The 144,179-nt window shown below is 37.9% G+C and overlaps 5 protein-coding genes and 1 pseudogene across 6 annotated transcripts in view; 4 read left to right on the top strand and 2 right to left on the bottom strand.

The window, feature by feature from the left end:
- Nucleotides 1-12,701, bottom strand: part of LOC149083530 (tryptase-2-like) — a 17,311-nt gene extending 4,610 nt beyond the window's left edge. The window contains exons 1-5 of the mRNA XM_089234044.1: nt 12,530-12,701; nt 9,761-10,069; nt 4,983-5,260; nt 4,205-4,305; nt 3,853-4,094 (exon numbers count right to left, since the gene is read on the bottom strand). Of these exons, the coding sequence (XP_089090170.1) occupies nt 3,853-4,094; nt 4,205-4,305; nt 4,983-5,260; nt 9,761-10,069; nt 12,530-12,569 (970 nt within the window). The 5' untranslated portion in view covers nt 12,570-12,701. The remainder of the gene's footprint in view (nt 1-3,852; nt 4,095-4,204; nt 4,306-4,982; nt 5,261-9,760; nt 10,070-12,529) is intronic.
- Nucleotides 12,702-16,998: 4,297 nt separating this feature from the next.
- Nucleotides 16,999-17,814, top strand: LOC149083529 (cysteine dioxygenase type 1 pseudogene; annotated as a pseudogene).
- A 12,260-nt stretch (nt 17,815-30,074) lies between these two features.
- LOC149083528 (clotting factor G beta subunit-like) lies at nt 30,075-41,231 on the top strand. The gene is made up of 7 exons (XM_089234041.1): nt 30,075-30,191; nt 30,321-30,977; nt 35,169-35,269; nt 37,184-37,293; nt 38,717-38,970; nt 40,725-40,903; nt 41,029-41,231. The coding sequence occupies exons 1-7, from the start codon at nt 30,125-30,127 to the stop codon at nt 41,185-41,187; spliced, it is 1,527 nt and encodes a 508-aa protein (XP_089090167.1). The 5' UTR covers nt 30,075-30,124; the 3' UTR covers nt 41,188-41,231.
- A 5,206-nt stretch (nt 41,232-46,437) lies between these two features.
- On the top strand, nt 46,438-63,537 carry LOC149083527 (trypsin-1-like). Its single transcript, XM_089234047.1, has 8 exons — nt 46,438-46,634; nt 47,769-48,020; nt 50,604-50,723; nt 52,448-52,518; nt 56,860-56,954; nt 57,844-58,100; nt 62,130-62,284; nt 62,970-63,537. The coding sequence occupies exons 1-8, from the start codon at nt 46,553-46,555 to the stop codon at nt 63,174-63,176; spliced, it is 1,239 nt and encodes a 412-aa protein (XP_089090173.1). The 5' UTR covers nt 46,438-46,552; the 3' UTR covers nt 63,177-63,537.
- A 312-nt stretch (nt 63,538-63,849) lies between these two features.
- On the bottom strand, nt 63,850-87,524 carry LOC149083526 (bifunctional peptidase and arginyl-hydroxylase JMJD5-like). 2 transcript variants are annotated; one of them, XM_089234042.1, is made up of 10 exons: nt 87,036-87,524; nt 84,593-84,795; nt 82,636-82,767; nt 81,977-82,246; nt 74,871-75,049; nt 71,783-71,918; nt 69,060-69,107; nt 67,963-68,148; nt 65,070-65,162; nt 63,850-64,120 (listed from the first exon to the last, which is right to left on the bottom strand). In XM_089234042.1, the coding sequence occupies exons 1-10, from the start codon at nt 87,190-87,192 to the stop codon at nt 63,959-63,961; spliced, it is 1,566 nt and encodes a 521-aa protein (XP_089090168.1). In that variant the 5' UTR covers nt 87,193-87,524; the 3' UTR covers nt 63,850-63,958. The 2 variants fall into 2 exon arrangements, with proteins under 2 accessions (XP_089090168.1, XP_089090169.1); XM_089234043.1 differs by having other exon boundaries at nt 82,106-82,246; nt 87,036-87,278.
- A 676-nt stretch (nt 87,525-88,200) lies between these two features.
- LOC149083525 (cyclic AMP-dependent transcription factor ATF-6 alpha-like) lies at nt 88,201-124,006 on the top strand. Its single transcript, XM_089234038.1, has 14 exons — nt 88,201-88,598; nt 90,447-90,517; nt 92,357-92,533; nt 94,581-94,899; nt 95,140-95,375; nt 95,702-95,779; nt 96,973-97,080; nt 105,218-105,333; nt 108,697-108,936; nt 110,261-110,425; nt 110,937-111,057; nt 111,896-111,980; nt 114,878-115,097; nt 123,919-124,006. The coding sequence occupies exons 1-14, from the start codon at nt 88,514-88,516 to the stop codon at nt 123,923-123,925; spliced, it is 2,028 nt and encodes a 675-aa protein (XP_089090164.1). The 5' UTR covers nt 88,201-88,513; the 3' UTR covers nt 123,926-124,006.
- The last annotated feature ends 20,173 nt before the right edge of the window (nt 124,007-144,179 follow it).

The raw sequence follows: 144,179 nt of genomic DNA, 5'->3' as shown, positions 1-144,179 counted from the left end.
GTGGCATTTTTCGTTATTAAACGAAACGGGGGGGGGCATAATATAGAAGATTTTTATTCACTCTGAATACAAATAATACAAAGGCAAAGGCCACAACAGGCAGAGTGCCCAACGAGGTGACTGAAAGAAAAAATAATAATAATTCATATAATAATAGTAAAAATAAAATAGAATAAACAAATAAAAAATAATAATTTCTGAAAAATTTTTTTTTAAATAATTTCTTTCATTGACAATAATTTTAATTCATTATGAAATAATTTTAATTCATTATGGAATAACTTCTTTCATTAAAAATATAATTCTTATATTTACTCTGATATAATTTCTTCCCTCTATTGAAGAAATGTTTTTCTATTAAATATTATCAGTATCTTTATATCAAATCAAATATATTATATTTGAGATATTATCAAATCTTTATTAATCAGTAATATTAAATTACTAAAACTATGACGGATCTCCATTTTTGCCGTGTGGCTGAAGGCACCAGGACGGACATCTTAGATTACTAAAAATATGATGCAGAATTTTACTGTGATTTTTTTTTTTTTTTTTTAATGCGAGTGTGATTATTTTTCATCTAGTACCAGAGAATATCATTATATTTCCTTATCTTATTTTTGTGTTTATGGTTTTGGTGATGCAGAAATAAAAAAAAAAGTTATGATTTTCATAATATTGTTCATTTTAGTGAACCATCTCGTTCTTATTAGGGCCAAAAGGGTGCAGTGGTGGATAAACGCAAATTTGTGGGTGGGGGCGGTGGTTGTGACAATGTGTTCAATTTTTCTGACGGTTCTGATTTTTTTTGGAAAAAATTCTGAATTTTCCCCCTTTTTTAAGCAAATTTATTTTCTTGGTTTGTTATTCAGTCAAAAACGTAGAAAATATATTTTTTTTCCATTTAATTTTTCTGCTCTCGGGGGGGGGGGGGTGACAGCCCCTACCTTTAATCCGCCCCTGATAGGGGGGCCTCCAGATCAGGTTGCGCCTGGGGCCTCCCAAAATCATGATCCGCCACTGCACACGTGCTTTTATTTACATCAGGACCCAAGTTAGAACGAACAGGGTATAGAGTGATGTCCTTAAAGCTAAGCATGCGTAATCGAGAAACCAACGAATCCTTAAAGCTTAGCACGTAACAAAGAGCTTTGCTCATAACAAAAATAACAGTGAATCTTTAAAGCTTAGTATGCGCAACAGATGCACTAGAGCAGCGGTTCTTAACCTTTTTTGACTCGCGGAGCCCTTTGGGGCAAATAATTTCTATGGCGGAGTCCCGTAGACGTATTTTTTACTTATTCGGCAAAATTACTGATTTATTTTTATTATTCCAAAGTAATTATAATTATTTTTTTCAAATGACTTTTTTATTTTATTTTCCTCGAGCTGCCACGGAGCCCCTGACAAGCGCACGAGGAGCCCCAAGGGTTCCGCGGAGCACCGGTTGAGAACCGCTGCACTAAATAATCCTTGGGGCTATGCATGGTTAGAAAAAAAAAACGACTAGGAAGTCCTCTTAAAGCTAAGCACGTGTTTTAAAAATATATATAGTCGATCCCGCTTATAACGTTTTCCAGCTTGGTACGACTAATTTTTGCGAATTTAATTTTTTTTTCCTATATTGATTTCTCCCGGATACGACGCTTGAATTTTTTTTGCTATTCCCGTTTACAACGTTCGAAAAATTCACATCGGGCTTTTTCCTCCCTTGAAAGCAGCGTGCGGTGCGTTTTCACCTTTTTCACAGGTAAAGAAACGAAAATGGTGATTATTTGTGTGCTAGCGATTAACTGTTATGTGAAAATCAGAGGTGGGGCTTTTTTTTATGTAGAGTTACAACAGCAAAAAATTCAATTTGCCTCCCAACACATTAAACAATCAAAATGTAAGTTTTCTTTATACATACACATACGCACACTCGTGGCGTATACACATGCTAATGAGATGACATCTAGATGGCGCTACAAGTGCATCTCCCAATCAATTACAATTCACTTAACGTCCGATGTAAATACACTGCTGGCCACCCAAATTGCAACACCAAGAAAGACGAGAGATATCGTAACAATATTTATTTTGTAGATAACATGTTGACCAAGCATCAAATGATTAAATTTATAGACTTCTGTGAAGTGTGGTTCCTGCCAAAATCAGTAGCCAGAGTAGCCGCCATTGTTGGAGATCACCGCTGCCACACGCCTCGGCATTGATTCAAAGAGAGTTTGGATGTGTTCTTGGGGTACAGCAGACCAAGCAGCTTCCACGCGTTGCCAAAGTTGATCTGGTGTGGCAGCTGGGGATGTAATCTGGGTCAATAGTTGAGCAACCATGGACCACATGTTTTCTATCGGCGAAAGATCCGGAGAGCGAGCTGGCCAGGGAAGCAATTCAATCTGACGATTGACGAAGAACCTTTGGACAATGCGTGCCACGTGTGGTCGCGCATTATCCTGTTGAAATATGGCTGTGGGCAAGCCCTGAAGGTAAGAAAGGACAACTGGCTCCAACACCTCGGAGATGTAGCGCTGGCTTTTTAAAGTACCGGCAATGCGTACTAGAGGAGTGCGAGAGTGATATCCAATACCGCCCCATACCATAATACCCGGTGCAGGACCAGTGTGGCGGTGCATAACGCAGCTGTTCAGCATCCTCTCTCCACGGTGTCTCCAGACTCGAATCCGACCATCGTGGTGTTGCAGACAGAAGCGTGACTCGTCAGTAAAGACAATTTCATTCCATTGTGCCGTCCACATCCTTCTTTCATCGCACCATTGGCGGCGGAGACGTCTGTGGTTCTGCGTCAAGGGTAGACGAAGCAATGGACGTCTTGCGGACAGACCACTCTGCTGTAAACGGCGTCGAATGGTACGCGCAGACACTGGATGATGCGGTACAGACTGAATGTGCTGTGCTATGGTTCGTGATGTGGCTGAGCGATCCGTCACTGCCATACGCACAATACTCCTGTCATCACGTGAAATGGTGCACTGAGGTGGATGCGATCGAACACGTCGGTCCGTCGTACCCTCCTGCATCCAACGATTACATATCCGCATAACAGTTGTTTGGTTTCGTCCAACACGACTACCGATTTCCCTGAAAGATAATCCACAATCTCGGTAGGCCACTATCCTTCCTCTGTCGAACTCGGATACTTGATCAAAAGATGATCGCTGTTTTCTACGAGGCATAATTGATCGTTTTTTTGAAAAAACCACAAGAAAAACACAATTGCCGTACTTCAAATCGTCGAAATCTCCAAGCCTTAAATAGCGCTTTGAAGTGGCGCCACAGGCGCGCGTGATGTGCGTCTGCGCTGAAATTCTAATCATTTGCATATCTCACCTCCGCTAATGCATGTTGTAAATTTCATATTATTTGCATGCTTCCTTCAGGGTGTTGCATTTACGGTGGCCAGCAGTGTAGTTGTTGTTTTGTTCATTTAAGTTTGATTAAATAATTTAATAACCTGGCATGGAGTTGTCCTTCTGATTTATAGAGTTATAGTCTCGCCATACACTGTATACTGTATTTCTTGTTTTTCCCCTACAAACTACATCCCGTATAATGCACGTTAATACTTATTGGAATAAACAAATACACAATTTCTTCCTATTATATCTCTATATGTACCGTAATGTTTGTTAATAAATTAAAAACACTACGTATAAAATAGCTATGATTGGTGGAAAACTATATGTCTCAGAATTCTTATAGACATTTCCCGCTTATAACGTTTTTTATTTGCGATTTTTGAAAAACGTTATAAGCGGGATCGACTGCATATGCCAGCGAGTCCTTGATGCTAAGCATGCAAAACAAAAAATACCAAAAACGAGTCCTCACCAAATGAGAGGTCGCCCCATCCGAGAACCGTGCAGTTATCTCCAGGTTCCAGGTAGTCCTGACCAGGCAGACAAACCGGCGTGACGTCCACTTCGAAGGCGAGTCTCAAGATGGCGATGTCATCGTAGTAAAACTGCGGCTTATAACCTTCGTGTACTTTCAGGTCCTCCAATTCGAACTTGTACGCATTCGAATTTAGCATTATCTCGCCGATGAGCACGTTGTAATTTTTTGGATCGTGACTGCGAAATAACGATGCAAAAAAAACATGGAATAATAAGTATTTCATTTCAAGAGCTCCATCGGATGCAATTATTTTCGTTACCACAGGCCATAAATTACGCTATTTTACCTCTTACTGGCGAAGCAGTGAGCTGCCGTCAGGACATGCTTCCGATCAATGAGGACTCCGCCGCAAAGCTGCCTGATACCCCTCTTCGTAAAGATCGCAACCTGAGGAAACAGATTCATACGAAAACTTTCAAATAGCTATACACAATTTACTCAAGAAAGGTGGGGTGGGGGGGGGGTGCTAGAAAGTTTCGCGCCCGCGTGCGTGTCTCTGATTTATTTTCGATGCCGGAATTATGTGTGTTTCGCGTTCGACTGGTGCCGCAGTCTTCCATATTTAGAAAAATTGATGGCAGATGGCAGCACTACACATGACAAGCATTACACAAGTAACAAACTTCACACGTTAAGTTCACAACACGTGCACGCACATTTCGGTATGCACCAATTCATTAGAAATTCCATAGAGAAATGTGTACAAGGTGCATGTATAGCGGGGTGTGTCCATCAAAGTCTTTCATATTACAATAATACGTCCAACTTTTCGGAATTAGGTAGACAGATGGCAGCATTTGATATACCAAGCATTGCCCAGAAAGAATCTTCTCGTTCAGTAAATAACGCATATACGGCACATTCCGGAGCGTATCAGTTCGTTAGATATTCCTCGGATGGATATGTACTAATATGTATATAAGTGTATTGGGTGCCTCGTGTTCTTGAGAAAAAAAATGATAGAATAAACAAGATTCCAAATAGGTGGCGAGATCCAAGTTATAGTTTGAATCCAACAAATAATTGAGATAATAATTTTGATCAAGTCACTCAAAGTAACCTACCATCCAGGGCCAAGCCTGTTCCGCGTCATCACCCCCGACAGCAAACATAGCGGCGCCACCTGCCGGAGAATCGTCGAAAGACGACAGAAGGGATTCGTTGATCTGAGGAAGGGTATTCGGAGACTCTTTGTAGGTATCTTCTTCAAAATACGACAGGAAAGCTCTCGGCTCGATGGAAGTCGCATCATCACCGGCGTCCGATTCAGAAAGGTCATCTGGCGCATATGCAATGTCCGGCATTTCTCTCTTGTGGATGTTCTTGTCTCTTCTGCCACATCCTATCGAGAAAAAAAGGGTCTATATATTATACGGAAGACATCATCTCTCTGAGGAGCTTATTTTCAAAAGGGGACATTAACACCTTTTCAACGGTTTCTGAATCTTTGGGATAGCTCTGGCAAATTATCCAACACGGTTTATTCAAAAGGGAATACAGTAGAACCTCGATTATACGAACACATCGGGACCGAAGGGGATTCGGAAAAGTGAAAAGTTCGGAAAATCGATTTTTCGAAACCAATTCGATAACGCAAAGGAATGAATTGAATTTAAGATCAATTCGTCGGACGAAAGAAAGAAGACAGCTCTAAATCTGCTCCTATTCACGCGTTTGTTTGTTGCCAATCGTTTATAACTGCATACACTATATCCTGATCTGCCCCTACTTACATCTATAGCCCCCCAGGTACGGTATGGTACAATTGTTTGGAAGTGAATTATTGTACAATATTAAACGAAGCTATCCAGCTGGGAGATACGATGATTCAAGTTCCAAGAAAATACCTATTTATGACATGAATGTCGCTCTCCACTTGTTAATACAAGATTTACAGAAGACTGGATGTTGTGAAGATATTTGTTATTTGAGATGTTCATTTTTTAAGGAAGGAAAAAACTCATCTCTGCCTCCACCGGGAGTCGAACCCGGGTCCCTCGATTGCCGGACGAGTGCTCTGCCCACTAAGCTACAGAGGAGATAGATATATACGCTCTAGCGAAGGAAAATCTCTATCTCCTCTGTAGCTTAGTGGTCAGAGCACTCGTCCGGCAATCGAGGGACCCGGGTTCGACTCCCGGTAGAGGCAGAGATGAGTTTTTTCCTTCCTTAAAAAATGAACATCTCAAATAACAAATATCTTCACAACATCCAGTCTTCTGTAAATCTTGTAAAATACCTATTGTTGAGCATCGTTGACTATAGAAAACTGAAAATGAAGTTGGGTTGAAAAGGTGTTCGGTTGACCGAGTTGTTTGGAAAACTGATGTTCGGATAAACGAGGTTCTACTGTATTTTTGGAAGAAATTACAATGTAAAGTTGGCCGTTTTTACCAGAAGGGAACATATCCACCTCGTTCATCTCCTCTCTACTTCGGTATTTTTCATTCAAAGGGGAACATAACAAAGTGGTTGTCCTATTGGAGTTGCGGGATTTTTTTTCATAACGGCACATTTTTCAGAAGCACTTTCAAAGACGCATTCTATAGTAGAACCTATTGATAACGGACTCCCATGAGACCGAAAATTTTGTCCGCTAACGAGGAGTGTCCGTTAATAAATAGTAAAATACAGTGGATCCCGCTTAAAACGTTCCCACTTGAAACGTTTTCCCGCTTAGTGCGATTCATTTTCGTGGTCCCAACTCTTAGCAATTCTCGTCGAGATTTCCCGTTTACAACGTTTTCCCATGACGGTGTTTCGAAAAACTTTATAAGCGGGTTTCACTGTACATTGAGCTTCCCCCGTCAACGTAATTTAAAAAAAAAAGTTTCCGTTGGTGGAGTTGTCAACTGTATAACGGAGTGTCCGTAATGGGAAGTTTCAATGTAGAGTGATCGCGTTTTTTTTACGATAGTCACGAAGAGAGGTAAGGGCACCTCACTTGGCTAAGTGAAACTCTCTAGAATCAACGGGTGGTGTATAAATTCCCAATTTTTCCGACATAACCAGCTCCAATTTCGATCAAAAGGTAACAAGTCCATTATAATTTTCTTAAAAAACGAAACATTTCCAAAATTGAATGTAGATAACTAGCTTGAAAGTTGGTCAAAAGTAACATAATAATTAAACATTTTTCCACCATTCCCTTTTGGCTACCTGATGGGCTATTTTCTACTTTTGTAAAGCAGTGGGTCTTGTAAAGAATGGTCTTCTCCATTCCGGAGAAGAAACGTTTTTTACTTCTACTTCAAATTTAGAAGAAGTGGAGATGTTCCCTATGGAAAATAAGCTCCTCATTTTTGATCATGAGTGTGCATTGTCGTTATGTTCAAAAAAAAATTTCGCTGTGTACAATCACATACCACGTCAATGCATTTATTGCACAAGGGGAATTCGGTAATTGTCTCCCCCCCCCCCACATTCTTGAGGAGGAGCCCAGCACACCATGCCCAAATGCCCTCCTCTAATTAGGGCATTGGACTTCCAGCTACTTCTCTCTCTTGTAAAGTACATTGTGTCGAATTGGAATCACGCCCTGCTCATTTTTTAAGAACCCTGGTGCCTCACACTCAGTCAGTAGCCTCAGGGGTGGCACCCGAGTACTTGGAGATCGGCTGCTGCATGAAATTTAAAATTCACAATTTGATAAATTCAAAGTTTGGGACTTGTTTTTCCACCATTACCGATTAATTTTCGCGTACCCTCTAAAACGGTCGTTTGCCCTCAAAATGAAAGGGTTTGAATTTCAAATAAATTTGATTCAATCAAATAATATCGGGCAACATAATTTTGTTGCATTTTATTGCGGACACTTAATTTTATTCCATTTCGCGATAATTTAAGTTTCAGTATTCGTGCGTGTAAAGATAAATTAGTTTCGTTTTTTAGCGCCATCTATCTTTAACTTTTCGATAATACTTCTTGATTTTTTTTATATAGTGATGTCTTTATACCCGCGTTCTATCATTTTTTTTGATCGAAAAAGTCGATTACTCAATAATTCACAAGATTCAAGGTTATTTTCATAATTTTTACCCATTTATAAAAAGAATCGGATGTAGTGAAATATCGGTTAATACGAAGTTTCTTCTGTCTTCATGAGCCTTTGACCATTGAAATGCAATGCATTTTGTAGTGCTTATTCATTACGTTCTGAAGGAAACACAGGACTGAATAAATCTATTGCCTGACATGCACGGGGAATGTAAAAATTTCGATTGGACATACATTTTTTTAATATGCTTATATACCGTTCGCTCCCCTCCCCCAAAGCCTCCTAGAAGTACTAGGAGTAGTATCTAGGAGGCTTTGCCTCCCCCCCACTCGATACATAACCCTTTCAGACCCTTATACCACAAATGCATGGGTTGCTTTTTCTCACTGCCGAATTTTTTTCTTTCGACTTCAGGGACTTGAGCCTAGACTTACAGGATTGCGTGAGTTTTGAGTTAGAAACGTGGTGAATATGAACTTTAGGAGCTTTCATCAGTAGGAAACACATAAAATTGATCATTTGATCATTTTTTGTCGCACCACGATCATTTTCTGAACACGAAGGCTAATTCGACCGGGACCTACAATTTATTGCCGACTTAAAATTGAACTTTCGGGTTTTTTTTCAAGATGGCTTACAGAAGAAAGTGACTCCGAGAAAAGTGCGATTTATTACATAAAATTTAGCAATAGAATTCTAAAAAAAAATTTTATGTGAAAATTTGAATGAAGTGAATAATTTTTTCACTGAATGAATGAATAACAAAAATTGAAAATTTGAGGAAAAAAAATGAAGATTTGTAGTCATTTATGATTTTAATTCATTTTTTGAGTATCAATAAAAATGCAAAAAGATTTTGCAAATTCCAAAAAAAAAATGAATGCTCGGGTCTGAAAGGGATAAATTTTTCGTTCGCTGTATATTTATTTTCAATTGCCTGATTTCTACTGAAAAACGATTCGGCGTGAACGCAACCGACCTCTGAACGGCTTATCGCGGATACACGTGCCGACGCTGACCTAAGGACGTGAAGGACAGGCTTATACGGCTTCTAGCCCTTATTCAATTTGTTTTTCACAATAAATTGATTAGAAGAACAATTTAATTACTCTCCGTCAAATTTTTGGTTTGCTAGCCCGTCCAAAACTCTTGCCTAGAGGGAGAGGAGGGCTGCTTCGGGATGTGTCTAGGGCAGGAATTAAATATTTACAATACAATACAAATACAACGCCACAACAGGCAAAATGCCCAACGAGGTGGTTGAGAAAAAGATGCTCATAATAAATATGGATGTCATATTAATAATATATGGATGTATTGTAAGTATTTGATCAATCGCGTATTTTGGTGTTTCCGTGTTATGTTGAAAGAGCGTTCAAACGGTGGATATGGCACCCGGAGCATGGCTTGACCTTGCATGTAAATTTTCACGCCATTATCTCTATAAAATCGAATTCTATAGACAGTTTGGGGGACCCCAACAAATGAAAGAATCCCTCAGTATAGTGCTGCTCTAACTTTTATGATCCACGGCTCCCCTTACCCTGGTCATAGTTCATTCATGGGTCCCAAAAATATTCCAATAGATATATTCTACATCCATAAAAGGACCACTTCAAAGCATTGAGAACAGGAACCATCAGTAGTGCCAGCACTCCGCGACGCGCATTTTGAGAACCATTACCTTCGTGTACAATGAAAATACGCGATTGTTTTCTAGGTTATGTAAGGCGTCTTGACGAATTTTCAAGGACCCGAGCCCCCTAAACGTCTTTTAGAAATAAATAATGACCACCCTATTTGATTCAAAGTCTGGGAACCCCTCATGGCCTTTATGCATCATACCTTCTTCGCTTAAATGGCTGATCCTCTGGTCCAAGTTCTTGCCATCGTGGCTTCCTCCTCCTTCTCGTCCAGTCCGGTCGTTCCTATCATCGATGAACCGTCCGGGACAGCACACCATTGGGATCTCGACACGCCACCCACAAATGACGGGGGCCCGTCCAGCAACCATCTCTCGAAGGGTCCCCTCCTGGCAGGAGGTCACTTCCACGCACTCCAGGTATCCTTCTGGAGTACTGCATAGTTCCGTCTTGTGCTTAGGATACACGATACCATCGGCTGGACATAACACCAGGAGAATGGCTGATGCAGCTGGAAAAGACACATCGACGGTTATTGTTATTATGCTCAATAACATTAAGTAATAACACACAATATATTTTGGTGACTATTGAATTGACTACTTTCTATTGCGCACACGCACGTCCGTGAAGACGAGTAGGCTACCTTCACTCTGAAACTCATTGTCTAGCTCTCTTTTGCACCCAAAACACAAATATTCATTCATTTACCCGAGCCACTCGTTACCAATTTGCTTCCAATATGGACGATGGATGGCAGCAAATATCGAATAAATTAAACGCACATTATTATGTTAAATTTTGATGCTGAGACAGTTTTTGAACATCCATTCTATCCCCAAAGAAAAAAAAAGTGAGCCTGCTCCAGAAGGTTCTGTTGCGCAAATGCGAGCCGGTCCCCCTCTCTCTCCCTTGAAAAAAAATCTCGTCCCAGATTAAAAAACTTGTAAAAGACTTCGCAACATTTAAATTGTACCGAATGTGGATTCACTTTCCTCGAGTTTTAAAATTTGGATTCTTCTACTACGAGTGAAGTATGTAGTTAATTTCCAAACTTTTTAATTAATATAAATGAATTCACTTAATTTAATTAAAATAATTAGTAATTATGAGTTTGAAAAACCTCATGCCAATGCGACAAAAAAAAAAAAAAAAAGAGGAAAAACTATTTTTTTTCTATTTTAAAAAACTTATTTCTGTTCATGATAATGGGAAAAAAGTTTCCTGATGGAAAATCAGGATAAAATTTCCAAACATTTCATTTTTGAAGTAATAAAAAATTAAATTCCTTCGTGAAAAATTTTAAAAAAATACCATGGCACACACACACACTCTCTCATTAGACCTTTTAATTTCCAAAAATGTAAATTTCATACAGAAATTTGTATGAAAACTAATTGAAAAATTTTATTTTTGCAAATGCAACGTCAGTTCAAAATGGGTCAAGGGACCTCAGACCTTTTAACATGGTAAAAAACTATGCTCTAATAGAAATATCATTAAAAATACTCTCCCTCTCTATATATATATACACTGCTCAAAACAATTAGGGGAGCACATGGTTTTAATAAAATTACGCAAAGATGTATACCGATAAGTAACATAAAATGAATCATCCATAATTTAAAGCCTAGCAGGAAACGGAAGAAGAAAACTTCATATGCAAATCAAAGTTCATGACGTCAGAAACCAGAAAAAGGAGATAAGGGCAGAAATCGGGATGTTGCAGAAACGTCTGTTTTACTGCCGTAACTGTGAAATTCGATTGTGCAGTATTTTTTTTTTAGACAAGGTGACTTGAGGATGTCTCAACAACGTGATTTACCGGAATCCATGGCATGGCGTGTTATAGGCAGACTGGAATCCGGGCAAACACAACGTAGTGTCGCGGACGCTGTTGGAGTCGCCAGAAGTGTTGTTGCAAGGCTGTGGAATCGATTCCAAGAAACAGGAAATGTTAGACGTCGACCAGGGCAAGGTCGGCCACGCGCCACTACAGCAATTGATGACCGGTATGTACGGTTAACAGCCCGTCGAAACAGAACAGAGAATGCTATGCAGCTGCAAAGACGGTTGCTCTTGGCAACAGGACGAAGGGTGTCCAGCCAAACAGTACGTAATCGGCTTCATGAGGGAGGACTCTATGCACGTAGGCCAATGGTCTGCATTCCGTTGACCCCACGCTACCGTGCGGCCCGAAGAAGATGGGCTGCTGAACATCGAGATTGGGAGCAACATGATTGGAGCCAAGTGATGTTGACAGACGAGTCCCTATTCAGTCTGGAGTGTGACACCCGAAGTGTTCTGGTATGGAGGGACAGGGGCACTCGAAATAACCCCGCATTCGTTCGTGAAAGATCACAATACAGACGAGCTGGTTAGATGGTATATATATATATATATTGTACATAGGTGTTATCCTATGTTATTATAAAGTTTTACATATGTTGAATTTTTTAGTTTTTAAAATTTAATTTTAAATAAGATTGAGACAATAAACAATAAAATCTAAATCTTCATTTCATAATTCACTTTCATTTTCACTTTTTTTTATTTTGAATCAATTTATGTTCAATTACGCTGATGTCACGGTATTTTATCATGTACGCAAGCTGTTTCTAATGCATTTATTTGAAAATTTTTACAAAAACATAAGTATCCAAGGTATTTAAAACTTTATAGCAGCATAGGATAGACTATACAATCAATGACACGTGTAAAACATTTGAAGTAAATCAACGTAAAAATAGTACTTTTTTAATGATATTTCTATTAGAGCATAATTTTTTTTCACCATGTAAAAAATATGAGACACCTATAGAGGACGTGAAACCAAAAAAATCACCCTAACTTTTTTGCCCGAAATTCAGTTCCCAAATCAATTTCCCCACAAAAGCTCACGTAAACTGCATCCCAAGAGAACCCAGACAACCATAAATTAGGGGAGAAAAATAATGAATTCAACACTCACCCAAGACGGAAATACACGGGAAAAGGGCGGAAATATTCATCGGAAGTAAGCCGGAAAAACAGAGGTAGCGGACGAATTCCGACGCGACAGACAGAGAAAATAACAACACCTGTATTATTTCCACTCGCTACAGAAATGGATTTTGTTTAAAAAGAGCGTCCGAATTTCATCAGATAACCTCCAGAAAGTCAACCAACAGCCACCCCCGAGGTGAAAAAGCAAGAGAAAGATTTACGAAATCACTTACGGTGATGTTTTTTTTTTTTTACCTCAATCTCAATATAATAAGTATTTCACGTGACTTGCGGTGTCTGTCTCTCTGTCTCAACACACACTCAAAAAAAGGGATTAATAATGAAAGTGACGATTTCATTCACTATAGGATTTAAAAAAACCACATACGCAACGTTAACCTCCATTGCCCTTGACCCCCAGCAGGATGAAAAAATTAAATAAAATTGCACTAGTTTGCAGTTACAACGCGCATGCGGCAGGTAAGTGTGTGTGAATGACAAGGTTAAGGCATAAATGGCTGTTAAAAAAACATTTAAAAGCTATTTCTCTGATGGCCTGTCAACATCTTTGAAAAGGATTTGCTATTTCGTATGTGTATTCAGTTCGTTACTTAATCACTATGCAAGCATACGCATTAAAATGGTTCCGTGTTGAAGAAACGTTGATTCCCGACCCCTTTTTGAGAGAAGTGGGTCTGGCCCCAGTTGTTTTTTTTAGTAGACCGTCATTCCCACTGTACACTAAAGCGTCTTGAAATGTTGTCTAAACAGGTTGTTGTTGTCTTCTTACATCAGGTCTTCGGAGCATGGCCACATGTGGATCTCGAAGCTTTTTGCAATGGCCTGCCGATAAAAAAAAAAAAAGCTTATACAGTTAACTGAATTTATAGGAATGATCAATGAGGAAATAAATGTGTTCCAAAATTAGTGAAAGAAGAAATTTTAAAATTTCTTAGTATTCAATTTTAATTGGTAAATTATACTATTAGTGACAGCAGTGATTTTAGAATCAATGACAAATAATTTCAGAATTAATGTAAAAATAATTTCAGAATTAAGAAAAAAAATAATTTCAGAATTAAGAAAAAAAATAATTTCAGAATTAATAAAAAAAATAATTTCAGAATTAATAAAAAAAATAATTTCAGAATTAATAAAAAAAATAATTTCAGAATTAATAAAAAAAATAATTTCAGAATTAATAAAAAAAATAATTTCAGAATTAATCTATCTAAACATAAAATTGATTTTCTGTCTGTGTATGTTCTCTATACAAATCTACAATTTTTGATCGATTTTCGCCAAATTTTGCATATTTATCGAACAGGGCCCGGATTGAACGATAGGCTACTTTAAAAGTTCGTCAGAGCAAGGCAAATGCCTGAAATGGGCAAAAAAAAAAACTGTCGGGCAACAATTGTTTCTGGGCCTCAACAATCACTTTCGGAATGTTTATTTTAGTACTATCATGGGGAAACGTTGTAAGCGGGATAACGCTCTAAACGGGAATTATCGACGAGTATTAGTAAGAGTTCGGACCACGAGTCGCACTAAGCTGTTGCTCTCTGTGGCGAGACTTTTTAATGGGGAGATCGGCTTGCATTCGCACCTCCCAACTTCGAGGTGCGAATTCAAGCCGATCTCCCCGTTAAAAAGTCTCGCCACAGAGAGCAACAGGCCTACAACAGTAAAATCTTCGATCATTACACTTCACTCATAGTTCGAAAAATAGGAGGCAGATGGTAGCACTGTAACAAGCACTGCACAGAAACAAGCTTTACATTAGGTTCACAACACGGACACGCACATTCCAACATGTACAAATTCGTTAGAAGTTCCGCAGACGAATATGGGCGAGGTGCATGTATGGTTTAGTAGTAGTAGTCGCACTAAGCGGGAAAACGTTTCAAGTGGGAACGTTTTAAGCGGGATCCACTGTATTTTACTATTGATTAACGGACACTCCTCGTTAGCGGACAAAATTTTCGGTCTCATGGGAGTCCGTCATCAAGAGGTTCTACTATAGAATGCGTCTTTGAAAGTGCTTCTGAAAAATGTGACGTTTAGAAAAAAATCCAGCAACAGAAAACCAATTTCAGCCGACCACCACTGTAGCGACGGGGGGGGGGGGGTTCGAAAGCGGGACCACCTCGTGACGCGATTCCGTCACTATGACCACTCGCCACCACAGCGGCACTTCTCCAATGCTGCCAGTATATATATGTATAATATTTTATGCCTTTATAATGGGTCGTCACATCAATCTTCTCACAGAAATTGAAGAAAACCCAGCCGGCGGCGGGAATTATAGCTAGTAAAAAGAATATTTTCAGAATTAATAAATCCCGGACCAACACTTCGGGAACCACTGCATCAAGGTAATAGTGGTGAGGTATAAGAATTAGTGAAACAAATAATTTCAGCATTAATAAAAGAGATAATTTCAGATTTAATAAAAGAGATAATTTCAGATTTAATAAAAGAGATAATTTCAGATTTAATAAAAGAGATAATTTCAGATTTAATAAAAGAGATAATTTCAGATTTAATAAAAGAATTAATCTCAGAATTCTGATGAGAATTCAGAATTTAAAAAAAAATATTTTTCAAAAATAATAAGAAATATTTTTAGAATTTAAATAAGAAATATTTTCAGAATTTAAATAAGAAATATTTTCAGAATTTAAATAAGAAATATTTTCAGAATTTAAATAAGAAATATTTTTAGAATTTAAATAAGAAATCAGATTTAAAATAAAAGAAATAATCCCAGAATTCATAAGAATACAGAATTTCAAAAAAAAAGATCACAATGAACGAAAATTCAGAATTGAAAAAAAAATAATTTCAAAGTGAATGAAGGAAAAATAATTTAAGAAAATAAAACTTGGAATTGATAAAAATTCAAATATGGAACCCCGTTGGCCTATTCAATAAGGCGCCACTGCCCTCGCGGGATATGCATGAGTTTAACATATCGTCGTTAAGAACAACGCGGATGATCATTATTTGTTACATTGTTCATATTCAGTGAGGTTTATCCTGGACAACGCCAATAACAAGGTCATAATATCTAGGGCCATCCTTACTAAAGGCGGGGCCGAAATGCGAAAATAAGAGCAGGACTCCTCCTAGCCAATACCTTCTGCTCTAGAAGGCATTGTCCTAGACCGATTATTCCGCCGCTGTGGTGGTCGAGTGGTCATAGTGACGGCGGGTTCGAGCCCCACCGTCGCCACAGTGGTGGTCGGCAGAAGTTGGTTTTCTGTGGTTCCCAACTTCAAGGCGCAAATGCGAGCCGATCCCCCCGTTAAAAAGTCTCGCCACAGAGAGCAGCAGTACAAATATTCAGTCACGACACATCACTCACTTCACTTCTGAGATATAGATGGCAGCATTGAAAACTCATACACAACACTAGATACGCACTCAGACTGTTAGGTACACACAATTACACTTCCGGCACAACTCACTAGGTAGAAAATTGCCTATGGCGATAGACCTGAGTTGTGCTCGGTAAAAAAAAAAAAGCCCGATTATTCTCTTCTTTGTGGGGGGGGGGGGAATTCAGAGTAAATGCAAGAAATATATTTATATATTTGCAGAATTATTTTGAAAATGTACACTGGTGAAATAAATTAAGAGAATTTGCATATTTTATCGAATTCCATGAAAAGAACTGAACTGAATGTAAAACCACTGCTTCTAGACTCGCAACCCCCACCTCCGGGAACCATCCAGGGAATGAATACAGCGTTGCTGAACGAGTGGGACCAATTGCCACAGGAAATGATAAACTGCCTTATTTCAAGTATGAAATCACGCTGCGAGACCTGTATATCTGTAAGAGGGGACCATACCCCCTATTAACCCATCTATTAACCCATTTTTTTTGTTTATTCTGCAACCGCTGTTTCGTACCTTCCGACTCCAACGAGTGTTGTGCACGATTATGCGTGTGTATTACAATTATTGAATGGTTATTTGTTTTGTATTGTATCAATGCATGTACATATCAAATTTCATTAAAATCGGTACAGTAGTTCTAGAGATAATCGACCAAGTCTGCAAATTCTCTTAATTTCTTACACCAGTGTAGATTTCTAGAATTGACGAAAGTTTAGAATATATGAAAGAAAGAGATTATTGTTACCGCAAATGGGGGCCAGGTGTGACCGCCCCTGTCACACACCCACTAAGGGCGGCTCTGATAATATCCAGCGGCAATAGCCGATAACAAGGCTGTTGGGATAGCTACTACAGCTTTCCTGAAAGCGTACAGCCATGAGCACACCTGAGGTAGCAGTTACAAAGCCTTGACCAGTTTCATGTTTCCGTCCACAATCAGGAAGAAGCTCTAATTATAGTTAGAATGACCATCCATTAGCAGAGATAACGTAACCAGACTTCCAATTGATTATTTTCCACCGGTCTCACGCGAAATCCGGCATCGAAATGATGCAGCATATGCTCACGAAGAAAGATACAACCGGCCTCCACAACCTCATCGACAAACTGCACCGGGTCTTCCAGGAGAACGAGGACTCGGCCACCGCCGTGGACCCCCGGGAGGTGATACAGCTGATGACCGAGTACGAGAACAACGAGCACGACTGGAAGAAATACGCAAAATACCACTGCGAAAAGTACACCCGCAATCTGATAGACGACGGCAAGGGCAAGTTCAACCTCATCCTTATGGCCTGGAGCCCCGGGCAGGGCACGAACATCCACGACCATTCCAGCTCGAGCTGCGTCATGAGGACGCTCAAGGGAAGCATCACCGAGATCAGGTACCACGTGCCGGTGTTCGGCGGCAACGACGACCACGAAGCAGACGCGAAGACAGAGCTCGGTCTGGGACAGGAATTCCAGTGGACTCCCGGTGATGTTTCCTACATCGACGACGGCATAGGCCTGCACGAGATGAAGAACGTCACCGACGTCCGGGCCGCGACGCTACACGTTTACTGGCCGCCGTACAACTACTGCCACAGGTACTGCCGCCTGGACGGCCGCAAGATGAAGAACGTCGTCACCTTCCACAGCATGTACGGCATGCTGACCCCGTTCGAAGAGCTCAGGAGCGAAGAGGACGTCAACGTCGACGACCTGCCCGTCGACGACGAGGAACAGGTCCTCGCGAACATCCAGGAAGCCCTCGTGTCATCCTTCGAAGAGTTCTGCAGCGAAAATGATGCCGTCGGACACAGCAGTGACCACCAGCCAAATGTAGACGATGCAGGGGAACGCTCAGAATCTTCAGGCTGAAAGCCCCACCACCCCCACAAGAACCAAACCCGTTCATTCCGACCGAAGTCCACTTAATTCCAAGAAGCCTAGTTGAATAAAAAAATCGTAATCTCAGACTTGAAGGCGTATAGTTCAAATATAAAGTACACTGAAGTGACAAAAAAACTGATACACCCTTACAAGGCACGGATCCCAGACAGAGCGATCGCTCTTCATAAGAGCCACAAATAACAGGAAAAATTGGTCTGTCGCGTATTTTACGGGATGATCCAACGTCCCTACACAATAAATAACCTCTCCCGACACCTGCCTAATATCCCGCAAGCCCTTTTCGATCACGCAAAACTTTCACAACACGACTTGGCATGGATTTTAATGTGTGAAAGTATCCTCGAGGCGATTCACACTATGATTCTTGCAGGGCAGTCCACAATTCTATAACTGTTAGAGGTTTTTCGGTTTCTCTGGCTTTGAAGAAAAACTGGTACAATCAGGACCATCTTATGAGTATCATGGGCCCCCGGGCCAAGTGGTTTTTCGGACGCCCTATCTGGTAAATCCTAGAAAATTTCAACTGGATTTCATTTTTGTGAGGCCCCTCTTCTCTTGAGGCCCCCGGACCGTGCCCGGGTGGGCCCATGCGTTAAGACGGCACTGGGTACAATGTATAACCGAATTTATTCGGTAAATGGCGATCACTGTTATTACATGGCGCAGTGTCCCCCTAACCTTGTTTACTTGGCACACGAGAACGACTAACAAGTTGCCGTGTCGCGGTTGATGAAATAGTCATTTCTGATAATACAGTTATACCTCGGCTGAAGCAATGGCTACACTCGTGTCCAGTCTGGCCCAATATGTTATGAGGTTGGTCATGGGTGAGTGGTGTGGCCACTTCACCTTTGGCGATGTTTGTCAAATGTTGGAGGCATGAAGGCTGATCAAGTACCTTCTAGCTTCCAACCCAAGCCAAAGGAGTCGGTTTCCAATTCGTCTGGCCACACAATGGTCGGAGGACGTCAATATTCACAACACGCAGTAGCCTGGAGAGTTTTCTAGAAACAAATATTCGCCAAGGAACATTGGGCCAGGCTGGGCCAGTGTGTAGTCAACCTATGTCACTGGTGCCTCATTGTAGCAAGGAGAGACAAACATTGGAAGCTGGACACGAGTATGGCCCTACCTTGACAAGATAATTTGTTCCAAAACCATTCATTAGTCGAAAGGCGATTCTTCATAGGTTTCTACAGAAAATCGTTTAATTCAGGGGTGAGAAACTCCGGTTCGCGCGGGTCCATTGTGGCCTGTCAAGGGGTGTTCCGGTAGGAAAGTATCAGTAGTAAAAAGCTGGCTCATATTTCCTTCATACGAGAAATCGGGATTCACAACGGACATCACCAAAAAACATTGTCAAAGATAAGCAAAGTTGCGGATTACAGCGAAAAAAAAAAAAATTATTGACGATAAGTAAAGTGGCAAATTATCCCTAATATTGCTAAAAATAATCACCAATGGCTGGAAATAGAGGACCACTGCCGTAGGTAGAGATAGACTTGGAAGTCTGGGGGGGGGGGGCACGATGATGATGTGATGTCAATTCATATATATCTACATTAGATCAGTTGACTCCACCTTTAACCCACGCCCCCGATCACTGCAAGTCGCAATGGATTAAAACGTAATTCACCAAAAAAATAATGTATGTTTGATGAATATGGGAGATGAATGGGATGACCATATTGAACCGTATTTTCTGTGATAAAACCATACTTTCACGTAATTTTGGCAGTCTCGACTTTTTTCTAACAAGTACCCCGTTTTTTTTCTCGTATTTTTAACAACCAACTTGAATTTTTTTTCAATTGCAAAAATGCACCATACAGCAGGGGGGGTCCTTAACCCATTTCAGCTACGACCCAAAATCAACAACAAGACAAGCTTTACGACCCATGGGACTGCTTGTTTTTCGAAACTGGTGAGACCAGTGACGGAATAAAGTGCATTTATAACAAGACTGTATTTGTACGACCCATCTCGCAATCCCTATGTGAATCAAGTTGGGATCGTGACCCGTAGCTTAAAAACTCCTGGCTGTAAGTGGATTTGTACGACCCATCTCGGAAGGCCGATGCGAATCAAGTTTCGGTTCGTGAAACTCTGACTATAAGGGGATTCGTACAATCCATCTCGCAAGCCCTAGTGAATCAAAATTAGGTCGGGGCCGCATAGCTCAATAATCCCTGGCTGTAAGTTGATTTATACGACCCATCTCGGAAGCTCCTGCAAACCAAACTTGGGTCGAGAGCCATAGCTCAAGAGTCTAGCCGCTGTAGTGGTCGAGTGACGAACTCGCATCGCGAGGACCTTAAATCGACCATGACACCCCCCCCCCCCCCGGCTCTGTCCCCGCAGGAGATTCAAGCTGGTTACCCAGAGGGTTTGAGCCATGCTGGAAGAACGACGTGAAGTCCGGAGCACTAAAGCCGGCTTTTCCTAGGAGCAGGTTACCTGCACCGTTTGCAGCGTGAAAACGCTGATTGGTTAAAAAAAAAAGTGAATTTCAGGTTTTCAACCAATCAGCGATTTCACGCTGCACGCACCGTAGAAAACCTTTTCCTAGGAAAACCCGGCTTAAGCACCGAAATACCACCAGCGGGCAAAAAAAGACACAAAATTAAGGTTACATTGGGGCAGGTGCTTACAAAGATGCGCCAGCGGGACTCGTAGGAGGAGCCCACGACAAACTGTAGAGAATATACAGGGTTCGCATAGGAAACGTATTGTGTTTTACTGGTGAACCGTTGATCTTAGAGGTATACTTCCGGTAACAAAATGTTTTCAAATAAGGTGGCAGTACTCAGATACGTCATTCATGTTTCGGTGGGGGGGGGGGGGGTTGTGTAGTTATTAAAACGGATAAACTAGCTTTTTATACAGTCCCCGCGAACCCCAAAACCCAGTTCAAACGCTGTCTCTCCCGATGCCAAAAAAAGGAAATGATGTTTCCAAATGCAATATTCACTGATGTATTCGAATTCTAAAAACGGAGGAAATTTGGGGGTAAAACGGTTTCTTCCCAAATTTCCTACGTTTTTCGAATTCGAATATCTCAGTGAATGTTGCACTTGGAAACATGTGCGGAAAAAAACACACAACAAACATTAATTTTTTTTTTTTATTGGCATCAGGAGAGACAGGGCAACAGCTTTTGAACTGGGTTTTAGGGTTCACGGGGACTGTATAAAGAGTTGTTTTTTTTAAATTTTAATAACTATACAACTCCTTGAAACATGTGGAATATAGATGACAGCATTGAAAAAATGAGACGCAACACTAGATACAGATTCAGATTGTTAGGTACATATACTCACACCATGGCAGTGATCATAATCGTCTTCGCCGTCGTTGGGAACGGACGTGCTATTATCGCGCTCCGCTCACCGACACGCCAGTGCGCCATTTTGTGTCTTTCTTTGTGTTTTTCTTCGTTCTCGTGAGTTTTACTTAGCGTGTTGTTTATTGTTGGGTCATATTCTGCGGTGATTTTCTTTTTTTTAGCGCACGTTGGATTGTGAGATAAGTGGTTTTTTTTTTTTATATATTGCTCTCATTTTTTTTTTTAAATTTTCGTTGTGTATTTTCGAGCGACTCATATTTATTTTTCTCGTTCGCATTTCATTTTCGTTGTTTTTTCGCCAGGTTCGCTCGCTTCTTTGATATAAGTTCGTAGGTTTTTGGACGTTAGTGTTAGCAAACAGTGTATACTTTTTCCCGGGTACTCTCAATAACGTTGTTTTCCTTCCATTTGGGCCTATTGTTGTAGTGTTAGTGTTTTGAGATAGTTAGCTAATTCTAATAAGTATAAATTGTACTTCGTAGCTTAATACTTTTTTTAGAGGGTGTTGTATTCTTTATATACATATTTATTTTATTCTTCGTGATTTAGTGCTGAGCATTCTACTTTACGTAATTTTTTCGTATAATCTCTTACGTATATTTTGCATAGTAATGTATTTTACATTATTTTAATTTCCAGTTAACGTTTCTCATTTTCGTATTGTTAAGTATTATTATTATTATCTAGCTTTAGCAATAGTGTTAGTATGCCTCGACCTCGACTAGTGTTGTGTAGAGCTTGCGACGGGAGGTTTCCCTGGTCTAGGGGTATAGTAGCTGATAGTTTCATTTGTAAAGGGTGCTTGGATAGAAAAAGGCTGGAACACGAGGTCGAAGCTTTACGGGAAAAAGTTAGGGTGCTAGAGGGTCCGGTTATAACGGACCCTCTGGTCGTCGAGCCACCTGTTGATGAAGAAGCAATCTCCACGAACAACGACATTTTAGAGGGCGAATGGGTGGTCGTGGATGAGGTAGAGGGGGATAGTGATAGGGGTTTAATCATCGGCGATTCTATGGTTAGGGAACTTGGGAACCGAGTGTGTAGGGATTTTCGGGGTTTCGAGCGCTGTTGTCTTCCTGGGGGGAAGATTGGCAACGTTCGAGACGTTTTTCATCGCCGAAAGTTGCCCTTGCGGGTGATTCTGTGGGTGGGAACAAATCAGGTAGGAGCGAATATTAGTGAGTCTCTGTCAGAATACCGGGATTTACTATTATCCGCTAGGGAGGGGGGTTCAGATGTGGCAGTGATTCCAGTGCTGCCAAGGGGTAGTAGGGGATATAGGAGTAGGATCCACCAATTCAATATAGGCCTGAAGGACATTTGCTCCTCACTTGGGGTCACGTTCTTGGAGCTTCCCGCATTTACCGATAGGTGGCTTCGTTCGGATGGGATCCATCTAAATAAGAGAGGGGTCTGGGAGGTTTACGATAGTCTTAGGTCAGGTTTTTTACTCCCAGACCACGTAGTCGGGAATGCGGGTTAGTTAATGATAATCACAACAGTACTGACGGGGAATTACCCACCTCTGACTTGGATGGCTTCTCGATTGACAACAAACCACCGGGCAAATTAAAATGTGTGTTAATAAATGCCAGGAGCTTGGGCAACAAGAAAGATTTTTTAGAAACTATGATAGTTGTGGAGGACTTGGACCTTATAGCCATTACAGAATCTTGGGCAAACGATGGGGATGAATCTTTCTTACACATCTCCGGATACGATACTTTTTTGAGAAATAGATCTGATAGGAAAGGGGGTGGAGTGTTGATATACGTGAAATCATGTTTGAAGGCTAGAGAGTGTAACGTGCAGAGAAGTGATATTGAAACCATATGGGTTGAACTTGAGAACAAAAGACGTCATAAGCTTATTGTTGGGGTTTGTTACAATCCACCGAATAGGGATCAAAACTATATCGCCAAAATGCATGATGAAATTTCCTACATGTGTAAGCGAAAGAGGGTTCTCATACTAGGGGATTTCAATTACCCGGGTATTGATTGGGAGAACCTTTCATCTGGAAATCAGTATGAAAGAGACTTTCTTAAGTTGGTGCTCGAAAATTTTTTGTATCAGCATGTATCAGAAGCCACTAGGGGTACTGCTATTTTGGATTTAGTTCTTACTAGTTCTGAGGATCTAGTTGAACATGTTTCGGTGGGGGAAGAGTTTTCTTCCAGTGATCATCGTATCGTCAGATTTCACTGTAACTTTTCCTCGGGTAAGGTTGATAACAAAAGACTGGTTCCTTGTTTTCGGAGAACTAACTTTGATGTTTTGCGAAGAAGGTTAGCGGAAGTTTTCAAAGACCGGTTGGAATCAGTAGGGGTGGTAAGTCAATGGGAAGAATTTAGTACGAAGCTGTCCTCTGTTTTGCACGACGTCATACCCTTTGTTCGAAAAAATCGTGTTTGTACATCACACCCTCTATGGTTCACGGATAGCGTGCGGAACCTTTATCTTGAAAAGAAAAGAGCATTCAGAGAGTATAAAAGTGGACGAGGTGACCTATCATTGTTTACTGATAAAAGAAGACTGTTGAAGAAAGCGATAAGGGATAGTAAAAAGCAAGTTGAATCTAGGTTGGCAGATAACATTCGCTCTGACCCAAAATCATTTTTTCGATACGTCAATAATGGATGTAAGGGGACAGTTGGCCCCCTCTCGATAGGAGGCTCAAAAGTAGAGAGCAATGTAGGCATGTGTAGTGCTTTCAATGACTTTTTCGCGTCGGTTTTTAATGGAGATAATGATATTCGATATACGGGTGTTGCATGGGGTAATAAAACGCTCAACGATATTCAAGTGGAAGACGTGGAGGTCCTAAATCTTCTAAGAAATGTATGTGCAAGCAAAGCACCAGGACCAGATGATATCTATCCCAGGGTTCTCAGGGAAGGTGCTAATGAATTGTTGGGGCCAGTCGCACAGATATACAGGAGTAGTGTTGCTGAGGGTATCGTCCCGAGAGATTGGAAACTGGCTAACGTTGTTCCGATATTTAAGAAGGGTAGTAGAGAAGTGGTGTCTAATTATCGTCCAGTGAGTTTGACGAGCTCCCTCTCGAAAATTTTGGAAATTATCATCAAAAGGCAGTTTGTGAAGTGGATAGACGAGAATAATGTATTGTCGGATAATCAGCATGGGTTCAGGAAGGGGAAGTCATGTGTAACTAACCTCCTTTGCTTCTATGATTACGTGACTAAGGCTTTGGGTAAGAGCAAAAATGTCGACGTTGTTTACCTTGATTTCCAGAAGGCATTCGATCGGGTCCAACATGGCAAACTCTTGAATCGTTTACACGAGATTGGAATAGGGGGCAACTTGCTGAATTGGATAGAATCGTGGTTAAGAGATAGGTCGCAACGAGTTATGGTGAACGGGGAATTCTCTGGTTGGACAGACGTCACAAGTGGAGTTCCTCAGGGAAGTGTCCTTGGCCCCATACTTTTTTCACTTTTTATCGACAAACTCGATCAGGGTATCGATGGAATTTCTAGCAAATTCGCAGATGATGTGAAGCTAATGGGGGTAATCGGGAATGAAAGCGATAGGGAGTTGCTCCAGACCAACTTAAACAAGATTGCAGCATGGGCAAATGAATGGAGCATGACGTTTAGCGTAGATAAGTGCATGGTCGCTCATTTTGGTTCGAACAACCCACGGTTCTCTTACGAGTTGAATGGTGTCACTATCCCGGATGCAACTAGAGTCACCGATTTGGGAATTCTCATTGACGAGCGACTTAAGTTTTCTGAACATTGTTCAGCGGTTGTCAAAAAATCGAATAGAATGCTTGGTCTCATTTTCAAAAAGGTCTCTTCGCGTTCTCCTAAAGTCATTCTTCCGCTTTTTCGAGGCTTAGTTCGTCCTGGACTGGAGTATGCTGTAAGGTTTTGGAGACCATACCTACAGAGGGACATAGACTTGGTCGAAGGGGTGCAGAGAAGAGCTACGCGTGTCCTTATTGGCACACAGGGCTTGAGTTATGAAGAAAGACTTCATTTTTTGAATATGTTTACATTGGATGAACGCAGGTGTCGAGGAGATATGATCGAAGTGTTCAAAATTTTCAATGGGATGGATAGGATGGACCATGAACTTTTAGTACACCGCCAATCGACTGCTTTTACAAGGGGACACCAGTATCGATTGGTGAGGGACAATGCAAGGTTATGGTGTCGCAGGGAATTTTTCTCCAATAGGGTTGTTAATAAATGGAATAGCTTACCCCCGGAGGTAGTAAATTGTAACACAATTGACACGTTTAAAAAGAAATACGATAAACATGTTGGGGTAAATCGAGAAGCTATCCATTCTTAGAATAAGACAACCATAAGTATTCTTTATGGGCATTGTATAATATTTTATCATGTGTATATATTGTTTGTAATTTGTGTTAATTGCATTTTTAATTGGGTTGCTGTATTTTTGAAACATGACAACCATATTTTTACGGGCATCTTTTTATCAGCCACCTCGTTGGGCATTTTGCCTGTTGTGGCGTTGTATTTGTATTTGTATTTGTATTTGTATCTAAAGCTCGCTGTTCGGAGGGGTGGTTTTACAAATAGTTAAAAATTAATCGATGTGAATAGGGTGACCATAAATCCCCATTTTGTCCCGTGTTTTTCGGGACGGTCCCGGACCTCCCCGTCTCTTAGTCGAAGTTTTCTTGATTTTGTTATCAAGTCAAAAACGTTGATGCAAGTGATTTTTAACAGATTGATTGAATGCAATATTTATCATTCAGAAGTTTCGAAAGTTTCATGAATATCACATTTCGCTTGGGGGGGGGGGGGTTACTACTACTACTAAACCACACATGCACCTCGTCCATATTCCTCTGCGGAATCTCTAACGAATTGGTACATGGTGTGTGTATGTATAGTGAACCTTCCGTGAAGTTGGTTTCCGTGTAATGTTTATTATACGTAGTGTTGCCATCTGCAATCCGTTTTTTTAAACCAGAAGTTTTTCCTCAACTCACAGTGCGTGAAGTGTAATGAATGAATAATTATACCGTTGTAGGCCTGTTGCTCTCTCTGCGGCGAGATTTTTTAACGGGGAGATCGGCTCGCATTTGCTCCTCGAAGTTGGGAACCGCAGAAAACGAACTTCAGTCGATCACCACTGCGGCAACGGTGGGGTTTTTTTTTTTTTAAGCCGAGCACAACTCAGGTCCATGGCCCCCACAAGGGGTGGGCTGACAAGGCTCCAGCCCTGGGTGATTTTAATCATTTTTTTGTTTTTTCACGGTATAAATTCATCATAAGGGGGCCCCGTGAGAGTCTGGTCGGGGGGGGGGTGCGTAAAAGATCCCAGTCCAGGGGCCCTGCTTCAGGATGTGCGTGAGTTGTGCCGGAAGTGTAATTGTGTGTACCTAACAGTCTGAGTGCGTATCTAGTGTTGTGTATGATTTTTTAGTGCTGCCATCTATATCTCAGAAGTAAAGTGAGTGAAGTATAATGACTGAATATTTGTACTGTTTGTAGGACTGTTGCTCTCTATGGCGAGAGTTTTTAGGCCGGGGAGATCGGCTCACACTTGAAGTTGGGAACCACAGAAAACCAACTTCAGCCGACCACCACTGTGGTGACGGTGAGGCTCGAACCCGGGTCCCCCGCTATGACCACTCGACCACCACAGCGGCCGTGGGGGGGAGGGGTTGGTCATCCCGATCACCCGCTTTCCCCATAGATCCGCGCCTGACTCACACTTCCGGCACAACTTGGCTCGGTAGTAAACTTCACTTGGCGATTGATGGGAGTTGTGCTTGGTTTGAAAGAAAGACAGCTCAAGAGACAGACCCCTAGTTGTTAGTGGATTCGCACGACACTCGTCGGAAGCCCCCCTGCTACCCAAGGTGGATCACGCTGTATACATAATAAATATTTTTGTAGAGGCTGTAACACCCTCCTTGTCTTTTCAAAAATATGTATAAAATCCATGCTCGTGGGAGCAATGTTCGCCCCCCCCCCGCTCCCAAAAAAAACCGGTTTTAAAGACGACAGTCCATTATTTACCCACAAGCTAGAATTCGTAAGAATATTACTTCCGAATTTTCTAGTTCAAAAAACAATTTTCACCCCCTCCCCTCTCCTCACATCTTGGAACATGGCATGACCTCGCTTTGAAAATCAATAAAAAATCAATTTCATTATTTATTTATTTTTTGATGCAGTTCCGGTAAATCTGCAAAATTTCCTCCATTTCGTGGAAGAGCAAATTCGATCATTTCGAAACAGTTATTATTACATGGCGGACGAGGAAAAACCCGGTGTATGCGGTCAAGACTATAATCGCGATTCAAGTTTATTACAACAATAGCCGCTTGATGACCAATCAGAGTGGGCTCAACTCGAGTTCAATGTCTTCAAAGAGACATTTATAAAGTCATTGGGAGATCCATCTTTATTTTTTTTTTTAACGCAGTGATGATGAAATCATGGGATTGCCTGTGTTTTGAGAAATTTAGTTCAGATTCCTGTGATAACGAGTATGTGTTGGTGAATCTGTGTAGCCGCTCAGACAAAGAATGACATATTCCGGTTATGGCATGTACAGGGTGTCCCTGAACTCATTGTCCAAATTTTAAGTGAAGGTAAAATAAATATGAAGAAGCAGTTTTTTCTGTACTTTACATCCATATTTTTATGGGCATCTTTTTCTCAGCCACCTCGTTGGGCATTTTACCTGTTGCGGCATTGTATTTGTATTTTTGTACGGTATTATGGGGGTCGAAAATGAAAAACTGACGAGGACCTCGTTGTAACTGCAACTGTTCGTTGAACACCTGGCACCTTCAAAAGGGTACGCCAATCACTTGCTAGACGCTGCCAGGCCTGTATCGATGTTGGTAATGGCACACTTGAACACTTACTGTAATTATTAATGTAAATAAAAAAGCTTTTCTTATTTCCGACCCCACATTGCTATGCAAGAAACACTTCTTTAAGTGTATTTTACCTTCCCTTAAAGTTTGACCCATGAGTTCAGGGACACTCTGTAGTGACCAGAATACATCATACGGAACAATTCATCAATGCTGATGAATTGTCCCGTGGTCCCGTCCGGTGACTTGCACAATCAAGGCAAAGATATTGGGGGCGCGGTCTTCCTCAGAGAGATCCATAACAATGGGGGTTCTCCCCGTGAAAATTGGCTATCGATAGCCATTCATCCTCTAATTCTGGGGTTCTTAACCTATGATGGCAACACAAATTTGGTTCGCAGGGACTTCCGAATTGGCTCGCACAATTCCACTAAAAGCCGGAGGTTCGTAATTCATGGGTCTTTGGTCAGGGAAAATCGTAGAAATTTTTGAGTTTCTGTCAGGGGAAAAGTCAGGAGAATTTTTGTTTTGGTGGGGAAAATTAGAGAAATGGTTGAATTTTTGTTAAGGGCATTTTTGAAGAACATTTCATTTTCAGCAGAGAAAATCAGAGAAATTTTTAAGTTTTGGTTAGGGAAAATTTCGGAAAAAATTTTTTAGCAGGAAAAGTTGGGGAAAATCCCTGGGAAAAAAACTTTTCCCTGACCTAAATCTAAATAATTTCCCTGAATTCATCGGCCAAAACTCCTGAACAAAGAAATACACAGAGTGTCTCATAAATAGTTTAAAAATTCTTTAAAATTTAATTAATTGGTATATACGTATTTGAATGTGGTTTTTGCAAAAAAAAAAAAAAAATTCGGGCATAGTTCAAGCTTCTGCCGATTGAGGGCCATGGAAACTAGTCCGGTGGGAGTGATTGAACTCAATCTTTCTCCAATCTATTCTGTGTCCGAAAAATTCGTAAAGCTTCGGCAGGCGATTCGTGGCCGAGGTAAAGCCGGGTTTTCCTAGGAGTGGAATTTCAGTGCCAGGTGCAGCGTGAAAACGCTGATTGCTTTAAAACCTGAAATTCGTGTTTTTTGACCAATCAGCGTTTTCACGCTGACGCACCTGCTCTTAGAAAAAACCTGCTCTTAGGAAAACCCGGCTTTACACAACTTCACAAATAGTGCTTTATCCACAAATATCAATCAAAACTTCATGTAAGCGCCAATAACAGGAAAATTTAGAAATTAGCTATTAATTGTACAGTACATCCCGCATTTAATAGGAATCTAATTAGATATTTTCAGCGCCCTCCATCAACAAGAATTTGAACTCATTATATAACTTTGAAACTATTTTTTAAATTGATTTTCGTGTACTATTTTTTTGTGTACATTCAAATACGTTTACCAATTCCTTTGATTTTTATGAATTTTTAAACTATTTACGAATTTATGGCACACCGTATGTAAAACAATATCTTAACTTTTTTATTGTTTTCCGAGTTTCAATTTCTTCTCATCACAGAATTTTTTTGCCAAATTTTCCCTTGACCATTTTGGAACTTCATGACTTTCGGGTGGCTGGAAATCCTGTGCTGAAGCCAAAGTGCTCCCCTTGCACGGAGTTGAATCAAACTAAAATTTCGAAATTTGATCATTATTTTCCACCCGGGTGGGGATACCTTTTTTTAGAATAAAAAACATTATAATCTCGCCCGCAGGGGGAGCTTGAACTCCCTAAAACCCCTCCTCTTGCGAAAGCCAGTGATTCCTGTACAATAATGTGATGTCCGTTCGGATCACCCGGCCGTTAACCTTCCGGGTTGCCGTCTTGCACCACACTGTCACACGCTATCCATGGTTTAATATCAAGGTCTCGTGTGGGTACATAGCAAGTGGGGAAAGGTTGTACCAACGAATACGGCAAGGATATCATCTTGTAGGAAGTTGCGATTGATGGGAACACGATTAAGCCGGGAATTCCACGTAACGTTTCCTCTCCGTCTGATTTCCTCTCCGTTCGACAAGGAAGTGTCGATGGGAAGGTGCCATTCTGGTGTGCCTGCAATACGAAACGGTAGACACATCGAGTCCAACCCGCCTGCAATGATGTGGTTGTCACCCGTGGTTCTCATTCTTGCGGTTCTACCGATGAATATCGTTGACAGTCAAGGTAAGGTCAATCGTAAGATTTCTAGGGATACTCCGACTACCGTGTCTAGTTTGGCCTTATTCCAGAGATTACCTTACGGTGTATTTCACATGGTTTTCATTGTATTTTTTTTTGTGCCACCCACTTCAGGTCTGATGGCACCGGATGGCGGAAGATGGGGCGCACGGCCGCCGCGATGGCGGCAGTACGGAGACGTCGAACAGCCACAGCGGCCAAGAGAAATCGAACGGATAACTCGGCGATGCAACAGCCCATCCGAAACTTGCCGAACAGCAAGATCTTGCGAGGCGTTCAGAAATTTCGGTACCGCACCAGCAAACATCGTCAGATGTGGGTTCCTGGATACGGGATTCCGCCGGAGAAGGATGTATTGCTGCCCGACTTTTGTTCCACGTCCGTCACCCGAGACCTTGCCCCAAGGCACAAGGGCGCAGGCACCAACTCGTCGACCTCCACGTCCTCCTCAAACCTTTTTGCAAGGAGCACCACCAAGGCCACAATTTCAAAGCACCACCACTACAACAGAGGCACCTCCAAGGCCACAATTTCAAGACACTACCACTACAACACAGGCACCTCGTCAACCTCCTCCCACTACAACACAGGCACCTCGTCAACCTCCTCCCACTACAACACAGGCACCTCGTCAACCTCCTCCCACTACAACACAGGCACCTCGTCAACCTCCTCCACCACCACCACCTCCAGAAAATGTACAAATAGCAAATCAAAGACCGCCGACAGCAGCGGCGCCTACCTCACCTCCTATCAGCGCAAATATTCAAGGTAATGTCCATTTTATTGTTTGTAAATTTTTCTGTGATCCCTGGAATGTTATCCGTGGAGTATTGATGTTGGATGCGCTTATGAAATGAGTGGGTTAGCATTATAGAGTCAACGACGTACTGAAACTTACCCTTTCTTTCAAACCAAGAACAACCCCAGTCTATCGCCATGGGCAATTTACTACCGAGTGAGTTGTGCCGGAAGTATTGTATCTATGGCGATGGTGTACTGAGACTTATCTAATGATCAAAATTTTTCGGGCAAACTAGGAACTTCAATAGAGACCACCCCCCCCCGACCCGGAATGGAACCAGACGCAGTTCCAGAGGGGGTGATCGCCCCTCCCAATAGCCGAGCAATACGGGAAAAATTTTCCTGTCTTGTAAAACCAGACTCACGATAAGTCGCCCCTCCCGACACATTGTCCTGGGTCCTGGATTCACATATGCGGGGAGCTCTGTTAGTCAGAGGAGCATTTATGATTTTACCGCCTATGGGCTACACGAATTTTGCCCCCCCCCCCTCATTCCAGTCTAATTTTCTCGACCCACTTATTCCTTGAACTCGTCTCCCTAAGGAAAAATGCGCTTGACCCCTCTCCCTTGTTACTACACCTGAATCACTAAGTTACTCGTTTGATCACTCACATCCTGGAGCAGTGCCCCTAGGTTGGAATGTTAGGCGAGCCCCTGCTTACTGTTTTGAGCTCTCGCACAAGAGTGGGGTTGACGGGGAGCCGGACAATTTACTTTTTTTTCCTGCTAATAAATTCACTATAGACGCTTGGGAACGAAAAAAAGATCCTAGCCTAGGGGCACTCACATGCTCACACACACACACCATAGGTCACTCTTTTGGTTATTTACTTTCTCGTACTTTCCACACACTTTGGGTCACCCTTTTGATCCTTCACTAACCTGGTTCTTTGCCCTAAAGGCCACTGTTTCGTCGCATGCTTACACACGATGTAGGTCACTTCATTGTAGGTCACAAATATCAGACACAACACTAGCTACACACTCAGACTGTTAGGAACGCTCACTTTGTTCCAGACTCTGCCCGAAGCTGGGCTGGAAGAAATCTCGGCAACGGGATAAATCCGGTGGAAGACACCCTGGCGTTCATTCATTCAGTAGTGCGGCTCAAACCGGAATGAATCAATCCATCATGATGCCCACACGATCGCAGTGGTTATCACATACTACTAAATTGCAGACGCCCAAGCAGAAGGTGGCCTGAATCCAAAAACGTTAGGAACTGCTTCAAACGAATTAGTGCGTGCCAGAAATTGCCGTATGCGTCCGTAATCAATTTAAGTATATCTGAGGCGTGTTTGTAATGCCACTGCTCATCTTCTGAATCGAGGTGAAAATGGCAGGTGTATGAATCGATTGAAATATTTTTTATGGTCTATTATCTACCGGCTTCGTTTGGAGATACTATTTAAAGGGGAGTTCTCTCTCTGCTCGAAGTTGAAAAACTTAAAAAGGCATTGCGCACAGTATATGTATATTTATTTCTAGTGAAATAAATTCATGCGATGTGTTTTATAACAAATCAGAGAAGAATGGAGATACAGTATGTAGAGTGATGAATGGTACAGACTAGCGCAGGGGTTCTCAAACTTTTTCCATCCGCGCTGCCCCGTTACTTTAACTAATGGGCATTTTGCCTGTTGTGGCGTTGTATTTGTATTTGTATATTTGTATTTGTACGCGGCTCCCCAGAGAAGTTTAACAAAGAATCTCTGAAAATCCTTCGGGATGATCCGCGGGGCCCCCGACAAAGGTTGGTGACGCACAGTTTGAGAATCCTCTGGACTAATGATTTCTTGGATTTTTCCCCTCGTAATTTGACCAGGGGGCATTCGGGTAAGTGCTGACAAACCTCACGACACCACAGTTCATATTAGGAAGCATTGTAAGCCCTCGGATAAGTACTAATTGAAAAAACACTAGATAATCTTTTAAGAGCAGGCTCAACGTTACGTGGACACTTTTTGTTTTTCTGAAATAGTACACGTATGTATCTTCAGTTACTTTTAAACTTTCCTCGTAATACATGGACAATTCCAGCCCCGGTTCAGGTGCCTCAAGTGCAAAAGGGACTTCATGAAGATGAGATCCAGTTAAAATTTTCGAGAGTGATCTGTTAGGCAGACACTTCTGAACAGGTAAAGGGCCTTAGAAAAGTCCCTTTGATGCCCGTAAGACGACCACCTATGTGTTGTTGTGGGAAATAAAGAAACAAATAACGCCAGGAATTCTGCTTTAAAAAGCGATGAGTATAAATAGTGAACTTTTATTATTTTATTTCGGAAATATTCAACGGATTCTCAGAGTGTGTGTGCTCTCTCGTGGCTCATCGCCACCCTTTTTTTTTTTTTTTGAAGGACATCTCAACGTGTTGGTGTATTGATGCGTGCTTATTCAGTTCTTTGTCGTGGGTTTTTCTTACATTAGACCAATTGGTTCTCAAACTGAGCACCGCGACACCCTGGTGCGCCACCAATCTTCGTCAGAGGCACCACGAAGCGGTGACTCTGACAAAGGTTTTTCGAAAATATTTTTTTGTTAAACAGCTTTAGGGAGCAGGTGGAGCTCGAGGATAAGCATTGAATAGGGGAAAGGGGCATCTCGGAAGGAAAAAGTTCGAGAATCCCCTGCGTCAGGATATTCCGGGCAGTCACGGATAAATGATGATGAAGTCGGGGGGGGGGGGGTGCACGGGTGCCAAAAGTTTAAGAAATACAGGGATTAATTGGAGAGGAGATATACGTGTCATGAGTTAGCAAACACACCGGCCCCATAACTTTTTCCAGGGAATAATTTCTCCGATTCGGCACACAGCTGTATATGCATAATTATGAAACAAACAGTGATTCATAGAAAAGAGAAACTACACCATGAAAAAAAGACAATGTTTCTGAAAAAGTCACATTTTAACATAAAACTATGCACTATCACCGTATAATATAGTAAAATATATTGCCGTACAAATATAGAAGACTAACTTCCTCTCCCATTTTCTACATATCAGAGCGCTATTCACCCAAATTTATAGATTTTTTATTTACCGAACTTTAAGAAAAACTCTTCCAGAACCCCCTTTCGCGCCTTAAAATCTTGGGTTTTTTACGGCTCAAAAGCTCATATCTGTTTTCCACCTTTTCTTAGTCTTTGACACTGCCCTATACACAAGCTAGTAGCTCTTGCCAAGGCACCTGCAGATAACGTGGCATTTCTAGGCGTTACGAATATGAATCTAGCTAAGTGCCCCCCCCCATACATAAAGTGGTATTTCTAGGACCTCAAGCCATGGGCGGAGATACGGGGGGCGGGGAAATTGCCCCCCCCCCAGCGTCAAAGGTGGAGTCGACTGATCTAATGTATATATTTCAAGAGGAATTGACATCATCATCGTGTTCCCCCCCCCCAGACTTCCAAGTCTATCTCCGCCTATGCCTGAAGCTCTACATAAGGCGCCCAAAGAAAAGGCGATACTTCTTGGAGCTTGAATCCTAGCCATTACTTCATAGGTTCAGTGGTCTGTCCACAATAGGTTCCCGTGCTTAATTTCTTCAACAAAAAGCGCCTTAGTCAAAGCTCTTGGTGGCCCTTCAGAACAGAATGAACATTTCGTGCGCGCCATATCCTCATACCTATGAAAGGTATTTCAAGGAGCTCTACCGAGAACGACCAATAGCAATAGGAAAAGTTAGAGCTAGAAGAGGGCAAGATTCTGCCCTTTAATAAAGGTGGGGGAACAGAGGCTGATCTGAACATGCTTCCAGATGAAGAGCTTGAGAGCAATTGTCAAAAATGGTAATGAAAACCTGCCCTTTTTTTCCCTCTTCTTCTCTTACGGGTTAGTACAAACCCAATCACTGTGAAACTGTAAGAGGCTCAAATATAAATGTAGATTTTTTTCCTTACTCATCACATTATAGTCAATGAAGGTAGAAAATTAAAAAGTCAATATTTTTCAAGTTTATTATTTTTAAAGATCAAAAGTCATTTAGAAAAATAGGCGCCAATGTAGGCAAAATTTCGATTGGGGGAGCAATCGCTCCCTCTGCTCCCCCCCTGGCTACGCCACTGGGCTGAAAGCGCGCATCCATTTGAAGCACGCACACGTATCTCAATTAAGTTAAATATGAGATTGTTATTGACATGATTTGATATGTTACAGAAGAGGTTTGCGGAATATCCAGGAGAACCAGGAGGAGGAACGGCATAAGAGTAAACATCCTGGGAGGTGAAGATGCCGGACAAGGAATGTTCCCGTGGATGGTAATTATTATTAAGTAGTAACACACACACACAGTGTTTGAATGCGTCAAGATTCCTGCTGGTTCTGATATAGACGGTCGAGACGAAAAATTTGATATGTATTATGCAACATGGTGGGGGGCCTGAATACCATTAGCATACTCATAATTAGAAACTATTTTCAAAGACACCTAGGCATTGCTTCACATCTTGCAGCTGGGCCCCTGAATAATGAACTAAAAGTGTGAAAAACAAAAACAAGGGTAAGAAAACTACCGGGACCCTGTCAGCCCCAAAATTTTGGGAGTCATGCACTCAGAGCCAGAGCTAGATACTTAGTCAGCCGGCCAACCACGTATTTTGAGGCCCTCCACGGCATGGCTTTCCTATTCTGTAGCAGGGCCCCTGAGCCAGACATTTCACGGGTCCTTTAGAGAATTTTTAGCATGAAAAAACAAAAAACTGATAGTAATTGTCCTGGGCTGTAGTATCAGACAGAGTCCGAGCGCTGTTCCGTAGGGCAGAAGTTCTCAAACGTTTTCCCCACCAGCGCGTCTTAATAACACCGTGAGCCAAGTGATTTTTCTGATGCCCTATCAGGCGAATTACATGAATGCTCCTCGAAAATTTCAACTATATCTCATGAGGTCCGGGTGGACCCATGCGTTAAGACAGCACTACCCCTTAAGGCAGTGTTTCCTCAAAATGTGCATCGCTGCTCTTAGGGGCGTCGCAAACCCTTATCAGGGGGGCGTTGCGGCGATCTGGAGATATTGATTTGTGTGCCTATTTATGAGTTGAAGTGATTATTTGATGAGTGAAAATACCTACTACGTCAGGGGTTCTCAAAGTGTGCGCCCTGACAAATGTTTTTGAAGGAATTCTTTGTTAAACTGCTCTGGGGAGCCACGGATAAAGGTTGATTGGGGGAAAGGAACGCTCTGCGGGTGGAAAAAGTTTGAGAACCTCTCTGTACTGCATTATTCTAGAGAGTCGCGGTTGAACCATGAATCAGGCAAGGGAGCCTGACAAAAGTTTGAGAATCACTGCCTTGGGGGTTGGGTTACGCTAGTGTTACTGGCCCCCCAAGCCACACCCCCCGGATGCAACAATCTCAGTCCTTAGTCTTATTAATCACGGTGCACCCTATGCAATCTTTGACATATCAATAAATTTTGGTTTTGTCGGGGATGCCGTGGTTTCCCCCCAGCAGGGGCTGAAGTGCTTACGTCGCTTCTTGTGACAGAGCCTAAGTGTCTCACGGTTTCTTCAGCCCTGAGTTCTCCAGTCCCTCCCAGGGGGGCAAGACGGAAGCCAAGGGGGGCTATGTTCTATGAAATGTTAGAGGTGAATTCAGCTTCAGCACCAGTTTAGTTCGGTGCCTGGGGCCCCACAACCAGCCGATCACTACTCCAAACCCTCGGGGTAAAAGGCTCATAGGACAGAGCCTGGGCCTCGACTGGTTTTACAGCCGATCTCTACTGCCCCCTCCCCCCGGGAACATATCAAAATGCTCGTCTATGGATTGCTCCCTCCGAATCTGCAGGAATCTTACGCTACTTAGCAATTGGGGCACATAAAATCTCAATTAAAACGTCAAGATACTACACATGCTACGTGAGTACGGTAAAGGGTGTCCAAAATCCTGAATGTGTACGAGGTACATGTACGGTGGAGTAGTAGAAGTGTCTCATCAGTTGCGAAAATTCGTAACTAATTGTGAAATTCAATCTCAATGAAAATTTACTGTTTTCCCAATCACAGTGCACCAAATGGAGCATTTCTCTATCGCTTGCGTTCTTTTTTTATTCAATTTTCACACGGGTTCCGTGAATTTTGGGACACCTTTTACATGGCTCATAACAATGGCATGCTTATAGTTCAAGAAATGTGGTACATATATGTATGGGAAGTATATTTTCGTTTCCAATGCAGGCCGTCCTAATACGAATGAGCAGAACAGGGAACGAGCTCCAGATGTGCGGTGCGTTCCTCATCGACCGCAGGCACTTGCTGACGGCGGCGCATTGCTTCAATCGAAATATGTGAGCGCAAATCATTTTTTTTGATAGTTTCTTGTTGTTTATCTGAAACGTATCATTAAACTGCTATCGATTTCTAGAATATAATGTTAATGCATTCTGCAAGTTTTTTTCCGCATGGTTCCGTTCCGTTCCCTATAAGCGGGAACGTTGCAAGCCTCTCCCGCTTATAGGGCGGATCCATATCCACATTCCATTTTCGATAGTGTAGAAATTAACTAATACAGGGTGAACGTCACCTATTCAGCCAAACGAAAGGTGGGGGGGGGGGGGTGTTGATAGACGAGCCCAAAAAAAAAAATTGGAGCATGCAACTCCTTATCAACCCATTTCCTATCTCTAATCGTTATCGAGTTGTGGGGGAAATAATCAATTATGGAAGAAAATGCGTCGTCTGGAAAAAAAGACCTACTGGAAAAAGTTTCTTTCAGACCTACACGCAAATTAAGTACATACTTAGAAAAATAAGAAAAAATCCTATAAGAGATGACACTATTTTTATTCAAATATCTGGATTTATTGGCGAGCTGCAAGCTCTGAAAGATTGGCAAAGTTCAAAATTGAATTGTCGCCAAAAAATTTTTAATCGTCAATTCCGAAAACACCTTTCTAGCTACTTCAATCAGGTCAATTTTACCAAAAACTTTTCCCTTCCACCAACTTCCCAAAGAGTTTACAGTAAATCATATCGGTGCCCTGGTTCAGGAAAAATTTAGCCTTTTGTTCGCAATACATCATTGAAGGAGGTCGTCGAAGTAGATATTCGACGAAAATTCGTAATTGGTGGATACAGATTTTTGGTGACAATTTGATTTTTCAGAAAAAGTTTTGTTAGGTGACACCACTTCTATTAGGTTATCTGTATTTAATGACGAGCTACAAGTTCACTAAGAGATTGGTGAAGAATAAAATCGAATGGTCGCCAAAATCTACTAGACTGTCCACTGAGACAAACGCTGATTTCAACGATGTATTGCAAACAAAAGGCTAAATTTCTCCTGAACAAGGGCACCGATATAGTTTACTGTAAACTCTTTGGAAAGCTGGTGGAATGGACGAGTTTTTGGTAAATTTTAACGGTTGAAGCTAGAAGGATGATTGCAGAATGAAAATTTGGCGACAAATTCGATTTTGAACTTCGCCAATTTTTCAGCGCTTGTATATATATAGCTCGCCAATAAATCAAGATATTACAATGAAAATAGTGTTACCTTATAGGATGCTTTCTGCTGTTTTCAAATATAATATGTATTTAGTTTACGTGTAAGTCTTTTTTTTTCCCCATAAGCGGTTATCCACCATAACTCGAAATGATTCGAGATAGAATAAGGTGGGATGGTGTTTTGTGTCTAAGCAACCCCCTAATGTCTGCACTGAATCTCTAGAATCTTCCGACTCTGATCGTTTTGTGTGTATTCTTCCGCAGTCCAGCCTCTCGATACAGAATTCGGATCGGTGACATCGTATGGAGGAACGCTCCGATGTATGAAGTTTCTAGTTACGTGCAGCATCCGGGTTACGTGACAGACTTCTTCTACGACGACATAGCAGTTGTGACGCTCTCCGAACCGGTGACGGACCCAAACGTAATACCGATATGCTTACCGAACGAGGAGGTAGCGTCCGCTGATCTCACTGTCTATGGCTCCACGGTTGCTGGTTGGGGAGCACTCGATGCCAGTAAGTACACGATACGTCGTCATCACTCGGACTTCGTCTATCTATTAGATACAGAAGAGTAAAATGGCTTCATAGTTGCCGTCAAGAATGATGAAACCTAAAAAGGTTCTTGCCCTTTTCGATAGTTAGAGACCGACAGCAAATGTCACATTTTTCACAGCAGTTCCTATTGGCATCCAGCACCTTTTCCCAATACTCCTCCACCCGTGGAATTCCCTCGCGGTAAAACCCGGGAGGTCGCGGACGGTAAAAACCATGTCTTAACTACAATTATCTTACCCAGCGTCCCCAAGTAAGCTCACGTGGGACGTAAGCTTAAGAGTCTACCAGTGTTTGCTATAAGTCTGCTTCATTTGCGAAGGATTTCCCATGGAGGTGATTGTTCAAAGAAGAGGCGGTAATCTTTATTGGCGTGAAGTGTACGGGTGGTGTACGATACAGTGCCACGATTGCTTTATTGGCTGCTAACGCCACATGCCTTCTGGCATTGTCGCGAAGGAGCAGTATAAATCCACATATCAAACAGTAATAGATGCTTCAGCCACTGTTCAACCGCAGACATTATAGGTTCTCCGTTGATGGAGGATCGCAGCACCAAACAGAGCCTAACTTTGATATGATGGGAAGGGGGGAAGGGGAGGACGAGCTCCTGTGTAAAGCAGAAGTTATGGAGCCCCTGCATTGGATTTTAAATTTGTTGGCCAAATTGGTCAAACTGCGCCAAAACAAATGAGAATGGAGTCCCTGCGACTGCGGTGAAAGATGTTTCGTTTCAATGAATATATGTTGCTTAAATTTTGATTCCTCCTCCAATTCATAGCACCTTGGGCAAATACTCCACTTGCCCACACGCAGAAATCCCTGGTGATAAACGATCACTGTGGACCTGTACTTGCCGCAGTCGGAACGTATGTGCCAAGCACTGAAGCGGAAGAAATCGGGCTAGCATTGGTAAATCACAAAGGGTGTAATGACATGTTGACAATGAATCATAACACACTTCTACCATAACAATCATTGATTTCCCTGGACACTTTCGCGGGAAATTCCTCGCAAATACGGCGAATTCGGGGCCAGCATTCCCTATCTTACAGCCAGGGCATTGCCAAAAGATGCTGGATACAGATGGGAATTACATTGAGAAATGCCACATTCGTGGGAGATCCTTTGCAAACGCTGCGGATTGACAGCCAGGGACAGAGGTGCTGGATGTCGTTGAGAAAGTTTTGAAGCAAACATTTTCGCTCTTACCCCACCAGGTGCTCCGTCAAAAGGTGGTGGATATCGATGGGTATTACAATGAGGATCATCACCTTCGTAAAAGCGGTGCATTGGCGGCAAGAATTTTTTATCCTACCGCCAGAGCATGACCAAAAGATATTTTATACCGTGAGATTACATTGATGAATGAGAATGTCCCCTTCGTAAGAAATCCTTCGCAAACCCGACGGATTTGCGTCAAGCATTCTAAATTTTACCGCCTCGATGTTACCAAAGAAAGTTGGATACCGATGGGGGGATTACATTGACGAATGTCACCTTCATGGGAAATTTTCGCAAATACGACGTATTGGCGGCAATCATTCTCAACATTACAGCCAGGGTATTGCCAAAAGGTGGATGACCACCTTGAGGAATGTGGCATTTGCGGTGTACCTCAGTTTCTAACGATAAAAAAAAAACGGCAAGAACTGTTTTTCCTTAATTCGGATATTTTTGTTTATGATTCTCTCATATCTTTCCCCTTTATCTAGACAATTCAGGCAACAGCCCGACGCTACAATACCTGAACGCTCTTCCGATCATAGCGAATCCCGAATGTGACACCACCCTGACCAATCTGGTTGAAGGATTTCGAGGACAATTCGAAAGAGGTATCACAAGGGGATTCATCTGCGCCGGATTCACGGGCGGTGGCAGAGACAGTTGCGGGGTAAGAAGCATTCCACCTTCAACCACAAGTTCACCATTATTTCGATTTTACCTAATTAATTAATTTAATCACTACCAGTGAATCAAACAAATAGATAATTTTTTGTCTATCTCTTCTGATAACAGGGCGATTCCGGAGGGCCTCTGATGATACAGATGAACGGTCTCTACTACGCTGTAGGCATCGTATCCTTCGGGTACGAATGCGGTCTTCCCGGATACCCAGCAGGATATACCAGGATTTCTGAATATGCAGATTTCATCAGGACGAACATTCAGAATTGATGCTTTTTGATTTAGGCTATAATTAAATGAGATTGAAACATGTTTGTGTGCGCTTCAATCGATTGCCTTTATATTTTCAACTGCAGCAGAAATGCTTTGCTCAAACGGTTGGCGCTTCAACTCCAGTAAAATTATACTACGACATTCACACCTACACAATAATTATAGCCAAAAATTGACGCACCAATCACGATAGGTGCTAATAATTCCATGGTCTAACCCAGTGTTTCCTAAAGTGTGCAATATTGCCCCCTGATGGGCGATAGAAACTACGCGTATAACATAGGACCCTATGGGTTCGTTTGAGTTGGTGGTGGGGGGCGATGGGAGAGAGAAAATTTTTTTTGAAAAAGGGGGCGATGGAACAAAAAGTTTGGGAAACTATGGTGTCCCGACAATTGACAAATCTAAAAAATCCTTCAAATAATAGATGCCCCAATCAATATTTCACATGCCCGAAAAATATTATCGAATTTACTTAAAATTTTTTTTTTAAAAAACCAATCGATTTATTTGCATAAAAAATATCGAAGGTGATATATTTTTCGAAATTTTGAAAATCATACGAAAATTCAAAAGTAATGTGGTCACCAATTAAAAATTAGTCATAAACCGATAATTATAATTTTCCGTGCTGTTGATGTCGTATAAAAGTCACAATTTACCTCGCTAATAGAATCATAGCCGATTTGCGGTACTGGACCGGACTTGGGCAGGGACGGGCTTAGGATAGGGTGGCCAGCTTATGTGATTGAGAAACCTTGACATAACGCAAATTCACTGATAAAAACCGGGGTATCTTGAACATTTCTTTCGGAAGGTATAAGGCAATGGATAAAATTACCTGTCGGCGCTAACAGCGTGTTGGCCTTGTACGGTATAGTTTAGTGTTCTTCAACGTTTTTCCTCATCGCAGATTACTGAAATCAAGTGAAACTTTTACCGAACCGGCAAAAATGAGAGAAATAATTTGCGAATCGGTGAAGAAAAAAAATTGGAGAAAAATTCCGTTATTTACCTTCTGAGTTACTATTGTTGTTCGCTATTATAAATACGAGAAAGTATGAGAAAGAAAATATGCTATTATAAATATGCTTTAAGCTAGGACCCCTGCTGTCATCTATTGAACAAAATCAAAACTATCTCTTATAATTCTCAAAATGAAACGAGGGTTGGTTTTAAACTGATGTACAGAATGAAAATGAACAACATGTGGTATGGAAATATAACTTTTTTTAAAATTTTAATCCATATATCAGTGTAATTTTTTTTTCAAACCCAGCACAACTCAGGTCTATCGTCATGAGCAATTTACTACCTATAATCTTGGCTAAAAGAGGGGGGGGGTTAGAACCCCCCCCCCCCCCTTGCGTACGCCAATGCCGTCCATAAACTCTTGCTGGTGCGTGCATGAGAGATCCATCACTTCATCTCTACCGTCAACTTCTAAACATTTTCCACCACCAGTTCTTGAATATCAATATCATCCTCATGAACCTCCAGTGAATGGTCTTCCCCAAGCACACAATCTCCTTGACAAGTAGTGGCTCCTGTTCATGAGCTAGCCAATAATAGTTCAATAATGTAATCAGCTAAGTCTTATCCGTCTCCTTCAGCTCCTGCAACTCCGGTACCAGCACCTCCGTTAAGGAGATCGCCGCGTCTTCACCCTGACAGTGCGCTGGTGGCACTGTTTGAAGACGGGGAGCAGGATGAATCCTAAATCTATAATCAAGTGTCTCGGAGATATTTTAAAGACCTGCAAATGTGATCAGAAGTGAATTGGACAGAGTGTACTGAACTGCCCGAGCGCAATGAGGTGCTCTGTTTTTCTGTCAAACAATCCTTGATCAATCAAATTTATTTATTTGATTTCAATTTATTTATTTGATTTCAATTTATTTATTTAATTTAATAAAATTTCTGATTGCGCCTTTGCGATATGATTTTATACATCTTTCCATGATTATTTATTATCCGTGCCCGTTGCACTTTGACTTCAACTTGATTAATTTGATTCTTCTTTTTACATAATTCTTAATTTCCTATATGTAATCTTTGACGTATCAATAAATAATGGTTTTGCCGGAGATGCTCTGGACCTCCTCCCTTTTTGGGGGGGGGGCGAAGAGCTTACGTTGCTTCTTGCGACAGAGCCTGGGTGTCTCGCGGTTTCTCCAGTCTCCAGCTAAGTCTTAGCTAATGTATCACAGTCTTCTCCAAACGCCGCTGTGGTGGTCGAGTGGTCATAGTGACGGACTCGTATCGCGAGGATCCGGGTTCGAGCCCCACCGTCGCCACAGTGGTGGTCGGCTGAAGTTGGTTTTCTGTGGTTCCCAACTTCGAGGCGCAAATGCGAGCCGATCTCCCCATTAAAAAGTCTCGCCACAGAGAGCAACAGTCCTACAAACAGTACAAATATTCAGTCACTTCACTTCTGAGATATAGATGGCAGCACTGAAAAATCATACACAACACTAGATACGCACTCAGACTGTTAGGTACACTTCCGGCACAACTCACTAGGTAGTAAATTGCCTATGGCGATAGACCTGAGTTGTGCTCGGTTTGAAAAAAAAAAAAGTCTTCTCCAAACAGAATTTAAAAAAAAAACCTTCAAGAGCGCATATACGCATAGCTGCAATGTTACATCTAGGTTTCGTATCATAAATATTCACACTCGTGCTAATTTTCCGAGCGAGGCACGCTTACCGGAGACTTTAGAGGGGAGAATATTACTCACAATTTCATAACACGTGTGTGGGCAAAAGCAAAAAAACTATCAGCTCAGTTGTGATGACGTGAAAATAAACAAACCAAGCGCATTTGCTTGTAATGGGAATCATCGCTCGTTAAAATTTGTTCAACATTTTTGCTCGTTAACCGAACCGCTCGATAATTGAAGTTCCACTGTATATAAATTTAACAAATAGCAAATTTCAAGGACAGTTACTGGTCTAAATTGGAAGAGTATACTTTAATCATATTCTTAATTATTAATTGATAAGAAATGTAAGTATATATATATAGTGTGTAAAAATGGGCGAGCTCTGTTCTATTTTTATTAAAAAGTGGGCGCTCTCATGATACTGTACACTTCTTTATCATCATTTCTCTTGAATATTACAACGTAAAAGCTTCTTCAGATTGTTATTCGGAGATTGATTTTCACAACAGCAAGAAGACAAATTGAGAAAATAAATCGTATGTTCATGAGCCGTACTGAAGAAGCTTTTACGTTGTAATATTAAAAAAAAATGATGATAAAGAAATGTATCTTAAGAGCGCCCACTTTTTAGTAAAAATAGAACACGAAAGCACCCATTTCCATACTACTAATGTACCAAGAGAAAAAAATTTCTTAGAAAAAAACTAATAGATTCGATAACGTCATTATTAGAGCCCGGATTATATGCAAACGCATATGTGCATTTGCATGTTTTGGTATTCTTTAGCGTTAATGCATATAAATGCATAAAATCAAAGAATTTTTAGAATAAGTGCATATTTTTGAAGGTTTATTTGAGCTCACTCTATTTTTTTTTTTAATTTATCAAATATTATATACATATAATATATAAATATTAATATAATAAATATATTAATATATAAATATTATATAATTTATTATATTATTTTTTTCTTTCTTTTTTTCTCTCGTTATTATTTATGCCGACAGATATGTATCGGATATTGTTTTGTGGGCTCACAAGCTTGCTTAGCCCCTAAATGTTTTGTAACTGTGTGTAAAAAATCTTAAATAAAGGAAATTTGAAAATATTCTTCATAATATTTTCATAACACCGTTTTTTTCCCCGAAGGTGGGAAGATTTAGTGAATTAATAGATATTTGTAAAGTATTTTACGAATATTAATCGTTTTATTGAAAGGCTATTTCTAGAGATATGCCAAAACGTTAAATTTTTTTAAGAAACAGTGTCAGAATTCGTTTTTTTACTGTTATTTTTACGTTGAAACAGGGTTGGTCGGCTGAAGTTGGTTTTCTGTAGTTTCCAACTTCGAGGCGGAAATGCGAGCTAAACTCCCTGTTAAAAGTCACGCCACAGAGAACAACAGGCCTACAACAATACAATTCTGTGGTGTTGTGGTCAGAACATGATAACTCCAAAATCACATTTTTGAGATACGAGCATTTTCATTGTCATTTAAAAATCAAAAATAAAGCATACACACAAATACAAATGGAAATATCATACACGAGCATGTTGTTTAGCAGTAGGAACGTATTTGTGCATTTATCTCACTTCTAATTAGTTATAACTAGCACGACTTTTAGATCAAAAAGTCATTTTTTGGAGATATCATGTTCTGACCAAACACCACAGAATTATTCAAGCAATACATTTCCCTCATAGTTAGAAAAATTGACGGCGGATGGCAGCACTACACATAACAAGCATTACATGGAAACAGACTTCACGTTAGGTCTACAACACATACATGCACTGCTTCCAGCATGACTCAGGTCTTCGACCACCTGCTAGAATCCTCTTCATAGAGACAGAGCGGCGGTCCATGATCTGGTTAGGAGGAGGTATTTTAGTTACTGAGCAGCTACAATAAACTGGAAATTGAGAATGCCAGAATAAAAATATGTAAAAGTTATTTGCATATGCGATGTATACATACGTGTGTGGATATTTTTTGTCTGTGAATGGATGCATATGCGCTAAGAAATAGAAATGATGCATTTTAAAAACACATCTGCTTTTATTTTTATGCATGGTGCCCATTTTCTCATTTTTGTGCATATTTTGGAATTTTTAACATTTTCAGGATTCTGTGCATATTCTGGGTGGGTTATCGCATATTTCGCCCTATTTTTTAGTGCATATAATCTGGGCTCTAGTCATTTTAATTGCATCGAATAAAAATGTGTGAAGGAATTCTTACAGGAAACTGCGTGATAGCATTTGATGTCCATTAGATGGCTGCCGTGCGCAATTGTTTCGGTCTTACACGAGTCGTAAAATACTACTTATGGAGTGTGTCTAGGCTTATATATAGAGAGATGAAAACTAAAAGTGATTCGGAGCTTTCGACGTACGTGTGTGGCATCGCGAATGTTAGCAACACAAACCCCTTGGGCAAAATACCTTTTTTCCTACATCACTCTCTCAAGGCCTTAATTTTATTTATTCTTTATTTAGTCTCTTGGCCAGTGACTTGATTCGTGGCCTTGGATATCGATGCAAAACGGTCACGTGAGCCAAGAACCCCGGATATTATGCATTTTTAACGCGATTTCATTGAAGAGTCGCTTTTTTTAACTGCTCGATAATACAACGAGTCATCTAGCGAAGAGTTAATACACATAAATGAAAAAATAATCGATCGGTAACAGATGATGTTTACATGGACTTTGCTACTGTTTTTGGCTCTTGGTTTAACCCGTTGTCACCATTTTACCCCTAAATCCAGCCAAAGTAAGTAACACATATGAATTTTATGCCATGTTATGAACATATATATATGTATGCTATGACCAATGTCAAGAGTGATAGTGACCGGCCACACATTCTTATTATCGAGTATTCCTCTCTTCAGAAGCGCAATGTCTGGTGTAATGCGTACGTAACATCACCATTTACGTCATTACGAATTGGGAACGTCATTCTCTAAGCAACTGGTTTTTAAAAGATTATTAAGGCAGGGTCGTCCACTGGAAGCTACTACGAGCGTAAACACGTCGCGTGTATGCGCGAGACTATTTCCTATGCGACATGTCCACAGGACTTAGCAATAAAGTCTTCAATGATGATTCTTTTTTTTGTTCGCAAATCATCTTCGGTGATTGAAAAAAATCCGACGCTGAAGAGAGACTCAGATATGTCCGAGCACACTTGAATTCATTTCTCTAAATCAGAAATTTCAAACCTTAGTAGTTTGTGGCAGCCTTAGAGAGTGAAATTGGAACTTTAAACATCCCAAGGCTCAATCGTGGATCCAGTACAACGTGTCGGAAGGGGTGACTAATTGTGTAGGTTTTATAGTATCATCCCGTATTTTACGGGACAGACTAATTTTTACGAAATTCGTCTGTTTAGGCTTTCGAACGATTTTTACGAAACTTATAATTTGACTTTTATAATTAACTTAATAAATTACGGAACTTATAATTTACACATGAGACACACTATAAAGAAATTTAATATTCGATAAAAGAATGAAATAAAATAAATGTAAATGGTGTAAAAGCGAAAAAAGTAATAAAAGTAAATGCATTAAGCTAACGACTTTTAATTACGCATGCGAAATATCAATTTCCTTTTTTCCACAATTTAGTTGCCAGATATGTAGTGCAACTTATATAAAAATTCCAGTCGAATGTCGCAAAAAATTCGGAAAGATATCAGCGATACAATGAGCTGTAATTTAATAAATTTTTGGAAAATCTCTTATCATCCAGCCATTAAGTGGCCACTCAGTGTATATACTTCTATGGTCAATCAGTATTTTCGTAGTTCCATAAAAAGTCAATTTTAATTTTGTCGGCAGCTCATTCCATATTGTTCAAAAATGTTTCATGGCAATACCGACTGAATATTCGTCACTTTCAGGAACAATCCTATCCGACAGACTGAGATGGAACTACACGAGAACGAATCCGGACTGCGCGAGTCCGGATGGCAGAAATTCCTGTGAAGACGTCAGGATTTGCAAGTTCGCAGTCGCCTCTGTACTGATAGGCGGATGGCCGACGCTTTGCGGATGGGTAGGCAAAGATGTGCCCAGAGTATGCTGTGGATTACCTCTGGTTCTCGGGGAAGCTCTCATCCACAAAGTCAACGAAGAGAAAGCCAGAAAGAGAGGTGACAAGCGGGGTACACCAATTTAAATTACAAAATTTAAATTGGTTTTTTTCTTTACATAAATTTAATGATATTGAAGTGAATGTAACCTGGTATGGTTTGCATGTTCTGGTATGCGGTGAAGTTTATAATTAAAAATAGTATAGATCTTTTTGGGGTAAATATAGAATTGAACTTAATTCCTAGATACAGTGAAGAAAGAAAGCTACCGTATTTCTAGATTTTGTGAATGGAAAATATTGCAGAAAAATATAGGGAGCTAAACTGCACTGCAATGTTGTACCAGGGTTCCTAATTGCTAGATGTTGTACCAACATAAATATCATTGGGCTTTCGACTTTAGTTTTCATATTAAAATTTTGAGCTCGTTTTTTTTTTTTTTACCAAAACCCATTATATCTATGAAAGAATAAAAATGTGTAAACTACACTGGTGTAAGAAATTAAGAGAATTTGCAGACTTGGTCGATTATCTCTAGAACTACTGTACCGATTTTAATGAAATTTGATATGTACATACATTGATACAATACAAAAAACCATTCAATAATTGTAATACACACGCATGATCGTGCGTAACACTCGTTGGAGTCGGAAGGTATGAAACAGCGGTAGCAGAATAAACAAAAAAATGGGTTAATAGGGGGTATGGTCCCCTCTTACAGATATACAGGTCTCGCAGCGTGATTTCATACTTGAAATAAGGCAGTTTATCATTTCCCGTGGCAATTCGTCCCACTCGTTCAGCAACGCTGTTTTCATTCCCTGGATGGTTCCGAGTTGCAATTGCCCTCTCCAGAGCGTCACAGACATGTTCTATAGGGTTAAAGTCTGGAGATCTGGCTGGCCAATCCATCCGGCGAATATCCTCACTCTCTAGAAAATCGTCGAGAAGAGCTCTATGTGGCTTCGCGTTATCGTCCATTAAAATGAACTCGGGGCCAACTGCACCCCTGAAAAGGCGAACATAGGGCTCCAAGACCTCATCCCTATACCTTACACCAGTCACAGTGCCTCTTTCAAAGACGTGGAGAGGTGTGCGGCCATCCAACAAGACGCCTGCCCAGACCATTAAACCTCCTCCGTCATAATGGTAGCTTTCGCGGACATTGGAGGGTAGGTAGCGGGTCCCTGGTTCTCTCCATATGAACGTACGGCAAGAATCGGTGCTTAGGCTGAACCGGGACTCATCAGTGAAGAGAACGGTCGCCCATTGATCCATACTCCAATCTTTATGCACCATGATAAACGGATTCTCCTGTCCGTAGAAGTGAGCGGGACGCAAACACCAGGTCTTGCAAACAACCCTCTCTCATGAAGTCTTTTGGAAACAGTCACCCTCGATACACGGGTTCCTGTGGCTGCATACAAGTCACGAGAGACAGCACTCCTGTTACGCCTCACTATAATCGACAAATGGCGATCTTCTCTGGCCGTCGTGGCTCTTGGACGACCTTGCCCAGGCTTTCTCTCGATGGATCCGGTATCCTGGAACTGTTTCCATAAGTTACACACGACGCTGGGCGTTAAATTGAACTCTCTACAAATCTGGACTTGAGATTGGCCTGCTTCTAGCCTCCCCACAATTCGCCACCTCATTCCATCATCTAAACGTTGGTTACTCATTTTTACTGTTACAATTTGAAATTAACCGATTGCTGCAAAATAACACCAAGAAATTCGCCAAGGTGTGCTAGCGAACGAAATGCGTCTTAACTTACGCGCGCTTATAAAAAGCCTGTTTCTCTACTGGCTCCGCATACACACACGTTTACGCTTACGTATTTGACGTACAAGATTTGCATTTTTGTCTAGAAGCAGTGGTTTTACATTCAGTTCAGTTCATGAAATTCGATAAAATATGCAAATTCTCTTAATTTATTTCACCAGTGCACTAGCAACATCGGGCAAGTCGGAAGCACATCCGTCAAACCGAAAGATACCCAGGCCACATCGCCATATGGCAATATCGGCTCATTGTCCACGCGGACTAGATACCTCTGGAAATTTATTGAATTTTATTGATTTAGTGAATTGAGATACCTACACCAGATGTATGATACTGAGTTGCGACCACTCATTCACTTTAATGGGGGGTGGGGGGGGGGTTTCATGAATAAAAGCACTTTTTCCTACAAGAAAAACGTTAATCCATGAAGTTAATTTCGGTTCAATGACCTTTCATGTTGTTACCAACACAGATTTTTGGTTTTCGTATTTTTTGCTTTTATATAGTTCATTTGTAGTTTATTCATTAATGCTTAATTAAATTTGAGTGATTAGGAGAAAAAAGCAGTTAGGTAAAATGAAAATATGCATTCTTAATGAATAACAAGATTTGTTTTAATTATTAAGTAAACAGTTAATTTTAAAAAAATCTGATTATTTTTTGATTTTTTTCATACCCTGGTGAGAAGTCACAACTAAAATAATATGGAAGCAACACTTTCTCAAATGATATCATGTAAGATTTTATAATCCATTTTTTCTTACAACATTGGGAAATTAAAATTTACCTCTAAAATCAAAACTATTGGTCAAATTACACAAAAATTATTGCAACATGTTCTTTTTTTTCTTTCAGAGTGTGGACGCACAACTTATTCATCAGGCCTTTCAGACATCGAAAACAAGTTTTTTGAAGTATGGGATAATCTGCCTGATATTGATTTGAGCAATCCAGAGAAATTCGACCCTCCCTTGGGTATGAAAAAAAATCTAGCATTGAATTCTAACGTGTTCTAATACCACAAATCAATTCATCTCATTCCACCTTACACGAACCCTTATGCTTCAACTATTCTCCGGAAATGCCTAGGTAGATAGATTAACCCTAGGAAGTTTACGCATCCCCTTTAACACTAATGTATACACTAGTGTTTTTAGAGGACCAACAAAAAATTAAAAAAAAAAAAAAAATGTTTTTGATCAACTCTTGTATTATAAAATGCTGTAAATAATTTTAAACTTTTAAAAATTATTTTACTTGCTTCGTACAGTACTTGAATGTATTTTTGTGGAAATAGCACGTATATTCATAAAGATACGTTTCTTATAAAAATTCCAATTTTCTCACTGCATGTTTTATTTTCTTATAACATGCAGGTTCTAAACCAACTGTTACGAATCTTACAGAAAATTTAACACTATACACGAGACTTAATGTAAAGAAATTTAAAGTGTAAAAATTTAGTATTCAATGAGATTTGAATATTTTAAGAAAATGATTTTAGATTATGTATATGCAGGAAATATAAATTTTATATTTTTCATAATCTGGTTGCCAGATATATAGTGTGACTTATATCAAAATTCCAGAAGAACAGGCTTGCAACAGTACAGAAAAATTGATGGCAGATGGCAGCACTACACATCACAAGCATTACACAGAAACAAACTTCATGTTTGGATCATAACACCCACACGCACATTCCAACATGTTAGACATTCTGCAGTGGCATATGGACGAGGTGCAGGTATGGTTTAGTAGTATTTGAATCTCATGAAAATTTAGAAATATGTCAGCAATACATTGTACATATCAGTTACCAGCTGGAAGTAGCTGGATGATAAGGGATTTTCCACAAGCTGGCATATCGATTATTTTTTGGTCAGTCAGTGTATAAAGAACATAAATTATATTTTTACATGCACACGTTCAAAGATACGCAAAGGTTGCAAGACAGAATAGTGATTAAAGTAGTGCAAATAATTTACTCTTATTTTATTGGATTTATGTAAAATTACACTAGATCAGAAGTATGTACATATTTCTAAAATTTTCAGCCTATTCACTTAGCTTCAAAGTCTGTTATGATAGCCCTTTTACAGCTATAATAAGATATTTACTCATACAGAAATTTTTTTTACATGATACGTGTTCAATGCTCTGTGCATGTGAAAAGTTATACATTCCCCTTTTCACCACCTTTTTATTTTATTACTTCTGCATTATGTTGCAATGAAATAACATTTTCTCCAAAATGTTGGATTTAAAACAATAAAATTCTGGATTAGAAATATTTGTTCGAGATCTTGTTTCAGTTTATCCATCAAAGTTGTGAAAATATGTTTCTGCATCTTAACCCTTTTGTTTCAAATAATATAGATTCTGCTGCACATTGCTGAGCATTTGAATAAATACAGTGGAACCTCAAATAACAGACACTAAATAAAATATACTAACTAGACACTAAATAAAAATAAGTCAACTGTGTGTGTGGGGTTAAACATTAATTACGGGATTGAATGTATTTTACTATCCATTAACAGACTTTACTTGTTAGTGGAAAAGTTTTTCAGTCCGCTGGGCGCCCATTATCTGAGGTTAACTGCCCGCCTGAGGTTCTACTGTATATATAAAACACACTATCACAACTGTCCCCAAAGACTAACATATGACTGATATGAAAAATTTCCAATTTTCAGATCGGAGAAAACAATCATTTCCTTTACCAACAGGTGGTAGGCTTTCGAGGCAAGCTGATTTTCCTTGGATGGTAAATATGCAATGATTATCTTTCTAATATCACTAGATAATCCAAGTGACCACCCTATCAATTAGTAAGGAAAACACCTAACATAAATAGAAACTTACGGATGAAAAAGATAGAAAAAATAATTCTGGTACAAATAAAATTGAAACATAATTAAGAACTTTTTTAAGTGCCAAAACATGTCATACCTTATGTTTTATATAACATTTAATCTCAGCCACTCTTAACAGAAGCAGAGCCAGAGGGCATCTTGGCCCCAATTTCATATATTTTATGGAACAAGGGAATCTGCATCCAAATTTAAATATATATATTCATATGTAATTGTTGTTAGGAACCATCCAGTCGATTTCGACTCCTGGTGACTATAGAACATGGCTCTCCAAACTGGTCTGTCATTCACAGCATGTCTCAATTGTGCTAGCTTCATTCCAGTGATTCGCAACACCTTTTCTATCCATCTGGTGCTTGGTCTGCCTCTTCCTCTCATTCCCTCCATTCTTCCAAGCATTACCATTTTTTCTAGTGAGCCTTCTGAACGCATTACGTGGCCAAAGTAAGAGAGTTTCTGTTTAACGACTGTTGCTTCTAGAGAATAGTCAATCTTGACTTCTAAATTGACATAACCGATTTGTTAGTCCTTTTAGCTGTCCATGGAATTCTCAGCATCCTCCTCTAGCACCAAAGTTCGAAGGAATCAATTATTTTTTTATCTGTTTTCCGTAGTGTCCAGCTCTCACACCCATACATAAAGACAGGAAAGACCAATGCATTTATAATTCTAATTTTTGTTTTCATTGAGACATTTTTGTCTTTCATTATTATATTAAGCTTTCTCATGGTTGTTTTACCCAAGAACTACTCATCTTTTTATTTTTTCTGTGCAAGTTTCCTCTTTTACAATTCTTGATCCTAGGAAATCAAATCTGTTCACAATCTCAAAACTTTCACCATCTAGTTGAAAACTGTGAATATCTGCTGTAGTCATGATTTTTGTTTTTTTTTCTATTTAGGTAGAGTCCAAGCTTCTCACTTTCTGTTTTTACTCTTGATATAATGTTTTTCAGGTCCTCTTCAAATTCTGCCATCAGAGTTGTGTCATCAGCATATCTAAGGTTGTCGATCACTCTTCCTCCAATTTTAACACCTGCTTCTAATTCCTCTAAATCTGATGCTCTCATTATATATTCGCCATAGAGAGTAAATAAGTTTGGAGAAAGGATGCATCCTTGTCGAACCCCCTTTTCAATTCCAAAACATTCAGTTAAGCCATAGTTTGTTCTTTTACACTTGCCTCTTGGTTAATATATAAATTTCTGATCAAGCAGATGAGGTGATTAGGCACTCCCATTGTTCCAAGAATATCCCAAAGCTTATCATGATCAACACAGTCAAAGGCCTTTGTATAATCGATGAAACAAAAATATAACTTTATATGAACTTTGTAATAGTATATTCATATACTATTACAAAATATACAGGAATGCTGAAAAAATACCTATTCAGTATAATCAATGTAGTATCAAAAAATAGAGTCAATATATATATATATTGATATATATATGCAGTCGGCCCCCATATTCATGGTTTTTTTTCCTTTATTGGAAATGTTTTTGGCAACACTCAGCAATCGTCATTCACGTGCTTTGTTTACAAAATTTGATTTGTGCGTGTTTAGGATGGCCCATTTTTCTAGATAATTCACGGATAATGCTTTGAGAAGATAAAAAAAGATATATTGACTGCTTGGCAAAAGTAAGCCAATTGCTGCTGTGGCCAGCTATTGCAGAATCAACGAATCTAGCGAGATACATCAAGAAATAGGAATCTGAAATTTGATCAGCCGTGGCTGTAGCTGCACCCGCAGCAGCAAAAACTTTACATCGCCTACAGGATCCACGTGTTTCTCATACAGAAAATGCTGTTTTTTTTATAGGTACAAGGCTGCTACAAAAAGTATTCCAATTGATTATAATATTATAATGGAAGAGGATAATATTTTTACTCTTCTATAAAGGCAAGGGATGGTGAAATGTGTATTTCATCAAAATTTTATGCAAGTAAAGGCTGGTTTCACAGGGTTAAGAAATGATTCAGATTACATGATGTAAAAATAACAGGCAATCAAGCCTCTGCCAACCAGGAGGCAGCTAGAAAATTTCCAAAGACTGAAAAAAATTATTGAAAAGAAAAGTTATGCACCTCAGTAGGTGTTTAGCATTGACGAAACTGTATTATTTTTTTTAAAGAAAATGCCGCAAAAAACATCTATCACCCAAGAAAAGCAAGCCCCTGGTTTTAAGGCAAATAAAGATAGACTTACACTATGCTGTTTTGTGCAAATGCATATGGGCATATGGGTACAGGATTATGCCCACCGTCATTTTCAAATCTGTGAATCTGTAATCATTAAAGGGTATAGTCAAGGATAAGTCAAAGCTCCCAGTATTTTGAATGAACAATAAAAAGGTTTGAACTATGAAAACACTTTTCCCGGATTCGTTTAAACAATGTTTCGTTCCGGAAATCAGGAGGTACCCTGAGAATGAAGGCATGTCATACAAAGTTCTTTTGATATTGGATAATGCTCCTAGACGTCAATGAGTTTAAAGGTGATGGTATGGCCTCCTAGTACAACATCTATCATTCAGCCCCTTCATCAGGGGGTAATGTGAGCATTCAAGGCTCACTATACACGTCACTCAACGCAGATGATTGTGCACGCAATAGAAGATGATACAAATGAAGAAAATGTCTTGAAGGTATGGAAGAATTACACTATCGGTAATGTCATTACTCTACTTTGCCAAACACCAACTCTGGCCATATCGCTATATTGCAATTTACTGCCATTAATGAGATGGGTTGGAAATGAAGGCGCTGTCTATCAGTGGTCACCTCAAGCTCGTTAGGGAAAATATCTTTACTATATCCTCCCTCGGAATCGAACCTGGGACCGTGACAGCCACCTCCACGGTGGTAGATGAGCATCTTACCACAACGCCACTCGAGCGCGGTAATGTCATAACTGTCATCACTAGAATTGTGGCAGGTCTTAAGAGAGAAACGGTCAACTCGGGTTGGATTAATTTTTGCCCACAACCATTTATACAAAGCCAACTGAAGAGATTATAAAAGACATTACCACGTTAGCAAAACAGATGAAGAAGGGTTCAATGATATGGGTACAGCAGTCGAACAGCTAATTAATAGCAATTCAGAGGCATTGACAGAGGAGGAGGAATTAATGCTGCTGACTGCTCATGAAACAAGTGGTACCAGATGAAGATCAAGATAAAGAAATGTAAGACAAGTTAACCATGAGTAACATAGTGACGAGCTTCGCAAGTTCAAATCAGCAATAGATTATTTTCATGACATAGATCCCTCTATGGTACTCTTCACACGTAGAAAAATTGGTAGAGGAAGCCTTGCCATCATATTCCAACATACTTGATGATATGAAGAAGAAATGGCAAACAAAAATCATAATGTTCTTTCAGAAAACATTGACAACAATCGCTGAAACTTCTTTAACATTTCCTTCCACCTCCTGCTCTTCTCATGATGTTCAATAAACAAGCTATACAAAAAAAAATTGATGGTTTTGGTTATTTGCGGATTTCCCATATTTGCGGTCACCTGGGAACATAACCCCCGCAAATACGAGGGGGGGGGGCGACTATATGTATATAATTACCAAAAAAAGAATAAATAAAGTTTATTCTAAAAACAAGGAACAAGATTGATGAAAGAAGTAAATTGAAACAAATTTAAATTAGAAGCTAATGAAAGAAATTGTCTGAGAAATAATAAAAATTCAGAATCATAGAATCAGAATTAAACAAAAATAATTGACAGAAATAATTCCTTAACCCATGAAAGTTCAGAATAAATAAAGTAAATAATTCTAGAATTGAACATTTTCAGAATAAATGAAAGAAATGACTCCAGCACCTATGAAAATTCAGGGTAAATGAAAGAAATAATTCCAGAATTGGTGGAAATTCAGAATTTATGAAAGAAATTGTTATCACCATAAGTGTGTGTGTGTGGGGGGGGGGGGAAAGAGGAGGCCCTAGTGGGACTGAACTTGTTGCACCCCACCAAGGGCAGCTCTGAATTCCCTACTATAGAGGAACCAAATATGACTTAATTTAAGAAATAAAATTGAAATGTGCTGGGACTACAGAATAATCCCATTACAAAAACGATCATTGTTATACATACTTTTCCCTGTATTATGTATTGTGAGTCTGTGGTACTACATTTGCAATCTGGTATATGAATTTCATTCAGCACTGATACCTTTTTTTCTCCATAAGAGCTTTGTTTTACATCTAGGTAGCTATTTATAAAGGCTCCACTTTTTGGTGCGGAGGATCATTAATAGACAGAGTCCATATCCTTTCAGCAGCACATTGTTTTGTCACCAATAGGTAAGCAGTTAATAAAGCAGCACAGCATGGGGCTCCCCCCTATCTCCGCTCATTCACATTATCTTGAATAGTAGTAGAAACATTGATTTCACCACTATTACACTATAAGTAATACATAGGCAAAGTTCAAGAGCACTGAAGCAACCCATAGCAACTTTCCAGATCACTTTAGTGACCTGTGGTGCTATTAAACTTCAATTTAGTGACCAACGGTTCTACATCACTTAAGTGGTGTACGGTACATTCCTAGTTTCTTTGAGTGACTGGCGGCATTAGATCGCTTGAATGACACATGACTTTATACATCATAGATATATTTCATATATTTTATGTATATACATCATAGATATATACACATTTACATATATTTTCTATATGTATATGCAATATATTTACAGATCAGTGCAGTCAAGTTTCAGAGCACTTAAGTGACCTTTCACTGAAGCCAGTGATGCATTCCAAATCACTCAAACGGCTCGTGCATATATCACTCAAGCGGTCCGCAACACTCGTTTTCAAATCAATGAAGTGGCCCGCACTCTCCTGAAAATTAAACACCCTTGGGTTAGCTTGACAAATTGAAGATGTTTGTGTGTGCGTGTAAAAAGAAAAATCCTCGAAAAAATATTAATTACAGAATGTATTTGCTTTAGATACACTGTCATGTAAAATATTCTCCCCCTTTGTATTTAATATATTTCTAATTATCAAGTATATTTCTATTAAGACTTATTTTTAAGTGGGAAAACGTAAACCTTGTATGTTGACAAATATGATTATTCAAAAATTGTGTTTTCACGTTATCATTCATTGTATTTTATTAGTACATATTATTTTTAAGTATAATTTTTCGTTTATTGCATCATCCGTACACATTTTGAACTTCTAGGAGAAAATCAGACCCTGACCAATTCACTGTTCTAATTGGCAACATCGAAGTAGACCGTGGTGTATCTTTTGAAATTTCCAACATAAAGATCCATGAAAACTTTGATGAGTATTTCAATGACATAGCAATCTTGACCTTGTCATCAGAAATACTGGAACCAAGCATCGCTCATGTTTGCTTACCAGATAACACGTTTTCATCTACAGATTTGATTGGAAAACCTGTATCACTTCTTGGTTGGGCAGATGTGTCTTTTGGTAAAGTAAAGCTTTTCTTACAAAATCATAGAAAGGGTATAGATATTCAATCATTTATATGGCTATAGATATCGTTATTGGATGAGTAAAAAGTATAAAAAACAAAATTATGCAACAAAACCTTTATGAAGGACTCACAGTAAGGCTGATTTTCTGATCCAGAATACCCAAATGCATTAGTTCACTATAGTATCAAAATGATACTACCACTTGGAAGGCAAGTTATCAAAGGAAAGGAGGGTGGCAGTTGTTTTGCTGTAATTCTTTCTTGTTCATGATATTAAAGTTATTTCATGATTTTCTATGATTCAGTTGAAGGAAATTTTATTCAACTATTTAACTATGCTCAATCTTCAATACTAATGTGATAAGCTCAGTAGGATGTGAAATTAATTTTTTTTGTGATATTCATGGTGTTTGCACACTGTTTAGAAAAACATTGGAGGCGTGATAGTACCTATCAAGATGAATACAGTTGAACCCGCTTATAACGAGCCTAGCTTTAAGTGAGTGTCTGGATTTAATGCATTTTGTTAGGTACAATGCTGATTGCATGGTAATTCTGCTGCTTTTAGCGAGCAAGTTTTCACTGTAGCTTGGATTTCATGAGCGATTTGAAAGGGGAAACGTTCAACACTTTTGATATAGTACATATTTGAGAGAGCAACAGGCCTACAACGACACAAATATTAAATCATTACACTTCTCATAGTTAGGAAAATGGATGGCAGAAACAAAAATTCACGCTCAACACTAAATATACACTCAAACTGTTAGGTACACGTGCACACTTCCGGTGCAACTGATTCAGTAGTAAACCACCCATGCTGATGGACGGAAGTTGTGTTCAGTTTGAAAGAAATAAACATTTGAAAAAATAAATACAAAAATGTAATAAAACATAAATGCAAAAAAGAACCATAAAACCTTTTCTATTGTTCCTCTAATAATATATAGATGAAACCCTTGATGAGGGATAAATACAAATACAACGCCACAACAGGCAAAATGCCCAACGAGGTGGCTGATAAAAAGATGCCCATAAAAATATGGATGTCATATGTTTAAAAAATACAGCAACCCAATTAAAAATGCAATTAACACAAATTACAAACAATATACACACATGATAAAATATTATACAATGCCCATAAAGAATACTTATGGTTGTCTTATTCTAAGAATGGATAGCTTCTCGATTTACCCCAACATGTTTATCGTATTTCTTTTTAAACGTGTCAATTGTGTTACAATTTACTACCTCCGGGGGTAAGCTATTCCATTTATTAACAAACCTATTGGAGAAAAATTCCCTGCGACACCATAACCTTGCATTGTCCCTCACCAATCGATACTGGTGTCCCCTTGTAAAAGCAGTCGATTGGCGGTGTACTAAAAGTTCATGGTCCATCCTATCCATCCCATTGAAAATTTTGAACACTTCGATCATATCTCCTCGACACCTGCGTTCATCCAATGTAAACATATTCAAAAAATGAAGTCTTTCTTCATAACTCAAGCCCTGTGTGCCAATAAGGACACGCGTAGCTCTTCTCTGCACCCCTTCAACCAAGTCTATGTCCCTCTGTAGGTATGGTCTCCAAAACCTTACAGCATACTCCAGTCCAGGACGAACTAAGCCTCGAAAAAGCGGAAGAATGACTTTAGGAGAACGCGAAGAGACCTTTTTGAAAATGAGACCAAGCATTCTATTCGCTTTTTTGACAACCGCTGAACAATGTTCAGAAAACTTAAGTCGCTCGTCAATGAGAATTCCCAAATCGGTGACTCTAGTTGCATCCGGGATAGTGACACCATTCAACTCGTAAGAGAACCGTGGGTTGTTCGAACCAAAATGAGCGACCATGCACTTATCTACGCTAAACGTCATGCTCCATTCATTTGCCCATGCTGCAATCTTGTTTAAGTTGGTCTGGAGCAACTCCCTATCGCTTTCATTTCCGATTACCCCCATTAGCTTCACATCATCTGCGAATTTGCTAGTAATTCCATCGATACCCTGATCGAGTTTGTCGATAAAAAGTGAAAAAAGTATGGGGCCAAGGACACTTCCCTGAGGAACTCCACTTGTGACGTCTGTCCAACCAGAGAATTCCCTGTTCACCATAACTCGTTGCGACCTATCTCTTAACCACGATTCTATCCAATTCAGCAAGTTGCCCCCTATTCCAATCTCGTGTAAACGCTTCAAGAGTTTGCCATGTTGGACCCGATCGAATGCCTTCTGGAAATCAAGGTAAACAACGTCGACATTTTTGCTCTTACCCAAAGCCTTAGTCACGTAATCATAGAAGCAAAGGAGGTTAGTTACACATGACTTCCCCTTCCTGAACCCATGCTGATTATCCGACAATACATTATTCTCGTCTATCCACTTCACAAACTGCCTTTTGATGATAATTTCCAAAATTTTCGAGAGGGAGCTCGTCAAACTCACTGGACGATAATTAGACACCACTTCTCTACTACCCTTCTTAAATATCGGAACAACGTTAGCCAGTTTCCAATCTCTCGGGACGATACCCTCAGCAACACTACTCCTGTATATCTGTGCGACTGGCCCCAACAATTCATTAGCACCTTCCCTGAGAACCCTGGGATAGATATCATCTGGTCCTGGTGCTTTGCTTGCACATACATTTCTTAAATACCAATCAAATAATTTGCAAAAAGTTTTATCACCCCACAAGGTTTGTTTTTTAATGTGCAGGAATAGTAATGCTTTGTCGAAAACATATATCAGCAAGAAAAATGAAGATAAGAGAAATTGGCCAACCAGAAATTTTAAAAAATGGCTAATTTGTCCCTTGCTTCACTTCCAATACGAACTCCAATGTTTGATTGTGTGGATCATCACTAGAATTTGTTTTTTCCCCGTGTTTTGTGTTCTTTATTGTTTGGAGAAAAATGCCAAAAGGAAAGTTTTCACTGTCAAAGATGAAATAAAATTATGAAGTTGCCAGAAAAAGGTGATTTTTTTTTTTCTAAATGCCAAATATCCATACCATGTTATATATAAGCATTATAATTTTCAAAATTTCATTTTTTTTCATTTGAATATGAATTTAACGAGTCAAGTTCTTTTTCTGGAAATGAGCTACTCGTTATAAGTAGGTCAGACTGTAATTACAATTGAACCTATAGTCACAATTCACCCAGAGTGTCAGAAAAACAAAACTTATAAATACGTCAAACTCAAGCACAGGTCCACTTTTGATTTCATTTCTGCTAAACCAAAGCAGCAGCATTTCTCCAGAACATAACCATCAATCATTTGCTATTGTGAACTCTACAACGTCACTTGGAGCAACCCCTCATTTTTAGTCTTTTGCTAATATGCAAGAGATTATGCTACTTATGATTTTGTTGTCTTTTTTTTAAACTGTTAAAACTTCAATGTGGAAAATTTACTTTATGCTTCTCTGACACACTGAGTGGATTGTGACCATAAGTCCCATAGCAAATATTGTTTGTCTTGATGGACATTGTCTACCCTCCAATTTTTTCTGAACAGTTTGTATGAGTGCGTGAATGCCCAACAGATACCACTAAATTTATGACATGGGGGGGGGGGGGCTACCCTTGCACATAGAGAAAGGCACATATTTTCAACTATTTCCACATTTAAGAAGTTACATAACATTGAAGTTTAGTGACCTTCTCAAAATGATAAAAACTGATACAAAAAAAAACCCCCATTATTAAAGCAGATGTGATTCATCTATATCGAGGAGATAATGACAGTGAAGACTAGGGGGGTCAAGTCTCCTCCCTGAAATGTTAGAAAATGGCTAATTTTTTATGGGATAACATGGTTGTCTAGTGCTCTGCCACTTTGGTCTTCCCTGAAATATCAGTTGTCCACCTTTGAAAAGAATTTCTGGTTATGGCCATAATCAATACCCAAAGCAGTTTGAATTGTGAATACTATATTGATATTTAATAAATTAGGACTTTTTAGTACAGAATTTATGATTTTTCAGTATCTTTTACTCATTTCTCATGCAGGTGGTAGAACGACTCCAACACTCCATATCATTGATGACATGCTAATTGTTTCAAATGCTGCTTGCAATAAAAACTACAGCCTATTATCAGCTCAAAAGATCCCAGACAATATGATCTGTGCAAGAAGACTTGAAGGAGGGAAAGATGCATGTCAGGTATATCGGTGATATGTAGTAAAATAATTAAATCACTTGAAAGAAAAACAATTGCAACAAAGTGCTTACTCTTATAAACACAATTATGTAAAAATTCACGGCACAGAGTCTCACACTTAAACAAACTAACGCGCCAGTAATTTCAATATTATTTCTGTGACTTGAAACATAACAGACAAGCACCAACAGATGACTTTGTTGCCAAGCCTTCATGGTTTAAAAAAACAGTTATACCACCTTTAAAATTTCAAATATAATACATTCAGGATACATATATTCAATCAGCCGCAAAATGCTAGAGAAACATTGAATTTTGTAAACTAAGTTGTGAAGCTCTCAAGCTACAAGGTTTTTGACCCTTCATGTAACAGCTCTGATATCAAAATGGAATCTGGAAGGACTTTTTCACCATTCACAGAACAGAAGCGAGAAGAAAGTAATAAAATTACCAATTGCATGAGTCAGTATTAATGCCCATATAAACCTATACACACATTTCTTGAACAGTAATTGGTGTTCACAAGTGATTTTTTAAACTGTGATTCAAATTTTTAAATGAGATTAAATTTTTAGTTTATCACTCCATAGTGATTGGCCAAAGTAATTACTGAGATTCATTATTAAATACTTTGTTGTAATTAAAAGTACTTGCTATGTATGATTTCATTTCTCTCTCTCATAATAGAAAGATTCAGGTGGACCACTGATGTACAGAAACAGACAACCGAATGTTCCCGATTATGAAGCTCCTTGGGTTTTGATTGGAATTGTTTCTTTTGGCTACAAATGTGGTGAAAGTGGCTATCCTGGAGTTTACACACAAGTTTCCAGCTATACAGATTGGATTGAAAAAAACATGAGAGAAATAGACATTAGTTTAAGTGATCATTAATTTATAATGGAAAAAGGAGTAATGAATATTCCTGCATGTAAATATGCTGCTTGGTATTAGCTTGAACTTTAGGAGTTCCCAGCAGTGTTTGCTAATAATACTAGAAGCGTGGGACTTTTTTGAATACAAGTGGTTCCCAGTCATCCCCAAAATTTAATTTACCAAAGCACTTTATACTGTGATCTTTGAGTAATTTTATCATCCAAAAGATAGTAGGCTGGCCTGCACATTAATATTCAAGAACTTCTTGGACAATTTATGAAGGGATAAAGCATGCTTTCAAATTATGAAGAGTCATGAGACTTTTAACATTGATAATAGTTACTGGTAAAAATGTTCAATAAAATTATTTTATTAAATCAATGCATTCTCCAAGTATTCCTACATTATATTCACAGTAAAATCCCCATAGGCAACCTATCTTCTTTCATTGCCTGTTTTTCTCACAACAAACATTAGGCTTCCTATGCATAATGGTGAAACCCCCATTCCAGTTCAATAATTTAACTTTGCTGCTAAAAAAACTGAAATAGAGATCAATGAATTAGTTGGCATTGTGTCAAAATCTTCTAAATCAATTAAAAAAGGTGTAGGAAATATTGTTTTTTTGAAATCCAGTCATAAAGATGACCTATATCATGCACAAATATACACAATTCAGTTGCACAGAGAGTTTAGGAAAATTATGAATTTATTTAATTGATGGAACATGATATATGGTGGATGATTATATCACAGATAGCACTGCACGATACCTGATAACAAATAACAAACATGGTGTCTCACCACCAGAAACTGACAGAGAAACTAGTGCTGAGGGATTTGACAAAATGCCAGCACTTTGGAGGGATATAAAGCATGTTGCCAGTCGAAAGGATACACTCTTCATAAGGCGCTTTGAAGAAAAGTGGGTACTTCTTAAGATCAGGAAACTCCACGTCCACCTTTGAAATAAAAAACTAGAATTATCACGCTTTATGTAGGGTGTAATAATTCAAACGATTATGCATTTCTTTGAATTTCAATGACTGAAAATATCTTTTGCAATTACAGCAATACCCAGAGTAATTAGAATTCCAAGTTCTAAGATTTTCTGCGAAAATTCACACTCTTTACATTCAAGTATCATCACAGGATTATTGCAAATAATATAAGTATGAATTGCTTAGTCAATCACAATGCCATATGTATTGGAGCTTTATAACTGACTTTCGAGAGGCTAAAGTATAAAAGTATGTAAGTATAATAGGTATATGAGCTGGGTAAGCTGTTAGAGACAAACATTTTGGCACGATTAAAAAAAAAGATTAACTTGTAGGGCAACTGTTCAGCCACTTCATATACAGATGATAAATTACAAATGACATGTATTACATTCCCCTTTCCATGCTTGTTTATCATTTTCTGTTGCTGCCATAGCCATCTCAAAGACAGAATACATACTTTAAAACGTGTACACTAAATATACATGATTAAGTTCTTTACGTCCCTTGCATAATTTTGCAATGAGGACCATGATCAAGAGGGATGAAGGTGGTGTGTGGGTCTGGTTTAAACATTTTTATATACTAAATATTACCAAAAAAAAGTCAATTAAGAATTTGTTAAGAACACCAAATACAGCCTGACTCACTTATAGCAAACAGTGTTATTACAAATTTTCAAATAAAACAAAGTTTTTACCATTCCTGGTGAATTTCTGATTCCTTATCAAGAGAGTATGGAATAAGGAAGCTTGTGTATAATGAATATTTTTGCTGTTTTTTTCTAACTGTGTTATAAGCGGGTCAGACTGCATTTCATTCATAAAGTTCAAACAGGTCCATAAGTAGAAATTTTGTAAAAGGGAGTAGTCATGTAAAACACCAAAATGATACATTGGTATACACTTACGTGACTTGTATTATTGAAAATAGTGTCTTCTCTTGGATATAAAAAATCTGTTGCTTCTTTTGGGTATAACCTTACATATTTTTCTCCTATGACCTGAAAATAATTAAAATGTATAAGAAATCACACTTTAATAAAGCGAAATTAATCAATGTGGATATTTAAAAAGAATCAAGTTTTTCCTTTTTAATGACATTGAAAAAAAATATTTGTGGATTCCCGTATTTTAAAAATTTTCAACCATATCAACTCACAATAATTAAAAAAAAGTCCTGACACTCATTAAAAACTATGGTTAGTTAATAAATTTTTAGATAATTGTTATATTAGTCACTCAAAATGATTGATTTATTTGTGTGATTTGGAGGTGAATATTTTTAGTTGCTTTCCCCAATTGTGAGATTATTAAAAACACGCAATTGCACATGACAATTATCAATGCGTATACTAATACTTACATAGAATATACATAACTTATCTCAAGCAATGTTACACAAAATAATTTTATTGATAATGCATGCGTACATAACTTGGGCAGAGCTCTCAGCAAAATCTGCTCAATCATTTCTCAGCCTTCCCCAGATAAAAAAATCCGGAAGAAAGAAATATTAATCAAAATCTTAACCTTCCCAATGTTTTTCCTTTGAATTTCAGTTATTTCCTTTCTCAGAATTTTCTCCCAACTCTTATCAAATATTTGCTTGTTCCTCTGATCTTTCCCAAATATTTTCCATTTTCCCCTGACTTTCCCTTTCAATTTTTCATTTCCCTGACTTTCTAGGTCCCTGAGAACCCTGCTATGACAGAGGTCTTCAACATGTAGCTCTCAGAAATTTTTACAGAAAAGGCTTACATGTTTCAAAATTTATATAAATGCTAAAAAAATAAACTCAGTTAAGGAATTTAAAATTGGTTAAAGAAGTAACTGCAAAATTACTTTTAAAAAACATTTAAAAAATAATGATAGAATGACCAGAAGTATTTCAGGAAAAAAAAATTTCTAGAATTATTGAGAGAAAAATTTTCAGAATGAATGAAGATTCATATTAAATAAAAAAAGAATTTCAAAATTTATGAGAAAACTTAAGAATTGATGAGAATTCATATCTGATGAAAAAATAATTTCAGAATAAATGAAAAAAGAATCTGAGAAGAAAGAAGAATCTGAAAAGAATGGTTTTAACAAAATTACGTGAAGATGTATACCGATAAGTAACATAAAATTAATCATCCATAATTTAAAGCCTAGCAGGAAACGGAAGAAAACTTCATATGCAAATCAAAGTTCATGACGTCAAAAACCAGAAAAAGGAGATAAGGGCAGAAATCGGGATGTTGCAGAAACGTTTGTTTTACTGCCGTAACTGTGAAATTCGATTGCGCATTATTTTTTTCTGAGACAAGGTGACTTGAGGATGTCTCAACAACGTGATTTACCGGAATCCGTGGCATGGCGTGTTATAGGCAGACTGGAATACGGGCAAACACAGCGTAGTGTCGCGGACGCTGTTGGAGTCGCCAGAAGTGTTGTTGCAAGGCTGTGGAATCGATTCCAAGAAACAGGAAATGTTAGACGTCGACCAGGGCAAGGTCGGCCACGCGCCACTACAGCAACTGATGACCGGTATGTACGGTTAACAGCCCGTCAAAACAGAACAGAGAATGCTACGCAGCTGCAAAGACGGTTGCTCTTGGCAACAGGACGAAGGGTGTCCAGCCAAACAGTACGTAATCGGCTTCATGAGGGAGGGCTCTATGCACGTAGGCCAATGGTCTGCATTCTGTTGACCCCACGCCACCGTGCGGCCCGAAGAAGATGGGCTGCTGAACATCGAGATTGGGAGCAACATGATTGGAGCCAAGTGCTGTTTACAGACGAGTCCCGATTCAGTCTGGAGTGTGACACCCGACGTGTTCTGGTATGGAGGGATAGGGGCACTCGAAATAACCCCGCATTCGTTCGCGAAAGGTCACAATACAGACGAGCTGGTTGGATGGTATGGGGTGGAATCAGCATAGGCGGACGTACGGACCTGCATATCATTCGGAATGGCACTTTGCCGGCCCGAAGGTATGCAGACGAGATACTGCGACCTCATGTCATCCCTTACGCTGGAGCCATTGGAGATTCCTTTGTTTTCCAGGATGATAATGCCCGACCGCATAGAGCTCGTCTGGTGGAGAACATGCTTGAAGCTGAAACAATACAGCGTATGGAATGGCCAGCGTGCTCTCCTGACCTGAATCCAATCGAGCATGTTTGGGACATGCTCGGACGACGCATTGCTGCGCGACCAAGGCCGCCTGTTACTGTCCGAGACTTGCAGATTGCACTTCTTGAGGAGTGGAACAGTATTCTCCAAAGTCTGATCGATAACCTCATCGCATCCATGGCAAACAGGTGTGCAGCAGTCTTAGCTGTTCGAGGAGACCACACGCCCTATTAAAACTCATGCATCATGTCTAAACAGTACTTTTTTCTATCGTTTACATGTAACCAAATTGTTGCCCTAAATCATCTTTTCATGTTTTTCCCATATTTTCAAAGAATTAAAGCTTAATTCCAAATTTTTTTACGTCTTTTTTCTGTATTGCGCATTGATACGCATGTACTATCCATTGTATGCCAATACGTGGCTGTCTCGCACGGTTTTCTTCACTTTTTTGCTTGCTCCCCTAATTGTTTTGAGCAGTGTAGATACCTCAGTATGACTTAGCCTTCAGAATTCATTAATTTTTTTTTGGAATGACTGAAATGTTGAAGATCCCCCTCCGCAGACCGGGGAAGAATAATAGGGTGAATATTTCCTTTAGGTTTTTTTTTTTGCTACTCACCAAAACTTTTAGATCTTTTCCCTTTTATTCAAATTAAAAAAAAAAAAAAAAACACAGAGACCTGCACAAGAAGATTATGTTTTTGATCATAGTGTAAAGGTGACACTGTGTCTTTAGGCCCAAACCAGGCATTGATGTCAACTTTGTCGCACACATCAGCAGTTGAACCTTCACTGGAATCCTCTTCATTCCATAGCAGATACTTGATGTAATGAGGTATCGTAAAATCATCTAATAATTCTGGAATCTAAAGAAACCAGCAAACCACAAAAATAAGCACATATTGCACAGACACAACTACACTTAACAATTTCAAGAAAAGTATAAAGTTAAAACAAAAGCACAAAGTTTTAGATAATTGCTGATTTTCACGTTTAGATTAGACACTGTATATGATACGGTGAATGTGATAAATATGTTGTTATTATCGGTTATGCATACCTACTAATCATTTTGGTAAGTTTGATAAATTTATCACTTTTATGGTGCAAACATGCATGATGCCCAAGCATCGTTGACAGAAATTTGATAAATACTAAAAAAATTATCACCTTTACTGGCAATTATGCAAAATAATCCCAAGTGTCCTTTGTAAATTTGATAAATAATTGTGAATTTATCGCCTTTATCTGTGATTATGTAATCACCCTAGTATAATTGATGAATTTGGTAAATATGAAAAAAAAATCCAAATGAGTTTAGTACGTGTTATGAATATAGTTGGACCCAGATATAATGATACAATACATACATGAATTATCATGTAAGTCTGCTTTATCATATTTACCAATGAGACAGCACTTAGTACTATGCATAATCGTCAGTAAAATGATATTTTTGATAATATTTTTAGTACTTATTAAATTTACCAATGATGACTGGCTACTATACATAACTGCTGGTAGAACTAATTAATTTAGAAAAATTTTTCCCCAAAATGCTCGGTGGTTATGCATAGTAACCAGATTTATTACATTTACAGTAACACAACTAACATATATATTCTCAGGTTATCAAAGACACCTGTTTTTTTTTTTGTTTTAATCTTGAACAGTATTGCAAAGGTATTACAGTTTTTCTTTTAAATTGACACCTGTAATCACTACTGATCAGTTTTCATACTTAATGTTTCCCAGTGGAAAATTAAAAGTATCTTACCTGATCAAATAAATTATGCTGCGCTAGATAACCAATTTGCTTTTGACCCTAAAAACATCAAAACATTCAATTAGCCATTCAAATAAGTTTAGAGAAGTTTTGGCTATAATGCACTATGAAATAACATATTACATAAGTGCCAATTCCCAGACTGGAAAAATCTGTAGTTTACCATGTGGCGAAATAATTTACTGCCAAAGAAAACATGCCATTCATATAGAATGGAAAATTTGGGATTTTTTTTGGCAATATCAAGATGACCATATGACCCGTTATCCCGAACATTCCAATTATTTTGACCCCAAACAGACTTTTTTTATTACAAACAGAAATATGTCCCACTTTCCCTGTATTTTTGATGAAGCCTACTTGAATTTTAATTTTTAACTGAAATCAAGAATTGAAATTATTTTGCCAACTTATAAATTGTTTTGATAAATATGAATCCCACATATTTGTAGTGCTGAATTTTTTTTCTTTTTTTGGAAAATTCATTTTAATCCACTTAGATTTACAGTAGCACTTCATCTCTAGTGTTTAGCGAATTTTCAGCGATGAATTTCCAACTTTTCTTGAGGAAGAAGTCATTCTTGCAAGGACTGAGGGCACACATTCTAGAGATTTTTTACTTATGCAAAGCACAATACAGATTTTTATACAAATACAAGGCCACAACGGGCAAAATGCTCAACAAGGTAGCTGAGAAAAAAGATGCCCATAACAAATATATCTATCAAACATTCTATAAAGATAAGAAAAATTAGAAGAATCTGGTTTCCAACCAAAGATTTTAATAAGGCTAAAACAATTGGATGGTTTCTGAGTAAATCGGAAGTATTAGCACCTACAGGGGTGGGAAGTGACTAAGTCCATTTCGGAGCAGCTTTGGAGCAGCAAAATTCAGGATTTGGAGCAGTTGTGGAGCAGCAAATTCGGGATTTGGAGCAATTTTGGAGCAGCAAAATTTGGGATTCGGAGCAGATATTTATAAATTGGAGCAGTGAAATTAACAAACAAGAATATTTTCGTTAACCCTCAACCCTTTTCAAAACAAAACTGCACTGTCTTTTGTTATCAAACATCTTTTCGTCAGCTTAATTTTTGTTTTTGGTGTTTTAGGCTTTTGACACCTTGTTTGAAAGAGCGGCTGTCATAAAATGTTTTGCACCCGTCTATTTAAGATGATTTTTGCTTACTGAGGGCACTATTTGCTGCCTTGAACAGCGGCACTTCAAATGAGCTAAAAAAATTTTATAAGTTTTTAATTTTTTTATACATGGAAAGAAATTGTTGCAAAATGGGAGAGAATTTCGGAAGAATCAACTCGATGTTTGGCGATTCAGCACTCATTATCTGGCAAGATTGGCGATCTGACACTCGCTATTTGGCGAGACTGACTATTTAACTCTCGTTATTTGGCGATATTGACGATTTAACGCTCGTTATTCGGCAACATTGGCGATTTAACGCTCGTTATTCGGCAACATGCGATTTAACGCTCGTTATCCGGCAACATTGGCGATTTAACGCTCGTTATTCGGCAAAGTTTCTAAACTAACATTCGTAATTCGGCGGACATGCGCTTTTTACTCCCGGAATGAAAATGTTTTGCACGAAACATCGAGATTTAACACATGACAATCGACTACAGTAATTTCTGCTGCTTCCAGTGACGACTTTTTTTTTAAAACGGAAACACTCGAATTTGCACTTTAAAGCTGAAAGGCATTGCAAACCATCTTCAGTTAAACGATCACGGACAATATCGGAGTTTCGCGATGGAAAGCCCGATCAGGGGCCGATAGTCCAAGGCGATAGTTTAAGTATAGTGGAATAAAACACGCTCTTTCTCGTAAAGAAACGTTTCGTGGCTAGCAGGAACAAAGATTTTTTGGCGTCCTTTCCGAAATTCCGGGCATACTGAAGCGAAATTCGCTATTTGGCGCAGAAAAATGCGAAAATACGCTATTGGAGCAGGATGGCGCAAGATATTAGTTTTGGCGCAGTGCGGCGCAATTGGCGCAGAGTTCCCACCCCTGCACCTATAGCATTAGTTTTGTAGTTTTTATTACTATATTTTATTATTTGTAGGTAATTATTTGATTATTTACTTTCACAGAAATATATATTCATTTGTTTTATATTCAATCCTCGAAAGCAGAATGTTTGCATTGTTCTGCAATAAGCCATTAGCTGGCTGGAAATATTCTGTGGCAAAAAATCCAATGATGGTGTTTTCTATACTTTTCTTAAAATTATTCCAGATAGTTCTACAGCAGCACTGATTATTCTGCAACATAAGTCAGAGATTTCTGCATATTTTGCTTTGGGGATTTAATCTAACATGGTGAAGCTTAAAATTACACAGTGCAATCTAGATTATCAACATGAGTGCATGGTGATAAGATGCTTGTCTAACATCATGAAGGTTGCCATCAGGTCTTGGGTTCGAACCAGGGGAAGAATATAAAACAAATTTTCCCTAATGAGCTTGAGATGACCACTGATAGATGGAACCTTCTTTTTCAACCCAACTTGTTAATGGCAGTAAAGTACATTATAGCAATATAACCAAAAATTGACAAAAAGGATAAAAAAAGTTAAAAATTAATTTGTTATATCCTGTTCTCAAAAATACAATGCATAGTGTAGATTTTAAACATGCTAGGATCATTTGTGCAAAATACATTAATATTCATGAATTCAATAGAAATTTCACTCACATTTTCTAGCCATATATACTCTTGAATGAATTTCTCCATGGTCATAAGTTTCTGTGTCCAGCTCTCATCAGTATATTTTGAGCCGATTTCAATTGGTACTGTTCTCAACCGAGTTTTCTTCAGAATGTACAAAACACTTGAAAAAAAGATAAAAAATATATTATATGCACATTATTACAAACCAGGATTTAAGCTACAATCAAATTTTTTGCAAAATGTAAAAGAGAATCTTAGAATGCAAAAGAAGTAGTAGCCATTTTCACAAAAAATGCGTACAGGAGGTACGAAATGGGTAGACATCCATCGATCCAATCATTAGAATTTTAGCATTTTCAGAGTTGCCAACTGCTACAGATTGTCTGTAGTTTCTACGGATGGCTGCAATAAATTACAAAGCTGAGGGAAACACTATGCAGGTTGGGATTGCATTAACATCCATGAATTATTAATAGACTTGGTGACTTCGAAAAGCTGCTACTATAACATAAAACACACATAATTCTGACAATATAAATAAGTTACAGCCCAACATATACAAGTAGCCTGTTCTGGAATGCACTAATTGTTAAAAATTCGTCAGAGTAATATTTATGAGGTGTATGTATAGCTAAGTAGTATAACAATATCATTTTCAACTTAATCTCCAAAAAATTTAAATATTTATCAAAAAAAAAAAAAAAGACACTGAGGACTTGATGAATCAAAGGCACCTGGTCAACTAGATAATCTCTCTCTCTCATTACCATTTCCTAAAATTTTCCCTACAGCGGAACCTCCATAACTGACACATTCTGTTAGTGGATTAGCGGCACCTCCCATCAATAAAAAGTTGAGAAGCTTATGAAACAGGGGACTTCAATGTATTTCATTATAGAGTGTGTTCGGGAAATCCTGGACACATTTTAAAATTAATGAAAAACCAACCAGTCGATATAGAAAGGTCAGTTTAAACTAAAATACTTATCAAAGTCTAGTTTTTTTAGATAAATAAATTTTTTTTTAAAAATTTCATCCACAGATGGGGCTGCACCACAAAATAACTTGACATTATAGACACCTCGCTCTTCAGACTCAACTTATCTTAATTTCTTCTTGTGGAGCTATGTCAAATACAAAGTTTACACTACACATGTAACCAACTTAGAGGAAATAAAGACAAGGATCATGGAAGTGATTGAGACTCTTCCGCAACCGATGATAACAGACACGTGTATTGAAATGGAATCATTTAAATGTGACCAGAACTCTGAAGGGGGAGGGTCATCATATTGAAATGTAGTACAGTAAAGCATTGATTATCCAAAACAATTGGGGACCGGAGATGCTTGGATGACCGATCATTTATGGAAAAAAAATAGTACCAATATCATAAACTCAATATGGAACAAAGAAACAGTAATATTAAACACAAATATTAATCGCTTTGGGGAATATATAATTTGGGAAAAGCATTTGCGGAACCACTAGCAGAATAGCAGAACTTCTACATAGCATGCACATTTGAATTTCTCGACTGTGATTCTTTCAGTTAAGCAATGTTTTGGTTGAGCAGTATTTTGATAAGATTCTTTACTGTAGTTTTATGTAATGTAAATCAAATAAATAATACATAATAAACATTAGCTATACATTGTTTATGTCACAATTTAAGTGTTATGTCAAGTTTTTTTGTGATACAGCACCATCTGTGAGTAAAATTTTGAACTAATTTTTAATTTATTGAAAAAAAAACCCACCTGTAGACCCTGATAAGTATTTCAGTGAAATCTGCACCTCTTTGTCAGTTGATTGTTTTTTTTTAAATTTTTAAAATGTGACAATGACTTGTCTACTTTGTAAATTAACAGACACTTCATGTTAGCAGACAAACATTTCAGTCCCATGGCTGTCTGTCTGTTATCAAAAAGTCCACTGTATGCATTGCTAAATTGGAGTCTAGCACTGATACAAAATTTTCTGATTCCATGACGTGTCTAAGGGATTATTCAAGTATTACATCAGCATTGATGGGGGGAGGTTTGATGATGTAAATCAACACTACAACCCTTTATAAAAATATGAAATATTTTTAATAGCATCTTTTTTGGCATGCCATAAAAAAAGAAAAACCTTTCCCTAGTTTTTGTGGGCACCTGAACCAACATTCTCCTTATTGACAAGTCCCCCACAGAGTCACTTTAGGGATCTCTAAATGTTTCATGGATCTAAGTGATCTGGAAATGTGTCTGGGCCACTTAAGAGCTGTGCCACGTGTCACTCAAGTGATCCGTAATTATGCTGTGGATCACTTAAATCATCTGGGAATGTGCCGTGGGTAACTTGAGTGATGTAGAACCACACTGGGGGCCACTTAAGTGCTATAAACCTGTGTAACATGTCACTCAAGGAATTTCTACATGTGCTGCGGATCGTTTGAGTGTTCTGAAACTGTATCGTGGGTCACTAAAGTGATCTGTGAATGTACAACAGGTCTACTTGAGAGATCTGAATATGTGCCACAGGCCACTTAAATGCTCTGAAATTGTGCCAAGTGTCACTTAAGCAATCTGTAAATGTGCTGCTTAGTTCATTTTTACAAAATTAGGTTTGACCGAGCAGGCCACATCAGATAATAAACAGAGCCACATTTGGCCTTCGTGCCATGAGTTTACCATATGACTTGGAGGGTGGGTCGCAATGAATTTTTTAAAAACAAATTTTGAGTTCTTAGCTTGCAAATAGCATTGAAATTGACAGAAATTGATTACAATAATATGTAAAGGTATGTTATTTTGAAATTTTAATGAATTTTTTTTTTGCATTAAACAAATGATTTTTTGATCATTTGGGGGGGGGGGAGCACTAGCCTTTTATGCCCCCCTCCTGCCGTACCTCTCTGATCCCACCAATATGCATTCGGAGGTAGGGTGCAGAGCTGAAAAAATTTTGCTGACAAGGGGGGGGGGAGGGGGGGGGTCAAAAATAGCTAAAATTTACTGACGTAATACTTGAACTGCCCTAACAACATGGGGATGGTCATTAAGACTGAGGGATGGGGGGGGGGGGAATTATGACAGTTTTTCTTGAGGAAAAAATTAAATAAAAATACCTCCATCTCTTATCGGAAAAAGCCGGCCATTGCTTTATAGCTTTGAGTATGCAAATCGGTTTTCCTTTCACAAAAAAATTATCCTTGAACTCTTTACAAGATAAATAGAAACAAGATTTGACAATATGTTCGATATCAAGATTTGGTCTTCCTGGAGAGTCAGTTATGAACTTTTTGATCTACGAAAGAAAATAATAAATAGTGATAATTATTCACAGTCAGAGCCGTATAGTATCATATCTAAAATTAGTCTGAAAATACAGCACCATCTTGACAAAATATATATACATAGCCCATGGCTTCATTAATTTCAGGCACCATACTACTATGACAACTAAAAAACTGGCAGTGTCTTAATAATCTGGAATCTCAAAAGTTTAAGGTTAGAAGAGGGAAGTTGGAAGTGTTTCAGACAAGGCTGGTAAAACCCAACTCACTGGGTTTTCTCTGGTTGATGATACTGGAGCACGAGGAAAGCAAGTTATACTATATGCTCTAACATACATAATATAATAGACCTAGTGGTATATGGCGAATTATTTATATAGTCATTATATCAGTGGCAGCTCATTACAGAAAATCCTGGGGGGGGGGGACAAAATCACTTTGCATCACACTATGATAAATGGGTTTTTCTCTTTGTTATAAGATCACGATATCTAAGTACATCCCTAAATAAAGGGCTGTACACTAAATTTTCCAATTTCAAAGAGTTACTTTTTCCCTGCGGGTTACATAACAAAGGAGGAATGGGTGAGGAGACAGAAATTATGGTACTTTCGTGGCTATCTACCGGTAATCAACAATTCAATGATAGCGTCTATGCTGCATAAATTTGCTTCATTCCTATAAGATTGCAAATGTGAATTTTTTATTTTTTGAAAAATCATGAGACTGGAATGTCTGTTTGAATTGTGAAAAATTTTCAAGACGGAGGGAAAAAAACATTGAATCTGTAAAAAACTTTTTCTTGGTTCCATGACCTTTTGCTGGTGCCTAATTTTTCCCCCCAACTTGCCAAGCGTTTGGTCACTAATACTCAAAAATAATTTTAAATTAACAGATAGTATACAAATATATTTATTTCAATTTTCTATAAAAATATTATTAATTCTTGATCTTCTTGGGGAGGGGACATGGGAGCCCCCCTACCCTTACCCTCTGTGGATTCTGCTTTCAGCAAAAATCTGGGTATGGAACCCACGATTGCACAGTGGTAATTGGCTAAATACAATTTTCTACTGTTTTACATTAATTATATATTTTTTACATTTATTACATGTGTTAAATTCCCATACGTTAAATTCTCAGTGCTAATGGTTATATTTGCAAGCTTTCTCTAGTAGTAGACAATGAAAGTGTGAAAGAACCTAGTTATAAGCTGGTAAATTAATCTTTTCAAAGATAAGAGATAAATACAGTCAAACCTCGTTAATGAGTCACTCTTGGGAGAGCAAAAATATGACTTAGTAAGCGGAGTGACTTGTTAAACGGAGTAAGCCATAGCTTGCCAATTCCTGCCTGAGGACAATTGGGACTTCCAAAAAGTGATCCGGTAAGCGGAGTGACGTGTTAACTGGGTGACGCACTAACGAGGTTTGACTGTATGGGGGGGGGGGGTGTTTCATAGGGTGACAAAATGACACATTTTCCCAGGACATTTGTTTTTTTCTATAATTTTGGCCACCTTGATTATTTTTTTCATTGCATTTTCAATGAAACCTCTATAACTCTCATTCTCCGCTGAAATCAAGGGTAAAAATTATTTTAACTTAGAAATTATGTTGTGATAATTTGACTATGAATATTTTTTTCTCACATATTAGTAATTTTAGAATTTTTTCTGTCAAATTCATTTAACTGGGTGACGCACTAACGAGGTTTGACTGTATGGGGGGGGGGGTGTTTCATAGGGTGACAAAATGACACATTTTCCCAGGACATTTGTTTTTTTCTATAATTTTGGCCACCTTGATTATTTTTTTCATTGCATTTTCAATGAAACCTCTATAACTCTCATTCTCCGCTGAAATCAAGGGTAAAAATTATTTTAACTTAGAAATTATGTTGTGATAATTTGACTATGAATATTTTTTTCTCACATATTAGTAATTTTAGAATTTTTTCTGTCAAATTCATAATTTTAATCCACTGTGATTGAAAATAGTATTTGATTTCCCAACATTATCAATTTTGCGGTGAATTTATTGTTATGCCCTTAATGATTTGGGACAAGATATCTCAGCCCAGTAGAAGAAATACATTTGAGCTCTATCCATGATATATACAGAAAACTGGCTCTATGAAAAGATATTTGATGTTTAGGAAAGGAAACTTCATATCTGCCCTCACAGGGACACAAACCCTGGCCTCTCGTGTGTCGGACAAAACTACCTCTAAGCTATGAAAGCATACAAAATATTCCCTTTTTGGAACGTATATATGTGGTGAATGGCTCTGTGGGATGGACGGCGGCAACATTTCCTTAATAGCTCGCATAAATGGCATCAAGGCTACCAGGTGGCAACGCATACATAGAGAAAAATGTCTTTTCCCTTGTTTACTGCTTTGCTTACAAGTGATTGGCAAGAAATTTGGATGCTCTTTATTTGATGAATGAGAGATAAATATAGTAACCTTGTCCTAACCCAACCTCACGTAAGAAAAAGAAAATGAAAAAAAAAAGTAGCAGAGAAAAAGAAGATAAAAAACAAGAAAGAGTAAAACAGTTTAATAAATTGAAGAGCCAAAAAAAACTGGTACAGGCATGCGTATGCAAATAAAGAGATATGGAATCAATCAGAGTATGGTGCTGCGGTCGGCAACGCCTATATAACACAACAAGTGTCTAGCATAGTTGCTAGATCGGTTACTGCTGCTACAATGGCAGGTTATCGAGATTTAAGTGAATTTGAACGTGGTGTTATAGTTGGCGCACGAGAGATGGGACATAGCATCTCCGAGGTAGCGATAAAATTTGGATTTTCACGTACAACCATTTCACGAGTGTACCATGAATATCAGGAATCCGGTAAAAAATTAAATCTACGACATGGCTGCGGCCGGAAAAAGATCATGCAAGAATGGGACCAACGACGACTGGCGAGAATCATTAAACATGACAGACGTGCAACCCTTCCGCAAATTGCTGCAGATTTCAATGCTGAGCCATCAACAAGTGTCAGTGTGCGAACCATTCAACGAAACATCATCAATATGGGCCTTCAGAGCCGAAGGCGCACTCGTATACCCTTGATGACTGCACGGCACAAAGCTTTACGCCTCGCCTGGGCCTGACAACACCGACATTGGACTGTTGAGGACTGGAAACACGTTGCCTGGTCTGACGAGTCTCGGTTCCAATTGCTTCGAGATGATGGACGTGTACGGGTATGGAGACAACCTCATGAATCCATGGACCCTACATATCAACAGGGGACTGTTCAAGCTGGTGGAGGCTCTGTGATGGTATGGGGCATGTGCAGTTGGCGTGATATGGGACCCCTGATACGTCTAGATACGACTCTGACAGGTGACAGGTACGTAATCATCCTGTCTGATCACCTGCACCCATTCATGTCCATTGTGCATTCCGACGGAATTGGACAATTTCAGCAGGACAATCACACCCAGAATTGCTACAAAGTGGCTCCAGGAACACTCTTCTGACTTTAGACACTTCCGCTGGCCACCTAAATCTCCAGACATGAACATTATTGAACATATCTGGGATGCCTTGCAACGTGCTGTTCAGAAGAGATCTCCACTCCCCCTCTTACTCCTACGGATTTATGGACAGCCCTGCAGGATTCATGGTGTCAATTACCTCCAGCGCTACTTCGACATTAGTCGACTCCATGCCACGACGTGTTGCGGCACTTCTGCGTGCTCGCGGGGACCCTACACGATATTAGGCAGGTGGACCAGTTTTTTTGGCTCTTCAGTGTAGATCCCTCACCCCATCCATTTTCCCCCTCTCTTTCTTTCAATGATGTGGAGAGAACTTGTTTGAATTTAGTCTATTGGTGTTTGGATGCAATATTATGTTCTTGATCATAAAATGATTAATACGGTGAATAATACGATACAGGCCTATGCAGAAAACTGGAGAAACACAGATACATGGAAATCTGGTTTTCCATATGCCATATATACTTTTTTTATATAAGAGCAATATAAGGGGTGTTCTGTTAATGGACCGACTAACTCAGAGGGTTGTTAGCAGACATCAAGATCAGAGTCATGTCTTATTGCGGCAGATCATCTTTTGATTTTCCTGTTATTGCCGAATTTTTAAAAGATTTTTTAGTTTAGTTTTTCGTAGCGACTGAACTACCAAGTTATGATTTTGAGAATAGTTGTATTTTTAAGTTCTATTACTGAATATGATGTTTTGTCTGCTATATAAAACTCAAAAGTCGTAAAGGTCAAAGGCAATGATGGTATTCCTCATAAATAGTTAAGGGCTGTGGCTCATATTTAGCTGTTTCTCTGTCTATCATTTTTAATACCTCTATTAGTTCAGGTGTCTTTCCTACAATTCGGAAGACTTGCTCAGTGTTGTCTGTCTTCAAAAATGGTGATAAATCTGATGTTTTAAATTATCGACCTATAGTTGAAATTAATTCTGTTTGTAAGGTATTTGAACTTACCATCTATGAAAGAATTTATGGCCACATTCATTCCTGGTTTTCTAGTTGTCAGCATGGTTTTATCGCTAAGAGAGATCTTCATTAACTAATTTAGTCAAATTTTCTTAAGTTATAGCACAAACTATAGATAATATGCAGCAAATTGATGTTGTTTATACTGATTTCTCAAAGGCTTTCAATTCAATCGATCATACAGATATTCATCTGTCAGCTTATACATGGGTTTTCAATTTATCATGGTTGTTGTGGTGGAGTGGGGGGGGGGGGTGGTCATCTTTATACAAAAGAATAATCTGTCTATCTTATACACACTGAATATTCTTATCATATTAACAAGGGAGAGGACATATTTCTCCACATATATATATTCGAACCCTCTCTCCCTTTCTTCGAGACTCTTCACTGGTAACCCCGTAAAATAGAAATTGTCTTTTTTTTCTTTTCTTTTATCTCAGCATAATCTTTATAATCTTTTTATATTTTCTTTTCCACTACGGTGAAACACACACACAAAGTATAGTGCCACATATATACATTGGTTTTCTGTGGTTTTACTGGCGTACTGTTGAACCTAGAGGCATACACTTCCAATTAGAAAAAGGGTCCAAATAATGTGTAGTACTCAGATGTCATTCTCATACATATATTATCTTTGAAAAATAGAATTTTTTTTGTTGGCATCAGGAGATACATGGCAACAACTTTCTTATTGGGTTTTTGGGCACACTGGGACTGTATGCAAAGTTAATTTCTTATTTTAATAAATATACACTTAAAGGGGTTGATGAACTTCTGTTATATTATGCACCATATTGGTGACAATTGGTGATACAGTAAAACCTCGTTAAGTTGTCACCCTGATAAGTCTTCACTCCGGTTAAGTCATCATTTTTCTACAGACCCTTCCAGATCTCATAGACCACAATGTTATCAAACCCTTGTTTACTCGTCGCTAATTTTGGTTAAGTTGTCACTATGAAAAAGTTTGAGAAAGAGGAACAGACTATTTTTATGGCTCCCATTAAAAAAGTACTTGTTAACAGCATTGCCATATGCTTAAAAATTCACCATAAAATCCTATATACCCTAACCGAACAGTTTAAGTAACTGGGGAATTTCATTTGCCGAATAAGGGTTTTTGGAACGGTGAGGACTGTTCAAGCTAGATCTCATTTCTGCATGGGCTCCATTGGAGAAACAGCGAGACACCCAAGCTCTGTCGCAAGAAGTGACGTAAGCACTACTTCACCGGGGGGGGGGGGGGGGCATCTCCGGCAAAACCAAAATTTATTGATATGTCAAAGATTACATATAGTATATAGTGCAAGGAAATAAAAATCTATGTAAATCAAAGAATCAAATTAGTCAAGTTAAAGTCAAAGTGCAACGTGAGGGCACGGATAATAAATAATCATAGAAAGCATGGACTCTACTAATTTAGGGCTTGAAACTTAAACAAAATATCTTTGTTGAAAAAAATTAGACATTCTTTCCCAAGTTGAGGTCTTCTGTTTACTTTTCCCTGCCCAGGGCCCCTCCACTAAGTGTTCGAGATTACTTTGTAGTTTTATCATGAACTACTGATGAAGAATTCAAACACTAAAATTAAATTTGATGTACATGTAAAATAGAGAGCATAATATGTGCAATAGAGAGTTATGTTATGAAGAAAAGCTAACTATTCTAACAGTTGCTCTGTTAGTCTAAATTAAAAATTACTGGTATAAATCAAAGTGTACAGTACATTTCACCGCAATAATTTAAGTAATAAGAGATAAAAAAGATAAAAAATAGCTATTATTTTTTCTTTCGCAATCTACAAATTTTATTAATATTGTTATTTTGATTCATACTTTAATAAATGTCATATTACTTTAAATTTATACGATTTTCATAACATTGCACATTAAATCTGACGGAACTCTGCTTAAGCCGTCCTAATTTTTCGATAACTTGAGGTGACGACTTATCGAGGTTTTACTGTATTTCCTGTATTTCTATTTCTCTTGAGGAAACTTGAGCAACTTAGGATTGCAAAGACTTGGGGGGATTTTCCTTCTTGTGATTTTTCATATATGCAAAGCCTCAATTCGAGCAATTTAGGGGGTTTTCCCATAAATACAACAAAAAATCATAAGAATCTGGTTTTTGACCTGAAAAGTTTAATAAGTCTGAAAAATAGAAAGGCTGTCAGATACCAGAAGCATTGACAACTATGGCATTGAGTTTGAGAAAATTCCAGGTTTGGCAAGAATCGCAACGTGAGTGAATCAGGAACTTTAACCCTAGTTTGTTGTTATCATAATTATGACAACCCTAGAAATTTCTGCTCTTATTGACTGGATTGCTGTGCCTAGTGCCTTCCAACCTGTTGTGGATGTTGCACAGAGAGCCATTGCAGGGGTCTGCCTCTCTTGGTTGTTGAGAGAAACAGTTGTTCGAGTAATTGCTTACCTCATTCTTAACTTCTTTTTTTTGTTTATTGTACTTAGTTTTGAATGCTGGGTCACGGGTCTTCTGCCACTTTTTTCTGAATTTGTTTCCTTTTTTAATTTCTGCCTTAAGCCAAGTAGGAAGACCTACTCGGTTGGAGATTCTTGCTTCTCGAGTAGCAGTTGCATTGGCGGAGTCCTGAACAGCCTGAGTGGTTGTATGGATTATTTGGCCAGCTTCTTCCTGAATATCACAGTGATGTGAGACGACATTATCTTCAGACACAGAAACCTAGTTAGAAAAATGACAAAAGACAACAGAGAGTTTGAATAAAGAGTTCTGTGAACTTCCAAATAATACTGTAAAAGTTGGAACAGGCAAATAATGAGAATCTCACTATTATGAATGCTTGTCAAAAAAAATAGAGTATTTTTCTGCGCATAATCCTGAGAATAAGAAGGCTTGTCAAATGATTGCTAGGTAGGGAACTATAGCAATAAGAAGGTTGAGAATATCTGCCTTAAAACTGCTACAAACCATATATTTATTTATCATTATTACAAAAATAACCTATGGAAAATTATAATTGATATGGTTTTTTTGTAAGCACACAATGAAATACACAACCAAAAACTTTTTTTGATACACTTTTCATTGCAAATTAATTGGACACTACCTACATCTGATTGATCACCATCTTCCTCGATATTCTTCTCCTCGACTGCATTCAAGAACGACGCCAATTTACTTAGAATATGATGATTCCTCTGTGCACCCATGAGCAAACCCATGTCACAGGCTAAAATTATATCCTGTAATATAATCAAAATTTAATAAAATATATAACGGGATTAACAAATCAAAAAGAAATTAGGCACCAAGCAAAAAATTTTATTTTTCTAAAAGGGGAATGGCCAAATTAATTTTTTAGGCTTTTCCAACACTTGGTGATCTTCGAACATGTTGGTGGAAATGGCTAAAAAATTTCTGAAAATTTTACACTGTTCTCAGATTTTAATTTTGTCATCGGACACAGAAAATTTCAGGGGCCAACATAGTTTTTAGCCACAAACCGACCTTGTCCCTCGCTTTTCAAGTAGGACGATCGGGACACATTTTTTGGTCACTCACATGCTCAGACAGACAGACATGACCGCGCTGACCACCCACAAAGACTATCATGGGATAGTTTATTTTTTTTTATTGACAATAACCCAGAAGGCATACAATGGAAAAGTAATAATAAATAAAATAATAATGGAAAAATAACAAAAATAATTAGAAGAAATAATCAGAAGGGAAAGCACTTCGTACATGAAGCCAAGTCAAAATCCACAACAGCGGAAGCAAATCTTGCGTAGGAGACGCAGACAAGTTCTGATGCCAGACTGTCCCATATTCTCGCCACACGGCATCTGAACCCATGGAAACAGGAATCGCTTCTTGCCATTGGCATTCTTATTTGGGAGCGATGTCTTCATAGGTCAACTTGTCTCGAAGAAAGGCTCCCCCGCTGGTAGATAAACCGTTTGGTGGACTAGTTTGTAGCACATCTTCAGATCTACTGCGATTCTATGGCATTCCAGTGAGTCCAAACCCAGAAATTGAAGCTTCTCACAATAAGACCAGCCGTGCATGCCAGCTATTTGTTAGGCAAAGGATCTCTGTGGCTTTTCAAGGAGCTTTGTCCTTAATTTGGTAAGGGCACCATACTTATGAACAGAACTCTAGTCAGGCGAACGTACACAGAGAAAGCATATGACAACGTATATGCATCACATTTGCGGTATGCCATACATAACATGCATGAAACTTTATTAGCTTTGCAGACTATGCCATGATAATGATCAGCAAAATCCAGGATACGGCTCATTGCAATACCTAAATCCACACATGTATCTAGTTGCTGTAATGTTTCATTACCAAGTGGATAATATTCAGGATCGGTGTGCCTGCCTGAATGCACTGTTTGTGCTATCCAAAGTGATGGATGGTCTCTGAGAGCATGATGATGTCAGACTCGATAATGAGATCTTATCTTACCCCAGGAAGAGCCATTCACATTCTGCAAGTAGAAGTTTAGTTCCCTCTGGGTTTAAATTCTAGCATCAAATTAAAGCATACATGGAACATTCATATGCCAGCCATCTGGAAACGCTAACAACCATAAGATGCTTCCTCTTTAACGTAACTATTTTACACACATAAGTTTATAAGTTCACATGCTCACACACTCTTTTGATCATTCACTGACCTGGACCCTTATTCTCAAGTTATTTGTAAATATGCTACGGATCACTCCAGGATCTGCAAATATACTGCAGCCACTTAAGTCGCTCAAAGGTCCTGGAATGGACTATGAGCACTTGAGTGATGTGAACCTGCACAGTGGGGTCATTTAAGCAATCTAGAAATGTCATGGGCAAATCAAATAATATGGAATTGCACTGCGGGTGACATAAGTGATATGAAAATGTGCCACTTGGCTTACTTTTACAAAATTAGGTTTGATGTCAAAGGTCATATCAGACGACTCAGGGAGTCACGGGTTGAGCATGTATGTGTTCTAGCATGTCTTCACGATACATATCTATATACATATTTTATTGCAAAACAATTTTAAATATTATCCTGTACCTTGTTTTGCTTCGTGCCATCGCATAGAAGACACAAGGCCTTGAGTAATGAAGCTGAACTGTACAAATGTCTCCAAGCGATGTCAACATTCTTCCAGTGACCAATGTTCAGTTGTTCCCAAGTTATGTCCAAGATCGATTCCAAAGTTTTGAGGCATTTCAAACAGTTGGTTTTGGCTTTATCTCGGCAAGCTTCAGGAGATGCTAAAAAAGATATAAAAAACTAACTTTATTACTGTTTTATTTAAAGATTTTTTGTCATAAAACATTTCATTAAGGAACATGTCCGTTGAAAACATAGTGATTTCTATTAGTACCATAATGATGCTTTTTCCCATGAATTTTTAAAATATAGCGCAGCTGCCAATGTCTGGGAATGAGAATTAGGGAGGTTTCCGCTCTGATACAAATTCCATACAAAAATAAATATAAAAAGGATTTTCGAAAAAAAAATGTAGGGGTTGACAGCTACTTCCTCACCCAAATATATTAAGGAAATCTCTATTTTCTGGATTTTATACCAAGGTGAACTCAGAAAGAAAAGTCACCTGGTCCCCTCGGGACTCGAATCCAGGTCCTTCTTGCATTCTAGACAAGCATGCTACCATCTACACCACTGAATGAATGAACGCCAGAACTTTGCCACTGGACTTATCCTGTTGCGGAGATCTCTTCCAGCCCAGCTTAGTGGCAGAGTCTCGAACACTTTATTTTGTGTCAAAGAAGAAAAAAAAACATACAAAATTTTTATAACATATTTTCCCCGGACAATTGGGTACTGTCGCGATTAACAAATTTTACGGTGATTACACACGAGAGGGGATTGGGAGTTGGAGAAAAGTTTTGGGTTTCATTAAGACAGATGAATGCACACATATTAAGATGGAGGTATGTTTTAAAAGCAATTGGGGGGGGGGGACCCATGCCATCTGATGTTACCTTACACTTGTTATATTATATACACAGGATACAAAAAAAAAAGAAAAAAAGAAACAAGAATCTTATTGTGAAAAAAATATACATATCAATAGGAGCGAGTTCACCTTATTGGTGAGCAAATGGGTTCCATCTACACCACTGGAGACATAACTCTGCCTTCCTCATTTCATGCAATGTGGCGCGAGGCACTGAAGTAGAGGCATTAGCAACCTCTCTTAACTTCAGGAAATGGCCTACCCAAAGATGGTACAGTAGAGATTGACAGTTTTTTTTTCTCAGCCCAATATATAGGGTCTGTCAGTAACCAAGAGATTGACCCAGAGAGGAAGGAGCCAAGTCAGTGAATGGCTAATTTCCCAATTTCCGTATACTGCTGTTGGCCAACAAATTTTTTCTATGCCAAAACAGTGATAAGTCACCAACCAGAGAGTGATGTTGAAAGTGTGTAAGCATGGGAATGCCCTAGAGGGCAAGGAACCATGTTAGGGGACAGCTTCGATATCAATACGCTGCGGTCATAGTGACGGACTCGCATCACAGTGACCCAGGTTCGAGCCCCACTGTCGCCACAGTGGTGGTCGGCTGAAGTTGGTTTTCTGTGGTTCCCAACTTTGAGGCGCAAATGTGAGCCAATCTCCCCATTAAAAAGTCTCTCCACAGAGCAACAGGCCTACAAACAGTACAAATATTCAGTCACTACACATCATTAACTACTTCACTTCTGAGATATAGATGGCAGCACTGAAAAATCATACACACTAGATATGCGCTCAGACTGTTCGGTACACATACTTACACTTCCGGCACAACTCACTACGTAGTAAATTGCCCATGGCAATAGACCTGAGTTGTGCTCGGTTTGAAAAAAAAACAAAAAAAACTTCGATATCACTACTTCCCTTAGCGACTTTTTCCAATAAGTCAACAAAGCTGACGTAATTTAAGTTTTTCTTCAGTACCCATTGCATCCAATGGTGACTTTTTGTCGGGCCATTGGATGTATTTGCAGCTAAAAATCGCCAAGTGGTGATCAATATCAAAGCTGTTCCCTTTTGGTCCCACATTAACCCTCATTCTCGAGGTCACTCTTTTTTGTCGTTGGCTGTCATTCCCCATGCTGACATCATTTGGTTGCTCACTAATCCACCAAAAGAGCTCTACATGGTGTGCAAGCATGTGCGTGAGTGATAACTGAAAATGAGGTCAGTGTGTGATCAAGAGATCAGACCAAAAGAGTGCGTAAGCATGGGAGATGACCAAGGAGAAAAGAGTGATCTACAGATTATGGAGATTATGAGCAACCAAAAGAGAATGAGGGGAATAAGCCAGTGTGGGATCAGATGAGTCTGCAAGCATGCGAGTGACAAAAACAGTGACTTAGAGAGCGAGTGACCAATAGATTTGTTTATGAGGAAATCAAGGACAGCTTTACTTTTTAAAAATCTTTGATAGAGCATTAGATAGACCATGAAAGTTAAAAAATAGGTAATGATGGTATTGTTTACCTTTTGAGCAGTCATGAAAGAAAAGCTCAGTGCAGCTTCTCATTAAGTAAACAATCGGTTCAGTGACCGGCGCCCTCCCAAGATAAATGTCATCGAATTTAAGGTTTGATAACAAACAATGAAATGTCGCTGGGATAACTTTCAAACATATAAACATCTTCCTTGATCAACCCTCAGCACACGTGATGAAATTTGAACTATCCCGCAATCCTGGAAAAATCTACCGAGTTCGATACGTCAAGCACTCTCTCTGTTCTGATTCGCTATCGCATTTTCAAACAACCACTAATTCAAAATGCGATATTTCTTGCTTTTCCTGCCATCTATCCAGAAATCTGAGAACTTCATAAAATGAATAAAAAAAACCAGAAAATTAGGACTTGAGCTGCTATGACCATCCTCTACGGGCCACCATGTTTGTTGACATCTTGAAATTTGAAATTTTGAATGGCTTTGACCACCAGGAAAACAATATTTTGGATTTGAAGTAGTGCTGTCATCTATGTTCAAGAACTAGTACTAGTTCTAGAACGTATTTTCGTTTGCTTCCAAAAATTATGGATAGCAGCACAAGTTCTACTTCTCTGTCTGTGATGAAGAGTTATAAAATATCTGGAAAAATGGCAGGAAAAGCAAAAATATTTGAAATGAACTTCAAATTATATCAGCAATAATCTCACCATATTTCCTTGGGAGGGAGATATAGGCATCTCAAATACAAGAAAACACATGCAGCAGCCCATTATCGCCAAAAAAACACGCCAAAGGTGAGAAAACTTGTAAATTATGGCGGTAATACTTGTCCAATGGTGGGGAATTAAACACTCATAGGCGGAATGGACTTGACGGCCCGAGGGAGACATGATGATGGAAATAAATATATGTATAGGTCACTCATACGCCATACACATCTTCAACGTTAGCAGTGTATTTTCCCATTCCCCTTCCAATATTCAAACTTTAAAATTGAAGGCTTGCAAGGTCCGTGAAGGGTATGGATATGACGTAAGGTATTTACCTAGCATTCATTGATCCAAATCAATCACGTGACTGAAATCGACAAATAATATAGAAGTACTTTGATGCTTTCTGACTTATACGAGGCTTCGGCCTATATAACTTCCTCCTGAGCATACTTCATACTAAATTTTGGCCCAGGGCGAAAGAGGTGCAGAGAAAAGTAGTAGCTGTTTACATCTCCATAGCGTGCGTGGTCCGTACATTTCAATAGGACTTTGTTTACATGATTAACTAAATTGATTTTTTTAAACGACTAATTAAACTTGACACTTTAAGTATTCTTGGCTCTTCATTGAAATTCAGGTGCGCGTCCATATTTCTACTTGAAATCACAAAATGGTGCCGGCGTGATTATTTTTATATTGGGAACAGGGTTCCGCTCCATGAGCATGCACAATATAATGCAAGTGAGGAAGTTCGTGATCCAGAATTAGTGAACAGATTTACATTTGGAGAACATGGCGGTGGAACTGATAACGTTAAATGAGATGGACAAACAGTTCATCGACGACAATTTACTCACGGATGAAGATTGGCAATTTGGTGAGTTTGTTATTGTTGGTAAATTTTCAAATATTGTATTGTACCGCCATCTATGTTTGTGAACAATTTCTTTGAATATTGAACAAAAAATCGCTCGTTAGAAGAAAGCTAACTCGAAAAAAAGAAGAAGAAATTGTCAATCTTTAACATCAATGATTTGGTTCCCATCCGTGGGCGGAGATACAAGGGGCACCCCCCTTCCCCCTAAACATCAGTGATGTGATTGGTTAACCTAATATGCAGGGCATGATGCGATTGGATAACCTAATAAACAGGGTGTAACTGAACTGTTATAGGTAATAGAACTCGCAAAATTAATCAATTTTCATGCTCACCATACAATGTGGGATCGCAAAGCAAGCGGCCAGCCGCAAGAGAGCTTCCGCTTAGTGTAAATGGGGAACAAAGTAAAGCTAAATAATAAACGACAAAGAGTACATATCATTGAAAACTTTACATGATGTGCTCAAAATGAGCGACTGCCAGCTGCGATACAGGAGTCATGCCGGCAACGGAGTGAATCTTGTACACATTTGGCATTTCACAAATGTCTGCTGCTGTGACACTAATTCAGCGACAAGGTTCTCTGGTGATTTGATGGACGTTTCATAAATAACACTTTTTAGCTGTCCCCCCCAGAGAAAAAAAAATCCGGGCAAGACAGATCTGGGAGACCAAGTGTTGTTCCCACCCGGCCAATCCATCTTTTCGAAAAGGCAATGTCCAGGTAGTTCTGCACAATCCTGAGGAAATGTGCTGGTGCTACGTTGTGCTAGAACTACATAACCGCTTGAAGATTCACTGCCGACAAATAGCAGCTTGATGATAGATTCTGTGGAAGGTAATGTTTCATCCATTCCAGGGTAAGCGCTCTATCACTGCTCGCAGCTTGCTTTCTGACCTCACGTTGTATTGTGAAAGTTGTTTGTTTTGACGACTTCTATCACCCCTTACAGTTCTGACCATCAGTTTAGTACCACCTTGTATATGCAGAGGTGTATTTGAAGGGAACTTAGCAGGCTATAACCCAGAATGGCAAGTTCGAAGTGGGCAACAAATAACTATGAATGAGTGCTTAAGATAATTAGTAAAATGAGAGAAGGTGAAATTTGCATAGACCACAGACTGTAAAATAATATATCTATCTGTGATAGCGAAGGGGCATGTCAATTAAAAAATAAGAGAGTTTGTAGGCATTCGAGTGACCTATAGAGCAAGGAGCAACCAAAAGAGAACTGAAATTATATAACAGGTTTTAGAACACTTAAAATTTAGTTAACTACTTACCTCTTGTGTAAGAAGGCTTTAGTCATTACTAGGGCTCAGATTTTTATGCTCTAAAGATGAAACGTCGTTGCTGATAGGTTAAAAAAACCTGAATTTACTGATCAGCAACAACGTTTCATCTTTAGAGGCATAAAAATCCAAACTCTGGTCATTACCAGGGTTTAAGCTACGGTCACATTTTTCGCAAAATGCGAAAGAAAATCTTAGAATGCGAAAAAAGTGGTAGCCACTTTCGCAAAAATGCATACAGGACGTACGGAACGAGTAGACATCTAGCCATCATTCATTACACTAGCATTGTAGCATTTTGCTAAAGCTTTTCTCCCCATTTTTGCTTTTTTGCGAAAGGAATTTTTTATCTTGCTTAAACCCTAGTCATTACACATAGAAAATTTTGGGCAGCAATGTCAATTTTTTAGTCGGCATGGCGACCTGGGGCTTGTCAAAGACTCTGATTGAGGCTGGAATAAAATTGAATTCTTATCCACCATAACTCAAGTTCATTTAGATTTATTGTTATACATATCAGCATTATAATCAGTAAACTGAATTTTTTTCCAGATGCTGTGGAATCACTAGAAAAAGCGCTTGAAGGATCAGGTTTCATTGAATTCGTTGGAAGTGACTTTGAGGTGCTCTAGATAACTTATTTATATGCATATAATTTTCCTGAACTGTATTTTCATAATATTTATCATATAATTAAGATATTAACATATATATAGCAGACCACACAACATTATGAAACTGATCTTGTTCTATGTGAGCAAAATACCTCAACTTTAATTGTAGATAAGATCCTCTAACCACAAGATGAGACTTGGATATGGCATGTCGCTTCACATTAGATGATTCTATTATTTTCTAGAAAGACAAGCCAAACCTGAAAGCTTAGTCGCTGCGTAGCTATTCACAATGAACGATCGTTCTACATAAGAGAATTGAATGAAATCTCCCGATGTGACATCACATACTTATTTTGTCTTATTTTGTGATTGGAGGAATATACCCAGCATATTAAATTGATTTTTTGTCTGTGTGTATGTTCCAAATTTCACACCTATCCTTATGTTTGACACAGATTTCTGCTAAATATTCTATAAATGCAGAACAATACCCAGCATAAATGAGAAGCTGGGTAAGAAGCGTTGTAAGTTTGTCTGAACTCTTTGAACTTTCTCAGAAATAGTCGAAAAAAGGGCATGAATGCTTCTTTGGATTCAACGATAGCTTTTGTAATGCTCAGTTACATTACCATGGTTCCAAAACATTGCCGACATGTTTATCCTTTGGCGGTGGTTTGTCACTTCTTTAATGCTCAGAGTACACAGAATATCCAGACACGCTAGTAATAATCTAAAATTTTAACCTTTATGGTAATATATTTGGTGGGAGATGACATTTGTTTTGGAAATTCTTGAAACGTGTCGCGATGCTTCAACGTATATTAGTATCTTTTGACTTGCAAGTGATCCATATTACCTCTAAAAATGTTCATTAAAATTATTAGTCACCAGCAGATATTTGACTGATAAGCATGAAACGTTTAAGAAGAGGTCACATTTCACATAGGATAGATAGTTATGCACTTTAGACAGCGCAGAGCAACAGTGTTGTCAGACTGTATCTTGCACAGTATTTTTCCTTGTAAATCAGAATGACATGCATTATGCATAAAGAGTTACAAGTATTTCATGGTGGGAATAATTTTTGGGAGAAAATTTGAACTTGTGAATAGTGGTCATGTGTGACAGAAAATAACTCTTCCTCCCTTGAAAAAATCATGCATATGCCCCCCCAAAGCAGAATGTTTAGCACTGTTCTGCAACAAGCCCTCAGCTAACTGGAAATGTTCTGCAGTAAAAACCCCCATACATGTAATAGTGGTTTTTTTTCACTTTTTCTTAAAATTCTTCCAAATTGTTCTCGCAGTAGCTTGAATTGTTCTGCGACGTATGTCACAGATTTTTGCACATTCTGCTTTGGGGCATATGCCTATGTTTTTGGTATCCCGCTATATTTGGTATCACATTTATGCTGTATGTCCATAGGCACTGGAACGTGATGGCTGAGGCTATTTGAGCTGCCCCATTAAATTTTGTGGGGGAGGGGGGGGGTTGCAGAGTTCCTCCAACAATTGATGAATATACAATGCAACACACCATTCCATCTCCCGCGTACGAGTGTGAGTCCTGCATAAATGTATGAGACAAACCAAGATTTTCGGCCCTTTCAATGTTTTCTCCATGTCGATGCCTCTATGTATGTCCGCTGTGCAATCGCAGTTGATTGTGTGTCCTTGCGATCATTGTGGTGAAGGCAATATCATGCATAGTACTTTAAATGTTTACATAAATATATGTATGGTTTGATTTGCATTGCAACTTTGTTTCTTTGTTTTATTATACATTCCAAATGTATTTGTGATACAAATTTCATGTCATAAATTTCTTATAATTATCTCTTCCTAGATCTCGCAGGATGGCTGCAATGATACAAAGAATCAGGTTGAACTGATGGACACATCAGTCATCGAGCTTTTATGCGACACAGATAAACCAATGAATGTGAAGCAAGAGCCGTTATCCCCATCTACATTGTCTGATTGCTCAAGTAGTGTCGACAATCTATGGAACAGTGTTTCACAGGTTTGCAAATTCACCTGACTAGTGTTTCTGGGATATATACACGTTTACTGAGAATATGTGGTGATTCAGAAATTCCTTTATTATCCTAGAAATAAACACAGACACTCAATGTGGTGTTGTGTATGGGTCATAGTTATACTGTTAAGCTCAATTATAATTAAAAAATAAATTCAGTGTGTGTAGACATGTGAGAAATATTCTTCAGAGAATATTCTCCTGGATGTAAAAATTGGAGAATAATCGAGAATATTCATTTTTCTTTTAAATAATTTAATTTTTTTTACTAATTTTGTTTATATTGTGAAATATAAATCAGTTTTGACAACAAAACAATTTACCTGAAACATTTACAACAAAACAATTTTTGGTATAATCACCCCCAATGACTACTTTTTCACTATATTATCAGAATATTCTCCAGGTCACGATGAGAGGTTTTAAAAGTTTGGTTATAAAGATTTTAAAAACCATTAAATTAAAACGTTAAAAAATTATTTTAAAATTAGATAAAATTTCAGAAATAAGTTCACAACACAAAAGAAATTAAATCAAAGTTGATTGATAAAGGAAGCAATTATTATACAATCACCTTCATTCTAAGAAGATACAGAACTGTTGTTTTTTCAATGCACAAATACACTTAAATTCTGTATCACTCCCTTTTTTTTAAAGTTGTGTAATTCAGCCCTGTTGGTTTAATTTTCTTGCTTTCAAACTTTAATATTATGGTCTACAAACTTCAATATACCCATCTTCTTGACTGAAAGAAAGACAGGGACAGAAACTATTCTTGAGAATATTCTCTCAAAGGACTACTATTATAAATTACTAGAGAATATTCTTATCTAAAATAATAATTATTATACAAAAATAATAATAATTATACGAAAATAATAATAATTATACAAAAAATAATTATTATTATTCTCAAGTTATTTATCGAGATTATTTATCATAATACATGTTATTACATATATTCTTGATAATACTCTCTGGAAGGACTATTATTAGTAACTTCAGAATAATTCTTATTTTCTATAAGAATATTCCCCAGTAATTTATGAAAGTAGTCCTTCCAGAGAATATTCTCTAGGATATTATATGTAACTATATTATAAATAAGAGGGGAATATTCTCATTAAGAACGTATAAGAATATTCTGAAGTTATTTATAATAGTAGTCCTAGCAGAGAATATTCTCAAGAATTATCTCTAAGTGTGTGAGACACAAATTCAAAGCGCATTTCAATTCCAAGTTCAGAGTTCATTCTTCTGATTGAAAATTGTTCCAGTGTTATTTATCCATGTGCATGAATTATACCATATATGCTCAACCCTTGGCCGGTGACCTCAAACCAAATTTTATGAAAATGAACTAAGTGACACATTTTCAGATCACTCAAATGACCTGCAGTGCAGTTCTACATCACTTAATCAGCCCGCTGCACATTTCCAGATCACTTGAGTGACCTGCTTCACAGTTCCACAGCACTTATGTGACCCATGGCATGTTTATAGATCACTTGAGTGACCCACATGGCACAGTTCTAGAGCACTTACGAACCAGTGGCATATTTACAGATCACTCTCAGCACTCTCCTAATAGTTGAGCACCCTTGAATTGTTTGCATGGCCTGAATAATCATGAAATTTATGATTATTATCCCTCAAAGCTTGCTTTTATGTGGGGGGGGGGGGTTTGATATTTTATGAATTGGTCATTTACCATTGGCTGATTGTACAACTGGGATGTTGAGAATGACAGAAAAAGAACTTTTCGTATTGATAATAATTTAAAAAAATGGTAAATTACTTTTAGAAAATAAGTCATCCATTTAGAGGTTTTGTATAAAATTAAAATTTTAGTTGAAAGAAAATTATAAATTTAAAAAATGATGATGCTTTTTCCATCTTTATTCCCATATACACGTCATCTTCACGTTTTATTTCCCCAAAAGTAATCTCCATGATATTTTTGGGATTACTACTACTTTGGGGATTTTTATTATGCTCAAAATTGTATATTGTTATTTAATTGCATCCATAGGACATGATACCAGTATTGAGTATTCCAGAGACAAAGGAAGAAGTGGTCCACTCTATACCGGATACACCACCTCACACGCCTCCAAACCTGGCTGAAATCCACAGTCTTGGTTCAACATCAGTCAAACAGATGGTCATCCCCACGTTGACTACACCACCTTTCAAATCGAGTGTTGTCCAAATGCCTGGTATTGCATATGGAAAAATAAGTCCTTCTAATGTAGCACAACCGCAGCAGCAGCAACAAGCAGTGATTGCGCCATCACCTGTGATTATAAAGCCCAAACCCGCCATCGGTTCAACCATGTTAAATGGGTCAAGTGTGTATCATTCAATTAAATCGATATTGACATTTTCTTTGTTTTTTCTGCTTAAGTGATGTCTGTGCTATAAAATATGTCTATGAAGCACTGCAGTTATTCAATTGTGTTATGTTGTCCCATTTGTGTGAATGAGCTTTTGAAGAAAACTTGGATTTCATTTCCGGAATTAAAGCACAGAATTCTTGATTTACATTTCACAACCTTGATTAAATGCATTGCATCTTTGTTTTTTCTTAGTTGGTTCCAGTCCCCTTGTACTTACACCAGAGCAGTTTATGGCATTAACAAACGGAAGACTCAAGGTGAATTCTGTGTCTGAACTAAAAAACACTCCTCTGAATGCACATTCCCAAACGCAATCAGTGCTGCAGTCGTCAAACTGTGGACTGACACCTTCCAAACTACAGCAACAGTTACCCGTTGTCATCAAAAAAGAAGTGATGAAAAAAAGCCCACCAAAACAGAATATTGAAGTGAGTGTACATTGGTATCAATTATATTCATTAATTCTAATGTATTTGAGCTAGATTAAGCCAGTATAAATCAAATGGGAAATGAATGTGCTTAGAATGAAGAAGATATCAGCTCATATTTCAAGCATAAGTGGAATCAATTTTATTGGCTTCGGAAATGGTTTACAATTATTTATTATCTTATTGTATTACAATTATTATCATCAATTACAATTTCAGATACTTTGGTGATTGTTATCTTTTCTGGAATTTTGCAATCAGCTTTTGGGTTATTGTTTCAGTTATAGTTGAAAACTTTAGTGTACAATCTGATTTTTTTTATATAGCTCTCCGCGCTTAAAAGACAGCAGCGAATGATAAAGAACAGAGAATCTGCATGTCTTTCAAGGAAAAAGAAGAAAGAGGTATATTTTTTTGTGAATTAATGCAAAAATTTTATTCACGTAATTTAATTTCCTATAAGACAGAGTTTGTTTCTCAAAACTAGAAATACTGTGTATATTATTTACACTGATTATGTTTCATTATTTGTTTGAATGTGAAAGTCTGTAGAATCACTTTATCATAAATAAAATAGGGACTTTTATATAAATAGTTAGAAATTCGTAAAATTGAGTTTTACTTAGAAATTTTATTAGAATAACTTTTTTTGTTATTTGGCCTATTAAGAAACCAGATAGCCGAGAAGTTAAGAGTACCAGTCTTGGGCTGTGTAGGTCTGGGTTTGCATTCCAATTCAAGCACTTGTGTACTAATACTAATAATATTCTGGACAGATCATGCAGATCACTTAGGAAAATGTAGAGTTCGATTTACAATATTAAAAGAAAAATTCTCACTCTCCGTAGGTATTATGTATTTGTGTGTTCCTTAACTAATAAAGTGTTGGTTGTTAAAACATTAAAAAAAAGTATATAATTTTTTTATAGTCTGTGGGCAATTAACAATGTAGGTAGTAGAATAATATTTTTTCCCGATGAAAATTTCCAATCAAAAAATTCAATTTTTCCTTATCTTCTGTAACTGTACTCCAAAAACAGATTTGGGAAAAATTGTTTGTCTTGCCATTTTTTTAATCAGGCTTTCACTTATCTACTTCAACATCCCTGCAAATGAATTGGGGGAAGAAACAGTAAAAACCTGCAAGTGCAGGCTATACACGAGTATTTTCTCTTATGCGTGCAATATAATGGTGCAGGCTATTTACAGAAATTTATGGTATAGTGAAACCTGTGCAAGACAGAACCTCGAGACTGTAATAATATTTTGTATAAAAAATAAAGGAAACAGAAAGTACTAAAATAATATTTCACTAATCATTGAACAGATCATATTTTGATTCCATTTAAGACAGGTTTCAGTCTCATACATTGTCTGTCTTGGAGAGGTTTCACTGTATAATTATAAATGAAAAAAATTTGCATTTTCTTAAATGTGTTTTAATGCTTTTCTTGCTAAAAAAAATCTGTCAATTTTTCTTTGCTTCTAAAATTGCCTTCAAATCTTTATTGTAGTTTTAATTTTTTTTTTTTTTTTGTTAGTGGCTTGTCTTCATTGCTGGTCAATGATATGACTGACATATTCTTTAATGTTCCAGTATCTTCAAAAACTAGAGAACGAGCTGAAGGAGGTTGCCTCAGAAAATAAGAAGCTTCAAGCTGAAAACAATGGGCTTAGACAAAGAATTATGGACTTGGAGAAAGAGGTTAGGCTTTTCATATTGCTTTCGTCAAGTTACTGTATTCGTGTATGAAGTCTTTCCAGAAAAGTTTATTGTAACCAGGGTTGGCAGGTTTTTGACACAGGGCAGTTTTTGACAGTTTAAACTGTCACACCAAAAACTGTCAAAAACCTCAAATATTGCTTTTCAATATAAAAATTCCCATTGTAAATGCACACGTTAACTGCATGTAATGTTTAAAGTGACTATGGTTTACAAAGAATAAATATTTAATATGATTCTAAAATAATTTTCTATTGTACAGAATTATTTTGAACAAAAAATATATATATGGTTTTTTTCTTATAAAATATACAATTTGAATAAAGCATAGCATAAACTCTGAAGGAAAAACTATAGAATGATTTGACATTCCAAAATTTCTTCAACTGCTTATATATGTGCTTTGATATAAATCATCTGCTGTACTCTTTTTACAACAGATATGTGCTTAAACAAGTTTATTACATCATATATGTAATGTTGTGATTTCTGTTATTATTAAATTATCTAGATAATCACTGAGATACTCTTATTGTGCATAACATTGAAATATATCTAGCGATCGAAATACTAAATTGTACGACTAAATGTGATTTAATTTAGCAATGCTAACATGTACATGAAGCTTAAGAAACTTCTGTAACTTATCCTTAGTCAAACCTAGTTATTCTTACTTCTGCACTATGATATGGTATATTTACTAGCATATTCTGCAATGGTTTTCCAGTTATAGCTGTATTTAATTTTAAATGTGCAAAACAAATGCTTTGGGTATCAAGTTCTATCAGCTCTGCTTTGGTTGAAAATACTCTTTAAAACTCCAAATTAATACACACTGAGCTCTAAGAAATTTTTAGATGAAAATAAATGTGTTTAGTTAGTCCATTAACAGATTCTGTGTGAGAATTTTTACATTGAATAAAATTTTGGGCAGATCAGAAAATTTGAAGTATCAAAATAGATTCTCAGTAATTATAATTCCAAATATAAAACCCTTTAATCTACATAAAAGTAAGTGTTTTTTATTTAGCATATCTATCAGGTTAAAAAAAAAACTATTTGACAACATTGACAATAAGTTTTTTTACTGTTTTAATACTGATTTATAGTTTCTGAAGTCTGAAACCTAACTCTGTGATGCCCCTGTGAATACTCTGTGAAATTATAATTAATATTTTGTTTTAATTATTGTAATAAATTAATGTTTAAAAATAAAACTTAATATACAAAAAAGTAAGTTTTTCATCATGTTATATTCCTATTGTGTTCAAAACATTATCAAAAAGCATTCATTTAGGTTTTTGACAGTTTAAACCTGTTTTTGATGCTTGTCATCTCAAAAACCCAACCCTGATTGTAACCCTCTTTATTTAAAAAAAAAACATGGTTGATGTCATTTATGTAGGACATAAATATTTTTAAATTTTAGATCATGTATAAATTTTCTACCACAATTATAACCCTTTCAGTACTGACAATGCTTTGAAGTACCACCAACGAACAGTTAGAAACTCTTTCACTACCACATAATGAAAAAATGAAATAATTATCATGTAAATTTTTTGTTAGGTCATTTTAGTTCTAAGGCCAATATCCAATAAATGAATTTTTTTTTCTAAAAGTTAGTATACAGCAAATTAATTGATGTGGTACTTTAAACTACCATCAGCACTCTATGCTTACAATAAATATGAAAGATAAAAATTAAAAATATGTTGAATAGTACAGTGGCAAGAATACAGGTTGATTAGTCTCCATGTGAACGATTTTGAAAATAAAATTCACCTAGGAAAATCCATATCTCCACCAGCACTTGTGCTCTATGTGGCTGCCCTGTTCTCGAACAATGGCACGACATCATAATTTCCATTGAAGGAGACTTCTCTGAATCTGTGGCAGGGAATTCTGTCCCACTCCTCTTTGCATATTTTCCATAGACCACTACTACTACTAAACCACACATGTACCTCGCCCATATTCCTCTGCGGAACCTCTAACGAATTGGTACATGCGGGAATGTGTGTGTACGTGTAGTGAAACCTGATCTAAAGTTTGTTTCTGTGTAATGCTTGTTATGTGTAGTGCTGCCGTCTGCCACCGGTTTTTCTAACTATGAGTGAAGTGTAATTATTGAATAATTAATCGTTGTAGGCCTGTTGCTCTCTGTGGCGAGACTTTTTAATGGGGAGATCGGCTTGCATTTGCGCCTCGAAGTTGGGAACCACAGGAAACTAACTTCAGCCGTCCATAGACAACTGACGAACGCTTTGCAAGTGCCCTTTTAAGTAGTCCAAAGCCACAAAAATCCATCAGACTTGCGTCTGGGGACTTGACGGGGACATGGTCGAATGGGATGACTTTGATTCCTGTGAATTTTGCCATCTGTTCATAAGAAGCTCATGAACTTTTTTTGCTGTGGGGCTGGATGCCTTGTCCATGTGGATGTGAACCTGGTTCGCATCAGCTCTGTACAAGGCAGGTATGGCTTTGGTGAAAATTGGTGTCATTACCGATTGCTGGAAGTAGGCTGCATTAACTTTTGTATTTCTTCAGATTTTCCGGATCATGAGCTTCCCTCTGTACGAGTATCCTGCTACCTCCATGAATCCCTTTGGAAATGCTTCCTTTCACTGTCTAACCCATTCTGGTGGACCTTTACAATGGACAGAACGATAATTGTTGGCTCAAATTTTATTGCTGTCGGGAAGGTAAACCCAAGCTCCATCTAGGGAATCCACAAATTTCCACTCTTGTTACCTGCCAGATAATTTTCATACAACTTTCGTGCATTCCTTTTTCGTTTTTCTTCATGCCTATGGGTTAGCAGGTGTCCTTGAGCTTTTTGCACTTTCCATAATTGCAATTTGCGTTTAATGAGTTGGGATATGTTTGCCTGGCTTACTCCTACCTTTCTGGCCATAGTTCTTTGCATTGGTGAATTTTCCTGTAATGTGAAATGCTTGACGACCTGTTCTATGACTGATGTGACCTTAGGATAGGTTTACTTCAGAACAGCCTTTGTGGGAGATTTCTTACATGAAATGATGTTAATTCCACCTTTACTTATCAAAAGTTGATGATCCTTGCACTGTTTTATGATTGCACTGAAGCTGAACTTCGCGGGGAAAAGTGCTACAGCATAGCCTTCCCAAAACAAATTTATTTTAGGTGACATAACTTCACATTTAAAATTTGCAGTTCAAAAAAAGAATGTCCTCACTCCACACATTTGAAAATAAATTATTTTAACTTGGTTCCCACGCTCCCTCTAATGACAACCTTCAAAATTTATTCACATGGAGACTAATCAACCTGTATTTATTCATTTCACCACGAAAAAAAAAAAAACATGATTTGTTTTATATATTTGTAAGGGGGGGGGGCATTTTTTGGGAGGGTTTAGTATACAAAAGTGTAAACACCTTTGCAAATACAAATACATGGCCACAACAGGCAGGCAAAATGCCTAACGAGATGGCTGAGAAACACATGTCCATAAAAAATATGGATGTCATATATGTCTAAACTACAGCAATCTAATTAAAAATGTGTGTGTGTAATTATAAATACAGGGCTCGGCATGGGTCACTTTTTTAGGAACTAGTCACTTTTATTAAGTATTTTCAGGCTCAGGTCACTTTTTCCATTTTTTTTAGCAAATAAACCTCGGTCTCGCGCACTTTTCTGCTGTCCGTGTTTTTTTTTTCTTCAAGGAGGAACTTTACCGGTTCAAGGTCGCTAATTTTCTCCCTCCCTTCATTGAAAACTACGATCATTAGCTCCCTTCACGTAGAACCCCTATATACGAAGGCATCTTATCTTCCCTGGAGCATACCGTGTGATGTCAGCATAACTTGATTTCAAGGCACTTGGAAGGAAAGCTCCTTGGTTAAAGAGTCGTCATTTTATGGAAAAGCCGGTCGGAAAAAAATAGCGTAAAAGGCACATACTTACAACAAATAATTTTTTCCCCTCCTGTACTACCATTCTTTCTTATTTCCCTACGTGTGCTCACTCGTTCTTTCATTTTTATCTTATTTTAAAATTGATCCTTTATTTTATTTGTTTTAAAAAGTTTTAGTCCTAAGGGCCGAACTCCTTTCTAGGAGCATTGAGCAAGTTACATTTGTTTGTTCTATCATTACTTTTGTTAATATTTGAAATGACGATTTAAGAGAGCCCGTGCAGAAACTAAATTACGCGCAGCGGGAGAATACCAAAGCATGCATATTAAAGATGCGTACTGTTAATACGTATTAAGCATATTATTAATACTCTTTGGAGAATACTCTTGCAGCTGGCCAAGGTTAAAGAAGCTTGCAAGTATTTTGAATTTACTTCAATAAAAAAAAATCATCCGACTGAAAATCGCGACCTATCTACAAATAAAATTCGTACTAGATATACGGAAGACTGGATATTGTGAAGATATTTATTATTTCAGATGTTTATTTTTTAAGGAAGGAAAAAACTCATCTCTGCCTCCACCGGGAGTCGAACCCGGGTCCCTCGATTGCCGGACGAGTGCTCTGACCACTAAGCTACAGAGGAGATAGAGATTTTCCTTCGCTATATATATCAAAATTAGCGTATATCAAAATTCGTACTATTTTTCTAACTGAATTTAAATCTCGGCAAGAAACCGTAGCCCCAGATATGATCGAAAGAACTATTTATGAAAAATATACAGAATCCTGCAATTCAATGTTTAGTTTAAACACAAGGGTTTCCAAATCAGATGAAAATTGGTCATCGGGCTGATAAAAACTCAGTTAACGTGCATGTGAGCCGTAAATAGAGGCGGATTTAACGGTGGGGACACCGAGCGCGCCTTTGGCCCCCTACTTTATTCTTTTTTCCTAATTTAAGGGGCCTATTATTAATTTTTTTTTAATGCCCGGGGCCATCAACAACTGACCTTTATCCGCTTCTGGCCGTAACTTAATTTAGAGCATCTTCACGATACTGATTGTTGACTTAATATCGACATATTGCACTCCATTCTTGATGTTGTGTAAAAAAATACCCTTTTTAGACCTTGGAAGTTATTAAAACGTTTTTGTCTCGAGTCGCTGGTATGACCGCAATAGGAGAGGGCGGGGTCTGGTTCCACTTGTGTTGAACGAGAAAGGGTGCACAGTTTACTATTTTTCTGTTTAAAAAAATGGATACCGGCCCTGGCGATAGTAAATTTTCATTCGCACTTGCGGCCCGGGTTGCTACATACCGTGATCAGATCAAAACTGGGGGGGGGGGCAATGCCTCGAACGGCATTTTTGATGGAATGGTATATTTAATAGAAAAGGCAATAAATTCCTTTGCAAAATTATCGAATTTCACAGTCAAGGCAGTAATTAACACAGTAATTACACAGTCAAGTTAAGGCAGTAAAATTACGTTTCCCCTCCAGAAAAAAATATCGTATTACGGCCATGGGGTAAATCGGGTGTCCCGGGTGGGAGGCGAATTCACTGTTTTTGTTCTTTGAAAAATTACAGGAGGAGTTAGAGAGCTAACGTGGCAAAAAATAGGTAGCCCTGACAGCAGCATCCATAAACTCTATTAACTGCATTTATAAACCCTGTATGTCGTTTGTAGTGACCTTATGTTCTTTGAATAGTGAGCACTCATCATGACAAGCATAAATAGAAATTTATTAATAAAAAAAATAAAATAAGAACGTTAACATGCGACGACGATCCTACTCGATTGCTTTTCCCACACACTTCTCCCCTCTGTTTATTTTCGAATGTCCAGTTTTGTTTTTGCAACCTCCGGTCTCCTGAGGCTTTTCTTCTTCTTATGCTCTGGAGCCTTATACCATATTGTTACGCCAAGGTTTTAACTGAGAGACGCGCATACAGAACACTACATCGTTGATTCGATTTTTGTGTTCATTTTATCCTAATTTTCCGTATTTCCCGATATATTTCTATCGATTTTCGCATATTGCCACATATTAGGTTGATTCATATTATAAATTATATATATATTTTTAATTTTATGTGCCCTTTGTCAGCCATCTTGAATTGACCGCCGCAAAACGGCGATTGATTGGCGCGGAAAAAAGTCGCCACCTTGGTGCTTAAAAGGTCCATGGGAAATTTACCGGGGAAGGCCGCGGAGTCTTTTTCTGTTAAAAATTACGGGGGCAGGGACCAAAATGATACTGTTCCTGGGTAAAGGAGTAAATGTTTTTTTTGCAGGGGTGTATGTTGTGTGTAAAAAAAAGAAAAATATATATTTACAAATTTTTCTCTAAAAAACCAAACAATTTCAAAACTGGTTTATTTTCTCCCTCACCCAAGGACAGTATTATTTTGGTCCCCCCCCCCTCTGCCTGTAAAAGAGTAGACTCACCCACCCTTCCCAGTCCAGCCATAGATGGAGATAGACTTGAAGGTCTTAGGGGTGCGGCAGATGACAATTGATATACATCAGTAGGCTCTGCAATTGATGCTGGGGGGAGGGTGGATTGCCCTCCCTCAACGTATAACAATTAAAATAATTTAGTTAATTTAATAATTGAAATAATGTAGTTAATTTAATAATTAAAATAATTCAGTTAATTTAATAATTAAAATAATTCAGTTAATTTAATAATTAAAATACTTTATTCAATTTAATAATTTATTTAATTTAAGTAATATTTTAATCTAATAATTTAAAATAATATTGTTAAAAATGCAATTTTATAGATTTTTTTTAAAATCATTATAGTAAATTTCTTAAAATTTGCATGAATCAAAATATGGATCAATAATGGGTATATAAAAAAGTAAAAAAAAGTTATGCATTCACCTCAACTATTTCATAAATCTTTGTCATATTTAACAAAATAGCTGTCCTACACTTTTGCTGTGATCTGGTAATCATAAAGTGGTTATACAATTTTCATACATCGTAATTCCAACTCTCAACAACGTATGTAAGTGTTGTTACAGGGATAAAAAGTTAGTGGCACTTTAACCTGTAACTAGTGTTGTGAAAATTCTGTGCGTAACTGCCGTTGTGGTACAATTTTAACCCCAGCAAGTATTAATGCATTTTAAAAATCAACAAAAAGAGTTTTCATAAAAGCAATGGGTGCAACCCATTGCACTTACCCAGTTCACTAAATAATTTTTCAAATTTTTGTAATTATTTTCTGAAAAATTTTCTTTTATTAAGACACATTTTTAAAAAAATAGAGGGATACATGACTTTTGAAAATTTTTTAAAATTACATATTAAATTTTTTGAACGTAATTTTCATGATTGAAGAACTGGACAGATATGATTAAAATATAGTCAGAAAATAAAATTTACAAATTAAAATAATTACTATATTTTCACAAGCACCAAAATTAGTCTTATTTTAAGTCGGAAATACAGTACTTGCAAACAACACCATGAAATATTGATCATACAGATCTTACGTAGAACTAACTAACAACACTATCCTCATGCTCACCTCAGATATCCAATGTTTTATCATTAATTTGAAACCGTTATCGAGAAAACTGTTGCTCTTCCCAGACGACACTTCAATCTTAACACTATAAAAAATGTCTTACGCAAATGGTGAGGCTGGATTATTTTTACCCCACGAATGAATGAATGAATAAAATAATGGAAAGGGAAATAGAACAACCTCATAAATTTGTCAGGAATGTATAAACAACCTGATTGAAAGGATAACAGGATGTACTGGATGTGTTTCTTTCTCAAAGGAGTGGCATGTTGGGAAATGCATGGGGTCAAGATAATGCCCACCATGCCAGTTGAGGGTTGAAGTACTATCAGAACTGAAAGGCCCCCTTAACATCCCTCACATATCTTGTTGGACGTTGGTATTTTCAAGTATAAAGACTATAACTAGGCCACCAGATGACAGCACACATATAAGACAACTAGTTTTTTGGATATGAGATGTTTCATCTCTGTAAATGTGTTTGCTGGATTGCACACAATTGTAATGCAGTAAAACACTGCTTTTACAAAATGTTACCTAACAAATGTATAGAAAAAATTCTGACTTTTTTTGTGGTGAAATAAATATTCATTATTATGTAAAATACATTATCAGTGGTGAACTGCAACACTTGTAGTGTGTCCTGACATATTATTCTTATTCCAGAATGAAAGTTTAAGAACAAGAATTGTGAGGGTAAATATTTCACCTAAGGTGGCCAAGAAGACAACTGGGTTGATGGTTGTACTGCTGATGTTGACATTCAACTTGGGTTCTCTAAGGTAACAGTGAACAAGTTCTCTAAGGTAACAACCACCTGAAACAGTGCGCCACCCGATGCCAAACTCGTACTTCAGGTAGATGCATCCGATTTTGCCATTGGCGGCGCACTGTTTCAGGTGGTTGACAACGAGCTTCAGCCTCTTGCATTTTTTTCTAGGAAATTATCTCCCGCGGAATGCAACTACAGCGCGTACGACCGTGAATTGCTGGCTGCATATGCTTCTATAAAGCAGTTTCGGCATATGTTAGAAGCTAGGGACTTTTCTTTACTCACGGACCATAGACCACTAACATATGCCTTCAAGCAAAAATTAGACAAGGCTTCCCCTCGTCAATGCAGGCAATTAGATTTTATTGCCCAATTCACTACTGACATACACTATATAAAAGGTAGCGAAAACATACCCGCAGATGCACTTTCCCGCATAACATCAATTTCAATGCCCAATCCTATTGACTATAACGAAATTTCAAAAGCACAAGAACACGACCAAACTTTAACTGATCTTTTACAAAATCCACGAGGATTACAGCTCAAAAAAGTGACTTTGCCAGACTCAAATACTTCACTATTTTGTGATCTCTCCACTGGCACAGCTAGACCATACATACCAGAACAGTTTCGTAAGCAGGTTTTCGAGACCATTCATAATATTTCCCATCCAGGAATTAAAGCTACAACTAAATTGATTCGGACTCGCTTCATTTGGTCTTCACTAAATAAAGATTGTAATAACTGGTCCAGACAATGTATACCTTGTCAAAAGTCCAAAATAACACGACATACGAAAACCCCATTAGGTTTATTTCCTGACCAAACTGAGCGATTTGATCACATCCATCTTGATATCATTGGTCCTCTTCCTCCTTCTGGTGGCAATGCCTATTGTCTAACTATGATCGACAGGTTCACACGTTGGCCGGAGGCGGTCCCGATTCCAGACATCAGCGCCGAGACTGTAGCTCGCACATTCTACGCAACATGGATATCTCGCTTTGGGGTGCCATCCAAAATCACAACCGATCAAGGCCGTCAATTCGAGAGCTCCCTCTTCCTAGCACTGGCAAGAGTACTAGGAATTCAACGAATACGGTCCTCACCATATCACCCGCAAGCAAATGGCCTCGTAGAGGAGCTACACAGACCCCTCAAAGCTGCCATCAAAGCCTATAACACAGAACACTGGTGTACTGCTTTGCCCACTATATTACTCGGTTTCCGTAGCGTCTTCAAAGATGATCTGAAAGCTACCACCGCGGAATTGGTATACGGCACTAGTCTCAGACTTCCCGGAGAAATATTCGATCCCACTCCGAGGGAAACATCATCAAAAGAACTTATTGAGACTATCAAAGAACATTTTACAAAATTACGACCGCGACCAACATCTTGTCATGCACCACAAAGTATTTTCGTCCACCCTCATTTGAAAGACTGCTCACACGTATTCATTCGGCACGATGGAGTGCGAAAGCCGCTTCAAGCTCCATATGACGGACTATTTCAAGTGATTCAACGACGTGAAAAGACATTCGACATCGATGTCCGTGGAAAAAAAAGAACAGTTTCTCTGGACAGACTGAAACCCGCCTTCCTGGCTTCAGACGTGAACGATTCCAGTCCGTCACCAACAAGAATTACCTTACCTACGCCTCCCGTTCCTCAGACAAGAAAAACACGTTCCGGACGAACTGTCCATTTCCCGGACCGTTTCGAACCGTAAGTTCGCTACTGGGGGGGGGGGGGAGTGTGCGGCGGCTCACCAAAGACTGTGGCCAACGGTCGCCAAATGCGGGGACTGCGCGAGAGAATTTTTTGTGACTAGACAGACCTGAAGATAACGCTGATTCAACATGTTATGTTCTCGATGATACAATAAAAGTGGACAGTAACAGTATGTTTTGCAGCTTTTTTTCTATATTTTGATTATGTTTACACTTTCCAAAGTTCATAATGTGGTATGTGATCGATACATAATGGCCCCAAAGCAGAATGTTTTGCATTGTTCTGCAATGAGTCCTCGGCTGACTGGAAATATTCTGCGGTAAAAATTTCCATAATGTCTTAAAATTCTTACAGATTGTTCTGCAGTGTATGTCACAGATTTCATTATATTCTGCTTTGAGACGTATTGGAATTGCACTTACAGGTATCCCTTGCTTTATGCATTTTGCTACAACACTATAGTCAAATCCCATTATACCGAACACCAACAGACCGAAGAAATCACTTCTTTATAATGAAATTTTGTTATAAAGGAATTCCACTGTTTCTATGCAATCTTATCTGGGAGTTTAGAAAAGTGTTTGTTACAACAAAATTTTTGCTATAACAATATTCGTTAAAACGGGACTCAACTGTATTTTTAAACATTGGTTTAAAACCTCACAAACCTGTGAAATTTGTTTCCAGGTTTGATTCGAATGATGTAAAATCTGGAAATAAGCTTGCAAATTAAAGAGATGGCATAGTTATAATGCTAGAATCTATTTGATTTGAGGATGTAGATGAAATAAGTGTATAAAATACTCACATCCTACTCATCAGAGTGAGCTAAGATCTTATTGACTCACTTATTAATATAGTTTATAGCTCACAAACAAATGTGGAGTAAACTATGTATAGATAATGATTCATGATGTAGTAATCATGTTAAATGACATGAATGATGAAAGCCAGCTGTCCTTTGTTGTTCAGCCCATTTCCAATTTTCAAAAAATGGATAGTTTTTTTTAACATGTTGATTATGCCATAAGAATTATAAACAAAGAAAAACATTCCAACGGTATTTTCACATTTGTGCTAAGTATTCAGAAATCATTGGTAAGACAAATCTCGACTGTTTTATTAAAAAAGTATATGAGCCTATTATTTCAAGAATTTTGGTATAGCAGACTCACACTGACTAGGAATAATCCATTATCGTCTGATTTAACACTGTCGGAAATATGTAGTGTTTGTTAAATAGTATTAATTAAATTCATCTAACTGGGATGATTTATCAATTTTTTTATTACTAGATTTATATATATGTATAATATTTATTGCTATTTATGATATTTATTGTACTAAAGAACTCCCCTTTCTCCCGATTGCTATCTTACCCATGCTAAATTCAACTCACTTTACTCGATTTCGTCCTACATAACTATTTTGTGGAACCAATCAATAGTAAAAACCAAGGGATGTCTACATTAAATTTAAATTCAACCTTTTCTGAGCTGTGTTAATTTAAAATTAATTTCTGTTTTTTGCACTAGAATTTTTTCGATTGTAGTGCAGGTGGCATTTTTCAATAATTTATCTGCATTTGTTTTCCCTTCTGATTGTTTTAATGATTTTTATTTTCATTTTTGCACAGCCGATTATTTGAGAAGAAGACCTCCTTTGACCCTGAAATCACCAAAGTTCCACTTCCTCACAGAGTAGGACGGGCATTACTCTGGGAAGAGCAGCTAAGCTCGGCAGAAAATCAGTCCATCTCTTATCAAAAGTTGAAGGGAATTCACAATGATATCGCTGCTGGGTTTGCTGAAGATTTGGAGAATGCCTTTAATGTTACAGTTTGCCCCACATACATAAATAAAACAGAGTCTCAGAGGTAAACTGTAATTTATAAAAAATTGTGGAAAGCATTTGCTAAATTTCATTGATGAGAAATGTATTTTGTTATCGCCATTGGATAGTTTTTTTTTTTATATTGCTTTCATGTTATCTGTAACTATCTCCAAGTTAGTCATACAGTTGAACCTTGATTTGACAAATCAAAAGAAATAGACAATTTGATTCATTAAATCGAGGTCAAATCGATCAGAAGCATAAACATGCTCCTCGAAATGCTAATTTAAAATTTTTTTTAATTTTGAAGGTTTATATTCATTAATTAGGGGTTTGACCTTTATTTTTGTCAGAATCTCAGAAAAATTGTTAAATCAGAGAATTTGGTGAAACGGAGTTCGTTATATTAGGGTCTCATTGTATAAATGGAGGGTTGAGGATCAAAGTGGTTCAAATCACTGGACTGCAACTTTTCATAACAAAGCATTCTTTTTTGAAAGCTCCCGCAAGAATCAGTTTTCTTTTGAAATGATTTTTTGCTTGTAAAACACTTTAAACTCTGAAGTGTCTTATAAGCGAAAAATAATTTCTAGGAAAACTGATTTTTCGGGAGCTTTCAAGAAAGAACACTTGGTTATGAAAAAAGTTGCACTCCAGTGACTTTGACCACTTTGATTCTCAACCCCTCAAATGTAGTTTTGCAATAATTTAATGAGTTGTCATCTATCTTTCAAGTTGGAATGGGAAACTGCCATGAATGATAATTTGGTGGATGTAATTCAGATAGTGGAAGGTTTTTTTTCTTATTGTGGTGTGATTTTTTTTTCAAATTGGTGTTCAACTTACATTTGTATCTCAAAATTGAAAAAACTCAAGTGAAGTAGATACCAAACCATGTCTAGACACAAATTCTATAAGGTCTTGTTTCTTATTGTAAGTGAGAGCCCTGACCAAAGCAAATAGCTTGGTCTCCAAGACAAGTAAACAATCAAATTACTTTTCATACACCATTCCAAATGTAATGCAAAATTTTATTAATTCAAGTGTATCCAATGGGATGCTCGGTTTTCTTAACACACACTGGCATCAGATTGTGAACACTTAACTGAATTAAAAAAAACACCTTGATGTATGTCCTATGAAGGTTGCCAGATTCTAGAGAAAATATAGAAAAGTTTTTAAGGCTTATGCAGGGCTTACATAAGCTAAGTTTTGTCAGTGGAAGAGGTTTTCAATTCATTATCAACCACAAAACTAATGTGATGGAGATTTTATGGGGTTTTTCATGTAAAAAAAAGTGAAATTGATGTTTTTTGCTGTCTTTGAAATTAATAATTGCCATTTTCATGTCTCTTTTTTTGTGATAGGTTAGAAAATGATCTTCGAGGCTGGGTTCATAGAGTTGAGAAAAAACAGAAGATGAAAGATTCTATGATAGAAGCCTACCAGGAGAATGTGAAGAAAATCATGCATCCTCTGCCAAACATACATTCATTTTCAAGGAAAAAGAAAGATCACCCCAAGCATGTTTGGTGAGTTAGCTGCCTCTATCCCCATTAAAAAATGAAATGATTGCTCCATTGAGTTGGAAGGATATTTCTGCGATTTAATATGAATTTAGTTTGCGCTGATATGATAAGCTGATTTTATTATGATTTATCCAGAATGTTTCGATAAATGAATTTTTTGATTCTATATACATTCACCTTTTGATGAACTTATATAAAGTTATTCAACCCCTTGCGTCATGTGCAATGCACCTAACAAGACAATGCTTACATGAAACAGTTCCATTTGCCAAAAAAAAAAGGAATCAAAACTGAACAGCAATGTGCCTCTTTTATTCTTCAGTATGTAGTTTTATTCAGCCATAAATAAAATTTATATTTTTTGAATGAGAATGTTATGAAAATAAGCTAACATTTTAATTTCTATATTTGGCATTTGAAAACTTGTTTGTGTAGCACCTGTCAGATCCTTTTTCGCCCAATGAAGAGTTATTATTATTTGTTGATTCTCAAAAAAAGAAATCTTTCATGACAGGGGTCGAAAATTGACTGATAATGGAATCGCTGTGTACCATTCTCCTAGAAAAGATTATGAGGATTTCTTTGATGCAATTAATCGCCGAGACGATACATTTTATTTTGTGTCTTTCTCTGGGGTAAGCATACTTGAAGAAGTTCAGAAGTTATTGCATGATTTATCCATAAATGTTTTTATCATTTTGCTGTACTCTTGGTTGCTTATCATGCGGTTATGAAAGGGAGAGAAAACAAACTAATCTCCTCCAATCTTATACACATTTTGCTTATCTTATTTAATCAAAAAATATTTTGGTAACACATGACTGTATTCTGATTGACTAAATTATTTGCTACTCATATTAGAAGGTTTTTATTTTTCATCTTTTTGAATGATCTATGTTGACCATTGAGATTTTCACATCCTTATCTATTTGTTTCCCACCAAACGTTAAGGAATCTTTTTCTTTTTTTGTTTTCTCGAACTGATCTTCAACTGTTCATTGTCAGATTTACTGTAGAGTCTCGAAAATCTGAAACTCAAAAGTTCAAGTTTCCGGATAATCCAAGGCACTGAAAATTTTTGAATTGCCTTCTTGAGACACTCTTTTTTCTTTCCAAGAACCCCACTTTATTTTTTTTGCAGGAATAATATGTACTACGTACTTATTGTATAGTAATTTCAGTTAGAGAAAGGAACCAAGCAGCTCTTAGCACTATGATGGGTAACTGGTGTAAAAACATATGTACTGCTTTGAATGGACGTACACCATTTTTACTTTCTGGGAGGAGTCTACTGTATCAGCATGTATGGTAGTGACTGACATCTTCTTTTCAGATTACTGTTTATATCATTTGTTTGATAGTCTCAATTCAATAATTGATTGTGGGAAGGGAATAACAGAAATTTTGTATTAAACTTCCTCCTATAATTAAATAATGTGCAAGTATTTAGACGACAAATAATTGTTCTTTCAGGATCATCTACTGTTACCTGCTACAGCTCACAATCAAACAATCAGGCCAAGGATGTCCTTAGTTATGCCAGCCATGACTTTGAATGGTATGTGACAGATAAATAAATATAGTATAACCTCTTACATATGATTTGTGAATTGCAGATGATTCTAAATTCATGCGAGAAACAAAAAAGTGGTGATATAAGACTCCCAAACAAGTATTTTTGGTCATAGAATGTGCTGTCGAATTGCAATAATAAAGGCAGTGGAGGGTGTTTTTAGAGAGTGCACAACAGCACTTTGCAACGTCCCTTATGGGAGTTGCTTGCCCGGTTCGAAATGCCCAGTAACTGTAGTGGCAAACGACAAGTGGAAAATTATTACAAATAAACTTTCGCATGAAAATATTATTTATTAGGTTTGAATGTATAAGTTAGACAATTTTAACAGTAGATTAATTCAACATAGAACCCTCTATTTGACATTGACAGAAAGATATGGTCTCACCGGTTTATGGTCATCAATAGTCAATCTTCTATGCTGATCGGACATCAGACGTTGATAGTCACTTCTGCGTAGCGTATCCCCGTAAGTATCAGTGGAGGTCTCTCGGTTGAGAGCTGGATCGCTTCGATCAGCTCCGGGGGGGGCCTCTCGGTTGAGGGCTGGACCACCTCGATCAGCTCCAGGGGGCCTCTCGGTTGAGAGCCGAATCTCCAGGATGTTACTTACTGCATGTAGCCTTGACAAGGCCAGCTGCTACTTTACTTTCCGTCTATCATCAGCAATGAAGTATTTCGACTATGAAGGTAAATTAATGCTTTCGATTCCGGACCTGCCGGGAAACAAATTCAGATACTATAAACTATTTCATTTTAAATAAGTATTAGCTTATTTTCCCAGCCTAAGGCCAAATGATACAGTAGCAAGACGGAGAACCGTCCAACTAGAGGGCTTCCGTTGAATGAACCAAACAAAGGATGAGCGCAGTGTGAGAGACAAAGAGGGAGGAATTTATACTCCCATTTCATAAAAATTTTAGGACCACATGTCATCGCAAGGCCTTTTCGCCTCAACAAAAATATCTGATTTACATACTTATGCGTCAATAAATAATAAACATTACAAATAAAATATTACATCGGAAATCTGGCAACATGACACAATCCGGAGAGCTGATCAGACTCTCCCGACTATGTAAACAATAACCAAACAAGACAAAAAAAAAATGAAATGTTCCGACGAAGGTCTGCAGCCCCCCGCCAAAAACAAGTGAGTACAACTCTATGTTTTCCATACAACGAGACTTGTAATAACTCCCCCGGGAGGTTCTTTAATAAAAATCCCCAAAGCAAAATGTGCCGAAATGTGCGACGTACGTCGCAGAACAGCCAGTGCTGTTGCAGAACAATCTGGAAGAATTTTAAGAATAGTGTAGAAAAACGCGTATGTGTAATGTATATGCAAATTTTTAACGCAGAACATTTTCAGTCAGCTGAGGGCTCGTTGCAGAACATCGCAAAACATTCTGCTTTGGAGATAAAAATAAAAATATTTTACGAGACAAACCCTTAAGCCTCGCCCAAACTATACAGAATTTGAACCAGACCCCTCCACGAAAATAGCGACATCGTCGTCATAAGGGAAATTAATTTATATGGGACATCAGTAGCCCGACCTCTGGCTCGTTCTCTTTCGACAGCCGAAAGACCCCACCCGCCGACTGCCGAACTAAGTGAACATTGTGGCCCTTACCGGTTTGCCAGCGGGTCCTCGGGGGGTTTCCGGTAACTGAGAGGTCCCTGGGGTCTAAAATAAGATGGAATTTCCCACATAACGACAAGATCACCATTAACGTAGAGGGATCGGATCCCGATACGTTACAACTTCAGCAAAAGCAAATATTCTATTTTCTGACATATTTGCTGCAATAAGTGTAGTCAACCATTCGAGGCTGCTCTGTATTGAAATATAGTAGGCGCCTTCTCATGGTACAACCTGAGTAATGCAAATTCTATCCCAAATCATTGTACTGCTTAGTCATTGTTTGGTGCAGCAAAATTTTGATGGTCTTTGCACCAATAAAAAACAGACTCCAATCCAAAGGTGCATATGCATCCTCAAATGGTCAATTGCACATATCGCAGCAAATCTGTCAGAAAAATATTGTTCAGTGAAACCTGTATGAAAGGGAACATCAATAGACTGAAATAATATCCCATTTTAGACAGATTTCTGTTTTATAAAGGTATAAATAAAAGCACCAATCATTAAACACACTATATTTTGATTCTGTTTAAGACTATTCGTTTTCGTCTATTAGTTTTTGGTGAAGTGGTGTTGTGCACTTTCTGAAAACACCCTCTATTGCTTTTGATATTGCAATTGAACTGCACATTCTATGATCAAAAATTCTTGTTTAGGTGTCTTATATCACCTCTTAAAGTTTGTCCCATGAATTTAGAATCACCCTGTATATGTCGTGTAAAAAGTCAAAAACTTTTTTAAAAGAAACATGTATAATCAGCAACTCCTTCTATTCCCTAATATTTTGTTATTTGTGAATGAAATCAGCACTTGCGGATTATACACAGAAAATTATAGTATATATATGGAAGAATGCACAGAGAACAAAATGCCAAAAACTTGAATTGTGGAAGACAAATGGCAAAGAGCACCAGCAAGAACACAAAACAAGCACAACTCTGATAACATGAATACCTTAGGGTCTCATGTATATGCATCCATGCACAAAGCACTACAAATTCTCAAAAGCACTCTTGCCATGAAAGTTTGCATTTCCTGTTAATGTTCATATTAGTGTTGAGGGAACATTGAGAATAATGAATTTGTAACAACGATGGCCCTTTGCCCTGAGATTCTTTCTTTTAATATAGGCCTATATATAGCTTTTGTTTATGTGAGACTGCATGAATGTTTATTGCTTGATTTGTTAACACTATTTTTGTATCTTTATTGATCTGCTTGTTGGCATTTCCAGATTCGGTAGGAAAATTGAACGAACATGTGTCGATGATGCAGATAGATTGCGAAGTGACAAACACAAAATTGGTCTATGTGAAAGAATCTGCTATTCCTTCTCATCTCAGGCAAAACCGGAACAACACCAGAGCTCAATTCTACAAGAAGTTCATGCGAAATTCTACCAGTGAAGATACCAACAGTTTACAGAAACCAAAGTTCAATATAAGGACATACACGTGAGCCTTTGTTTCTGTATTCCCTTGACAGTAAACTAATGTCACTGTGTGTGTGTGTGTTTTTTTCCCTTTCAGAACTGCACAATTGTTGAGCCATGACACATAGCTAGACTATGCATTATATGTTAACGGGGGAGCAGTGCTCTTTTATTTCTTATATTTATTGCACGAGAAATTTTTAATAACTATTTTGAATTCTTTGCATCAAGGTAATCGTCACTGTGAATGTCTTAACATGAACTTGAATACATTATAGCTATATATTATGACTTGCCAGTAAGTTATCATTTTTTTGCACATTTTTTATGTCATTTACTTTTCTATGAATGGAAGAAAAATATTGAGAGCGTGTTCAGCACATACATAAAATGTGCAAGCAATAACAATGTATTTTAATCAAGTGAATATTAAATCCTATTACATAAAATATTTATATTACACTATGCATAATATTCACATTACACCATGATTAAAATATTCTATAATAAAAATTCTGTCATGAAATTCGTGATTGTTGTTCGTTGTTACAAAAACGAAGCAGAGGCGCATGTATAATTTATGCATTTATTTATTCATATTTGCTTGTGAAAGTCTGTGTGAAAAGATCTATGTAATGAATGATTGGGAAGGCAGTCACGTTATATGGCGAATAACCAATCGGAATAATTATGGTAGAAATATTGAAATTTTTTGTCTTTATTTTTGTTCATATTCGTTTTGCATAAACTATTTTCAGAGCAAAAAATCTCTTCAGTGATTTCTCTTATTTATTCAGTTTATTTTTTCCCATGATTGAAGATACAGTAGAGCCTCAATTAGCCAAGGGTAAAGGGTAAAAAATTGCCTCATGGATCCACAGTTAAAAAAAAAAATCTTTCCTACAAAGAATGGAAAAATAAAAGTCGGAGTGGATCAGGTAAATTTATCTAAAAAAAATCAAATTTTGAAAATCGTCAATTTGATTGGTTTTTTAACCATCACATGTCATGTTGCACCAGTGAAAGTTGTACATGCCTCAGTAAATCAAGGCCTCTGCTTGACATTAAACTTTTCTGCAATCCAGAATAAGCAAAATAATTTTTTATATGTGCATAAAGTCAAACATGTTTGCATTTAAAGGACAGCGAGCTCTTTTACAGTCAAGCATCAGACATTGCAAACATACACCACCAGAACACAAAACATGCATAATTCTTACAACATAAATACATTAGGGCCATACCTATACACACACACAACACATTCTGGCATGTTTGGAATTTCTCTGAGGATTTTTTTTTTCAAGGTGAATTGTACAGTTAACTTATAGTAGTTAAGCACCGCTGTGTTGGTTGAGTGGTCATAGGGACAGACTCGCATCGGGAGGATCCGGGTTCGATTCCCACCGTCATCACAGTGGTGGTTGGCTGAAGTTGGTTTCCTGTGGTTCCCAACTTTGAGGCACAAATGCGAGCCAATCTCACATTAAAAAAAAGTCTCGCCACAGAGAGCAACAGGCCTACAACGATAAATCATTCAATCATTACACTTCCATAGCTGCTAAGTCTCTTGAATTTTCCGGACATCTTGTGAATTTTAGCTTCATCTCTGGACCTCCCTCAAAAGTTCTTGAACCTCTTGAGTTTTTACAAAAATCACAAGAAATCCCTAATTGTCCCTGAAAATTCCCTACTTCATTCAAAAAAATCCCTATTTCTGAAAACAAACCCTAAGGAATTTCTTGTGGGACAAAACGTTTTTTGCCTTTGTTCTTTTTCCCCTTTTGAAATGACGTCACACATCGTAAATGGGGGAAGAGTGGGAAATTCCTCTTTAACGCCCAGATAGAAAACCTGGGAGGGTCGTGAAAATACCAAGTTTTTTGTGTTCGAAGTGGACTCGTCCAAATTTCGGCCACTTTCCCCTCTCCCCCACCCTTTCTCCATGAGTTTCTATTCATGCCACCCTTTGCATTGACGTTCACCCCTTCATTTCAATGGATTTTCGGGAGATAATTTATCTACTGAAAACACCCATTTCCTCACAGTATTATCTCTTTGTAAAATGCATTGCGTACCCTTAGTTCATTCTCAAGGAACATTCTAGTACATCAGCTTTTAAAATCCCATTGATAGGGCGTTGCAGTTGTCTTTCCCATTCCCGCCTCTGACAAGAGCTTTCATCTTCTTCCCCGTTGGTGACAAAAGCCCACCGAAACATACCCGTACCCCCTAGCTGGGCCGACTTGAGGCGGTTATGGGCATTAACCTACTCGGCCGACTTTGGGCGATCTGGGCATTATAGAGTTGGGAAGTTCTACAAACCCTCTGATGGTAACAAGAAAAGTTGTTTGTCTTATCGTGCAGGGAAATAACTTAGCAGCCAATAGTCTTGGATAATAATTGAAAATTATAGTGATGCTCATGTGACTTCCATCTTCCAAACTTCAAAACTTTCTCTTTTGTTGAAGTTACGTACGTGTGATAACAAAACATGAATACTAATAAGCAAAAAAATAATAAATTTTAAAGATACTTATTTTGTTGAATTTCCTTTCATCAAATGTTCCAGGAAAGGGCAGACTTTTTCTTTTTGTAAAGAAATATGTAATGTTTATATGACCAATGTTTATGCCTGTAACACACAAGTTGTGTTACAGGCATAAACATCGGTCATGGTGGGAAGACTGACATCATCACCCACGTAAAATCAAAAAAACATTCAAGCGTCACAAATGCATGTCTGGTTTATTAGTATTAGTAGTTAAGCAAATTTTCTTCTAATGTATTATATTTAAATTGAAAAATTTTTTTTAGTGGTATCCATGTTGTTAATTGACAATATACCTATGGTTACACTACACTACAGTTCTTTAAGATGGTGAAATTATTTTGATGTTTTCACACCCCTTTTAATACCTGTTTGGGGCAACCATTGGACTTGTTCCTTCATTAGCCTCTTACTTTATTTCTTTTACATCTCTACGGAGATATTTACTCATAACTAAAATGGGTTCTGTCGCTTTTATTTCAGATAAATAGAGGCTCTACTGCATGTATGTCACTTCTTTCATATATATTTTCTTTTTGAATTTTGATTGAGGCATCTGTGTTTTCATAAACATTCCGAAATGGCCCTAGGGCCGAGACGGGTAAATAGTCACAACCATATCACCATGAGAAGTGTACCATATGCAGAGTAATATCATATTTTTCTTGTTCACATTGCATCTATGTCTAAAGAGCACATTTCAGTCACAATAATGCTGAAAAGAAACGTAAGTTGTGAGACTCCACATAGTTCATAAGCTTCAATGGCAAAGAGGGTGGTAGTTATATATATAAATATGTCTTGTCTTTGAAATGTTTGTAATCGTCTTAGATTCAGAAAAACATAATATATTTTTTTCACACTGCCAGTGATGTATATAGCTTTTTATATTATTGGAAATCTTAGCGATAAACCTAGTTGTGTCTGGATATATCACCGAAATGCAATGGATCCAGCTTAAGACAGTTTCCTGTTTAAGAATGCTTATTTCCAAAGTTATGCTTTTATTTCTCGCAAAGAATCATTTCCCGATCAAAAAGTTTTTATTGTATGGTCCCTTAAGATAATGTCTTAGACAGGATCTGTTGTATAAGTGCAGATTTTGTGTATCTTTTGCTTGTCAAATCCTGTGAGTGATTTCTCAAACTAACCTCAGATATTTTCTGTGCAAAAATCTGTGCTGTGCATTCAAAGTAGATTGTCACTAGATAGAAATCACTTTTCTTGTATCACTATGGATTTTCACATCCTATACTGTGAACGCCCTGATTGGCATCATTCAAATAATGCCACATTAGCTTTTAATGGCATGAAATAAACTTTCATACAAATTATACCAGCTATCACAAGTGACATGAAATCATCCTAGTGCTCAGTAAGATTAGGACATGCCTTTATTTGCTACATTAATGTTTTAAATTTGAAAAGTGGAAAAAAATTCTAAGCTGTATTGTATTGTTTCACTTTATGTGCCGAGTGATTTCTTTGTTACATTCCGATCTACATTTCAGTTTTGTTTAAATAACTAAGGTGCTCACATATTTTTCTGGAATCAAAATATTTTAGCTTTAAGGGGAAGGTTTTCACCCAGCAAGCACATGGCATTTAGTTTATTTATGTAGTTATATTATATTTTACACGCACTGTTTACAAAGTTATTTGACTTTTTTTACTCTTCTCAGTGTAACAATTTTTTGCATTTGAATCAAAGTATGATCATTCCACTATATTCCTATTCAAGTTGGAAGATTGTGATTAGAGATGCTGAAAAATTTATGTTGAAGGAAATATAACATATTGGATAGCTCTTTTAGAACAAATTATTATTTGTTTTTTTTTTTTTTGAAAGGAATGGTTGAATTCTTGTAACTAAAAGTAATACTGTAACTACAAATGAATACTGTAATTAAAAGTTCTTGTTTTACCTATTGATGCAAGTCCCCAAACTAAGTTATCGCTATTTATTTATAAATTAATATCTGACTATTTGCGTGCAGAAAATTCATTGCCAATAATTCATCGTCACACAATTCACAGCTAGGAAAATTCACTGACAAACAATTAATCGCTAAAGTGACATAATGAGTGTATGAGCAAGTGAGTGATTGATCAAGCAAGTTAGGGAGTCAGTGAATGAGCACATGAGTGAGGGAGTCCCTCTTATGGTCACTCACTCAATCGCTCATTTTCTTGGTAATTCACTCACCCACTTATTTGGCCATTTATAAGTCACTGACTCACATAATTGCTTACTCACATGGTCATTCATTTGGTTTCATGCTTGCTCAATCACTGGTGACCCACTGTTGGTAAATTATCCGATCGTTGAATTTCATGGCAGTGAATTGTCGGTGAAGTTTCCGTAAATCCAGATTGTTATGTAAAATATTATGGCCATTTTTACAAGGCTTGTAGATAGGCATTGCTTTTGTGATAGAGGAAAATTAAGGTATTTATTTATACCTTTTTCAAATGCTGGAATAATCTCTTTTGTCTCTATGAACAATGAGTAAAAATGATGAATGTTTGCAATTTGTTGAATGGTTTATTATTTTTATCACTGGAAAATATTTTATGGACAACCTTCTTGTAGATAAAAACATGTGCATAATGTGAATGATATCATTTAAGTTTCTTCACACAGTTTGCTTGGCATATTTGAAATTGACATTGCTTGTTTTTGGAAAAGTTATGATCAAGTAGTACAACAGTTCAATTCAAAGTGTTAATATTAATTTCCTTGAAGGTGCTGTTCTGTTATCAAATGTCTGTCTCAGAAGTATACCTATAAAATGAGATGGCCTACATCTCAAGATAAATATTTTTTACTGTGGAACCTAGGGCAGTAAATTTGTTTTTCTTATCAGTATATTTAACATGCAATTTTAGCCACCAGTGCCGAAAAATAGAGAGAGAGAAAATAAGTCACCAAGTAATGTTAGAGTTGATTTTAAGAAGAGGTATATTTTTTCCTCCCAAACGCATATACATTATATTGCGAAAGCCATGAAAAATCTCATTCCCCCTTATTAGATAATTAAATGAATATGCCTGGCTTTTACTTTTATTTTTTTTCAATTTTTCCACATGTGCATAAACCGAATGTGACCGCATTGCCACAGTCTTCTTTATAGATGATTCCAGAGGCATTGCTGGTATCTCAGTAATATACTAACAAAAAATGGGTCCCTGCAAGTATCAATAATAATAATCTCGTAAAACTGTTACCCTATTCCCCAGGGCTGTAATTAGGTTTTGTGAGAGGCAACAAACATGATTTTTCTGCCCCTCCCCCACAACAAAACTTGTTGATTTTATAACAGTGGATTTTCTTTCCTACCTAAAACTTCCCATCACTTAAATTTTGCTGCCAGGGGCAGTTGCCATCTTTGAACCCCCCCCCCTCCTTCCCCATAGTTCCGTCTTTGCCATTCTCATAAGAGGGGGTTCTTATCTTAGGTTCCTATCTTAGGTTCCATTACAAAAATTGTTTGGTTTGATGTACAATTTTTGTTTGGTTGCAATGATAGTATCTTCCCAAAAACAATGTTTTGCATTATTCTGCAATGAGCCCTCAGCTGACTGAAAATGTCATGTGGTATAAATTCCTTTATAGTGTTTTTTGCAGAAGAGTTCTTTTCTTAAAATTCTTTCAGAGATTATTCTGCATCAACACTGTTCTGCAACATATGTTACAATATTCTGCTTTGTGGGGGGGGGGGGATAGTACTATCATTACTTTCATTTTGTGTTAGAGGTCTAGGATACCTTGCACACTCAAACCCTGGTATTCTAATGCTGGCTCATAGCCATCCCAAGATACATTATGAAAGCGAAGTTTTCAATCCCATGTCAGACTTCCTAGACATGTGATGCTATTAGCTATAGAAAATATAAATGCAGCTATAGAGAACGTAAAAAAAGTGTGAATATTCGTTTTTATAAAGCATGTTACATGGTATTTTTTAAACCCTGGTTTCACTACATTTCTCTGAGACTCACCATGATTTAGCAAAAAAATATTATGATTATGTTTTATGATATTAAAATCATGGGGGAATGAAATGATCTTAGATGCTAGTTCTAGTATGTGCTTTGATTAGATTTCTAGAATAGTTATTGCTGAAATTATTATGTATGAGGAACTGCTAACTTGTATCGAATCAATTCTAACTTGAATCCTCAGAGAAAAGCTATGCATTAATTGTAGTGATTGTATTGTGAGCGCAACCCTTAAAATTACAAAATATTTTTGAATACTTGGAGTTCTCACAGAATCATTGTGTGTATGCAAGGGCTATATATATAAATAATATATAAATATAATACTCAGTGTATATATATATAGTAATTACAATTATTATTTCTAAAATTTCCCGCAATGCACAACTAAGTTGATAAATGCTGTTACGCACGATTCTCAAGTGCAAAAAATAGCAAACGTTTTGTATGAAGGTTTTTACTCCATATCTCCTCTATGTACACTGAAACCTCTACATTGTCACTTCCGAACAACAGTTACCTCTGAACAAGGCCACATTTTATTGGAGCAGAACACATCCCATTGCATTAACATTAACCCAATCAACTCGTATTATGTGACGTTCACTTGCTCTCTCTGTTAGCTATCTTGGAAGTTGCATGAAGATGTACAACTTTGTACACAGCATGTGAAGTTTTTTTGTTACTGGAACATCACATCATACGAGTTCATTGGGTAAAATCTGAGTGCAGTATTTACACATAGGGTATTCAGATCAGAATTGATTATGCTAAGGATAAGCTCTGAACAAAAATTCTTGAATGATAGCCAGCCACTTTTGGCCATTAAAATAAAAGAGAATTTACGCACATCATAAGAAAAATAGTCTTCTATATTTACTCCGAAAGAGTAGTCTTTTCTTGAACCCTACCAACAGAAAACTATGTAAGAGTTCTTCTCCTCACATCCCAGGGTTTGCTCAAGATAAAATTTTCACCTGTGTAAAGCAATGCTTTGGCACTCCTCCAATGTATAAGCAGTATCTGTAAAAGTTACCACGAAAACTCACAGCTGGATGAAATGCATTAAAAATTACAGTTTTATCTGCAGATAATTCCATCTAACACCCTCGTAGTTTGAAATTTCACACACGAAATATTTTTTTTTCTAAAATTATTTTTTTCTATTTATCACTGATTTGGCATTTCTCCTTTATACTGGTGCCTCATGAGGCTGCATGAGTTGAACAGCACCCCCTGCTGCACCAGTGGTTTCCAAAACACAATCCATAGTACCAAGGTTTTACAAGTAGTTACTAACCAGAGAATGTGCAAGACCCCTCCCCCATATGAATATTGCGCAATGCAAAATTAAATGTAAAATAAATCTCATGCTGCAAAACAGCTTCATACAGTTTGTTGTAAAATCAATCCATACTATATGAAATTTAAAAAAATTGATATTTCGTCTCAGAAATACAGAACCTCTAACAACAGCAACTTGAATGAAGGCCACATTTTTTTAGTTCCATTAGGTCCATTGAGAGGTTTCACTGTGCTGTTTCATATTGCATGTAACAATTTATTTATAATTGATCGTTCAGCTAATGTTGAATGTGCTTTTGTTTGCTCCTGAGATTGTTCTGTTTTCTAATTGTTCTTATGTACAGATTTTATCATAATTCACAGCTGCAATACATTGAAAATGCTGCAATATTCAACTGCCTAGTTTATTTTAATCCCCCCCCCCCCTTCTAGTCATGCATGCAATATGTGCTTTTTTTTCCGAAACAAGAATCGAAGACACTGTGAGAAATATGTAACTGGAATCAAAATGTATTTATGTAAATAACTATAATAAAAGAAATATGTAAATTTGCATCTTGTGTGATATGTTTTAGGAAAAAAAGATGACATTTGCTTTAAATGATTTATATTCTAAACAATGTCAAGTATAATAATGGTGCTATATATAGAACAAAATACAAAAGTCAGTGTAATGGTGACGGATACACGCAGTACAATTATGTAGATTTTGGTGTTTCCTGAGCAATAAAATCCAGTGTTTTAATTTTGATGCATGTAGTTTCTTATCTGTTATTATTATCATAATCGAAAGTGGTTCAGTTATTGATGCGCCAGAAAAATTGGCGTATCAGTCTAATATTTTGTAGCTCCCTGGGAGTAAAGGGAGCCTTTACTCTTGTAGTTAAGATTAACCTATTTAATGATCCCTATGCTTGGCAACCACTTGAACTTTTTATGTTGTTATATAACATGAAAATTCAATCATTTACCATCTTCACTTCAGAATATGAAAGACATATACAGAATGCAGCACCAGCGAGAACGCAAACAAGCTCTCAAGGCTGATGACATAGATACATTAGGGCTATGCATATACACACACATGTTCCTACATGTAACTGATTTGTTAGAAATTCTGCAGGGGAATGCATACTAGATGCAAATGTGTACGATAACGTGTTTGTGCCTACTGTTTGTGTAAAATAAAAATCAACTATTGCTATCATGTTCTGTTTGGTTTATGAGTGCATGTGCAAATTACACACATATTTCAATGAAAGAGGAAATGAAACTTTTTTTTTTTGTCAAACTTGAATCGAAACTCCTTTCCCATATTGAAAATGCTATTCAATAATTTGAAAGTCATCTTGATCATTATTTCCTATATTGAATGATTTTCCACAGCAGACCCATAAGACAAAAATACACATTACCATATTTTAACATATATAAATACAAATAAAACGCCACAACAGGCAAAATGCCCAAGAAGGTGGCTGATAAAAAGATGCCCATAAAAATATGGATGTCATATATTTCAAAAACACAGCAACCCAATTAAAAATGCAATTAACATAAATTATAAACAATATATACACATGATAAAATAATATACAATGCCCATAAAGAATACTTTGGTCTGGATACTGGTGTCCCCTTGTAAAAGTAGTCGATTGGCGGTGTACTAAAAGTTCATGGTCCATCCTATCCATCCCATTGAAAATTTTGAACACTTCGATCATATCTCCTCGACACCTGCGTTCATCCAATGTAAACATACTCAAAAAATGAAGTCTCTCTTCATAACTCAAGCCCTGTGTGCCAATAAGGCTACGTGTAGCTCTTCTCTGCACCCCTTCAACCACGTCTATGTCCCTCTGTAGGTATGGTCTCCAAAACCTTACGGCATACTCCAGTCCAGGACGAACTAAGCCTCGAAAAAGCGGAAGAATGACTTTAGGAAAACGCGAAGAGACCTTTTTGAAAATGAGACCAAGCATTCTATTCGTTTTTTTGACCACCGCTGAACAATGTTTAGAAAACCTAAGTCGCTCGTCAATGAGAATTCCCAAATCGTTGACTCTAGTTGCATCCGGGATAGTGACACCATTCAACTCGTAAGAGAACCGTGGGTTTTTCGAACCAAAATGAGCGACCATGCACTTATCAACGCTAAACGTCATGCTCCATTCATTTGCCCATGCTGCAATCCTGTTTAAGTTGATCTGGAGCAACTCCAAATCTCGTGTAAACGCTTCAAGAGTTTGCCATGTTGGACCCGATCGAATGAAAATATATAAGGAACCCCCCCTTTTTGCTTAAAATTGGGTCCCCAAAGTAAGAGGAGATTTCTTATACATGGATAGTATTATAGATATATCTTTCCCACCTTTTTTCCTAAATTTTTAAGTCCAAAAAATCGGGATTCCTTATACACGTTAAAATACGGTAATTACATATTCACTTAATCTGTCAGTTCTCACTTTCAATTAAATATTCAATATATTTTAAACTCAAACTTTACTAATAGGAGTCTGTTAGTAAGACTTTGATAGGCGCCAGAACCTGGAGGAGGAGGCTATGTGAGGCCACCCCCCTTCAATAAACTTTATGGGAGGTTATCGAAATGTCCTGTTATTTTTTTACGAAGCTTTTGGGTGCTTCGACCTTCTCCTCCTTAACATGACTCGTACCAGAACATTCTTGTATTTTTCGTTTTAAGAATAAGAAATTTCTCCCTTCCCGCCGTTTTTTTTTATAAAATTGCCCCGTTTTTCCTAATTTTTTCAAAGAAGGTTACATTAATTCTTATTGTAATTCTTCATCAGGGATGAAGAAGATATGCACAATTTATATAAATTATGCTATAATGAATATGACGGTGAATAAGCATCACATATTTGCTATGTTTCAATCCTTCCAACTCGAAACATTTGAAATCACTGCAAATATGCTGTATTACTGTAGCATTTCTAATCGAGGAATCATTGAAATCAATATCAACGGATTATAAGACGTTGCATAAATGAAAAATTTTTATATCAAAAATTCATTATGACTTATGAAACGAATAAATGAGAGAGAACAATCTTGAATGATCGGTATCTAAAAAAAGTACATTACTAAATGGGTATCTAAATGAGAAATAAGGAATTTTTTGACGGCTAGGAACTTGCAAAAAGAAAGGAAAAATTCTTAGAGAAGTCAGTACAATGCACCAATATATTTTTTTCTTCCCGTCCTCTACATAAGTGGTTCTCAACCGGGGGGCCCTAGGATATTCCTCGGGGGCCACGGATGAAAATCTTGCAAAAGGGGAGCCACGGCTACTGATACGGGGGCCACGAAGAAATTTGTGACATTAAAATTTTTTTTAGTCACTCTGACTAAAAACGTTTAATTTCAAACAAAATGCATAGAATATATTTTTCGTAATTTTTCCCCATTCAAGTAACATTAACATGAGGAAGGAAATAAAAAAAGTGGTTCATGTAATCTCGGTGGTTTTACGACTTGGGGGTGATAGTAGGCCCTGACACAAACTATAGAAGAGGTTTAAAGCAAAATGGAGTAACTGTAAAGACAGAAAATTGTGTGAGTTCAGCAGACTTTTCATTCAAAGAGGGCTGCCATAGCAGAGAAGCAGACAAAGCTTTGTTGACCATTCATTGACATTCTTTTGAGTGCTGGTAGTAAATGTAATCCAAGAAGTAGATGAATGAAAAATGAAAGCTAAATTATAAAAAACCCCATCGTTTTCATGCAATTACAGACGGATAGCCATCTAGTTTAGCACAAAGCTATCTTCAGCCGGCACTGAGTGAATATATTTATAAAAATCGAATAGAGAATGATTGCTCTGGGGTATTTTTTATGAATTTTGAAAGGGGGTGCCAATCCATTGCCTCTGCTGGAAAGAAATAAAGTCGAATTCAGTTATAACGAACTCCAAGAGACCAAATCATACATGAGGAAAAATACCCGCGAAATTTAATTTTTTAAAACTACATTGCTGTGATAATGTATTGGGGCAGCTTAAGCGAGGGTGCAAGGGGTGCGGCAGGTTGTAAGGGGCGGCAGCGTAGACTTTACTTAAGACAACAAAATTTAACACAGTAAAAATTCACGACATCACGCTTTTCAGTCATACTATACCTCGACAACGGAAACGTTGAGAAAATAGACAAGGCATCTGATCGTAATACCAGAAACAAGAATTTAAGCTATCTGGGCGGCTCGAGACAAAATCTGTACCCGTGTGGGACTTATTTTTTGCGCCTCCTACCTATTGCTCCCTCCATAGCCCCTACCTCCTGCGTCAGGGAATCTTTCGTGGGGCCCATGCCCGATTTTCCACGGAGCCCCTTCTACAGTTAATTTATAGTGTGAAAAAAGAAAAGTTATAAGGATTTAGTCCCGGACCTCAAGCTGGAGCCCTGTCAGCCCTACCCTTAGAAGGTCATGCCCCTCCCTCACAATTTATCCAAACAATTCCTAACAAAACATTTTTTTTTTCGACCCTTCATTTCGGATTTTGCGCCCCTCCAGAGCCGACAGTTTGGTTTTTTTTGGCCAATGGAATTTTTTTTTACCCATTCACCCCGGATTTAGCATCCTTTTAAGCGGTGCCCCGTGTGACCGCAATGGGTCACATGGTCAAGCGCAACCCCTGTACTCTATTACAAGGGCCATGTGTGAATTTTGGTTCCCTCACCCATGGCCCTCACAAGAGCCCGGGATAATTCTCATAATTTTTTAGCTTTTTCAGGCTATAAGGGGCCGTGAGAAATCTGATTGGGAGGGGGCCTGCAAAAGATCCCAGCCTACGGGCCCATACCCTCACTCAGAATTTGATTCACAATAGTCAAACGAAGGCAAAGGAAAAATTTGGTTTTTCACTTGTCCGGCCCCTGGAATACCAGAAACACCTTTCGAAAAATTTTCTTAATAAAAATTACCCAGTTAAGATGGCTCACAAAAATAAGTGCTCTTTCAAGGATTAAGTTATCTGGCATTTATTAAGAATGGTAAAATAATTCTAGAACACACACAAAAAACAAAGACAAAAAATTTTCTACTTCAAAAGCGGGACGTATGGTCACGCACATTTGGCATGGTAAACAATGATGTGCGGCCTTCTTCTGAAAAAAAAAAAAAAATCAGGTTTATCTCCAGGTGCCCTTCACCGAAGCCCTATCAGCTTCCTAGCAGGGTCGCCAGTAGGGGCGGCACATGAGGCTTCGCACCCGGGCGACAGGTAAGCTCGAGCCGCCCCTGTATTAGGACTTCTTCTAAGATTGACACCACATGTTTAAAGTTTTTTAATCGATACTGTAATGCTTCCTTTTAACTGCCCTACTACTGGCCTGCAACATCCCAAATAATTTCAATGCAATTTTCCTATCCTGCAAGAACAATGTTGCGGACATTAGAAAAAAAAAATTCTGAAAAGGCGTATGACTACAATTAAAACAATTTAAATCCGTTTATTAGAGACTCACTGCATCTGCTGATTTCTAAAAAAAGTGCAATAAATTCTCACGTAAGTCTTCACTTTGAAATGTCCATAGCCCACTCAATGCGTCTCTTTGTATCTGTCAACCTAAAATTTATGGTTTTTAGTGTTGATAATACGCATGCAAAACCAATTCAGCGACGCGTTTTCACAATCTGCAAAAACTGCTTGGATTTGATAGTTGGAAATGATGTCTAAATGCCAAAGATTTGGAGCTCGAATCAAAATGAAAATGTGTCAAATAATTGAAATTGTGCTTCGTATAAATGAAATATTTTAATATTGAAAGCTATACATATAGAGATTAATCGTGACCATAGTCAAACGTCTCATAAATGCCAAATTTTGTCGTAAAACTGAGAGTGAGGTGCGAATCCCCTTGCGCACAAGTGGAATTTCGAGGCATTTACGCACAACCTCTTGGTCATTTTTCTTTTTTCTCCCCACCCTTTCTTCCTTTTGTTTCCTTCCTAAATTTTCCTAAAAAGTAAAAAAGACATAATCATTATAAAAAGGACTGTTTTCAGATCAAATTGCCGAAGTTCAATTACTTTACTGCAAAAATGTCAGATTTTTTTTGGGGGGGGGGGAAATAGAGTCAAACCCAAAGCGTATTAAAGACCCTTTATTAATACGCTTTGGTCAAACCCCATTAGACCGGAACTCCAAGAGACCCGAGAAATCACTTCGTAATAACGAAATTTCGTTACAAAGGAATTCCAGATTTTTATATTGTTCCTATGTAAATCTATCCGAGGGATTAGAAAAGTTTTCGTTAAAACGATATTTTTCCCGTTATAATGGTATTTGTTAAAATTAGAGTTGACTGTATTTCGTCTCAAACTATTTTTTTACGTGTATTTGGAGGCTGCATGGGTAGCAGGGCGTATGGCACTTTACTGGTGAGCCATTAATCTTATAGACATACCCAACTAGAAAAAGTATCCAAATCACGTGTCCAACTCAGATATGTCATTCATGTTGTAAGGGGTTGTTTAGCTATAAAATAAAAAAAAACAACTTTTTATACCGTCCCCGTGTGCCAAAGAACCCAATTAAGAAGTTTTTGCTCTGTTTTTCCCGATGCCAACTGAAATAATTTCACGTTTTTAAGTGCAATATTCACCGAGATATGCGAATTCAAAAAATTGAGGAAATTTGGGAAAAAACAGCATTTAATGCGGGTAAAATGGTTTCTCCTCATTTAATGCTGTTTTTTTCGAACTTTCTTCGAATATCTCAGTGAAAATTTGAACTTAGACACTGTCACGAGTGCACCTTACACACACACACTCTCCCCCCTCTCGCCTTGTCATAGAGAAACCACACATCATACATTCATACATACATGGGATGCAACACGTGTGCTCTCCTTTCCCTCACCAGGTATTTCTAAGACGCACTTGAGCACCGAATAAGTACGTATTACATAACACCATCACAACTCTACAGACAGACATTGTGCCTCTGGGCCAATGAAAACCCCTTACAGAAATCAGGCGATTGCCTTTGACCAATAGCAGAGGTCTTCACCAACTTGGTTTGGGAACACACGAGGATTTTGCCAGAGAGAGTATTGCTAGAGGTTGGACGACCAACATGTCGCGCTTGAAGAGTCGTTAATTTACTCTCTCTCCTCCTCCTAACCCCGGGTCGAGATCCCTCAATGTAGGGGACGCAAGAAACCTTGCCCCGAGATGACGGTGAGTGATTCAAACTATATATATAATTTGTGTGACCTTTCTATTGTGTGTTTAATTTGGTGGAGTGAGAGTGTCCATGTTGAATGTAAATTGTATCGAGTTTAGTGCAATTCACCGTGCCGAAGTATTTTCAATGAATGAATAAAATTAAATTGTAATTCTCTATTGAATAAGTTATTATTATTTTCGCAATGGCCTGTTTATAATTGTCAAGTGATATGCAATATATAAAATAGCGTAAGATACACCGCAACAACACGTTGAATTTTTTTCCGATGGGCTTGAAATCCTGATAATGAATCATTATTATGTTCACACGAACAGTTTTGTCACTGCGTACATGATTTCTCTGGAATGAATGGTTCAAACAAATATTTAAAAAATTTTCACACGCGTATTTTAGTTCATTTTTTTTAAATTCATAGTAGGGCTACAACACGAACCTATATTCTTGATACATGTATTATTGTTGAAAACGATGTGGAAGGTTGAACTTTTCAATTGTGATACGATTAAATACTCGACGTTTGGGTTTACCCAAAATTCAAAACGAACACGGCTATACGCGTTTCAGAACTATATGAAGTTCCTTCATCAGTAGCAGAAACAAAGAAGAAAAAGAAATATTTAAAAAACTTCTTATAGCGGGAGTTACTCGCTGTTGTAGACAAGAGTCAAATTCAAAATGAACGGGCAACAAAAGAGCAAGAGGAAGGAAAAAAGAAGAAAAATGGCGGAGCCAATCACAACCGAGAACGTGATAGTGATGCTGATGGAGAAGAATAATTATTGTAGAAACTGTTGCCAGATTTTTGAGAAGGGTGGTGTGCTATATAGGTCGTTGACCAACTGGTTTGTGTTTTTGTTGATGTGGAGTGATTCGAAGAAATCCAAGTCAGACGGTGAGGGACATTTTTGGATGATTTTGGCAGAAGAGAAGTCAAATTTATGGTCAAAGGACCAGCAGTGTTGGGCTATGGATGAGTGGTTAAGGTCTTGGTTGCTTACGCAAGCAACCAAGAGCGTTATCAAACCCAAAAGGTAATCCATTTCTATTTTTCAATTGTGATTCATTTGTGTGGCTACTCCCTCATTACTACTTTTATCCGCATGAAGGGAATAAAAGTAATAAAACTGCTTACTACCACTTTTTGCGATTTTTATCATTATAAGAATGCATATTTTGGAAGCTAAAACTGACATTTCTCAATGAAACCATAATCATTTACACACAAAAAAATAACTAATTTGAAAATAATAAAAATTTCACCCAGTACAAGTAACTTGATGGCATTGTGCCGTCTTCAAGCGCAGAGTTTACATTGATTAAAAATATATTTTTCTTAATTGGACTGACACAACACATAAAACATACCAATCAAACTGAGAAAAACACAAAACAATAAACTTCACAAAAAGTAACATTGTGATGATACAGACCCTTTGTGACCCCAAGGGTTTTATCCTATTTTTACTGTATTCTATTATGTTTATTTTGCTTTTTCGTTATTTTAAAAAATTAAAAATTAATCAAATTAAATTCAAAAATATTTATACTTCCAACAATTTTTGAATAACTATCTTCTAATGGGAAAACGTGGGGGGGGGGGGAGAAAGGAAGGGGGAGTAGAAAATTATTCATGTTCGCAAGGGGGCCACAGGAATGAGAAATGGTTGAAAGGGGGGCCCATGGACAAAAAAAGGTTGAGAACCACTGCTCTACATAACCAATAGATAACTGCATAGACCAGTTATTGTTAACCTGATAGAAGGCTGAAATAATTATTCATATCGTCGGATACAGGAAGCTCCCATATTCCGTGAGGAAGTTTCCAGTGAATGTATAGAATGCGCCGTATTGCCAGCTTGCGTCAGTGTTTTAGTGGTAAGCAAAGCTGCATTAAGAGTGCATCTTTCAAGCGGCTTTGGTGGTAAGGGAGCGTCGCCCGCAACCAAAGAAAGCGATGGTCGGCCGATGATCACATTAAGCAGTTCCGACAGTTTGCTGAGAGGTTTCCGTAGGTCTCGTTGACTATTTAGTGCATTCATGTCTATCATTATCGTGTACGGAGCCACCGTGAGTTTCCTCGCGAAAAAATCTATCATGTTTTTTTTTTAGGCCATGAAGAAGGATTTCCCGTGGGGGTTTCGAGAGTATTTCTTGAAACTTTCAAAACAAATCATCGTGAACAGATCTTTCGGAGATTTTCTTGCTGCGATTTCAATGCTGCTTGTCCGTCTTTCACCGTAGACCTGCACGTTAGCCAATCGACCGTCTCCAAATTCCATTTTGTTCACGTTGCATTGATACAAAAAATAATTCTAGTGGTTGGATGGCGTGCTGATCAATGTTTTGTGACAATAGTTCATGCGTATTAGCCTCGCTTGAATGGACCAAAAACAGCATAGATGCATGAATCTCATACAGGGCCTTCAGCATCCCAGCTACGATTTCACATTGGCGCTCACCTGCAGTGCAGCATTCTTGCACCAGCCAAAGTAGCAATTTTTCTGCAAATCGCACTTGGTATGTCACTCGACTCATCCATTGGCGTAATGTTACGTAAAAAATTCTTTCTTCGCCGTTCAAAACAGACGCAATACTCGTACCTCCACTTTCTTCTCGTTTTTCTATGGCATTCCAAGATTTGTACAAATAGGGACGAATTTCATTTGGCTCCATCTTTTCCACTGAGACTTCTTCGATCTGGATACTTGACATGTTTCACTCTTTCTGGTAATATAAAAAAGGCGAAACTACATACAATTCACTTTAAAATCAAATTTTTCCTCAGCTTAACTTATTATCATACACACACGCGATATGAAACCGAACAACAATGCGGTTAATGGATCGGGAATTCTGAAAAACAAAACAGAAAAATGATAAAATTTGCCTTCATAAAACACCCTTTGTAGTTTGAAGTTATTTTCGTATGGTTACATATCCCCCTTCCCTTAAGATGTGTGGCAGTGTCGACTTCTCGTGTTGCAAATCAGTGTAAGTGGCATGGGAAAATATGTGTATCATATATTCTGTGATGTCAGATTAGACCCAGACAACTGTGGTGTCATTAGACCGATCGTTCTCCATTAATGTGCAATCAGAGGGTTGCTGATCTTAATAACATGTATATGCAGGGTGAATCCGACCTATTCTGCCAAACGAAATGGAGTGATAGACGAGCCCAAGTGAATCACGAAACACCCCACCAACCCTGTCTTATCTCAAATCGTTTTCGAGTTAGGGTGGACAATCGATTAAGGAAAAAAAATACGTATCAAGTCTAAAAAAAACCCCTGCATTTTCTGAAGTTTCTAAGAGACCTACACGCAAATTAAGCACATATTTGGAAAGAACGGAAAAAATCATATGTATAAGAGAGAGAGAGGTGATATCATTTTCATCGAAATATCTGTATTTTTTTTATCGGCGAGCTCCTGACGCTGAAAGATTGGAGAAGTTCAAAATCGAATTGTCGCCAAAATCTGTAACCGCCAATTCCGAATTTTCGCCGAATATCTACTTCCACAAACGCTGGTTTCAGTGATGCATTGCAAACAAATAATTTCACAGTGAACTCTATATCTTATAAACCTATTCATTGTAACAACCAGTATGGGACATTTGTCTCCTTGGTTGCCAATAATATCATATAACATGTATTCACACAAATTGTAAAATAAATTAAAAAAAAAAAAAGAAAAAAGACGCATATTCGCGTAATTGGCGATGAAAAATTTTGGTGGCATTTCAATTTTGAACTTTGCCAATCTTTAAGCGCTTGTAGCTCGCCAATAAATCCATATATTTCGATGAAAATGATGTCATATTATAGGATTTTTTCCGTTCTTTCCGAATACATGCTTAGTTTGAGTGTAGATCTCTTGGAAACTTCATAAATGAAGGTTTTTTTAGACATATTTTTTCCCCCTAATCGATTATCTACCATAACTCAAGAACGGTTTCAGATAGGACAGGGTTGGTGGGGTGTTTCATGATCCACTTGGGTGGTTCGTCTATTACCCTTTTTTGTTTCGCGGAATTGGTCAGATTCACCCTGTATAATAATAATAATAACAACAAAATCAAATGAATATTACTCTAGAAAAATAAATTGCAAACTTTAAGAAATAATGATTCAGAATAAGCTTAGAATGTATTGTATAACAACAGTGAATGCGGCTAAGGCCGGGATTACATTCTAAAGTTTGATAAAGGAATTACAAAAAATTACATTAACTTTTATAAAACCTGAAAAAAACCCCCCGAAAAGCCTAATGGTTACATTCGCTCGAATATAACCGGCACGCTTATTGGTTGCATTTTCAAGTTTCGTAAAAGTTCTTTTTATCAAACTTTTGTATGTAATCCTGGCTTTAAAGCCATGATACTGACGTCACACCAGGGGCGTTGCCAGAAATTTTGTTCGGGGGGGGGGGGGAACCAAAGTGATAGAACAATAGATTTGGCCATCTTTTTTCGGGGGGGGGTCCCCCCCCCCGTCCTTCCCACGCTACGCCCTTGTGTCACACTAATGGCGGATAATTAGTCGGCCTGAAGTTTCCAGCGGCTATACTGGACATCATGGGCGGAGATACAGGGTGCCCCCCCAGCGTCTAATGTGGAGTCGAGTGATCTAATGTATATATGCATATATGAGTTGACATCATCATCATTGTGCCCCCCCCCCCCAGCAATAATGATTGTGCCCCCCCAGACTTCCAAGTCTATTCTGCCTATGCTAGACATCGAGCTTATATTATTGGAGTGAGCAAGGAGCCGCCTCGACGGAAGCAACATCGAATACAAGGATATCACGTGACGTGTTTAAGGCCTGGGTTACTCTATTCAAGTTTGACAAAAGATCTTTGCAAAACTAAATGCCTGCCAGCAGTTAATATAAAAATATTTTAAAAATAATTTTAGTGTAGCTAGAACAAAAACTCGAACGTGGTTAGACTCAGAAATTTTATAGTGCTATTTAAAAATGGAAAAATTCGGGTTTTTTTTTCGGAAAATTTAATTGTTGTAACCCTATGACGTTGCTCTTTTTACCTTCTGTTTATTTCTATACTTCTATTACTGATTATGTTTACTACATATGATGTATCCTTCTACTATATACATATAAGAGATAAAAAGAACAGGTAAGGAGAGGGCAAAGCCGCTTGTAAGTTAACTCTTAATGCAGCTTTGGGAGAGGGTAAAAAGAGAAATGTACTTCGTACTACTCTCTTATCCCTATCCTCTCTCTTACCTGTACTTACCTATTATACTGTTTTCCGTTAATTTGTTTGTTTTTCTTCCTTTTTTTCTACTTTCTTTTCCTTCACTTTCTTTCGTTTTCCTAACGTGCGGTTAGGTTAGGACAAGGTTACCATATTTATCGCCGATTCGTTAAATACAGATCAACCGAATTTCTTGTGAATAGCTTGTAAACGAAAGGGTTAATTCAGGATTTATTTCTTTCATTAATTCTGAATTTATGTTCCTTTTCTTTCATAGTTCTGTTACGTCTTTCATTGATTCTGAAATTTCTTCTTTCATTAATTACAAAATTAAACTTTTCATTAATTCTGGAATTTTCCTTTATAAATTCTTCTTTAGTCGTAAAGTCGTTGGGAAACGTGGCTGCTAACCAAGGACAAAAATATCGTGTTACATAGTGTTATTTCTTTCGTTCACATTCATCATTTTGTCTCTATGACGTATTCCACACCTTTAACCCAGCTGTCGAGTCACGACCCAGCTCCTTCTGTTTCTTTGAGTAAGGGGTCATTCAAGTATTACGTCAGCATCGATGGGGGTTTCCGATTTGCTGACTTTTGATGACGGGAGGGGGGGGGGGGGAGGTTTGGATGGTGCTTACGTCATCAACCACCCTTTATGAAAATATTAAATATTCTTAAAAGCATCTTACTCGGTGCGCCAAAAACGAGAAAAATCTTCCGTTAGTTTGTGGGCACCTGAAATAGCATTCTCCCTAATGATAAATCCCTTACAGAGCCACTTCAGCGATCTCTACCCGATGTAAATGTTTCACGGATCCTTCAAGTGCTCAGGAAATGTGTCCGGGCCGCTTAAGTGCTGTGGAACTGTGCAACGCATCACTGAAGTAATCCGTAATTATGCCACGGATCACTTAAGCAATCAGGGAATGTTCCGCGGGTAACTTGAGTGATGTAGAACCGCACTGGGGGTCGCTCAAGTGCTCTAAAATTCTGCCACATGTCACTCAAGAGATCTCTAAATGTGCCACGAATCATTTAAGTGTTCTAGAACTGTGCCGCAGGTTACTTAAGTGATCTTTGAATGAGCCAAGGGGCCACTAAAATGCTCTGAAATTGTGCCACGGGTCATTTAACGATCTGTAAATGTGCCGCTTAGTTAATTTTTACAAAATTGGGTTTGAGGGTGCAAGCCACATCAGATAATCTTCAGGGCCACATTTGGTCCGCGGGTCCAGGGTTTACCATATATGGTTTGAAGGGTGGGTCGCAATGAATTTTCTTAAAGATAAATTTTGAGTTCTTATCCTTCAAATAGCATTGAAATGAACAGAAATCGATTATAATAACATATAAAGATATTTTCTTTTGAAATTTTAATTTTTTTAAAAGGATTTTTACATTTAAAAAATATTTTTTTTTTGTCTGGGGGGAGGCGCACGAGCCCCCTATAGCCCCCCCCCTCCAAAAAAGTTGCCAAAATGCTGTTTTTTTGTGTACAATTTTTTCCAGCATCAAGCATCCGGCAAAATATCCTAAAATTTTCGATTGATATGTATAGTTGAAGGTATTCATCAAAAGAATGGCACAAATACAGAAAAAACAGGTAATATTGCATACTAGAGATCACGTTAATGCTGCGTTTTTGGAATGAGATTTCGTGCAATTTCTATAAAGTTAGCTTGAGCTATTTTAACAGCATCGGGGGAAAGGGGGGGACGCTTTGACAAACTGATTTTTCTGAGGGGCCCTCTCTACCAGCTAAAAACTCCTGCCTACCAATTTGCATACTAACTCTCGCAAATTGTAAACAGATCTACTTGTCACGAGGTCCTCGGGTTGTGTTATCACCTCCTAGAGATAGAAGGCCTCTGCAGTGTTTGCCATAAACGTCATTCAGACTACCTAGCAAGTTTGCCACACAGCATCGTATTTCGTTTCTTCTTATTTTGGCGTCGAATCTTCCTGATTGCCTCACAAAAGTCGCATAATGATTGGATGTGGCGCATAGAAATCGCCAATTCTGAGCTCGATCATTTCTTTTCCTCACAACATTCATACTGACACGAACAGGGAATTTTCCCCCCCTGAATATTCTGAGGGAAAATAGACTACTCTCTGACGTCACAAGCAGATGTGTCCGGGTGAGACCCACGCATTAATAAAACAAATCATTATCATTCCCAGCCAACACACATGACAAATACTATATCAATACAACAATGACAAATTTGAGAGTAAGACAAGTTATGGACAGAATATGGACGTGAACTTAAAAATGCTCAAATCTTTGAGTCATTAGTGGATCGACTGCGTGGTTTCAGGGGCTTTATCTTATAGTTAATTATTACAGTTGAATTCCGTTATAACGAACGCCAAGAGACCGAAAGAATCACTTCGTTATAAAGGAATTCCAGGTTACCGATCATTGTTCCTATGTAAATTTATATTTGAGGGATTAGAAAAGTTTTCGTTAAAATGAGATTTTCGCTATAACGGTATTCGTTAAAACGGGATTCGACTGTATTACCCGTGTGATTTCGGCACCTTTCTGGCGTATAAGTAGCACCAGTAAAATAATCCCGAACACCCGCTGCTGCGTTCCCAGACAGATGCAATGCGCCAAAAACTGTCGCCTGGCTGTCCAGTAGTTAGGGATAGGAACCCTTTTGTGGTTCGATTTAGATCTCCTATAATATAGGTATGAAGACGCTTCAGTTCTACCGTAGAAGTAAAAAAAATGCTAACAGATTGCAACTCGAAAATGCATTTGAAAGAACAGGTATCCAATAATTATGGTTCACCAAAAATAATGTAATAAATCGGTCATTCCAAGATTCAGTGGTTGCGTTTGAAGCCACTTTGCGAAATCCTAACAAGCAGTCGGTGGGAGAAAATACATTTAAATGTTTTAAAATATTTAAAAAAAAAAGGAAAGTCAAAAAATTTAAGGTCTGCCTTTACTTTTTTTCCTTTGTCCGTGCTTAAAAATCATAATAATTCCGCCTTAAGCCGGGTTTTCCTAGGAGCAGGTTTCCTGTGCCGCGCGCAACGTGATTCGCCCAGCGCGACACGCCGTCCACTCACCAGTAAGAAAAGCAGCACGACTGTTTTCCTACAGAGCGCAATACGGCTCACGACAGCGCTTTACGTTGGGCTTTATTGGCTGACTCCTTCTGTAGGAGTCAAATGCGTCGTGCGTCGCGGTTTTGCTGATATTCTCTTCCCTCTTGTGTGTTTTCTTTCCCTTCCCTTCAAACCAGAGCATGCAGGCGACAGAGGAGCTGATGCCAAAGCCATATACTTTATATGGCCGACCTGATCTGATGCGCCTCGCTAGGAAAACACAAACGCGTAGCGTGATTATGTAACACGTTTCTGTCGACGCGAAATTATACTGTTCGGTTCACGTGGCGCAAAACACCTATTTCTAGGAAAACCCGGCTTTAGGTTAGTTATTTCTGAAGGGCGCGGTAGCCCAGGTCAATAAGATACTTGCCTGAAATACCAAAAGGATGTTTAGAGTTGTCACGAGTTCGATACCCGGCTCGTCCTTGTCAGAAAACTTTCCTGACACAGGGGTACCACAAAAAACGGTGCAAAAAACGATTTTGCTTGAACGCAGCAAAAAATTGCTGCCGCAGGGAGTCCCCCATCGAGGGGTTAGCGCACCAACCCCTCTATGAGTATGAAAAACAAGCCTGCCGTTCGGAATCGGCAATAAATAGTAGGTCCCGGGGTCTAATTAGCCCTCGTGTGCAGAAAATGACCGTGGTGCGACAGAAATGATCAAATGATTATTTCTGAAATATAAAATTTCATTTAAGGTTTTTTTTCTCCTTTATAGATTCGATATGGAGTAATATATTCTTTTAGGGACGGGGGGGATGGGGATTAACCAATCAGTATTTTCACGCTGCACACGGCGCAGAAATTCTACTCCTAGGAAAACCCGGCTTAATATACGCTCGATGGACACTACACATTCTAGTTATATCGCACGAAATCGAACAGTGGAAATTCTCATTTCACCTATTGTCTGCTTCATACTATCTTCTTTGTTTTTGATGCCTCCTTATGCCCCGAAGAAAGAACTGAACATGTTATCCAGTTCAGTTTGTGAGCTTTGCTCGTAAGGAACTGTGCCGATTGGTTAAAAATCTGAACTTCACGCTTTTTTAACGAATTAGCGTTTTCACGCTGCACAAGGTGCAGGAGACCTGCTCCTAGGAAAACCCGGCTTAAGGGAAATTTGAGTTTGATGTGAGGTGAAAAAGTATATTAGTGCAAGAAGTGTTGCGTGTGGGGGGAAAATATTATGTATACCAGGTGCTACCCGTTGCTCGTGAGCACAACGGTGCTCCCAGAAGTACCCAGAGTGCTCAATGCTCTTGTCCGATTTCGTGCCCGCTATCACTTGATCAACGCTCCAACTAAACACCTTGTACAAGTTGCAAAGGATGATTGAAATCATTCTGATTTCATGCGTTCCTATGTCAAACTTGTCGTAAGGGTGCTCTTCTTTTGATGATGGGTACAGTCAGTGCTCGCGACTGCAAAAAGTTGAAGACATCTGATGTATACGAAGAATACTTTAAGACATCAGATATTGTTTTCGTCAAATAAATCAAGCTAAATTAAAAACTTTTTCTGCAAACTTTGATCGAATTTTAATCGGGTTGATTGAGTTGATGATGATGATAAGTTGATGACTCAACTAAAATTTTTAACTGCGATTAACAATTGATCGATTAACAGGCCCGATTAATCGATTAATCTGACCAACCCAACTAGTAACCTTATCTTTATCGGCCGAGGAAAAAAAACCGACCTTTTTATACAGACAGTTTGTGGGCTTTGGTCATAGGGAACTGTATTCCTACCCCACACTGCATTGGTCATCTCTAATTTTGAGAGTAGATGACAGAACTAACAGTATATGAATCAAACAGTGGAAATTCCCACTTTAACGAGTTCAGGCAGCACCTCCTGAGATAGAAGGGCTCCGCGTGGGTTGCCAAATTCGTCTGTGACGTCATGAGAGTAGTCCAAAAAGACTACCCAAGATTTAGGTGATATATAACGACTGCTACCTCCAGTGGCTATACCTAGGACGGCCGCTATAGTGGTCGAGTAGGCATAGTGACGGACTCGCATCGCTAGGACCCGAACCCCACCGTCACCATGGTGGTCGGGTAAAGTTGGCTTTCTGTGGCTCCCAACTTCGAGGCACGAATGCGAGCCGATCTCCCCATTTAAAAGTCTCGCCACAGAGAGCAATAGGCATACACAACAATACAATTATTCAATCATTACACTTCACTCATAGTTAGAAAAATAGATGGCAGATGGAAGCACACTATATACGCAGAAACGAACTTCACGTCAGGTTCACTACACACACATACACGTTCCGCAGAGAAATATTGACGAGTTGCATGTGTAATGCAGTAGTATACCTAGGATACGTGCCCCAGTTTGAACAACGGTATTCTATATTTCGTTTCTTCTTATGTTGGCGTAGAATCTTTCGAGGTGGCTCACAAATACCATACGGTGATTGGGTGATGACCATAGAAATCACCAAATCCTTCCCGAGATAGTGTTTATTTTCCACAAAACGATAAAATACTATAGTCATCAGAGGTTCTCAACAACCGGTGCTCCGTGTACACTTCCCAGGGTCTCCGCAGCCGCTCGAGAAAAATGAAACAAATTAGCAAATTTGATAAAAAGAAAAGAGGTCCACGGGGCTCCGCCATAGAAATTGTACGCTAAAAAGGGCTCCGCGAGTCAATAGGGTTTAGAACCGCTGTCTTAGACCATTCACCGTCTCTCCATAAGAAGCGGTTTTACTGCCAATGAAATCAAATTAAATTAGTAACCAATATTCAGGGAGGGAGATCTAAGTACAGTTTAAGATTTATATTAATGTGACGGAGAAAAGACAACCAAAAAACTGCTATACACCTTGATTACTTGTAAATTTATGAAACGTTCGGAGTGATAATTACAATTATTGTAACTAAACTTGTTCCAGTAAAAATAATTTAGATGAGTACTGCTCTGCTATTTTTCAAATTATATTAAAGGTCAAAGCCTGAAAAAGGTATAAGGACAACTAAAAATTATGAATTCTATTTCAACCCTTACAGCTGCACAATTCCGAGACATCTTGTCTCATTTGATCCACTTTGTTTTGAAAATTCCGAAATTTCGGGTTTTACCATGTCATTTCAGCATTGCCGAGCCCAGATACCGTTGTAAAGGATTCTTCTCCTGATAACATGTTTTCCTTTCTCCCGTCCTGTCAATCAACTGCCAGTGGGCGGAGTAAACTTTTGTTCAAAGTCCTATTACAGAAAGAGAGAGAGAGAGAGAGAGAGAGAAAGAGATACGATTAAGCGTACAGCATAAATAACAGAAAACGATAGTTTTTTTTTCTCTCTTCCTTGTTTATTATTATGTACTACGGAGCCAATCTAAATTGCTTGTCATCAAAGAAAACCTCCTCATCCCACTTAGCATCGAAAGATATTCATTTTTGTCTGCGCTGTTTTACAAGGGGGAGGTTTGCATCTCGGCTTTGCACATACTTGACATTTGAATTTTTTTCATCCCATCAGGCGCAGTTTGACGTGTACAGTGTCAGTTTTATTCCTTCTGAATTGCGTCAGAGAAATTTTGAGAACAATTCACAGATTATTCACGTGCAATCTGTGAATAATCGTCTTTTTCTGACGGATAATGAGAGAAAGGAGCCTTCTCGCGCGTGCCAGGCATGACGTTTTCTTTGAGAGCTAGCTTTCGCCCTTTCAATATCCAATAAATATATTGTGTTTCGCATCTTTACACTTTCAGGGAAAGAATTCGATTCCACAGCACATGACTTGTCAAAGCAGTCCCGACTGTTACGCCAGCATGAGAAAAATGCAAATTTCTTTCTTCAACGTCAGAGAAACACAGTCCTTATAAATTTTTTTTTTCTGGTTTTCATTTTTACTATAATAAAAATAATTTTTTTTTCCTGCAAAAAGGGCTACACCTATCAAAATTATTTTCAGTAGACAATGTTTACTTCCATTGCTAATTATTACTTTAAAATCTTCTTGCATCTCTACAAGTACAAGATTTCAAGATATGGCTACTTTTTCGGTTGTCCTTTTTTTTCCACTACCTTATGGTATCAGAAAAATGAGGTTAACCCTGCCCGAAACAGGCAAGATTTACGACAAACAAAAATTTTCAAACAAAACTGTCCTTAAATAAAAACAAATTTTATAAATATGGATTTCAAATAAAGCTTATAGGGTTTGGTTACTTGAACCCTAAGCTGAGCTTTTGCATTGGAGATTGATTGAAAACTTTCCTAGTTACATGTAACTTTTAGTTAGGATCGAAAGCTTTTTCGTTTACTGATGTTTTAATTTCTCCCCCGTGGCATCCTAGAGTTTTTCCAAAAAATGTCTTGGAGAAAAAGTTTTTTCGGGATATTTGCTAGTCCCGTATTATAATTTCGAAACAGAAAAATTGAGCGAGATCTCTAAGACGCTCACAAAAGTTTATACCGTTAATTATACTTTTCTTATTCTAAGAAAATGTAATGTTTGTTTTTATACAGGGTGGGCAAAAAGTCCGTACAATCTTCAAAAATTAATAAAAACCGGAAAAATAACCGAAATATTTGCAAACCGAAAACGGTTTGCAGGGTTAGCATCGCTAGGTCACGGGAAGTTTTTTTGACAAGGGAAAAAAACAGCCGATAGGTGTCGCTGGTACGAGCAACTTCGGTGGAAATATGTAAATGAGACATCTGCGCTCCCCTTATTCATAACCAGTTCACCGTTGTAAATCGTGTATGTGGACCTGCTGCCGTTGCTGGATTTGTGACTCGTCTGCAATGTGTTATCCTCTGTTGTGGTGGTGGTCGTCATGTGGAACACATACTGCTGTAATAAACGATTTAGAGGCATTCTGTTCGTTATTTGAGTATATTTTCTTTGACGTGTACGTCAGCACCACCTATCGGCTGTTTTTTGAGTTTTTTCGTGTCAAAAAAAGAAAAAAAATTCCCATGACCTAGCGATGATAGCCCTGCAAACCGTTTTTTATTCGGTTATTCTTCCAGTTTTAATGAGTTTTTAAATTTTCTACGGACTTTTTGCCCACCCAGTATAACACAACACACTATATACCGGTATTCTACCTGCATTTGGCGTTGATGTTGGAATGTTGTTATGAATGTTTTAAACTTAAAATTTAATTAATCTTAACAGAATAATAATAATAATCTTAAACAGAAATTTAATTCATTCTACTCCGATATATACTTCTGCTCAGGTAACACGGCGTACGGTATTTTACTGGCGAACCGTTGATCCCAGAGGCATAGTTCCAATTAGAAAAAGTATCCAAATAACTTGTAGAACTCAGATACGTCATTTGCATTGCAAGGGGATATGCATAATTATTATTAAAATAAAAAATTAACTTCGTATACAGTCCCAACCAGAAAGTTGTTACCCGGGCTCACCTGTTGCCAACAAAAAAAATTCCACGTTTCCAAGTGCATTATTGTCTGAGATATTTGAATATTTTAAAAATGGGGAAGGGGGGGGGGAAACAGCTCTAAACGCGGAAAAACCGCTTTAACTGCATTCCCACCCCCACCTTTCCTCTTTTTAAATTCGAGTTTTTCAGTGAATATTGCACTCAATAATTTTTTTTGGCATCACAAAGAGATGGGGCAACAACTTTCTAAATGGGTTTTGGGGCACACGGAGACTGTAGAAATTAACATTTTTATTTTAATAA

Source organism: Pholcus phalangioides, unplaced genomic scaffold, assembly GCF_987345545.1.
Source record: "Pholcus phalangioides strain wild (caught in Gottingen) unplaced genomic scaffold, Ppha-v1.0 ptg000008l_1, whole genome shotgun sequence".
Lineage (NCBI taxonomy): Eukaryota > Metazoa > Arthropoda > Arachnida > Araneae > Pholcidae > Pholcus > Pholcus phalangioides.
The sequence above is the reverse complement of the archived record's forward strand: the minus strand, read 5'-3'. Positions and strand labels throughout refer to the sequence as shown.

Bases quoted from the DNA above. Each gene is read 5' to 3' on its own strand.
- LOC149083528 (XM_089234041.1), top strand. From the start codon at position 30,125: ATGATGTGGTTGTCACCCGTGGTTCTCATTCTTGCGGTTCTACCGATG. The intron at 30,978-35,168 runs GTAATGTCCATT...GATATGTTACAG, and splicing joins TATCAGCGCAAATATTCAAG to AAGAGGTTTGCGGAATATCC. The intron at 40,904-41,028 runs GTAAGAAGCATT...TTCTGATAACAG, and splicing joins GTGGCAGAGACAGTTGCGGG to GGCGATTCCGGAGGGCCTCT.
- LOC149083527 (XM_089234047.1), top strand. From the start codon at position 46,553: ATGATGTTTACATGGACTTTGCTACTGTTTTTGGCTCTTGGTTTAACC. The intron at 48,021-50,603 runs GTGACAAGCGGG...TTTTTCTTTCAG, and splicing joins AGAGAAAGCCAGAAAGAGAG to AGTGTGGACGCACAACTTAT. The intron at 58,101-62,129 runs GTAAAGTAAAGC...TTTCTCATGCAG, and splicing joins TTGGGCAGATGTGTCTTTTG to GTGGTAGAACGACTCCAACA.
- LOC149083526 (XM_089234042.1), bottom strand. From the start codon at position 87,192: ATGTTTATATGTTTGAAAGTTATCCCAGCGACATTTCATTGTTTGTTA. The intron at 71,919-74,870 runs GTATTTTTATTT...CTTTTTTTCAAG, and splicing joins TTTTCCGATAAGAGATGGAG to TGTTTTGTACATTCTGAAGA. The intron at 68,149-69,059 runs GTAAGATACTTT...TGGTTTCTTTAG, and splicing joins AGCATAATTTATTTGATCAG to ATTCCAGAATTATTAGATGA.
- LOC149083525 (XM_089234038.1), top strand. From the start codon at position 88,514: ATGGCGGTGGAACTGATAACGTTAAATGAGATGGACAAACAGTTCATC. The intron at 110,426-110,936 runs GTGAGTTAGCTG...CTTTCATGACAG, and splicing joins GATCACCCCAAGCATGTTTG to GGGTCGAAAATTGACTGATA. The intron at 111,981-114,877 runs GTATGTGACAGA...TGGCATTTCCAG, and splicing joins GCCAGCCATGACTTTGAATG to ATTCGGTAGGAAAATTGAAC.